At 43.8% G+C, this 144,179-nt stretch overlaps 2 protein-coding genes across 8 annotated transcripts; both read left to right on the forward strand.

The window, feature by feature from the left end:
- The first annotated feature begins 27,447 nt into the window (after positions 1-27,447).
- SPIN1 (spindlin 1) lies at positions 27,448-102,684 on the forward strand. Of its 7 annotated transcripts, XR_013999889.1 has the most exons (8): positions 27,480-27,613; positions 48,838-49,045; positions 50,010-50,111; positions 76,646-76,694; positions 88,836-89,089; positions 94,568-94,801; positions 98,859-99,288; positions 100,679-102,684. XR_013999889.1 is itself a non-coding variant. In XM_081151675.1 (7 exons), the coding sequence occupies exons 4-7, from the start codon at positions 76,669-76,671 to the stop codon at positions 99,056-99,058; spliced, it is 714 nt and encodes a 237-aa protein (XP_081007801.1). In that variant the 5' UTR covers positions 27,480-27,613; positions 48,838-49,045; positions 50,010-50,111; positions 76,646-76,668; the 3' UTR covers positions 99,059-102,684. The 7 variants fall into 7 exon arrangements, 5 of the variants coding, with proteins under 5 accessions (XP_081007801.1, XP_081007800.1, XP_081007802.1 ...); XR_013999888.1 differs by lacking the exon at positions 50,010-50,111 and having other exon boundaries at positions 27,448-27,613; XM_081151675.1 differs by having other exon boundaries at positions 98,859-102,684.
- Positions 102,685-120,398: 17,714 nt separating this feature from the next.
- NXNL2 (nucleoredoxin like 2) lies at positions 120,399-130,248 on the forward strand. The gene is made up of 2 exons (XM_081151679.1): positions 120,399-120,946; positions 129,698-130,248. The coding sequence occupies exons 1-2, from the start codon at positions 120,645-120,647 to the stop codon at positions 129,864-129,866; spliced, it is 471 nt and encodes a 156-aa protein (XP_081007805.1). The 5' UTR covers positions 120,399-120,644; the 3' UTR covers positions 129,867-130,248.
- The last annotated feature ends 13,931 nt before the right edge of the window (positions 130,249-144,179 follow it).

The following is a 144,179-nucleotide window of genomic DNA, read 5'->3' on the forward strand; positions in this document are numbered from 1 at the left end:
GGGGAGGAAAAAAGTTGGTGTGAAAATTAAACTGATAAAGACCCTACAACAGGAGAAAAGCATACAAATTTATTTAATGCTTTTTAGTTATTGATTTGAGAGAGAGAGAGAGAGAAACATCAATTTATTGTTCTACTTATTTATGCATTCACTGGTTGGTCCTTGTATGTGCCCTAACCGAGGATCAAGCCTACAACCTTGGTGTATTGGGATTATGCTCTAACCAACTGAGCTACCTGGCCAGGGCTATTTAATGTAAGTTTTACATGACATTGGAGCCTTCATAAAGAAATGAAAACCCAAAGAAACCATTAACTTGAGTGTTTTTATGCTAGATTTGGTGAAGAGTGGATGGTCATGGAGGAATATGACAGAACAATGGTAAAAAGTCAGTGTGGTGAACTGAGGGAGACAGCAAGGCATGTTTCTCTAGACTCTTCTTAGCATCTCCTCTGTCTTGGAGATAATAGGCTCCTTTCCTCTGGTACAAAAGTTAGGGGTTGAAGGGAGAAATAGAATAGTGGGGACTAGCTATAGTTATAAGAAGTATTAATCATGCTCTGTTAGTCATGATTGTTTTGTTTTGATTAAATAAAGCAAATTCTGACCTGGATGGGAGCTATATACCCCAGGACCTGGGAGTTAACATTGAAATGATGTCCATTCTCCTTATCCCAGAATTGTCCATCATCATGGACAGATTAACAACCTTGTTGCCAAAACAATGGACTCCCAGAGGCTCCTGCCCTTTGCAACTCCCAGCCTGCATTGCCTGTAATCTGTAACCATTTTACTTATTTTATTCCTTTTACAAACCCATTCTTATTCCTTTTGCCTACTTCCCCATATAATGTTTGTCCTCCTACCTAATATAAGTAGCTGGCTTGTGAGAGGGAGTGATGAATAGTAGATTTTTGTGGATGACCTGCTGCTCTCCCATGCTGCCGGCAATATTGGAATAAATGCTCATATACAATTCAACCCTGTCTCTGCCTAATTGGCTCAAGTAGTGACCAGAAGCCTGGACACATTTGTTGTCCAGTTTCACAAGGATGGCACCTCCTAGCAAAGAGCCTTATGACCTGCTTCAGGGGAAAAAGGAGGTCAGAGGATCCTTCCAGGACCTACCAGCTCTGGAATGCCTTCAGCTTAAAATATTCAAAGTGCCAAGATGTCCTGAACCCCATCAAAAGGAATCACTGCTTCACACTTTGTACTGAAAAATCTAACCATGATTTATATTTTTTCTAATACCTCAAAAGCTTAGAAAATTCTTAAGACCATGGCCCTGCTAAAGAAAAAAAATTATTCTGACACTTGTTAAAACAGCAAAGGAAAACTTTATTCAGCACTATGGCAATAGGTGTTGAGACTATTATAATAAGAGAGAGAGATCTGGCCCAACTCCCACTGCAGGAAAGACGGCTGGGGGTCGTTTATAGACAACCTCCAGCCATCTTTCTCGCAAAGAGTGGGAGGGGTCGGTGTCTCCCTAAGAGGAGACATCCAGGGTGGGGAATTTTTGCTAAACCTACTTAACAGGATTCTTGCTGAAGACAGACCGGGATGGTCAGAAATCAGGGGTGCACGGGGTGAGCAGATACTGAAGGAGTTCAAGACATCCCACCCCAAAATATGCCACTTTGGTGTATATTAATTATTTTGAGCTGAAGACACTTGAAAAACAGCAAATGCTAGGAGAATCTTTCTCTGAATTTCCCTGACTTGACTAAAGACAGATCCTCCAAAAGGAATTCTGTTGTCCTAAATCCCCGCCCTCAGAGTTCTATCCACTAGATGAAGATACTAGAAGCCACCACTACATCCAGACAAATTTTGTCCCAAACCTCCCATTAATTTTAAGGCCCAGTCATCTTTTTTTTAAAATAAAGAAAAAAACCACTGACTCTCTCCTAAGAGATCCATATCCCCTGTTTTTTCCCCCTAGTAAGATAGTGCATGAGCTCTTATTGTGTCTTTGAAGTATTCGCTTTTTTCCTATAATGCCTTCATGCGTATAATATTAAAAATGAATAAATTCACATGCCTTTTCTCCTGGTAATTTGTCAGTGTATTTCATAGGCCCAACCATGGAATCTAGGAAGGCAGAGGGAGTCTTTCCCTCCCTACAATATCAAAGGTGGGGAATTCTCTCTCAACTGACTCAGCAGGATTTGGGCTACTGCTGGACTAAGCAGGCCAAGGTCAAGGCCAAAGGACAAGGCATAGTTGAAAAGAGGGCTCAGAGCAGCCTGTCTACAGTTTGGTCTCAATCTCTGTTTCCACCACTTCATGCTCCAGCAACAATTGCTTATACCCACCCACATACACACACTTCGCATCTTTGACCATGGAACTCTCTGTGCTTGAAATGCCTGTCCATATTTTGGTCTGTAACCCACACTCAAGACGTAAGTCAGCTTAGATAAATTCCTTGAAAAATACAGTTAGCAAATATGACATAAGAACATCTACACAGCCCCAAATCTATAAAGAAATTTAATTTAGAATAAAATTTCTTTCATTTATAGAGAGGCCCAAGCCTGGAGGGCTTTACTGGTGAATTCTATCAAAAATTTAAGGAAGAAATAATGCCAATACTACACAAGCTCTTTCAAAAAATAGAGGAGAAAGGAAACTTCACAACCTTTTTTTTGAGGCTCTGTGACCATGATACCGGAACTAGACTAAAACAGTGCAACAAAAGAAAATAACAGATAAATGCAAAATATTAGCAAACAGAATTCAATAATATATTGAAGAATTATACATGATGACCTGGTAGAGGTGATTCTAGCAATGCAAGACTGGTTCGATATCTGAAAAGAAATCAATGTAACCAACCTTATTAACAACTTAAAGAGAAAAAACCTCCCCAGGATCATGTCAATTGATGCAGAAAAAGGTTTTGACAAAATTAAAATCACGAGGTATTTTTATTAAGAAGTTCCTGAAATTAATACAAAAGTCAATTGTATTTCTATATACTAGCAATCAACATGTAGACACCAAAAATTAAAAATACAATGCCATTGAAAATCACTCAAAAATGCTTAGGTGTAAATGTAATAAAACATTACAGGACTTGTTACTAAAAACTATATAAAGCTGCCCCGGCTGGTGTGGCTCAGTTTGTTGGAGCATCATGCAGTACAAGGAAAGGTCACAGGTTCAATTCCCAGTCAAGGCACATACATAGGTTTTGTGTTTGATCCCTAGTCGGGGTGCATATGGGAGGCAACTGATCGATTTTTCTCTCTCACATTGATGTTTCCCTCTCTCTCTCCCTTCCCCCTCTCTAAAAATCAATATACATGTCCTTGGGTGAGTATTTAAAAACAACAACTATATAATGCTGATGAAAGAAATTAAAGACAATCTAAATAAATGAGAGCCATACCATATTCATGGATCAGAAGACTCAACATAGTAAAAATGACAATTCTGCCCAAATTGACACACGGGTTTAATGCAATTACTATAAAAATCCCAGCAACATTATTTGTAGCTATAGATGAGGTCATTCTAAAATTTATAAGGAAAAGCAAAGGAGCTAGAATAGCTAGAGAAATTTTGAAAAAGAATAAAGTAGGAAAATCAGTTTACTTGATTTCAAGACTTCTAACATAGCTACAGCAATCAAAACTGTGTAGTATTGGTAAATGGATAGACACATAGATCAATAAAGCATAAAAGAGAACCCAGAAACAGATTCACATAAAGATGCCCAGGTGATTTTTCACAAAAGTACAAAAGCAATTCAATGGAGAAAAGGTAACCTTTTCAACAGATGGTATTGGGGCAAATGGATATCCATAAGTAAAAAAATGAATCAAAACCCAAGTCTCATATCTTACAGAAAAATGCATTCAAAATGGATCACATACTTAAATGAGAACGTAAAGCTATAAAACTTTTAGAAATAGATCATAAGAGGAAATCTAAGATCTTATTCTAGGGCAAGGCAAAGAATTCTTAGACTTGACACCAAAAGCACAATCCATTTAAAGAAAAACTTGATTAATTGGTATGTTAGCTTTGTGGCTGTCTTAACAAATTACCATAATCTGGGTGGCAGAAAAAACCCCAAAAGATATTCTCTCACAGTTCTAGAGCTTAGAAATCTGAAACCAAGGTGTCAGCAGGTCCACGCTTCTGAAGTCTCTAGGGAAGAATTCTTCCTTGTTTCTTCTGTTTTCCGATGGTTGACGCATCTTTTTTCCCACTGGATGCTGGGGGTGGAGTCCTTACAATATCTTGAGAAAAGAATTTTTTGAAACTTGCATGAGAGGATAAGTGATTTTTTAAAAAAAGATTTAAAAATATATATATATGTCTTTATTGATTTCAGAGAAAGGAAGGAAGAGGGAGAGAGAGAGATAGAAACATTAATGATGAGTCATTGATCTGCTGTCTCCTGCATGCCCCCCACTGGGGATCCAGCCCACAACCCGGGAATGTGCCCTGACCTGGACTCAAACTTCGATCTCCTGCATCATAGGTTGATGCTCAACTGCTGAGCCATGCTGGCTCAGCAGGATGAGTGATTTTTATTTGTGTGGAATTACATCTCTGTGTTTCTAAAGTCCCATTCCAGTCATAGACGTATAGTTGGGGTTTCAATAGAACTAAAGCAAAGTCAGTGTCCAGAATTTCTGCTCTGCATTGCAGCAGGGTCCAATTCAAAATCAGGCTAGTTGCAGTCCATTAGTCCATTGTGGGTGGGGTCCACATGGCTGTGGGTCAAGTGGGCAAATACAGAAAGCAGGAGGGAGAGAGCCCCACAAACCAGGAGTCAACAGCAACATGCCAGGGCCAAGAGCCCAGGAGCAACTAAGAGAGCAAACTCCTTTGTTTAGGCTTTTAGGGGATTAAGTATCCCAAAATTTTCACCCTTGCAGTAGCCATGCCTATTCTGCCCAATGACCTGTCCCCAGGTGTGACTGACAGCCAAGTACCTTCCCTATGTCTCCCCAAATTTATTGGGCATGCGTCCATCCTCCCCTTGCCCAGTTCCCTGGGGAGTGCAAAGCTGCAGCTTCCTGGCAAAGCTGCACAAGTGACATGCCTATAATGTATGGTCTTCCCTTGCTCCTTTCCTGTTATTAATAACTAAGCTAATTCCAGTGGTCTCACTGGGCTTATCTCTTCACTCCACTTACTGCCTTTGTCTTCACATCATGTTCTCCCTGTGTCTCTGTGTCTGTGTGCTTCTCTCTTCTTATAAGGACACCAGTTGTTGGATTTAGCGTCCACCCTAATCCAGCATGACCTCATCTTAGCTCGATTATATCTGCAGATAACTTCTGATTGCATGTGTCATATTCACAGGTACCAGGAGCTAGGACTTCAATATATCTTTTGGGGAGGTACAATTCAATTCACACAATTAGACTTCATCAAAATTTAAAACTTTTTCCTGACCCGCGTGGCTCAGTGGTTGAGCATCAACCTATAATCCAGGCGATTGAGGTTCGATTCCCGGTCAGGGCACATGCCTGGGTTTTGGGCTTGATCCCCAGCAAGGGGCATGCAGGAGACAGCCGATCAATGACACTCTCTTGTCATTGATGTTTCTATCTCTCTCCCTTCCATTCCTCTCTCTGAAATCAATAAAAATATATTTAATTTTTTTTTTTTAACTTTTGCTCAATGAAAGACTCTATTATGAGGATAAAAAGACAAGCTACAGAGTGGGAGAAAATATTTGCAAACTACATATTCAACCAAGGACTAGTATCTGATATATAAAGAACTCTCAAACTCAACAATAAAAATAAAATAATCCAACTAGAAAATGAGTAGTCATCAAGAGACATTTCACCAAAGAAAATGTACAGATGATGTATAAATGACAACCAAGCACATGAAAAGGTGCTGTAATGACTAATTTTATGTGTCGACTCGGCTAGGCCATGTTACAGGCTGAACTGTGTCAGCCTCCCTCCCTCTGTTCCCGCCAAACAAATGCACGTGCTGAAGTCATGTTCCCTAGTACCTTAGAATGAGACTGTACTCGGAGATAAGATCTTTAAAGAGGAGATAAAATTAAAATGAGTTTGCTAGTGTAGGTCCTAATCTAATCTGACTGATATCTTTATAAAGGAAGAAATTTTGACACACAGATACCAGGGGCTCGTGTGCTCAGAGGAAAGACTATGGAAGGATACAGCGAGAAGGTAACCACCTGCAAGCCAAGGAGAGGGCCTCAGAAGAAACCAGACTTGCTGACACTTTGATCGTAGACATTCAGCCTTTAGGACTCTGAGAAAATACATTTCTGTTGTTTATACCACCCACTCTGTGGTATTTGTAATGGCAGCCCTAGATACTAATGCAACATCATACCCAGATATTTGGTCAAACGCCAATCTACACGTTTCTGCGAAGGTCTATTTTAGATGTAATTTACATTTAAAGCAGTGGTCTCTGAGTGAAGTGGATTACCATTCACAGTGTGGATGGCCTCACGCAATCAGCTGAGGCTTTAAGAGAAAAAGGTTGAGGTCCCCCAATGAAGACAGGATTCTGTCTCCAGATGACCTTGGGACTCAAGCTGCAACATCAGCTCTTGTCTGGGTCTTCAGCCTCTCGGTCTACCCTGCAGATTTTGGACCTGCCGGGCCCACAATCATGTGAGCCAATCTTCTTTAAGATAAATCATAAATCCCTCTCTCTCTCTCATATATATACATATATATACTATGGGTTCTGTTTCTGGAGAAGCCCGACTAATACAGATGTTCAAAATCATTAACCATTAGGAAAATGCAAATTAGAGCTGCAATGAGATACGTATCAGAATGGCTAAGATAAAAAATAGTGAGAACATGTAAGGCTGGTGAGAATGCTGAGGAACTGAGTCATTCAAACACTGCTGGTGGGAATGTAAAACGTTATGACCACAGGAAACTATTTGGAAGTTTCTTAACTACTATGTGACTCAGCATTTGCAATCTTGGGTATTTATCCCAAAGAAATGAAGACTACGTCATGCAGAAACCCTTGATGAATGTTTATACTGATTTTTCTCCTAATAGCCCTAAACTGGAAACAACATAGATGTCCTTCAGTGGGTGACTCATTAAACAAACTGTGGTACATACATATCTTGGAGCACTATTCAGCAAAAAAGAGCAAAGTGTTGATCCATGCACCAACCTGGGTGAAATTCCAGGGAGTTACACTGAGTGAAAAACACATTAAACGCCAAAGGGTTAAATACTATACAATTCCATTTATATAACATTCCTGAAATGACAACATTATAGAAACGGAGAATAAATTAGTGATTGCCAGAGACTAAGAAGGGGTTAAGGGGGAAGTGGGTGGATTATATAAAGGTAACGAGAGGCATCCTTGTGAGGATGGAAATGTTCTGAGTATTGAGGGGATCAACATCCATACCCTGACCCTAACAAAGGACTATAATTCTGCAAGATGCTACATTGGTGGGAAGTGGTATTTTTCTCTACTATTTCTTACAACTGCATTTGACTCTAAAATTGTCTTGCTGGGGCTGGGTGGCTCGGTTGGTTGGAGTGTCATCCTATACACCGAAAGGTTGTGGGTTCAATTCCCAGTCAGGGCACATACCCAGGTTTCGGGTTCGATCTCCAGTCAGGGCGCATGGGGGAGGCAACCAATGGATCTGTCTCTCAGATCTCTCTCTCCCTCCCTCCCCCGTTTCTCTCTAAAATTCAATAAACACATCCTTGGGTGAGGATAAAAACATTTTTAGTTTAAGTTAAAAAAGAGCACAATTTTAAAATGGACAAAGAATTTGAATAGACATTTCTCCAAAGGAGATGTTCAAATGACCAATAAGCCCATAAAATCATGCTCAGCTTCATTAGCCATGGGGAATACACAGCAAGACCACAGCAAGACACATCTCGCCCACTGGGGCGGCCGTAATGAAGAAGACAGGCTATAAAAGCGTTCGTGAGGAGATGGAGAAACTGGGGCCCTCATACACTGCTGCTGGGAATGTAAAATGCAGCACTGGAAAAGCTTGGCAGTTTCTCAAATGGTAAACACAATGTTTCTACAGATAAGACCCAGCAATTTCACTCCTAGGCATCTACCCAGGAGAAATAAAAATGTATGGCCACACAAAAACTGGTATGCAAATGTTCATAGCAGCGTTTTCCATAGTAGCCCCCAAATAGAATTACCCAAATGTTCATCAGCTGATCAATGCATAAATAAAATGTGATATATGCATGCAATGGAATATTATTCTACAATAAAAAGGGTTGAAGTACTGATGCAGCTACAACATGGATGAACCTCAAAAACATTATGCTAAGTGAAAGAGCCAGTCACAGAAGATCATATATGGTCTGATTCCATTCACGTGCAATATCCAGAATAGATAAATCCATAGACAGAAAGTAAATTAGTGCTTGCCTAGAGCTGGGAGAGGAGGGAATGGAGAGTAATTGCTAAAAATTATGGGGTCTTTTGGGGGTTATAAATATATTCTAAACTGATTGTGGTGGAGATAGTACAACCATTCAATTGTACACATTAAATGAGTAAATTGTACGCTATGTGAATTATTATCTCAATAAGTTGATGTTGGGTGTTTTTTTTTTTTTAAATGTATCTTTATTGATTTCGAAGAGAAGAAGGAAGAGGACAATGGTGGGGAGAGGAACTGGGGAGGGGGAAGGGACGGGGTGGAACGGGTCATTGGGGAGAAAAAGGGACATCTGTAATATTTTAAACAATAATAAAATTTAAAAAAAAATTTTTAAAAATTTAAAAAATTTAAAAAAAAAGAGAAGGAAGAGAGAGAGAAGAAGAGAGAGAGAAACATCAATGATGAGAGAGTCGTTGATTGGCTGTCTCCTGACTGGGGATCCAGCCCACACCGGGCACATGCCATTGATTTTGAGAGAGAGTAGAAGGGGGAGGGAGAGACCTCAATGTGAGAGAGACACATGGACTGGTCGCCTTTTGCACGCACCCCTACCTGGGACGGGGAATGAATCTGAAACCCATGTACATGCCCTTGACTGGGAACCAAACCTGAGACCCTTCAGGCCACAGGCCGGTGCTCTAACCACTAACCCACACCTGCAAGGACTCAATAATTTTTTTTAAGGTATGCTGCAGTACAGACTTCTTAGGATGTTCTGAAATGTCCCACTGGCCACTTCTCATGTATCATTCCATTTTCAAAAGTCCAGACCGCTTAACTTAAAAATACAGTGAAATCTTTTAGAAAGTTTCCCATCAAGTTGATCGAAGCTTAGCCAATTACTTTCAAGACCAACTAGAAGAATGCTTCACCTGCACTACACTCGCTTTATTTGTACCACACATGCTCTCAGTTTCTGAGGACTTGCACTTGGATCAAGGTGATTCCCTGCCTCTGAGGTTCAGGTGACCGACCCATGTGGCCTCATGTCTCTCAACCGGGTAGATGTTCTGGCACCAAAGGACATGTTTCAACTATGGAAACCAGCCTTGGCTTTTTGTTGGGGGTGGTGCATTCTGTTTTTTTCAGGCATTATTCTCATCTTGTTAAGCACAATATCCTTGGCACATTACAGTGGCTAAAAACTCAGTAGGCCCCCAAGGAATATTTGTTGACTGAATAGCACAGGAGAGTGGAAAGAAAAGCCTGGTATCTATAACTGTAAATCAAAGACTCCGTTATTTCTAGACCTTTGGCATAAAAGATAACACAACAAATGGCAGTATCTTGTAGAGGTAGTCATGCCAGGAGATAATTTTGTTTTATTTTAGTGGATTTTTTTTTACTTCTTTTTAAAATAATTTTTGAAATTTTTTATTGATTGATTTGAGAGAGAGAGGAAAAGGAGAGAGAGAAACATCGATTTGTTGTTCCACTTTTTTATGCATTCATTGGTTGCTTCTTGTATGTGCCCTGACTGGACATCGAACCTGCAACCTGGGCATATCAGGATGATGTTTTAACCAGCTGAGATGCCCAGTTAGGGCTTTTTTTTTTTTTTTTTTTTGAGTCCTGTTAATATTTTGCTGGTGCCCAGCCAGCGTGACTCAGCGGTTGAGCATCAACCTATGATCCAGGAGACTGAGGTTTCTTTCCCCATCAGGGCACATGCAGGGTTGAGGGCTCAGTCTCCAGCAGGGGGCGTGCAGGAGGCAGCTGATCAATGACTCTCTCATCATTGATGTTTCTCTCTCTCCCTCCCTCTCCCTTCCTCTCAAATCAATAAAGATATATTAATAAAATAAAAGGATATCTTGCTGGTATCCCATGCTGTGGCGGTTTTGGAGTGAGACCTGCCCCATTGAGGAGCTCCGATTACCATTGTCATAACTGCTCCCTTTGGTTGAGCACAATATTGTCATTCTCCCAATACACTGACTATATGTGTAAAAGCTACATGAATAGCTTTCTAACTACATTACTACAAGTACTTTAAATGCTTTACAAACAAGCCTTTACAGTCATCACTATAAAATTTGTCAAATAATATTACTCACTATAATGTGGAAACTTAAATACTATAGTAGTGTTTTGTTACACTTGGAAGCTTATTGGCTATGAGGGCTTTCTCTTGTAGGTGGGTAGGCACCAACTTACTGGATCACTGTCCACTAGTTCTGTGCCTCTGACTCTGAATTCCCTGGGTGCGAAGTGTACATTTATCAGAATAAAGCACAATTAAACACGGTATAGATGCTCAATGAACACCTAAGAAGCCCACCATGATGGTGTAGCCATGATGATCCGAAGAGTCTGATCTCCCAAAATGTGGGGGTCACATTTCTGAATGAGTCGTATCATATCAGAAGTATTTAGGAAATGAATTATTGAATGATTTAAATTGATATATAGTGAACTTTCATCATTTATGCACTCACCTTGTTTTGATATTATTTTGAATTTATTAATAAGATGCTTTGAAAGATAAGAGCTTTGGCTACTCACCTACATGAAAAAGCACCCCTGCTGTTGGAACCTGTTCAAGTGGATCTTCTATCCGACCTTATCCTTTTGTTTGTTTGACAGCCAGGTATGAGACACCTGGTCATTTTAAATCTTTGTACCAAAAATGAACTCCCTTTGGTTCAATTAAAATGCCACACAAGTAACTGACACATTTGTCATGTGTCTTCCTGTAGCGGGCTCTGGCGCAGACGCTGTCTGCTGCAGCTGAGACGGAGAGACGTCTGAGGCTCGCTGTTGGGCTCACCCTAGGATTTATAAAGCTTTTCCAGCCAGGATAGCTGCAAGTTAAACCAAAATGAGACCACAAGGAAGAGGAGGATCTTCTGCCAAATTGAACGGAATGAACATGTGGTCAAGGATCTTTGTGGGAACAGTAATTTTCCGTAATGGTTGTAGACTGAGAGCAAGTTAAAGAATACAGCATTTTCCATTCCATGTGTAGGTGGGGTTGTTGTCTAATTCCACTGGCTTTTCGCGTACTATTGAAATTAGAATGTGCTCTTGAGCTTGTTTCCTGAGGCACCATACACTTGTGTGTGAAGTACCAGAGGGTGTGGGGGAGGTTAGAGGAGGCATGTGACTGAGTGGGGGGGGCAGGTGAGTCTCCTGGGGCTGCTACGGCTGGTGGTCCGTGAGCCCACATTCATTAAGTATGAAGGTCCTAGAGGGCTGGCCATTCAGAGATCACAAAGAGGCTGATGCTCCTTCCAGTTAACGTGGAGGAATGCAGACAGAATCTACCTCCCATACCAGCCTACAACAACAGAAAAACAGACCAAATACAGGAAACAACAGCGTCAGCAATTAGCAGGCAAGACAGTGGTCTCTGGGTGACCGCCTGGAGAGTGTGCTGGCCACAGAGCACAAGGGATGCCCAGGTGTAGCCATTGGTGGCAACCCCCTGAGTGAAAGAGACAGCGCACAGAGGGGGGAGGCCAAGGAGGCTGGACTTCACAGGGCAGAGTGTCCCAGAGGAGAGATCTCACAGAGAACTCCAGAAACCTGTCTGCAGTGACTGAGTCCTGAAAAGTGTGAGTATGTGAGGAGACTGAGGCCCAGAGAAAGATCACCAGGAAAAGATCACCAGAGAAAGCAATGCCCAGGCTCACACAGGTCAGGGCGGATTCACATTCCACCAGACAGACTAGCAAGACTGCCAAAAACATGCTATTGAGAAAAGTACTCAAAGGGGTATTGCTTTAGTAGCAGGTCAAATTAGCCCTAGAGTAGAAAACAAGCCTCAGAAAGATCAAACTATATCCAAGTACCTTCATGTGCTCCCGAAGAAAGGCCAGGGCCTAGAAGCCATTCAAAATGAAACAGAAATCCCTGACCAGGTAACTCAGGTAGGTGGAGCGTCAGCCTGATTCACCAAGGTTGTGGGTTCAGTCCCTGGTCAGGGTACACACAAGAATCAATCAGTGAGTGCATAAGTAAGTGGAATAACAAACTGATGTTTCTCTCTCAAGTCAATAAATAAAAATAAACAGAAGAAGACTGAAAAAAAAAATGAATAGAGTATCAGTGAGCTGTGGGGCTACATAAGTGGCCTAACATTTTTGTAATTTGAGTCCCAGAATATGGGGGAGGGAGGAGATTTATGAAAACTATAAACCCACAGCCCAAACCAACAAACAACAATAAAATATAAAACTCAACAACTCCAAGCAAAAGGAACATGAAGGAAACTGCTCCATGGCCTATCGTAATAAAGTTGCTTAAAGGGAGTGATGGGAAACCTGCCCAGCGTCAGGATGCATTTGGAAAGGAGAGGGGGGGCAGGAGAGGAGGGCCGGCGGGCACGGGCCTCTGCCCCGAGTGCGTGCAGGGCCTGCCTCCCTCCTCCTGGGCCAGCTCGAGAGACAGGAGGGGGGCTGCAGGTGCCTGAGTGTCCCCGCCCCGCCGCTCCGCCCACCGAGCCACACCGGCCAGGGCCCAGCTTCATTTCCTCACTTGCCGATATACACTTGTACCATCATTGCTGAAAAGACTGGGACTCTGTTGAACTGTCTCGGCACCCTTGTTGAAAATCAATTGATTGTGCGTGTGAGAGTTTATTTCTGAGCTCTCAATTCTATTCCATCTATCTACATTTTATTTTGATTACTGTAGCTTTGTATTAAGTTTTAATATCAAGAAGTGTGATTCCTCATACTTCATCCCTCGTTTTCAATATTGTTTTTGTGATTCTGGATCTCTTGAATTTGTATCAAAAGTTTAGGATCAGCTTGTCAATTTCTGAAAATATCAGCTGGGATTTTTTTTTTAAATCCTCACCAGAGGACATATTCTGATTTTTAGAGAGGGGGGAGGGGGAGAAAATCGGGAAAGGGGGCAGGGAGGAGAGAGAAAAATATCGATGTGAGAGAGAAACATCGATGGGTTGCCTCCTGTACTAGCCCTGATGGACCAGGGATCAAACCCGAAATGTAGGTATGTGCCCTGACTGGGAGTCAAACCCGAGGCCTCTCAGTCTATGGGATGATGCTCCAGCCAACTGAACCACACTGGCCAGGCTCGGCTAGCATTTAGATAGGACTGCATTGAATCTGTAGGCCAATTGGGGAGCATTGCCATCTATAAATACTCCAATCTGTAAATATGAGATACTTTCAACTTCTTTAGATCTTTAATTTTTTTTAACATTGTTTGGTAGTTTTTAGAGTATAAATTTTTTCTCTTCTTTTGTTAATTTTATTGCTATTTTATTTTTGAAAATCTATTATAAAAGAAATTGTTTTTTTAAATTTCACTTTCAGTTGGCAAAAAGTGAAATACAGAAATACAATTGATTTTTTTATATTGACCTTATATCCTACAACCTTGCTGAATTCATTTATTACTTTTTTTTCATTTATTACTTTGATAGTTTTTAATGGATTGCTTAAAATCACATGACTTTTAAATATATAAAAAGAGACCAACCTCTATTACAATGAGAGAAATGCAAATAAAAACTATCATGGGATATGGTTTTGTTCACCTACTAAATTGGCAAAGATCTAAAGTTTTGATGCCTATGACCCAGTGATTCCAATTCTGGGAATATATCCAAAGAAACCCGAAAGACTAATTAAAAAAAATTCATGCACCCCTATGTTCATTGCCACGATATATACAACAGCCAAAGTTTGGAAGCAGCAAAAGTGCCCATCAGTAGATGAGTGGGTAAAAAGCTGTGGGGCATTTACACCGTGGAATACTACTCAGCCATAAAAAAGAAGAAACTCTTTACCTTTTGGGACAGCATGGCGGGACCTGGAGAGTATTATGCTAAATGAAATAAGCCAGTCAGAGAAAGACATACCATACGATTTCACTTATATGTGCAATCTAATTAAAATAAACTAACAAAATAGAAACAGACTCATAGACCTAGAGAACAGACTGACAGCTGTCAAAGGGGAGGGGGGCTGGAGGGCTTGGGTGAAAAAAGGTGAAGAGATTAAACAAAAAAACCCACCACCACCAAAGAAAACTCACAGACACAGGCAACAGTGTGGTGCTTCCCAGAGGGAAGGGTTGTGGGGGAAGTAAGAGAGGGTACAGGGGGGATAATGGTGACGGAAGGAGGCTTATCTTGGGATGGTGAACACGCAGTACAAAATACAGATGATGTGTGATAGAATTGTACACCTGAAACCCATGTAATTTTATTAACCGTCACCCCAATAAATTCTATAAAACCCCCACAATATCATCATATGGGTGTGGTATGTATTAACACAAATACTCATATTCTTTATTCAGCAATCCCACTTCTAGGAGCAGCTCCTAGGGGAGCTGCGTTCCAGTTTACATACAGCATCACAGGGATGACTAAACAATACTGAAGAAATAGGTGATACGCCGGCATGTCGCTGTTTAATTCTATTTACATAAAATTCGAAAACGGGCAAAACTAATCTGTTGAGAGAAATCAGCATAACTGTATCATCATATCATTTAATCAAAACCCTTCAGGGCATTTAATAATGAGCACTTCCTCCTTCCCAACGAACCACAATGCTGCTTTTATATCCCTCCCTTATAAAATAACTGCCCATTATCATCAAGCACCCAGTTTGCTTGCTGTTTCAAATTTATTATATTACCCTTTACATAAACACCCCATCCAGTTAAAATACTGTCCCCACAAATCATTGCAGTGGCCTCCTACATGGTTTCCTCTATTGCATTACTCTGTTGCTGAGGGCATTCGCTGGGGCTTCAGACAGGTGCACCTCTTTTGGGACTGGGTGAAGGGGCATGGCGCTTTACAGCCCGAGAAACGTAACTCCACACAAATAAAGCCTTTCACCACCTCTCATTCTCCCGCGGGGGCTTCTGAAAGTGCTCATTTCGGCGGGACCCCGAGAACCTCATGCCCACTCCTGGCTGGGAAATCTGGCTCACGGATTCCCCCGGCAACAACTCCACTGTAAAATTTCCTCCAGAGAGCACCAGGCTGATTCAAGTCACCCCTCCAGCCTGACAGAACATCTTCAAGGGAGCCAAACTTTTTCACCATGAAGTTTCTTTAAAAAAAAAAAAATATATTAACTAATTTAAGAGGGAGGGAGGAGGGGAGAGAGAGAATCGATTTGCTGTTCCACTTATTTGCGCGTTCACTGGCTCAGTGTTGTATGTACCCTGACCGGGGAAGGGCACTAACCAAGTGCCACCCTCTCCACTCCGCAGGGCGGAGGCTGAGTTTCCATGGTTAGACACCCCCGGAAGGGGTATGATGCTCTAATCTGTGATTTTGCTAAGGTCCCGAGAGCAAATTACCAAGCCAAAAATGAGTGTGGAGAGAGAGCACGCTCTGAGCTCCTCGGCCAGGTGGAGCTGCTTGGGCGACACTGGCTGTGCTGCTCAGGAAGAAGCAAGACTCAGAGGAAGCTTTGGACCCTCCCACTTCCCTGCCCCAGAGATTTAGAGAAACCTGCTTCAGAAGGGAGCTTTGGCGTCACCACCTAAAGCATCTTCACTCTTTACGCCTGAAACTAATGCAAAATAATATTGAATGTGAGCTGTAATTGAAAAATAAAGTTAAAAAAAAGTCTTCACCCTCTCAGAAAGACTCCAAGCAAGCCCGTTAGCGAGATCCCGCCTGTCCCACTGTTTCTGAGTCACCTAGCAAGAATTTTCAGGCCACATAAGTTCTGTTCTTCCTCAACTACCTGTAAGTCACCCATTCTCACTTCTGAAATCTACTATCCTCACCCCACTTCTTTACCTGAAAATGTCTTATACACCCAATGTTGCCTCACTGTCTTTGGAAAGTCCATGCTTATGTGACTCCCCATGCACATGTACTAAACTTTGATTTTCTCCTGTTAATCTGTCTCTGTTAATTTCATTGTTAGCCCAACCAGAAGAACTTTGAAAGTGGGAGGAAAAGTATTTATTTTTTTAAACCTCACAAACTTGAGTTGTTTCCTACGGATGGTGAAGCTTCTTACACGTATGTAGGTCTACGTAAAATTTATTTTGATCCTGACATAACCCTGTAAGAGTTGGTAAGGAGAGTTTAAATTTCCCAGTATCCTGGCATTTGAGGCCCTTCACAAGCTGTGTCCTAATGAATTCACACTATCTAGGGTTCCCAGAACAAGCCATGCATTCATTTATAATAAATAGTTGTTAAACACTTACTGTCCTTCAGGAAGTATACTGATAAGGAAAACAGATCTTGTCTCTGCCATCTGGACTTTATAAATGGGGTGGGGAACAGACAATACACAGTAAGCAAATCAATACTGTATATAATCACAAAAGAGAGTAAGTGCTACAAAGAAAAATAAACAAGGGTGTAAGTTTAAAAAAAAAAACAGAGAGAGGACAACCTACTTGTGCACGTGGTCAGGGGAGTCTTCTCTGAGGAGGTGTCATTTAAAAGCATTTATTTGCCTGCTGTGTAGAAAATGACCTGGAGGGAGGTGGGAGTGAGCCAGGGGAGGAAGCGCCAGAGTTGAACTCTGCCTCTGCAGCTTCTCCCTTGGAGTCATTCATTCAGTAAACATTTCACTAGCACCATGTAATATTCCCTCCACAACCTGTAAACATTCTTGTTCGTAGACACAGTGTCCCCTCCCGAGGCTAGTGCAGTGCCTTGTGCTGGTGGGTCCCTGGGCATTTGCTGAGACGGGGAGTGGAAAGGCTCTTCCAGTCGTCCTCTCCACTCTGCGGTGCTGAGACAGTAAGTTTCAGTGGATTGAGAGAAGCCTGGAAGGGGTATGGTGCTCTAATTTGTGATTTTGCTAAGGTTCCAAGAGCAAATTATCAAGCCAAAAATGAGTGTGCAGAGAGAGTATGTTTTGAGAAACAGGCTTGCTGAAAGGTAAGGGACCCTCTTTGGCACTGATAGAGGCACTTATATTTTCCAAGATTTAGCACCTGAATTAATCTGAAATATAATTATATTACTTATGAATTATGGAACTCATATACTCATGTGAACAGGGGATTAAGTTTCGTTTTCCTAGGCCTTTGCACCCTGCACTCCCTTAATCGCAGACAGAGCAATTAAGGAGGTGACACAGCTGTGAGCAATGTATGGGTGAACAGGCATGGTCAGGCTGGCCCAACCAGGAGCCAAGATATCATCTTATCGGACATTGCCAGATGACCAAGAACAATGGATGACACCTGCGGACCTCGGGGCCTGCACGTAGCTGCGTTCTGTTCCCAGTCTCAGTTTATCCCATTTCCCTATATAACCCGATCCCTCAGGCCACTCCTTGAGACAGGTTTCGGATGCTCCTATGCTTCCTGTCTTCTTGGTTGGCTGGCCTTCTCAATAAATGCCTTTCCTAACAGGTTACTTCCCCTGGAAGATTAACTTCAGAATTGAAATTGTGGAGCGAACCTGGAGAAGCCATCTAGAGACCACAAAAGGGTCTTCGGTAGACTTGTTACTGAACCCCTTCTCTCCTCGGGCTCTAATCTGGGCAGTGGAGATACAGCTGGGAAAGCAGAACGGGTCTGCCCTCTGGGAGGGCGATAAGAGGAGATAATGTGGTGGAGGTTGATGAGAGGCTTGGGGAATCCACTCTCACCCATTCCTACTCCTGCAGCCCCTTGGGGGAAACACCTGGATGGGTTCCAGGCACAGCTCACTGCTTCTCCAGCTCTCTTTCCTCCTTTCTCCTCTTTCTGGTCCCACTGCTGTCCACCCAGGGAGGCTCTGGTCACCTGTGCTCGGGACCTTGCCCTTCCTCTGGTGGGGTATCAACATGGCTCTTAGCCAGAGATCTGCCTCTGTCCTAGTGGGCCCACCGTCTTCTCAGGGCTCCCAGTTAGGGCTGCCTAATCAGTGTAGCCACAACCCTGGAGCCATGGGTGGGAGAGCCAGTATGGGGGTTCAGAATGAGTCACCCCAAGATGTGCCTCTGTGGTAGATTGTTTTGAGATAAAGGCAATTTTAGCTCCAGCTTAAGAGAAACTTCTGTTCCTCCCTTTAACTCTATAAGAACTTGCATTAGTGGCCTTGCCCATAATAAGAGACAATCCGCAGGAAGCTTTTTGACCTACTGTGTGACAGGGAAAACTTTTATCTACTAAACATCTGCTCTTATCACCCTACAATGACCTTTGAAAGCCCCCAAGGTGCATTACCTCATCCCCAGCTCAGAATTCTTTGTTTCTTTAAATCGATTTTTAGAGAGGAAGGGAGAAAGAGAGGGAGAAACATTGATATGAGAGAGAAACATGGATTGGTTGCCTCCCATACGCACCCCGACCAGGGGTTGAACTTGCAACCTTTCTTGGTGTATGGGACAATATCCTCTAATTAACTGAGCCACCCAGCCAGGGCACAGAATTCCTTACATATTGCAATCCCCTCTTCTATCTCTGAAACTCTTCTGCATGTGGGATCTCTGAATCTCTCATGTATGTGGGGTTCCCATATATATGTGCTAATCTGTCCCATGTGTATTTGATATTAGGCCAGCCAGAAGACCCTTGAAGGTAGAGGAAAGTTTATTCCTCCCCCACACAAGCATGAGCCCCAACCATGAGGGCCTGTTATACCCTACTTTCGCGAGACTAATTCACACCGAGACCAAATTGATCGTTCGGAATTTATTAGCCGGCAGCTGCGAGTGGGCTCATGACCTTAACAGACTCGCAGCGCCAAACAGTCTCCACAGATGGAATATAAAGGCAAAAACTGCATCCTGGTTGGCATGGAGAGGGGTGGGAGCCTAGCGAAGCAATGTACAGAAGCCAAAGCAAGCATTGTTTACCCGTTACGACTGGCTATTTCCTGGCACTAGCTTGTAACTGTTTATTCAGGGTTATAGAACAGGGTTGGCAGTTAGATTAAAAACGAGGGTTACATGCTTCAGGCCAAAGTGTTCCATGTGTAAGAACCCTGAGCACTCCCAGTTCAATGGTTTGCCCCCACTGCCTGGGGTTAGGCCATAGGACCCTCAACATAAGAAACAAACGTTCAGACCTATAGAGAATTTTTATAAGTTTATTTGAGCCAAACTGACGACAGTTGTCGGGAAGCAAAACCTCAAGGGAAGGGGAAAATGCTTCCAAGAATGGCAGTTATGCACCTTATTTTATATGTTACAATCAAATTAGAAGATGTAAGTGGGCTACAAGAAATCCATTGGTGACAGATTCGGGAGGCGAGAGAAAGCAACGCCGTGGAGGGGAGGGGAACCTCTGTGATGGGATAGAGTAAAATGACAGACACACGCTTCTTTTACACAGGTGACTACAGGACAGGTAACGGTCAGCCACACAGTAGCAGTAACGAGGGGATTTGTGGTCTTGCAGAGGGTGCCTGTTTTGAGGGGTCTAGAAGAAAATTACTTTGATATTCCAAAGGTATGTTATCCTGGATGCAAAGACAATTGACAGGCTCAATTAAGGTAAAGACTGACTTTTGTTAGGGAAAAATACTGCCTTAGCACATAACCACCCACCTCGAACTGCTTTGGCTAAACTGTTTTCATTTTAGACCATCCTATGTGGTTACTTTGGGTCTCTGAGTTTGTAAAGCAGCCATGCAGCCTCCCCTGAGCCTGTCAGTTTTAGTATGTGGCCCCTTTTCGCCCACAGGATCAACTGGGGGATGACCCATGCAACCACTGAGGTAAGGGCACCCTTATCTACAGGGTGACGGGCGGCCCAAGCTCACCCACCTGGCGGTTAAGCTAATACAAAGGATTATCACTGTGTGTGAGGTCTGTATATTGAAGACTGAATACTTTTGCTATGTTGAATAACTGAACAATTCTTTAATAAATATAACTAATTTGAAACTGGTCGGTTTCCAAGTATCACATCAATGTCAGTGGGGTACATATTCTGAGGTTCAATGTGGGTCTAAGTCTGCCCCACTCCCACATCATAAATATGTAAAAAAAATAATGGAGGCACTTTAAAATGGAGTTTGAGCTGCCAATCCAGAGGATCTGCCTTCAGTCTTGTGCCTCAAACCTTTGGAATATTAAAACAAGGCAAAAATAACCTTTGCATCACTTTGCTAGCTTATCTGCAGTTACAGAAATTCCTTCCTTCTATTAATGTAATTGTTCCCCTTCACTGATGTTATTGCTCCCTTTCCGTTTCTCAACCCCCCCGCCCTTTGCCTGCACCTCCTAATCGGAACACTATTTGGGTTTCTGCCTAAATCAGTGCTTCCCCAATAGCTAACTTTTTGGATCTCAAGTAAATGCTTGTTGCCTCTCACTTTGGCCTTTTATTTTGGGGTTAACAAATGTATTCATCTCTGGGACAGAAATTCCTGTATCCCCAAGTTGGAAGCCAGGACTCAGCATTAAAAGAGACATAGGCCGGCACTGGCCGGTTTGGCTCAGTGGTTGGAGCATCAGCCTGCAGACTGAATCACCCTGGGTTCGATTCCAGCCAAGGCTTACGTACCTCGGTTGCAGGCTTGATTCCCAGAGGCAACCAAATGATGTCTCTCATATCGATGTTTCTCTCTCTCCCCCTTCCACTCTCTCTGAAAAGCAATGGAAATATCCTAGGGTGAGGATTTAAAAAATAATAATAAAGTAAAAAATAAAGGAGACACTTTTTTTTGGTGTTGGTAGAGCTTTTATCCCCAGACATCACAGAGATTATACTGGGCCGAGAATTTTTTTTAATTGTTCAAAATATTACAGATGTCCGGTTTTCTTCCCATTGACCCCTTCCATCCCGCACCAACCCCCCTCCCCAGTCCCTCACCACACTATTGTTTGTGTCCTTGGGTTATGCATATAAGTTCTTTGGTTAATCTCTCCCCATCCACCCACTCCCAACTTCCCTCTGAGATTCGTCAGTCTGATCCATGCTTCCATGTCACTGAAACTGTTTTGTTCATCAGTTTATTAAGTTCTTTAGATTCCACATATAAGTGAGATTCTGGGATGTTTGTCTTTCTCTGCCTGGCTTATTTTGCTTAGCATAATATTCTCCAGGTCCATCCATACTGTCCCAAAGGGTACAAGATCCTTCTTTACAGCTGCATAGTATTCCATGGTGTAAATGTCCCTTAGCTTTTTTATCCACTCATCTACTGATGGGCACTTGGACTGTTTCCATATTGTAGCTATTGTAAACTGTGCTGCTATGAACATAGAGGTGCATATATTCTTTCTGAGTAGTGTTTCAGGGTTCTTTGGATATATTCCTACAAGTGGGATCACTGGGTCAAAAGGCAGTTTCATTTTTAATTTTTTGAGGACTCTCCATACTGTTTTCCATAGTGGCTACATTCCCACCAGCAGTGTACCAGGGTTCCCCTTTCTCCATACCCTCGCCAGCACTTGTCATTTGTTGATGGAGCCATTCTTACAGGTGTGAAGTGGTACCTTATAGTGGTTTTAATTTGCATCTCTCTGAAGATTGGCGATGTTGAGCATTTTTTCATAAAAAATATGGAATGCTTCATGAATTTGCATGCCATCCTTGCACAGGGGCCATGCTAATCTTCTCTGTATCACTCCAGTTTTAGTGTATGTGCTGATGAAGCAAGCACTATAGGTAAACTTTTAACATGCCAATTTATATTTGCCAGCAATCAAATTCCTGCAGGAGGAAAATAGTGGTAGGTTCTTCGACCTAATGTGGCTAAGAAACTAAAGAAATTAACTACATATTTGTTTCTGAAAATGCTTGGTTAGGAAGTTGGAAGAAAGCAGGGGCAGCTTGGGAAGCTGAGCAACGTGGCTTACTTAGCACCCTAGAAATTAAAAAATAACTTGGATTCCACTTTTACAAGTTATTTTGAAAAAAATTAGTTTTTCAGAAAAGTTGTAAAAAATTGCTCAGTGAACACACATATGCCCACCACCTAGATCCAGTTAACATTTTGCAGTATTTGCTTTATGTCTGTACAAAAAAAATGTCTCTGAGCCATTTGAAAGTTGCAGCCATGAGAACTCTACTCTAAATAATTCAGGTTACACTTCTCCTAATAACAAGGCATTCTCATAAACAGCCATAACACTGAAAGATTTAATGATTCAATAATACTGTCTAATATACAGTCATCATACAAAGTTCTCCAGTTGTCCCACATCTCCTTCATAGCTTCTTTCCTTCAACCTTGTGTAGGACCAAGGGTTATGGGATGATTTGCTGGTGGTCTCCTATGGAGAGATTCATTGACTTTTGTGTTTTCCTTGATATTGACTTTTTGAAGAGTCTGGTGGAACTATTTTGCAAAATGTCTCTCAATCTGGATTTGTCTGATTCTCCCCCCACGACTAGATTTATTTTAAATATTTTTTTGGGGGGGGCCAGATATACATAGGTGATGTAAAAACTCATTTTTTAATACACCACGATCAAATGGGGTTTATTCCTGGGGCACAAGGATGGTTTAACATATGTAAATCAATGTGATACATGTTAACAAAAGAAAGGGTAGAAATCATATGATCTTACCAATAGATGCAGAAAAAGCATTTGATAAGATACAACATCCATTTATGATTAAATCACTCAATAAAACAGGAATAGAAGGAAAGTATCTTAATATAATAAAGGCCACATATGATAAACCCTCAGCTAATATCATGCTCAACGGTGAAATACTGAAAGCTTTTTCTCTAAGATCAGGTCAGGACCAGGACGTCCACTCTCACCACTCTTATTCAATATAGTTCTGGAAGTCCTGGCCAGAGCCATAAGGAAACAGAAAGAAATAAAAGGCATCCAAATGGGGAAGGAAGAAGTAAAACTGTCACTTTTTACAGATGACATGATTCTGTATATAGAAAACCCTAAAGACGCTACCAAAAAACTATTAGAAACAATAAACAAATACAGTAAAGTTGCAGGATAGAAAATCAATGTACAAAAATCAATTGCCTTCCTGTATAGTAACAACAAAACTTCAGAAAAAGAAATGAAAAAACAATTCCTTTTGCAATTGCTACCAAAAGAATAAAATACCTAGGAATAAACTTAACCAAGAATGTGAAAAACCTATATGCTGAAAATTACAAAGCATTATTAAAAGAGATTGAAAAAGAACAAAATAGAAAAGTATCCTGTGTTCATGGATTGGAGGAATCAACATAGTTAAAATGGCCACATTACCCAAAGCAATATACAGATTTAATGCATCCCCATCAAAATACCAATGTCATTTTTTAAAGAAACAGAACAAGAAATCACCAGATTTGTATGGAACCACAAAAGACCCAGAATAGCCAAAGCAATCCCGAGAAAAACGAAGGAAGCTGGAGGTATCATGCTACCTGACTTCAAATTATACTACAGAACTGTAATAATCAAAACAGTATGGTATTGGCAGAGAAACAAACACACAGATCAGTGGAACAGAATTGAGAGCCCAGATATAAAACCACATGTATGTGGGCAGAAAATTCTCAACAAAGGAGCCAGAAACACACAATGGACTACAGATAGTCTCTTCAATACATGGCGCTGGGAAAACTGGAAAGCCACATGCAAAAGAATGAAACTGGATTACAGTTTGTCCCCATGTACAAGAATTAACTCAAAATGGATCAAAGATCTAAAATGTGAGATCTGACACAATAAGATACATAGAAGAAAACATAGGTACCAAACTTATGGGTCCTGGTCATAAAGAACATTTTATGAACTGGACCCAAAGGCAGGGGAAGTAAAGGCAAAAATAAGTGAATGGGACTGTAGCAAACTAAAAAAATTCTGCATAGCAAAAAAAAACTGACAACAAAGCAAAGAGGCAGCCAACCAGATGGGAGGTGATATTTGCAAACAGTAGCTCCAACAAAGGTTTAATTTCCAAAATAATAAAGAACTCATAAAAGTCAACACCAACCAACCAACCTAATCAAAAAGTGGGCAGAGGACCTGAACAGACACCTCTCCCAAGAAGACATATGAACAGCTAATAGATATATGAAAAGATGTCCAACCTCACTAGCAATTAGGGAAATGCAGATCAAAACTACATGAGATACCACCTCACACCTGTTAGAGTGGCTACTGTCAACAAGACAGGTAATGTGTTGGAGAGGTTGTGGAGAGAAGGGAGCCCTCACTCACTGCTAGTGGGAATATAGACTACTACAACCACTATGGAGAGCAGTCTGGTGATTCCTCAAAAAATTGAGCTACCATACGACCCAGCAATCCCTCTCCTGGGTATAGACCTGAAAAACTTGAAAACATGTATTCATCTAGATATATGCACCCCTATGTTCATTGCAGCATTATTCACGGTGGCAAAGATACAGAGACAACCCAAGTGTCCTGAGATAGAGGACTGGATAAAGATGTGGGACATGCACACAGTGGATACTACTCAGCCTTAAGAAAGGATGAAATACTGTCATTTGCAACGACATGGATAGACCTTGAGAATATCATGCATGCTAAGTGAAATCAGTCAGGAAACGCTAAGAACCATGTGATTTCACTCATGTGGGATATAAAACTGAAACTTGTGGACACAAATAGCAGTGTGGTGGTTGCCAGAGGAGAGGGGGTGGGGGGTAAAGGGAGTCTTAATATATGGTCATGGGAGAAGATGAGTTTGGGTGGTGGGCACACAGAGCAATATACAGATCTTGTAACATAGAAACCCACACCTGAAACCTATATGTTCACATTTACCATTGTCACCCCAATAAATTTAATTAAAAACAAACAAACAAAAACCACTTTTGACATTCAGCATGCTAATAAGTAAGTCTTCAGAGGGCAGCTGGGATACTTCTAGCAGGAATGGTAGTTGCCTCCTGGAGAGTGTGGCCCTTTCAAAGGGCTGGCTGAGTTCCCTGGCCTTGATAGCTCCAGTTACCAGTATAGAAGCAACATTTAAGCCAGGGGTTGGCCCAGCCAGCCTGGCTCAGCTGTTGAGCATCCACCTGGGATCCAGGAGATCCTGGTTCGATTCCTGGTCAGGGCACATGCCCGGGTTGCGGGCTTGATCCCCAGTTAGGGGCATGCAGGAGGCAGCGGATCAATGACTCTCTCTCATCACTGATGTTTCTCTCTCTCCCCCCGCTCCCTGAAATCAATAAAGATATATATTTTAAAAAAATAAAAAATAAACCAGGGGTTGGGGGGCATATTTGGCTTTGTCTGGACATTTTTGGTTGTGATACTGTTGGGCGAGTGGGTGTACTACTGGCATCTAAGTGGGAAGAGGCCAGTGATGCTGTCAAACACCCCCCTTGAAAATGTATTATCTGGAGAGGTGGAAAAACCAAGGGAGCCACTTAAGTGTTCCAACCAGCCGACTCCTTGGCACCATTCCTTGTTTGCGAAATGCTTCACTACTGTCTGGGCCATCAACACTAAACACAAACGAAAGTAACAATTTCCCAATACTTCCTGTTAAGTAGGAGATTCGCTTTTATAAGTAAATTGGTCCTCTAGTTGGCCTGTGAACTTCCTGCGCATGCCAATGCGTCATCTGAGATGAGCACTTTGTTAGAGCAGGCACCTTGCAATCTTATTTGAAAGAAAAGGTGCCAGGGAAATCCCAAGAGCACTGCTAACTAACAAATGTGCTGAAGGTTAGAGTATACAGAGTGCTTTCCAATACGTCCTGTCATTTACCCTGACAACACTCGAGGAGGCAGTTTATCACGAGGCGGCTGGCTGTACTTTTGCACTCGAGGAATCATGTCAGCTCTGGGACTGGCTGGAGGACACGGCCAGTGGGGGGTGGGGGGAGGAGAGCGCGCCGAGGGGGTGTGATTGTGCGGGAGAGCCGAGGAGGAGAGAGCAGAGAGCGCCCAGGGGGGGTGTGATTGTGCGGGAGAGCCGAGGAGGAGAGAGCAGAGAGCGCCCGGGGGGGGTGTGATTGTGCGGGAGAGCCGAGGAGGAGAGAGCAGAGAGCGCCCGGGGGTGTGTGATTGTGCGGGAGAGCCGAGGAGGAGAGAGCAGAGAGCGCCCAGGGGGGGTGTGATTGTGCGGGAGAGCCGAGGAGGAGAGAGCAGAGAGCGCCCAGGGGGGGTGTGATTGTGCGGGAGAGCCGAGGAGGAGAGAGCAGAGAGCGCCCGGGGGTGTGTGATTGTGCGGGAGAGCCGAGGAGGAGAGAGCAGAGAGCGCCCAGGGGGGGTGTGATTGTGCGGGAGAGCCGAGGAGGAGGGAGCGGAGAGCGCCGGGCAGCGCAAGCTTCATACCCGGGATTCACCCTCCAGGTCCCGCGCTCAGCTCCGTAGGAGTCAAAACTGTTTCTTCCTCCCCCTCCTGCAAACACCCACCCTAAGGTTTAAAGGGCGCCTTGGGTGAAATAAAGTCAAACAAATTCCCCAGTGGCCGTGGGCACGCCTGGCTCCTGATGGCAGGAGAGACGGGCGAGTACTCCCGGGCGCTGCGGGGCGGGGCGGGCCCGGGGACAGCAGGTCCCGCAGGGGCCTCCCTCATTCCCAACTCCCCAGGTGGGCAAGTGAGCGGCCGAGGCCGGTCGCGACGGCGGAGCGCGGGGCGGCGGCGGGTCCGCGCGGGAAGGGAGCGGCCCAGGGGCTTAAGGCTCCGCCGGAGGACGCTCAGGTGCCACGGTGTCCGGCCTCCTTCCACCGGCAGCGTGCGCGCCGCAGGACGACTTGCTGCTTTAAGCCGAGGACTAGGAGATCCGGCAATTCCGTTAAAAGCCTCCTACTGAGCGAAAACGAAACTTCCCTGGAAGCCTTACTCCCGGCGACAGCAGCGCCCGCCGGGGCTCTCAGGGCTCCCCGCCTCGAAGACCGCCCCTTCCCCGCACGCACCTGGGGCCCAGCGGCCTCGCACCATCGCCTGGCTCACGCCCCGCCAGACCCAGTCCGGTCACCTCAGGCCCCGCGGCCGCCGCCAGGTGAGCAGCGCCAGCTCCGCTCAGCCGCACCTCGGGGCCGCACCTCCAGCCGGCCGGCCGGGCCCCGCCCTCCCGCCGGGCCCCGCGGTGCTCCGCCGCGCCCGCCCTCCTGCCACCAGGTGAGCAGCTCCAGGCCCCGCCCACGGCTGGCGGCGCCTGCGCAGTGTGGCCCGTCGGGCCGAGGCCGAGCGCCGCGGCCGGCGCAGTCGGCGGGCGCAGTGCGCGTGCGCCGTGCGGCCGAGGGCGGGCGGCGGCGGCGGCGGCGGCGGCGGCGAAGGAGCGGGGGCGGGGCGGCGCCGTCTGGCTCGGTCGGGCCCGGGCGGGAGCACGGCGCGGGACGGCGGTGCCCGCGGGCTGAGGACAACGGCCTCAGTGGCCGACAGGTGAGGCCCGTGTGCCGCAAGGGAGCGGGCGTCGCGAGGGGGGGGCGCGGCGGGCTCGTTGAGGGGCGGCTGCGCCCGGGGAGCGGCGGGCCACGGCGCATTGTCCGGGCGGCGAGCGGCGCCTGCACAGCGCCCCCTGCCGGCTGGGCCGCGGGCGGGGGCCTCCGGCCGTTCGCCTTTGTTCACCGCCCCCGCCAACATGGCCGCCGCCCCTGGCCCGGCCGCACCGCGCGCTTTGTTCTGGACGCAGCAGCCCGGGGCGGGCTGCGCGGCCTTGCGAGGGGGGGCGATGCAGCGGGTGCCGTCGGGGGCGGGGGGGTGAGTTGCATAATGCGGGCTGGGCCGGGGCCGGGCCGGGGGAAGGGGACCCCTCCAGGCGGGGGAGGGGCTGAAGGGAGGGGGAAGGTACGAGTCTCCGGGGTCCTGGGGGGCGGGGGGATGTGGGGGAGGGAAGGATGTGGGGAGGGGAGGGGAGGGGAGGGGAGGGGAGGGGGTGGGTCCGCGGAGCCCGGGCGAGGCTGCGCGGAATCCTTTGCGACGCACCGGCCCTGCTGGGACCCCAGGGTGGGGAGGGGGTGTGCGGGTGGTGCCCTGCGGCCTGGCGCTGCCCTCAGCCTTCCACGGTGGGCCGGGCGGAGAAGGCGGCTTCTCGCGACCCCGCCGCCCCATTTTCCGCGCGGCGCCCTGCGCGCAGGCGGCTGGCGCGGGGCGGGAGGGCGTCGAGGTCCGTGCCCCCGCGCACACCAACACTTTTTCTCACGATGACCTTGAGCGCATTCCGCAGCGTTTGTGGAGATGAATTGCACGACGCGGAAAACTGCGCAGTGTCTTGGGTTCGGTTCTGCCTGCGTCTCCACGGGGGGTGCGACCCTCCCCATAACTAGACCGGGTTTTAGTGACGATCTCCGCAGTATATGCCTCGAAATAGGCACCTCAAATCTGTTTACGCAGTTGTTTTATGTGTATTTGCTTTCTTTGATTTGTGGGTTGGGGTTCCAGGTTTTGGAAAGGATTTTTTTCCTGCATGTTCAAGTGTCAAGTGCGGACTGTTTGGTTCTCAGCTCTACATCACAGAGCAGCTCGAGATCCATGTAACTGTTTCAAGGATTACGCTGTGTAACGTGACCTGCAGTAGACGTCATACCTACAAAAATGGGAATACGTATATAACTTCTGTTGGAATTTTCTGGAAGGATCTTTGCAGTCAGAAAGATAGAATACAGTACTTGCTTTCTACATAGCTTTGTTAGGAAGTGAAAATTAAACCTGTACTTGGGGATGTATAGTAGGACATAATGAGGTTGTGAACTTTCGATTGTGAAATGTCAGATGGGGCTCAAGTGAAATGAAACTTCTCCCAACTCCCTTCCCCCAGCCTTAATTAATGGGCAAACACCAAAAAATTGTAGAAGCTACTAATTTACAGAACGTTTATTATCAGACTGATAATATATGTAAAGGTTGTACAATGTGTGTCAAAATTATCAGTAGTAGGCGTCAGTTTCATGTGAGGAATAAAAGAGAACTTCTTTGTTTCTAATCTTTTGAGTAGGGAAATAAATAGTTGCTGTGAAATGGATAAGGAAAAGGCGTCTTTGGTTATCTCTGTTTTTTAAATAGACTTTTGATGATTCCAGGAATTTTGCTAGCACTGTTTCTAACTGTACCTTTAATTACCAATTCAAAAAACAGTTTTAGTTTTGGAATATCTGAAGCAGTGCTACTTAAGGTGAATTCTTTGTGACACTACAGACAGTTCCCAGTTTATGATTTTTTGACTTTACAGTGATGTTGAAGCAATGTATGTTCAGTGGGAACCGGACTTCGAATTTTGAATTTTGATTTGCGACTTGCTCCCGGGCTAGTGATGTGCTGTACAGTACACTCTCCTGTTGCTGGGCAGTGAGCCGCAGCTCCCAGTCAGGCACGTGATCACAACCAGTACTTTACAGTGAACTGTGTTGGCAGTGTTTTCGGGACATTGTTTTGAGTTTTTGCATTCCATCATGTCTACAAAACTGCCATCTGTGTGTCCCTTTTCTGGTGAGAAAGAGGAAGGCAATTTACTCTTGAGATGAAGCTCAAGATAATTGGCCTACTGAAGGCTAATGTAAGTGTTCCGACCACATATCACGTGGCTAGGCTAAGCTATGATGTTTGGTGGATTAGATGTGTTAAATGCATTTTCAATTTATGATATTTTCAAATTAACAGTGGGTTCATTGGGATATAACTCCATTGTAAGTCTAGGAGCATCTGTAGTTCTAAGAGATGTTACAGGATAGACAACATATTCCGTAGTCACCTAAGTTTGGGAAACAAACTATTCCTTTCCTTCTCTCCTAGGCTCACAATTCACATTTTCACATTTGGGCTGTGAGAAATAGTGCAGTAGTGTTTACCATATTTGGCCCCAGATATCTTTTTGTTTTGATTGTAGTGTAATACCTATTAACACCCATGAAATCTAGGTAATGTTGGTTTTGGGGGCTCCTTACAGTGTATCTTAGATAATGTTACCTCTCCTTTAATTGTGAACTGGGAAGTTTATGTCATTTGTGTGTGCCTTTGCATCAGATTTGGCTCTTGCTGTATTGATGAGAAATTATGAGAGTTATAATTTGAAGTCTTAACTAAAAGAAACAGTGTTTTCACTACTCGATGACTTACCTGATTGCACAGTTAAAACTTCTGGCTGCCTTCCTTAATTGTTAACATTTTCCCCCCCTGATATGTTAGAAATACATCAAAAAGATTCCATTGTTTCTGAAGTTACTAATGTGGATTATTTAGAGGTTAAAAATAATGCTGTTGGGCATTTCTTTAGCTTAGCTGTTAGGATCTTAATTAACTGCTGAGAAAGAGGAGTTAATATATATCCATGTAAATACTTCCTTATATTTATTAAATGTGTTTTCTTTCTCCTCTCCTTGAATAAAAATAAATTGGAAAGAGGGGAATCAACTATTTTGTCCAAGTATTTTGTTCATTTTGGAAGACATTATGGTATTGTGAAAAGAAGATGAGCTTTGGAGTTGGACATGGAGATAGAATGGCCTTTCAACTCAGAAGAGTAGGGTTGAAATCCAGCCCCCACTGGTCCAAAGCCACATAGCTGGTTCATCACTTTTTTTTTTTTTTTTTTTAACTTATTGACTTTAAAGAGAGAGAGACAGACGTCAGTTTGTTCTACTTATTTATGCATTCATTGAGTGCTTGTATATGCCCTGACTGGGGATCGAACTCCCAACCTTTGCGTATCGCTCTAATCAACTGAGCTACCCAGCAAGGGTTTACCTTTCCTTTTTAAACTTCGGTTCCTCATCTGTAAACTGGATGAAACTTATCATATAAAGCTATTATGAAAATTTAATTAAATAGACTGTAGAGTTCCCAGTACAATTCCTGAAAAAAAGCAGCTGATGCCAAACATTGTTAATTTCCTTCCCCTTCTTTTGAACTTTTATTTTTTATTTTATGTTTATTTTTTTAAAAACGTTTTTATTGATTTTAGAGAGAGGAAGGGAGAGGGATAAAGAGAGAAAGAAACAACAATGTGAGAAACATTGATTGGTTGCCTTCTGTAAGCACCCACACCCCGACCAGGGTCCGAACTGAAACCCAGGCATATACCCTGACTGAGAATCGAACTGGCGACCCTTCCATACTGAGGTGATACTCAACCTCCTAAGCCACACTGGCCAGGCTCTTCTTTTGAACTTTGCTGTAGTTATTAACATAATTTTTTTCATGTTGAAGTAAACAGGTTCTTAGTTGTGCCCAGTATTCAGTTTAATTTTTAATTAAATCTTTATTGGGTGCTTATTTTATGGTCCAAAAATTGCCATAAGTCTTTCCTAGAATGAGTCATATTATGGGCATAACATCTGTAAGGAAGATACACATGTATATAATGAGGAAATTCTGTGCAGAGGGGATCTGGGAAGAGAAGGTGATGCTCCAGCAGACTGCAGCTGGAGAGGATGGAAGTCTAGATGGAGGGATAGCAGGAGCAGAGGCGTGAAGAAAGTGTTTTGAGACCATCCTAGATTTGCATCTAGGGTGAAGGTGGATTGGAGGACTCTGCCAGTGTAGGGTCTCTGAACTCCTGAGTCTGGCCTGTTGGGGAAGGCAGATGAAGTCATTTGAGGCAGGAGGAATTGGTCTGGAGTCACGAGAATGTCAAATGTGTTGACTTTTTGTGGTATTTATCCAGATGTTGGATAAAATATGGGTATGATTTTATCCAAGTGTTGAGAGAGTGAATGAAAAGACTAGTAAGGCATTTTTTTATTCCATTTTAGATGTTTTCCGGCTGTAGCAATGTCTTTAAAAGGCAAAACAACTTTTTATTTAAAACTTAGGTTATATTTGTGGTTAAGTTGATCACTTTCTGCTTATAGTTATATCCTTATAACCTTGGTTTAATTTTTGGACCTGTCTGCAAATGGTCCATATATTTGTAAATGATCTATATGCTGTAGACATGTATATATGATGTATGTATCTCTCTATATTAATTCATGATGTATCTGAATTAGTATTCCTAGCTTGAGTTTTAAATCCTGACAGAAGTGATAACAATGTCCTTTTTACTGTGTATGGGTTAGTTGGTGGTTTTGCTTTTTCTCTCTTGTATTACTGTGGCACATGGTGCTTTGTGTGTTCAGTGCGTTTAATCAGGTAGTCATCACTCTTTTTCTTCAGCTTCTCTTACCTTGGTTGTGCTATTGTCCTTTCAAGGTAGTTTTCTTTCCTTGGATGCAACCCCATTAACCTTTGAACCATTTCTTGCTCCCTGACACAAGGTGTCTGAGGTACATTTTGTGTTTTTTCTGCCCAGTACCTGTCAGCTGGTTCTTTTTCTTTTTTTTTCTCCCCAGAGGGGAAGATTTCACTTATTGTTACATCAGTCTCACAAATAAACCCAGCACAGCCAGAAACACTGAGCTACCAGCTGATTCATTTAACCTCTTTTATCTGGAGTGGAATTTAGATACCAGAACCTGATGCTGTGTACCCCGGTTGCTACTGGGATGCCCCTGTTTTCACTGGACAGGCTTGGGATACATAAATTTTGATTTTGTATGGATATTTCTATTTCATACCATTGAAAATTTGCATTTTTAGCAACATTAGTTACTTTTTCCTACAAAATAAATATAGTAGTTTGAAAACACTAATAATAAAATGATTGTAAGTTTGTGTTTTATTACAGTTATTCTTAAAATTTATCCACATAAGAATGTACAGTTGACATTCTGAATTACAAAATCATTTAAAAGTATTTTCCCTCTGATTATGTTACCAATTTGATTATTAGTTTGGTATTTGCATGAAATCCTTAGCTTAAGGATTGTTTTAGTTTATTTTATGTATTTTTTTAAATATGTAAAACATTTATGTGGTTCAGAAGTTAAAGCTATATTACAAAGGTATGTTTATAGTCTCCCATTCCTGTCCTTTGTACCTAGTCCCCTCCTGTCTCATTTTTATTAATTTCTGGTTTATTCTTCCAGTGTTTCATTTTTGCAAATACAAGCTCACACATGTATTTTTATTTCTCTTACTTTCTTAAAGTAGAGAACTCTGTGTACACTGTTTTGTTTCTTCATTTTTACTTAATATATTCTGGAAATCACTTTGTACTAGCTCTTTTTTGTTCTTTTGTTCTTGCAGTTTGTCTCCTAATGATGAACACTTGGGTTGTTTATATTCTATTGCTGTTATAAATATTGCTTCAGTGAATACTTTGTAGCTGTATTGTTTTGTATTTGTGCAGGAATAGCTTTAAGATAGTGAGATTTTTGGGTAAAAGATCAATCACTATGTTTGTAATTCTGGTAGTGTCCAAAATTAAATTTTAAAAAGGCAGATCTGATTATGTCACCCTTTTACTTAAAACTCTCAGTGGCTTCCTATTGCTTTAAGGTTGGAACTACATCACATGGCCTCAAGTTCATCCTTTGGGACTTCTGCCTCATGTGTACTACATCTCCCCTTGCTTTTCTAGCCTAGCCATGCTGATCCTTCTGCCAATCCCTGTGCCCACCGTCTCCTCCACCAGGGAGTGTGGCACTTGTTCTTTTCCTCTGCCTGGAATGCTTTTCTCTCCCTTTTGTTATTTCTAGTCTTCAGAGCTTGTTTCAAACATTGCTTTTTCATGAAATTTTTTTGTGTGAGTTTGTATTTTTTGTTCAGTGCTGGGGTCCAGCCCCAGCGGTCCAGGGGTCCCCAAAGGTGTGGGCGGCGTCGGCAAAGAATGAAGGACACAGAGACAGCGTTCAGAGCATCAGGACAATCAGTTTCTCTGTTTTCTTGCCTTGTTATAACTGTATTTATACTATTTGATTCTATTGCTGGTTAGACAACATGACATCATGCTTTGTTCCGGTTTCTGTTTTGGCCTTTCAGTTAATGAATATACCTTCTTTTTTTTTTTTTTTTTTTTTAAATATATCTATTCATTTCATAGGAAAGGAGAGGGATAGAAAGATAGAAACATCCATGATGAGAGAGTCATGGATTGGCTGCCTCCTGCATGCCCCCTATTGGGGATCCAGCCTCCTACCTGGGCAGGTGCCCTGACTGGGAATCAAACCCTGATCGCCCGGATCCTCGGTTAGGGCTCAACCGCCGAGCCACGCCTGGCCAGGCTGAATATACCTTCTTATCTGACCTTTGCTAAAGAATTTACATCTGTTTAGGTATGTTAATTTTAGTCTTAATCTATTGTTTATATTTCTATAGGCTATTCTACAGGTTAATCTCTAGTTTGTTATTTATATTCTGAAGTTACTATTTTATTGCTCTACCACATAGCTAAAAGAATAACTAAGCCAGCTTTTCTTATGTGAAGGTTATGCAAGTCCTATGTAAGGATTATGTAGCTTGCGTGTGATTGTTTTTAGGTATGGTGATTGACCGCCTGTCTGGCGCCTAGCCTTGGTCTCTCCGTTTAATTCCCTGCAGCAGTCCCTCCTCATTGTAATATTCTGTGTATGATAAGGGTTTGGGTGTAGATTGAAATAATCTCTTTCCTAGACTGCTCTTTCCTTGTGGGGATTCCCAGAGTTTTCCATTAATATAAACATCCCCCAGTAATACATTCCTTGATGGGAACTCACTGGTGGACTCCCTGTGGATTGCCCTGTGCCGCTGAGTCAGCAGGGTCCCCAACCCAGGCCTGTTCCCTGGTGGGAAGGTCCCCAGGGTAGTGGGCCTAACAAGCCCTAACTCTTCTGCTGACAGCCTAAGTCCCTTACAGGCGCCACATAATATCTTTGTAATACTTGGGCCTTTTACTGGATTATTGTCTTTTCCAGTTGTATCTGACTCCCCTGCTAGGGAAAAGTTTCCAACTAGGGCAAAACCCTTTTCTGGTGAAGTGACTCGGGTAAGGACACAGAGCGTCAGGAAGGGGAACAAGCATATCAAGAGGGATACACCATACACCAAGTCCCTTGGAGCATTTGCTGTGCAGATGTCTCCTTCTTGAAGGACTGTGTCAAGCAGCAAGGATGGAATGGCTTCTGGCAGTTCAGTAAAGGTAGAGACAGTAGTTATGGAAGCCCTCATACCCGCTATAACAACCATCCAATTTCTGAAGTTTTTCTTGACTTCTAATAGGAAGAAGTCAAGTCCTCCTATTAGAGACGTTGCTGTTCTCCCTGGTGCTTATCACATTTACAATAGTTTACATAAATTAATGAGTGTTCATTTTCCCAAAAAGGCTGAGCTTAATGAAAGCAGAGACTCTTCCTGTTTTTGCCCATAATTATTTTCTAGTATTTTGCTCAGTGCCTGGGTTGTAAGTGCTCAAACCCCCTGGACAGTAACTAGAATTGTCCAAGGGAAGGTGGTCTGCTGTACAGAGGTCTCTCAATCAGTGGTTATTAGGGATCAGAGTTAACATGGAGCTGATGGAGCAGCTTATAGACAGTATAGCTTATAGACAGTAAGGCTGTTATCTGCGTGGTTGATGTTGGACTTTGAAGTTCACAGGGCAGGCATTTGGGAACAGAAGATGCATATGTAGTGGAAAAGAGAACATGAACAAGCTGTAGGTCACAGCAGGCCAGATTGAAAGCTATGTCAGTTTTGTTGTCTGTGACCTTGGTTGAGTGGGCGACCTACAAGGGCTGGGCCCTTGTCATGGAGCTAACCACACACACTTGGTCCAGGGGCCAGAGGAGCTCAGGGAAGGGAAGGTACAAGCAGTTGCTGCAGCCGGTGCAGACCTAACCATGCCTCGAATCAATGAGGTGGGTGGGAAGATCAGAGGATGCATGTTACAGAGGTGCCCTTTTGCTTGTGTCGTCCTCAGCCTGCTGCACAAGAGTCTCTCTCGTGGTCCACCCAAACCAGAAACAAACAGGAGAGGAAATTCTGGGGAATGTGATTCAGCCAAGTTAAAACATTACAAAGCAAAATGATGAGCTCAGGGTTTTAAATACCCCATTCAGTTTCTACATAAAGGAGTTTCTGTGTCTGCCCTAAAAGTACAAATTGAATTCCCAATTTGAAAGTGAAAGCATTGATTGGTAAGGAATGGGATCCTGAAAATTGCATTCAGGGCATATGGTCAGATTCCTGTTAAGCTGGAGACCTTGTCCCTGAGGAACTTAATCTCCATTTCCCTGAAAAATGTGTAATTGGCCTCTCCTAGGATAGTCCCAGCAGACTCCAGAGGGTAAGGTGCAAAGTGTGACCCATGAGGAGGTGTGCTACCTTCCTAAACGGCTGGGGAATGTCCAGCTTGCGGGCCATATACTGCCCGTGAAATCATTTGGTCTGGCTCTGCCAAGGCCTCACCAAGGAGAAGCAGTTCCATCTATCACATTAGAGGTGAGTTAATTAAATGTTTGACCAAATAGAGCAGGCTAATTTTTAAGTTGATAATTTTGTAAGTCCTGTGAATGATGTTATAAATACCCAAATGGCCCTTGGCAGAAAAAAGGTTTCCCACCCTTGTTCCAAAAGATTGCCTGATTTGCCATTATATAGATAGATAGGAACCTGAGTAATATGTGTGGGATTGGATCTTAAGGATGTGGGATAATGGTGGAAGGAATTAAAGTTGGGTTAGACTGAATTTATAGATTCTTAATTCAGTGTTGTAGCTTGAGGGGTTGGAAAGGTCTTTTGTTGAGCCTGAAACCACTCAAAATGTGGCCTGTGCTAACCAAAGTTGAGCTGCTAGAACTACCTTGGTATACCATAGAGGAAGGGTTCATAAACTTTGGAGACTGGGATGTTGGAGTGGATTTGTCATGAAAGACCTGCTCACCCACCCTGGGGGGATTCAGAGCTCATGCCTTATCCCGTGGCTGAAAGACATCCTAGTATTTTTTATTATTATTTTTAATTTCTTTTTTTCTTTTTTTTTTGTTACTCCTCACCCAAGGATATTTTTTCTTTTTTTTTTAAGGGGGGGGGGCGGAGAAACATTGATGTGAGAGAGAGATACCGATTGGTTGCCTCCTGCACGTGCCCCAATGGGCTGGGGATCGAGCCTGCAACCAAAGTAAGTGCCCTTGCCGGAATCTAACTCAAGACCCTTCAGTCTGCTGGCCAATGCTCTAACTGAGTCAAATGGGCTAGGGTTGATTTTCTGTTTTTTTTGTTTTGTTTTTTTTTTTTTAAGAGGAAGGGAGAGGGAGAGAGAGAAACGTCAGTGTGAGAGCAGAACATTGATTAGTTGCTTCCTGCACACCCTCTACCAGGGATTGCGCCCTCAACCTGGGCAGGTGCCCTGACCGGGAATCGAACCAGCAGTCTTTTGGTGCATGGGACTGTGCCCAACTAACTGAGCCACATTGGCCAGGGCCATGGCCTTTATTTTAATTTTAATTTTTTAAAAATGTTTTTATTGATTTTAGAGAGGAAGGGAGAGAGGGAGAGAGAGAAACATTGATGAGAGAGAAACACCCATCAGTTGCACGCCCATTACTGGATAATGCCCTCAACCTGGGCATGTGCCCTGATTGGAAATTGAACTTGTGACCTCTTGGTGTATGGAATGATTCTTAATCCACTGAGCCACACTGGCTGGGCTTTATTTTTAATTTTTTTTTTTTATCCTCACCCGAGGATATGTTTATTTATTTTAGAGAGACAGGAAGGGAGAAACACCAATGAGAAACACCAATATGTTGCCTTCTGTATGCACCCCAACTGGGGATCGAACTTGCAGCCTTTTGGTTCAGGATGACGCTCCAACCCCCTTGAGTGACCCTGCCAGAGCAATACATGGCCTTTAAATAATTCATGTCATTGGTGGGACTGTAATTTGGTAGAACCTTATTGGAAAGTGACTTCACTATACTTAATTTAAAACACACATACTCTATTTGCCTAGCAGTTCCACTGCTAGGAACTTATTTTATAGCTGCATTTGCACAAATATACAAATATGTATGTGTAAGAGTATTGGGGTTAACAGGTTAAAATAAATGGTCTTTATTTCCATTTAAAGGCCCACTGTACTGCATGGAAAACATAACAGAGAAGCAAGTTGTTGCGCTGTATATTGTCTTGCACGCATGTGTATGTTTTAAAATGTTTGAGTATCTGTGTTATGCTTTAAATATTTGTACATTTTATTAGATTCATAGAAGTCTTACCCGTGGTTACCTCTGGGGGCAGGACTGATGGAGAAAGGGGGAGGTGGGCTCTGTGTAAGAAAGTAACACTTTAGCTTCAAATAGCTTCTTAATTTGAGTTGATATAGTAAATTCACCTTTGGTTTGAGGACCATTGACTGTTCAGTCTTGTATTTTCTTTTAATTGTTTAAAAGAAATTGTGAAATATACTGTAGGTTGACAAGTAGCGACAGATCATGGTTTGTGACACACCAGCTGTGGGAACTGCCACTCATTTCATCATAAATTTTATTCATGTGGTCACATACAGTTGTCAGCCTATTCATGTATGATTTATTCGTGTGTTATTCATGGCAACTGATTCTCCTGTTAAGTATTGGGTTGTTTCCAGTTTGAGACTATTAGCTCAGGTCCCCCAAGAACAAAAAGATGGCAAGTTGGGGTTACATCTAGCTGTGTTGAGGGAATTACCAGTGAGGCCAGCTCCCTGCAGGCCTTGATGCATGTGCAGGAGGAAGAAGGGAAAGAACATCTGGTGGGAAAAGTCTTAGGACCACAGTGCAGTTCTGATAAAGTTTAAGCAAGGCCAGTGAGGAGTCCTCCAGCCAAAGTTGGGTCAGGGGCATCCCTTGTCCTGCAGGAGTGGGCCTGCTTTAGCATCTCACCCACTAGAAACAGTCTGTGTAAGGGGTGCATGGAGCTGGGGGGAGGGGGTGGTGGTGATGGATTCAGCAGAGCAGCTGAGTCATTCACTTAAGCTCCCATAGTAGGTGAAGCTCCCAGAGGTAGGTGGTCGAAGGAGCTCATCTCATTTCCATTTTCATGGCTGGTGTGGGACTCTTGTGAGTGGACTTGCTGTGAACATTCAGGCACATGTTTCTGGCACATTTTTCTGTTGTGTAGAATTGCTGGGTCACATTATGCCTTTGTTTAGTCTTCATAGATAGTATCAGACTTTTCTGAAGTAGACGTACCAATTTCTGCTATAGTGAATGCATTTTTGTGGCCCCACATCCTCACCAATACTTGGCATTTTTAGTCTTTTTAATTTTAGTCATCCCAGTAGGCGTTAGTAGTATGTTACTCTGGTTCCTGCCTCCTAAGTTAGGTGTGCTCATGTGATTTGTCTTAGCCACTGATGCCAGTAGAAGAGACTTGTCACACGAACTTCTAGGAGCAGTGGTGAGATTTGTCACATCTCCTTCCTCCTGCAGTGGTCCTGTTTCCAGATGGAGCTTCCTGTAGTGTAGGTCTTCTGTGTGTCTTCCACTGTGATCCAAGAGTGGAGGGAGAAAGGAGAGAGGAAGGACAGGGTGGAGAAAAGGGGGAGGAGAGTAGGGGAAGGGAGTGGGAATTTGTTTCAAGCAACTAAGATTTCTGGGGTTGTTTGTAGCTGTTGTATACTTATTAACTTATCCTGACAGATAAACCTTTAAAAAAATTGTTTTTAAGACTTTGTTTTTAAGAGCAGTTTTAGGTTCTTGGCAAAATTGTACAAAAAGTTCAAGTTTCCCTGTACTCTCTGACCCTGCACAGGCACAGCCTCCCATGTCCTGCACCACATTATATATTTGTTACAACCAGTGAACCTGCATTGACATCATTATTATCCCGCAGGCATAGTTTATGTTAGGGTTCACTTCTGGCATGTATATTCAGTGGGTTTTTACAAATATGTAATGTGTATTCACCATTACAGTAAAATACAGAATACCTTCACTGCTCTAAGAATACTCTGTTTTCTGCCTGTTTTGTTTTTTTTTAAATGTTTTCATTGATTTTAGAGAGAGAGGAAGGGAGGGGGATAGAGAGATAGAGACATCGATTGGCTGCCTCCTGCACACCCCTGACCGGGAATGGAACCCTGACCTCTTGGCTTACGGGTTGATGCTCAACCACTGAGCCACACTGGCTAGGCTGCCTGTGTCGTCCCCGTCCCCCCCCCCCCCAGATTTCTAAATTCCATTGTGGTCAGAACACTGTTTAATTAAAATTCATTACATTTTTTGAAGCTTTATGGCCCAAGAGATAATCAGTTTTTTAAAGAAGTATATTTTCATTGAAGTATATTTTAGAGAGAGAGGAAGGGAGAGGGATAGAGAGAGAAATATCAATGATGAGAGAGAGTCATTGATAGGCTGCCTCCTACACACCCCTACTGGGGATTGAGCTTGAAACCCAGGCATGTGCCCTGACCAGGAATTAAACTGGTGACCTCTTGGTTCATGGGTTGAGTCTCAACCACTAAGCCACACTGGCTGGACAATCAATTTTTGTAAATGTCCTATGTGTGCTTGGAAATAATGTAGATGCAGTGGGTTTTTATTGATTGATTGATTTGAGAGAGAGAGAGACTTGTTGTTCCACTTATTTAGTTTTTCAGAAAGGAGAAGAGGGAGAGAGAAAGAGAGAGAAACATTGACGTGAGAGAGAAACAGAGATCAGTTGCTTCCTATATGCGCCCTGACCAGAGATCCAACTGGCAATCTTTTGGTGCATGGGGCGATGCTCCAACCTCCTGAGCCACACTGACTATGGCGTGGTTCCACTATATTTATGCATTCATTGCGTGATTCTTATATGTACCCTTACTGGGGATCAGACCCGCAACCTTGGCATATTGGGACTTGGTTCTAACCAGCTGAGGTACCCGGCCAGGACAGATCGCAGTTGTCAGTTCAACTTACATTGGTCTGTTTCTCCTTAGTTCTGGTAATTTCTGTTTTATGTATTTTGAGATTATGTTATTAGGTGCATACATGCTTAGAATTGTATATCTTTCTCATTAATTGTGTTTTTTTAAAATCATCACCTTTGCCTTGGCTGGTGTTGCTCAGTTGGCTGAATGTCATCCTGTGCGTCGAAAGATGGCTGGTTCAATTCCTAGTCAGGGCACATGCCCAGGTTGTGGGATGGGAGGCATCTGATCAGTGTTTTTTTCTCTCCCTCCCCCTCTCTCTCTTTCTCCCACTTCCTATCTCTCTAAAACCCTTTTTTTTTTTTTATAAAAAAAGGACTTAAAAAAAATCATGTTACTCCTTAAGGCAAAAGTATTATTAGAGCCTTGGCCGGTTTTGCTCGGTGGTTAGAGTGTCGGCCCACAGATTGAAGGGTCCTGGGTTCGATTCCGGCTAAGGGCATGTACCTTGGTTGCAGGCTTGATCCCTGCCCCTGGTCGGAATGCATGCAGGAGGCAACCAATTGATGTATTTCTTTCATATTACTGTTTTTCTCTCTCTATCTCCCTTCCACTCTCTCTGAAAAGCAATGGAAAAAATACCCTCAAGTGAGGAAAAAAACAGTATTACTAGAAACAAGGTTTCTTAATATTCATGTAGTTGCACTATCTTTTCTTAGGTTAGTATGTGCAATATATATATTTTTGAGTCTTTTATTTTCAATTTAAGTGCTTATATTTTAGATAATTTTGTTGTAAACAATATATAGTTGGAATTTTAAAAATCTAGTCTGATATTTCTTAAAATTGGAACATTTGGTCTATTGATGACATTTAACAAGGTAATAGACATAGTTGGGTATAAACCTGTTATCTTAGTGTTTTCTGTTTATTGTATCTGTATTGTTTGTTTTTTTTTAAAAACATATCTTTATTGATTTCAGAGAGAGGAAGGGGGGGGGGAGAGAGAGAAACATCAATGATGAGAGAGTCATTGATCGGCTGCCTAGCCCGCAATCCAGGCATGTGTCCTGACCGGGAATCGAACCCGAATTTCCTGGATCCTAGGTTGATGCTCAACCACTGAGCCACGCCTGGCCAGGCTATTGTACCTGTTTTATGTGCGTTTTCCTCTCCTTTCATTGGATGCTAACTTTTACTATTATTTTTCTCTGTTAACTTAAAAGTTACTTAAAACATGCATCTTTGACCTATCAAAATCTAATATTTGGTTATTTCCCTCTTTTCCTAGGTACTTAAACTCCACTTATCTCATTTTCACTATTATATCACTGCTGTGTTGGTATAATTCTCTGTATATTTTATCTTTAGACATTGTTAATTTGTGCAGTCAGTAGCTCCCCCCCCAATTGATTTTTAGAGAAAGCAGAAGTGGGGGAGAGAGAAACCTCGATGGGAGACACATCAATTGTTGCCTCCCACAAGAGCCCCAACCTGGCTGGGGATCAAACTTGCAGCCCAGGCACGTGCCCTTGACTGGGAATCGAACCTGAGACCCTCTGTTGCAGGTTGACACGCTATCCATTGAGCCATACTGGCCAGGGCTCAGTAACTTTTTTGATTTACCCTTTCGTTGCTCTTCATTCCTTGCTATAATCGCAACTCTTCATCTTTGAACATTTTCCGTCTTCCCGAAGAATACTTTGTTTCCTGCCTGTTGTATGACTGCTGATGGTGAATGCTCTGAGTATGTGTTAGTCTAAATATGTCTCAAATGGACCTTCCTTTTTGAAGGATAGTTTTGATGTGTATAGGACCCTAACTTGTCAGTTTTCTTTTAAGGCAGTGAAAGAAGTCATTGAATTACATTTTCAGTTTCTATTCTTTCTGTAAGAAGTCAGTTTAACATCTTGCTAACTATTTCAAGCCAGAACCCGCCTGTGTGGCTGGCTACTTTGGTTAGCAAGGTATTTAAAATTACTTAAATTAATGTAAGTGCAGACACAAGTTATCTCGTGACCAGTCAGCAGTGTTCGGACACAGAAACGTGTATACTCTTGACCAGTCAGCAAGGTGTTTTAGTATTTGCTCCCGTGGGTGGAACTCACTCTTGAGTTGGCCCATGTCCACTGGGACCCGTACTTTTTGCTTCTTTCACAGTGGCACCTGCTCCTGGGCCTCTTCCTTTTTCTCTACTTGAATAAAACTTGCTTTATTCTCACTCTGATTCATCCTTGAAATTTTTCCTGGGTGAGTGAAGGACATGGAGGTCATCTGACACACGAAAGATTCCAGCATAGGAGTGGATTCCTAACATACTTCTCTGGTTAGCCAGCCATGAGGACTTCACTTTCCTCTTTTCGGTCCCTTTTCTTGTTACTATTGCAGGTGTGGAGTTGAGCCTCCTTTCTGAACGGAGTAAACCCACTGTCAGAGTGCCTAGCCACTGCTGTGACCATTGGATATAACAATTCCATGTCAAGATGATGATGCTTCAAAGCTTTTGACCCATCCCTGACTTAGAGGACCCAGCCAGTAACGTCAGCGCTCTGGCCCCAACTCCCATTCCCCTGTCTCTTAGATCAGGCAGGGAAAGAGACTTCCATACCCTGCATGGGCAGCCACCACAGCCCTTGTCAGCAAGAAGCAGTTACTGAAGACAAACCCTCCTCTCTCATCATCTCTAAAACATTTCAGGGATGGAAGTCTCTGAGTAGGGAATGAGGCAGAATAGAAACAAGTTAGGGGAAAAATCCTATAAGTGGAGTGAGGAAGTAGGAGCTGACATCCTCTCACCAGAGCTCCCACCTCCAGGCATGATCATAGGGAAACAGTTAATGGCAGGAAACAACAACAAGGCCCCAACCAGAAGGAGGAGTCAGAATTTGGTGCTGCAAAGCTTGGAGACAACCGCCACCCTTGGGAAACACATAAAATCCCAAGAGTTAAGTAAGCATTTGCACAACTCTTGGAGTTGGCTGGTGGATGCATACTTTTTACTTTCCTACGTGCCAGTGCCCTAGTCTCTTTCCTTTTCTCTGCTTGAATAAAACTTGTTGTAGTCTCACTCTGAAAAATATATATTTGCTCCCATAATGGAATCTGTCTTATTTCAGGCTTTTATGATTTTTTTAAAAATATCTTTTTAAAAAAATATATCTATTGATTTCAGAGAGAGAAAGGGAGAGGAAGAGAGAGAGAGAAACATCAACGATGGGAGAGTCATTGATTGGCTGCCTCCTGCACGCCTCCCACTGGGGATTGAGCCCACAGCCCGGCATGTGCCCTGACTGGGAACCGAACCGTGATCTCCTGGATCCTAGGTCAATGCTCAGCCTCTGAGTCACGCCGCCTGGGCTTCCCCCTACTTTTTATTATGAAAAATTTCAAGTTGCAATAAAAGTTAAAAGAAAAAAATAAGTTTGCTCTTCACCTAGATTAAAAAATTAATATTTTTCATTTTCACTTAATTCTTTATGTATATATGGTTTCCTTGGGGTGAACCATTTGAAGTTCGCTGCAGACATTATGACAGTCTATCTCTAGAAATTTCAGCATGCATTTCCTAAAATCAAGTATATTCTCATGCATAACCATGGTCAATGTAATAATTGTGCTTTTAAAGGCTAATGATAATTAACATAATTTCATATACTATTTAGCGCCTATTTAAATTTCCCCATTTGTCTTAAATATCTCTTAGCTTTTTTTTCTCTAAACCATCCATTCAGGGTTTACTCATTGAGTCTGTCATCTCCCTTTGGTCTCTCTTAATTTAGAACAGTTATGTGTACCTTTTTCTTCCTTATGACATTGACTTTTTTGAAGAGTATGGCCCATGGATCTTGTAGAAACTTCTCACTTGCGCCTGTATTACCTGTATTTTGTAAAACTGGAAATTGGGTGTAGAGAATCAAGTAGATGTCGGTGCAGCATTGTGGATCAGGAAGCCTCTGGCGTGCAGTCTGCTCACTGAGTGGTGCTGAACTGCTTGGTGCCTCTGCTGTAAGGCAGCGTTTGTTGTCAGGTGCTCTAGGGGAGCCCACGGTGCTGTGTAGTACTATTCTCCACCTCCTAGTGGTCCTGGCGTCTGTTGGGTGGTTCTCCAAATACAGGATTATCTTTTTTTATGGCTTTGAAGTTAAGCTTCATCTGACAACATTTCTGTAATACTTGAAAAACTTGGTAAGTCCTACTATCGTAGAAATGATGAGATTCAGCATTTAAAGTTAAAAATTTTTTTCCCTTTAGTTTGTCTTATTTACAAAATTAACCACTTAGTAGAATAACATAAGGCAAAACTGGTATTTTTTTTTTTTTAAATGAACTGTAAGTTTTTACCTTTCTAGTCAAAAGAGAGTGAGATTTGTTTTAGGAAAGCTCAGACTGCTTTCTTAACTGAATAAATAGTTGTATGGCAACTACTGAAGCAGAACGAAGCTGGTGTTTTCCTTTTGCTCAGTCTCTGTACATTTCTTTCTAGTCTTAACAGGAGGTGGGATAATATTAGGCAGTTGGAATATTGTAACCCAAAAATGGAGAAAGACTCATCTCAAATTTTGCATTCTATATTTGAAAAGCTCTTCGTGTCCTTCCCCTACTGCAACTCTTCCTTCAACTTATAGTCTACTTTTTATTTATTTTACATTCTTTTGCTAAGTTTTTAAAAATGTTTTGATTTTAGAGAGAAGGGAAGGGAGGGGGGAGAAAGAGAATCATTGATATGAGAGAGAAACATGGATCAGCTGCCTCCTGCATATCCCTTACTGGGGATCGAGCCCAAAAACCTCCGGGTATGTGCCCTGACTGGAAATGAACCAGTGACCTTTTGGTGCATGGGATGATGCTCCACCATCTGAGCCACACTGGCCAGGACTATACTTTTTAAAAGTATGACAAGTTCAACCTGAAAATTTTAATGAAGTGGTAAGCTTAAATACCCTAGTGAGAAGAATGGATACTCTTTAGAACAGTAGTAAGCTAAATTCTTCTTATTACAGAAGCAGTGTAACTTACTAAGATAGGCCACATTGATATTTATGTAGATTAAAATATTCCTCAATCTTTGAAGTAGCCTTGTAAAGAGAAGTAGATAAGAGGACGGAGTCATGGGATGCTCTTAAAGTTGGGGCAGGCAACATCATGCATTATTGTATGCCAGTGGGGATTCTAGTGCTGAGAGATGGATACAGAAGGCAAAGATGGGATAGATGAGACCAGTGAAAGGGCTGAATTGAAACAGTTCTTCTGTTTACTGTAGCAGCAGAGGATAGCAGTCTGAATTTGGTAGTGGGAAGATATTTCTTTTGTTTGCTGCTTTTTTCTTAAACTTACCTGCTGAGATTGGGGTAGTATTCTTGAATACTCGAGACATGAGATTATAAATTTAGTTTTTCAGCCATGTTTACCAGCTTAAGCTGTGGGCATGGTAGGCAGGGAGTTGGGTTAGGATTTTGCCACAAAATGGACAAGAAGAGGAGGGAGAAAATTGGAGAAAAGGAGTCACTATAGTGATTGACAATCCATGGAATCTAAACTGGATTAGGATGTTGAAAAGTGGTCCTGGTGGAGGTAATGGCTGCATCAAAGAATTGTTGAGGTGAGGGTGTTAGAAAGTGGAGTGGTCAGAGGCAGTTTTGAGTATGAGATGCTCGAAACGGGTTCCAGAGGTATTGCAGTCCTTGGTGATGAGTGTTCAAGGTTGTGATGTGGAAACAGGTGGCTTAAAAAGGGGGTTTATAGTTTGAGGTAAGGATGTTGGAGAATTGAGGGGGCAGGTTGTTGAAAGGACTGTATGTTGCTAAGAACATGATGAGAGTGGTGGAAAAGGAGGTACAGCAGGTACCAGAGCCCTCGGTGTGCAGGCGAGGGTTAATGGGAGAAAGGGGTGGCTGCCCTTACTGGTGCTGTGACTCCTGCCTTCACTGAGGTGTTCAGAAGAGACTGTGTTAGTATAGACAGTGGGGAGTACACACAAGGGCAGAGGGCTGCTGGGCGGAGGGCCCTGGACAGAAGACAGACTGCCTTTCAGAAGGCCCTTTGGAGAGGTTTGGGCAGATGGAGGGGAGGGCGGTGGGGTCTCAGTAGGTAAGGATAGATCCATTAGTGTGGGGAGAGTTTAGTGAGAGAACCTGAGATGTTTGGCTGATCAAGGTAGAGGGATGTGAGGCTTGTGTGGCATTTGCATGGACTCTTAGGGAAAGATGGATGATCAGCCAGTTGTCCTGGCACCGTTGCTCTAGGCTTAGTCTCCTTAGGTCTTGGGGCTGTGAGGCAGGCTGGTGCAGCTCTTAGGGAGTGCACTTGCGACCTTGCGTGGGGAAGTCACCTCCAGAGAAGATGCTGCTCCTGTGTCTTTCTCAGTATTACTTACGGCCACTTGAGACATTGTTTTCCTTACTTACTGGTGTACTGTCTCTCCCCTCCTACAAAACCTCCAAACAGTAGGCACTCCTGAATGTTTATTGAATGAATTAGTTATACAGTTTATTCATTTTAAATCTATCTTTCCTGTATATAAAAGTTTTATATGGTTAAAAATTTGTACCAGTTAAACTGATTCACCCTCACTAATTCGGCTTTTTAATTATTTTAACTATATTGTTATATTTTAGTCTCTAGAAAATTCAGCATTGCATTTTTACTGTATTTTGTTGTTTTTTTAAAACATTTTTATTGATTTCAGAGAGGAAGGGAGAGGGAGAGAGAGATAGAAACATCAATGATGAGAGTCATTGTTCTGCTACCTCCTGCACGCCCCCTGCTGGGGATCAGGTCCGAAACTTGGACATGTGCCCTGACTGGGAACTGAACCCCAGTCTCCTGGATCCTAGGTCAATGCTCAACTGCTGAGCCATGCTGGCTGGGCAACTTTTTTACTTCTTAAAACTGTGAACACATGGCCATAAATTGTAGACATGAAGACTAATTCATGAAAGCCAAATGTCATCATGCGGTTAAATGAAATTTGCAGTAGACTTTTTTTTTTAATAATCTTTTCAAGTATATTGATTTCAGAGAGAGGAAGGGAGAGGGGGAGAGGAAGATGGAAACATCAATGATGAGAGAGTCATCGATGGCTGCCTTCTGCACACCCTCCACTGGGGGTTGAGCCTGCAACCCGGGCATGTGCCCTGACTGGAAATCGAACCACGATGTCCTGGATCATAGGTCGATGCTCAACCACTGAGCCATGCTGCCTGGGCTGCAGTAGACATTTTTGTGTTTTACGAGACTACGTCTCTATATGTTACTATGTGGACTGAAACTGGAAACAAATTTGGTTTAAATGATAAACTGCTTCTGTAAGATGACTTAACTTTTGTATGAGTTGGAAGTTTCTTTGAGACTCCAAAGTTACTGGATCTTTTCCTCTGGTTTCTGGAGGTTTGGAACAGAAAGGGAACCCTAAAGTCTTATTGGCTGTACTCATTTTCTGTTGTACAAGATTGCTGGCCTACTGACCTACTGAGCTTTGGCTCTTGTCTTGAATTTGATTCCTGTGTTGTCCCCTCTACAGCTGTTGCTCCCCTCTTGCTGCCCTCTGACCTCACATGTCACTACCTCCATGCGATAGGTTTGATGGGAGTTTGTATCCCATCAAGGAGATGGGCCAAGCCAGTCTAAATCTTTTCTGACACTCCAGCATCGTCACCCTTTTCTGACTTTTGGCAGCAAAATGGGTTGAGTTATAGTGGGTGAAGCTAGACACCGTATTGTGTTCCAGTTGACCTCTGAGGAACTGTACTTTGGGGTGTTGCAAATGCCCCAGACTTCCTCTTTGAAGGGTCTAGCACTTTTCCCCCTGACTGTGAGCTATCCTGGGCACCCAGGTCTGAGGAAATAAAGTTAATTGCTTCTGGGCAGGGTACATTTTAGCTGATGTTGTGCTTAAAATGTGATGGTCACGTTTGATAGCTAACTTGGATAATTTTGTTCTTGTGATGCTGTAGTAATGAACTGTTATTTCACTCCTTTACAGAGTGCTTATGATTTCATGTATTTTTGCTGAGCTTGTAAAAGAGGCACTTCGATGATGGATTAACAAGAACACTGAAATTCTGTGCAGTTTCAAATCGGAGCATATTGAATTTTCACCCTAGTTAAGCAGCTCTGCTGCTCACTTAAATACAGATGAATGAAGACCCCATTCGGGAAGACACCTGGCCAGCGGTCCAGAGCTGATGCAGGTAGGCATTGCAGTTTTCTGCATACCTTAGTGCGATAAACTGAAAATAGTTGTAAAATTGTGGAATACTTTCACATAATTCCTAGTGGTTTGCTCTTAAAGCTTGGTGATTTCCAGTAGTTCATACACATACATGTGAAAAAACACGTTTAGTTTTTTGAGAGGCAGGATATTAATTTTTTTCGTGTGTCTCTCACCTTCTAGAAACTTACAGATGTCTAGTAAAATTAGCAAGTGAATGGTAAATACCTAGTTAATAGGATTATAGTCATTAAAGGTGTTGTCATTTCTTTTTGAAGGAAGAAATGAAAGAGATGAATAGACGAATATTAGATTTAGTAAGATTTAGGATATTTATAGCAATTTGAAGGAAAAAAGATAAACTTGCAGTTTTTGTATATTTATTTGAAAGAATTTTATTGGAATAAATGTATGAAAATGAATATTTAATAGAAATTCTTATTTTTGTGCCACATAGCTAATATAACTAGAATAGAAGTTTAGACTTTGCATGATTTTCACCCACCCTCAAAACAAAGATAAATCTTAATAGGCGACGCTATAAAATAGGTAAGTGATGGTTTCTGTAGGACTCAGGTTCTTCTCCATTCCAGAATACATTTGAGTGTTGAAGAAAGTCTGTCATAACATTTTAAGGTTCTTTGATAAATGAATCTGAGAATTATGCTAGTGAAATTATTAATCTTACAGAAATGGTTGCTATGTGATTTAGAACTATATCCTATATTTATTAACCATAGTATTTGGAATTCCTTTGTAGAAGAGACACAGGGATTCAGATTTTTAAGTATCCTTCATCTCTTTTTTATTTTAGTTTCTCTGTTATATTAAATTATAATGATAATATTGATGTAACTGTTCAATATTTATCAGTAAGATTAACTTTTGATAGTGATGACAGACTGAAGTATAAGTCACCTGAGAGTTTGTTATTCTAATTCCAGCTCTCATCAGCACTATCCTGCTCTCATTATCCATATGAACATTGGTGCATTTTGTATCTTCTTGAGCCTTGGTTTTTCTCATCTAAACAATGGGATGTTAGGGTAGGTACTTGTTGGGGATATGAGGAAATCACGAGCATATGCATGTTTGGTGCTTAGCTAGGTGCCTGGCACATTATACCCGCGGTACAAAAAGCATTATTATTGGTGATCATACTGTTTACAATAAAATACTTTCTGTTTCACTTCATTAGTTGTAAAAATTGCCATCAGGTTTTTGTTGATCAGTGAAATTTCCCACATTTCTGTAATTTAAAATAGTTTGGTTTTCCCAAGTTCTTTTTATGCACACCATTCCAAATTCAACATTACTGTTTTCTTCATTGATTTTAAAATCATCTTAGGAGAGGGAGCTGATTAAGGTGATGTGTGTATTGTATAAGTAACTGAAGGAGCTAAACCAGGAGATGTTACTGTTTTTAAGGGAGAGATTGTTAAACCTGGCCAGTGCTTAGATGATATTATTATTATTATTATTATTATTATTATTATTATTTTGGTGTTTTAGGGCGTCTCCAGACTGGTAACTTTTTATGCTCAACATATAGTAAATGAGATATTAGTTAACCACTGTACTTCTGCTAAGAAAATGTCTGCATGGCCCTGTAACAATCTGGTGATGTATTTATGTTGTAAAAAATATGAATTTAAGAGAGTTCACAGAAAGATTTTTATTGAAAGGGGAAAGAGCTGAAGTTAGTAGCCATTGTGGAAGAAGCATTCATTTCCATAAATGAATCAAAGAAAGTTTGACAGTAATTGGCTTTTTATAATTGATAAATTAGGATGCTAGAAGCTTTTTTAAAATATATGTCTTTATTGATTTCAGAGAGAGGAAGGGAGAGGGAGAAAGAGATAGAAACATCAGTGATGAGAGAGTCATTGATCTGCTGCCTCCTGCACGCCCCCAACTGGGTATCGAACCCACAACCCGGGCATGTTCCCTGACCGGGAATCGAATCTCGACCTGGATCCTAGGCCAACACTCAACCACTGAGCCACGCTTGGCGGGCAGGATGCTAGAAGCTTTTGCTAGTTACTTTTAAGTGTTTTCCTGTTTCACACTTCTTAACGTATGTTCTGGGGTGGTGTCTTCATTTCAGGTACTTAAGCAGCTAGCCAAAAATTTAGTAAGTCAACAGTCTGTCTATCTACACAATATCAAAAATGAATTGGTGGATTTTTTTTCAGCTAACATAAATAAGCTCATTATTTTTGGCATTGCAAAACAACTTCAGGATACAATTTTAAGTAAGTTCATGGAAACATATACTTTCCAGAAAGGAAGCCTCTTTTCTGGAAGGCAGCAACCTATGTGATCTACCAGAGTTACAAACCTGTTTTCCACTAAGTGTTTTTTGAGCACAAACAGTAGTGTGATCTTACATTTTCTGACTCTTCCTTATTTCTTGGAGCATGTGGCATAAAGCTAAAGACAAAGTAGGTACTCTGTAAATTCTGGTTATAGCCTGTTGTTAGGTCATGGGGTCATACTGTTTTCTACTTATGTGATAGAACCTCTTTTAGAAAGATTGCTGACTCCTTGATCGGTATTGATTATAAAATTGTCTTAATCATTCTTCTTGTTAACAAAGACAAAGGGCTTCCTGTTGCTGTTAAATCCCTACCTCAGTAATGAGTGTGCCCTTTAAAAATAAAGAAATTCACCAAAAGAGGGGTTTCTTTTTCTTATGGAACAGGAAGCCCAGATAGGCATTCAGAGTTGGTATGGTGGTTCAGCTATGCACTTAGGCTGGTGCCATCTTAAAGGTTAAAGCTGGGACTTCAACAGTCCAGCGCCTAGGGTGTCTTTTTCCAGGTGGGCCTTATGGTAACTGGGCTTCTCACATAGAGGTTCCCAGTAGTGTCCCAAGAGAAACTGGAACAACTGCGTGGTCTCTTCTGTCTGAGCCTCGGAAGTCTTACAGGTTTACTTCTGCTGTATTCTGCTCCTTCAGGCCTGCCCAGGTTTCAAGGGAGGGAGCACATGCTGTGCTGAATGAGAGGAATGTCAAAGAATTTAAAACTGCCACTATGGTAAATAGATTGGGTAGTGTTTAACATTGAGTGTGAGTGATCAATGAAAATTAGAAAATTAAATTTTTACATTTTTTAATATATTTAGTTTAATATATTAGGGATTTCTATTCTAAAACTAGCTGATTTATATACCTAATGACATTGGGCAGCAGGTCCTATTATATGGTGTAATTTTTTTCATATACTTTTGCTTTAGAGTTAGTCTCCATTTTTACTGTTTTACCAAAGGCTGCAATTTTTCTCCTTTTATGGCATACTTTAGTCAGATTGTTAGATACAGGGAATGGTAATAGTAGCTATCCAGATACCTAACACTCAGATTTAACAACTAATTTTTGCTCTATTTAATTCAAATATTTTTAAAACTTTTATTTTTTATTTTTATTTATTTTTGGGGGGTTCTGGCTAGGAAAAAGTTTAGAGCCAAGACCCAGACTGTAAGAGAACATTCACAGAGGTAGAAAAAGTAATTCCTAGAAGAAGTGGGCTTAGGAAACAAGTTATAGAGGTAAAGGAAGGGCCCTTGGTACTTGGGAGTGAGGAAGCTAATGGTAACACACCTGTGGTGGGGTGGGGACGGGGGAGGGAAGGACGTGGACAGAGCGCCATCTTGATTTTTATTTTTATGAAATTAATAAAAATTCACAGTTGAAAATATCAAATAGTGCCAAAGACTTACAGCAAAAAGGTATATACTTCAGCCCTGACCAGTGTGGCTCAGTTGGTTAGAGTGTCATCCCATACACCAAAAGGTGGCAGGTTTGATTTTCTGGTCAGGCACATACCTGGGTTTTGGGTTTGATCCCCAGTTGGGGCATGTGTAGGAGGGAACCTGTGGATGTTTCCCTCCCTCCCTCCCTCCCTCCCTCCCTCCCTCCCTCCCTCCCTCTTTTCCCCCTCCATTCCTCTCTATAAAATCAATATTTAAAAAAATCATTCAACAGTTACAAGATCTATTTTCTTAAAAAGCAGGCCCTCCATTCTGATTTTTACCTTCAAAATTTGTAAATATGACTATACAAATTTCTCTTATGACAATTTTAGATATTATATATCGACATCTGTTGAGGATTTTGACCTGTTCACATAACATCTCCCTCTTCCATTAGCCTCCTAATAAAGAGTTTGGCTAAAATTATATTTATTGTTTCTATTATAATTATTATGTATAAATACTGAACACTTTTGAGCCAAGTAAATTTTTGAGAAATGCGTATAGAAGATTTTTTTTGAGACCTTGTGTTGACATTGTATTCTACTCTTATGTTTCGTCTTTGGTCGGGTAATAGATTCTAGTTTGGAAATGACATTTTTTGAAAAAAAATTAATCCTCAACTGAGGATATGTTTAGAGAGAGGAAGGGAAAGAGGGGGTGGAGTTGAGGAAGGTGGGGAGGTGAAGAAACATTGATGTGAGAGAGAAACATCAATTGGTTACCTTCTGTAGGTGCCCTGACCAGAAATAGAAACGGTGACCTTCCGGTACACGGGACGACACTCAACCAACTGAGCTCCATCACCTAGAGCTCTTTTCCAACCTTTTAAAAAAATTTCAGTAAGGATTTAAAATTTTAAGAGCTCTTTTTTGGTTCTCTTTGTTTATTTCATAGATGCAAGTACCGTAGCTTATACTTCTGAGGCTATAAATTGTATTTTTAAAAAGCCTTCCTTGAATTAGCTCTTCCTCGTATGTGTGTTTTTGTGGTTCTTTGCATTTAGTCTCTGTGTTTCATTTGAAGATTTTCCTTAAATCTCTGTTAGTCCAAGGCAGATCCCCTAGCAAGGCACAGAAAAGTTGATTGGAAACTGTGTTTGTGAAAGTGGGCCTTGTTGCCTGGTGGGCTTCACGTATATTATTGGGGCCTCCACGTATCAGTATTTGTGGGTGTTTTCTCTAGAGATGAGATTTCAGATTCTTGCTTATATGAAAATATTCATCATATCTCAGATTTCCTGATTTTGCCCTAAAAGTTATAAAGTCGTACTTCTTTACCATCTCTTGAAGTGAACCCCCCAGAGACCATTGCTGGTCATTTAAAGCTGGGCTTATTAAATGGCTGAGCAGCAGGGACAGTGTCACCTTGACAGCTTCTCAGGGAAATTTCACAAGAGGGAAAGGTGCCCATAGGGGAGGATTGAGTGAATTGATAGGGTTGGAGGCAGAGAGTGTGGTGTGGAGTGGTATTATTGAGTATTGCTATTCCAAATGAGTTGCTGGAACAGACTTGGGTCTTTATCTTTGGAACATCTGAATTCACACAAAGTGAAGTTAAAAGTTAGTAATTTGGGGGACATGTGTCTGAATGAGTTTCTGTTAGAACAGTTTGTGTGTGTAGTTTTTCTTGTCCATCATGGTTTAGTACAGTTTTTATTTTTACTTACAGATTGATTTTTAGAGAAGAAGGGAGAGAAACATCAGTTCGTTGTCCACTTATGCATTCATTGGTTGATTCTTTTTAAAAAAATTTATTTATTTTAGGGAGAGAAAGAGGACGGGGGCAGGGGAGAGAGGGGAAAAAAAGAAACATCGATTTGTTGTTTCACTTATTTATGCATTCATCGGTTGACTCTTGTATGTGCCCTGACTGGGTGTTGAACCCACAACCTTGGTGCATCAGGTCGATGTGCTAACCAACTGAGCCAAACGGCCAGGGCAGTTTAGTACACTTAAATAACTATTTTGTGAGCCCTAGAACAGTTAGTTTTGTAAATATGGCTGTTTCTTTTTTTCATTTCAGTCAACAAATAGATGTAGCTACCTAGTAAAGGATCTTGTCCTGTTTTCACTGAAAAATCTGTTATAGTCAGGTGATATAACCCACTTTCCATTACAAACTGACATCACTGCCCAGTGACTATATACACACTTACAAGTAATCTTGTGTTACTTGTGCCTTCCGCTTAACTGTATGTCTTGGTGACCACTCCTTCGAAATATACAGGGATCTTCCTCATGGCTCTTTACAGCTGCATAGAATTCCCTTATGTGGATGTAGCATCTTAGTTTGGTCAGTAGTCATTCAGACATTTGGGTTGCTTCTACATTTCTGCTGTAAGAAATAATAATTGCAGTAGTCAGTATGTCTTGCTAGTGTGTCCCAGTAGGAATGAGTGAACCCTTAATGCCCGTGTGCTTCTACGAGATGCCCTACCACATTCCCCATGGCCTCATGTCACTTTTCATTCCTACCAGCAAGTAGTGTGTAAATGCTCCTCTCCACAGTCTCCCAGAGTCGTGTATTGTCAACTGCATGGATTTTTGTCCATCTGATGGGTGAGAAATGGTGTGTCTCAGTGTAATTTTAAGTGTCAGGCTGAATATCTTGTCTTTTAAGGACCTCTCTGGCCTTTTTCTGTCCTTATCTCACCCATTTTTCTTCTCTCCTTGTAGAACCTCTTTTGAAAAATGTCAGTTATTAACCTTTGTGATGTGAGTAGTTTATCTTCCTAAATATATGGTTTTGGCTTCTTGGAGACACTTTTCTTGAGTCCCTGGTCTCTTGCTCCATCTGTATGGGTTTTAGCCAACTTGACAGCAGTCCTTTGGTCTTCTGAATCCAGGGTTATATCTGTGGTTGCTTGGCTCCTGTGTGTGTGTGATGCTTTTCTCTATTGGTTTCTGAAGAGTATCCTCCAAAACTTTAAGAGATTTGTGTGAGATGTGAATTCTGAGCCCATATGTGAATGTAAATGTCAGTTGGTTTTCTTGGGTACAGGGTTCAAAATTATTTTTCCTCAACTTTGAAGGTGGTATCACTTACTCTTGTTTAAGTGTGGATGCTGGAAGAGTAACTCTTTAAGTACCTCTTCATTTTTTTCAAAAGGACTTTCAAAAATGCACTTAATTTTTTTAGAGCAGTTTTAAGTTCACAGTAAAATTGAATAGAGGATACAATTTCTCATATACCCCCTTCCTCTCCCTAGCCTCCCCACTAGCATAGTCCCACATGAGAATGTACATTTGTTACATTTGGTGAACCCACACTAACACATCTCCCAGAGACCAGAATTTACCTTAGGGTTCACTCTTTGTGTTACACATTCTGTGGGTTTTCACAAATGTATAACGACATGTACTCACCATTATAGTATACACAGTAGTTTCACTGCCCTAAAAATCTCTGTGCTCCAGCTATTAATCCCTCCCCCCCCCCCAACTCCTGGCAACCACTGACATATTTTTTTCCATTTTTGAATTCAGTTGACATTCAATATATTAGTTTCAGATATACAGCATAGTGGTTAGACATCTATATAACTTACAGAGTGATTCCCCCAGTAAGTCCAGTACCTAGTTATTACAATGTTATTGACTATATTCCCTGTACTATACTTCATATGCCCATGACTATTTTGTCACTGCTAATTTGTACTTGATCTCTTCAACCATTGGCTTTTTATTGACTTCATAGTTTTGCCTTTTCCAGAGTATCATATAGTTAGAATCGTATAGTAAGTAGTCTTATCAGATTGGTTCTCTCTTAGTAATATGCATTTAAGGTTTCTCTATGTCTTTTCATGGCTTGATATCTCATTTATTTTTAGTACGGAACAGTGTTTTATTGTTTGGACATAGTATAGTTTATCTATTCACCAAGTAAAGGATATCTTGGTTACTTCCAAGTTTCAGCAATTATAAATAAAGCTGCTTTTAAACATCCATGTTGAAAAGTTTGGGTGGATGTTTTCACCTCCTTTGGGTAAATGCTAAGGAGCATAACTACTGGGTCATATAATAAGATTATGTTTAGTTTTATAAGAAACTGCCAAATTTACATTCTCACTGGCAATGAGTGAGAGTTTCTCTCCAGCATTTCAGGTCATTATTTTGGGTTTTCACCACTCTAATAGGTATATGGTGTTATCTCATTGTTTTGAGTTTTCATTTCCTTGATGACATATCACATGAAGCATCTTTTTATATTTCCCATTTCTAGATCTATCTTGGTGAGGTGTCTGTAAAGATATTTGACCCATTTTTTTTTCCAGGTTGTTTTCTTTTTAAAAATGTATTACTTATTTACTTATTTATTTGTTGTTGACAGTATTACAGATGTCCCCCATTCTCCCTCCCCCTTTTGGCCCCCTCCACCCACCACATTATTGTCTGTGTCCATGGGTTATGCATATATGTTCTTTGGTTAATCTCTTCTTGGCCCCCCCACCCCCTCCCCACTGAGAACTATCATTCTATTAACCATACATCTATGCCTCTGGACCTATTTTGTTTGTCAGTGTATATTGTTTATTAGATTCCACATATAAGTGAGATCATGTGATATTTGTCTTTCTCTAACTGGCATATTTTGCTTAACATAATAATCTTCAGGTCCATCCATGTTGTCGCAAACAGTAAGAGATCCTTTTTCTTTATAGCTGCACAGTATTCCATGGTGTAAATGTACCACTGCTTTTTTATCTGCGCATCTACTGATGGGCACTTAGGCTGTTTGCATATCTTACCTGTAGTAAATAACGCTGCTATGAACATAGAGGTGCACATATTCTTTCTGGTTGGTGTTTAGGGATTCTTGGGATATATTCCATTTTTAAGTTTTTAAGGAAACTCCATAATGTTTTCCCCAGTGGCTGCACCAGTCTGCATTCCCACCGGCAGAGTATTAGGGTTCCCTTACCTCCACATCCTTGCCAGCACTTGTCGTTTGTTGATTTATTGATGGTAGCCATTCTGGCAGGTGTGAGGTGATACCTCATTGTAATTTTAATACGCATCTGTCTGATGATTAGTGACGTTGAGCACTTTTTCATATGCTTGTTGGTCATGGGCATGTCCTCTTTGGAGATGTGTCTATTCAGGTTCTTTGCCTATTTTTTTAATTGGATTGTTTTTCTTCCTGGTGTTGAGTTGTATGAGTTCTTTATTTATTTTGCAAGTTAACCCTTTATCAGATATATCATTGGCAAATATGTTCTCCCTTTTCATTTTGTTGATGGTTTCTTTTGCTGTGCACAGATTTTATTTTGACGTAGTCACATTTGTTTGTTTTTTCTTTTGTTTCCTTGCCCTAGGAGATGTATTGGTGAAAATCCTGCTATGTGAGATGTCTAAGGTTTTACTGCCTATGTTTTCTTCTAGAACGTCTATGGTTTTGTGACTTATATTTAAGTCTTTTATTCATTTTGAGTTTATTCTTGTGTGTGGTATAAGTTGTTGGCCTAGTTTCATTTTTTGCATATACCTGTCCAACTCCATTGTATGCTTTTGCCTCCTTTGTCAAATAAAAATTGACATTGCCATGGGTCAATTTCTGTGGTCTTTGTTCTGTCCCATTGACCTATATGCCTGCTCTTGTGCTAGTACCAGGGTGTTTTGATTACAGTGGCTTTGTAGTGGTATAGTTTGATATCCAGTATTATGATCCATACAACTTTGTTCTTCTTTCTCAGGATTTCTGAGGCTATTCAGGGTCTTTTTGGTTCCATATAAATTTTGGAATACTCTAGATCTGTGAAATATGCCATTGGTATTTTAATAGGAATTGTGTTGAATCTGTAGTTAGGTAGTATGGACATTGTAATGATGTTAATTCTTTTAGTCCATGGACACAGTATATGCTCACTTGTTTAATCTTCCTCTATTTCCTTTTTCAATCTCCTATTGTTTTCTGAGTTTATTCCTAGGTATCTTAATTTTTTTTGTTGCAATGGTAAATGGGATTGTTTTTTTAGTTTCTCCTTCTGAGAGTTCATTATTGGTATATAAAAATGTCACTGGCCTGGCTGACATGGCTTAGTAGTTGACTGTCGACCCATGAACCTGGAGCTCACAGATCAATTACGAGTCAAGGCACATGCCCGGTTTCGGGCTTGATCCCCAGTAGGGGGCATGCAGGAGGCAGCCGATCGATGATTTTCTCTCATGATTGATCTTTCTCTCTCTGTGAAATCAGTAAAAACATATTTTTAAAAAATGCCATCTATTTATGGATGTTAATTTTGTATCCTGCTACTTTGCTGATTTCATTTATTTAAGCAGTTTTTTGGTTGAGTCTTAGGGTTTTCTATGTGCAATATCATGTCACTTGCAAATAATGACAGTTTTACTTCCTTCTTTTCAATTAAGATGCTCTCTATTCTTTTCTGACCACTGTGGCTAGGACTTCCAGTACTATGTTGAATAAAAGTAGTGAAAGCGGACATCCCTGTATTGTTCCCGACTTAGTGGAAACACTCTTAGGTTTTGCCCATTGAGTATGATGTTGGCTGTAGATTTGTCATATATGGCCTTTATTATGCTGGGGTATGATTCCTGTATTCTCACTTTGCTGAGAGTTTTTATTCTAAATAGGTGCTGGATTTTGTCGAATGCATTTTCTGAGTCTTTTAATGTGATCATGTGATTTTTGTCCTTTATTTTGTTTATATGATGTGTCATGTTTATTGATTTGTGAATATTGAACCAATCTTGCATCTCTGGAATAAATCCCACTTCGTCATGGTGTATGATCTTTTTAATGTATTGCTGGATCCAGTTTGCTAATATTTTGTTGAGGGTTTTAGCATCTGTGTTCATCAGGAATATTGCCCTGTTTTCTTTCCTGGTAGTGTCATTATCTGACTTTAGAATTAGAATAATGCTGGCTTTGTAAAAAGAGCTTGGAAGTTTCTCTCCTCTTGAATTTTTTGGAATAGTTTGAGGAGGATAGGTGTTCGTTCTTCTTTGAATACTTGGTAAAACTTGCCTTTGAAGCTATCCAGTCCAGGACTTTTGTTTGGTGGTAGTTCTTTGATTACTGCCTTAATTCCATTAGTTGTTATTGGCCTAATCAGGTTTTCTAATTCTTCCTGATTGAGTTTTGAAAGATTGTATGTTTCTAGGAATTTGTCCATTTTGCCCAGGTTGACCAGCTTGTTGGCATATAGTTGCTCGTAGTATTTTCTTACAACCCTTTCTATACTGTGGTGTCCGTTGTTACTTCACCTCTTACATTTCTGATTTTGATTCCTTCCTTCTTTTGTTTCTGGATAGTCTGGCTAAGGTTCATCAGTCATGTTTATTTTTTCAAAGAACCAGCTCTTGGTTTCATTGATCTTCTGTATTCTTTTTTTTTAGCCTCTATGTCATTTATTTCTGCTCTCATCTTTATTTCCTTCCTACTTCCTTTGGGCTTTTCTTGTGTGTGTCTCTCTGGGTTCATCTTGATTGGCACTCTCTGTTCTTCCTGAACTTGTGTCTCTTTCTAATTTTTTTAGTCATAGGGTTAGATTGTTTACTTGAGCCTTTTCTTGGTTTGAGGTAGGCCTGTAATGCTATGAATTTCCCTCTCAGGACTGCTTTTGCTGTGTCTCATAGATTTTGGGTTGTGTGTTCATTTTCATTTCCAGGAAGTTTTGTTTTCTTCATTAATCTCATTGGTAATCCATTTATTGTTCAATAGCATGCTGTGTAGCTTCCATGTGTTTGAATGTTTTGAGTTTTTTTTATTGTAGTTGATTTCTTGTTTCATGCCACTGAAACTAGAAATCATGCCTAGAAGATGCTTGGTATGATTTCAGTCTTCTTGAAGTTGTAGAGACTTATTTGTGTCCTAACCTGAGGTCTATATTTGAGAATGTTACATGTGTACTTGGAAAGAATGTATATTCTGCAGCATTGGGATGAAATGTTCTGTAAATATCAATTACATCTGTCTTATCTGCTGTGTCATTTAAGGTTGCCGTTTCCTTGTTAGTTTTTTGTCTAGGACATCTATCCAGTTATGTCAGTGGTTTGTTGAAGTTCCCTACTATGACTGTATGGCTATCAATCTCTCTCTTAAAGTGTTCCAAGAGTTTTAAGAATATCTTTAGTTGCTCCCATGTTGGTGTGTACATGTTTACAAGGGTCCTATTTTCTTGTTGAATTGATCCCTTTAGAACTGTATGGTGACTTTCTTTATATCTTGTTATGGCCTTTGTTTTAAAGTTTATTTTCTCAATTATGAGTATTGCTACCCCAGCTTTTTTTGCTTCCATCTGAATGAAATACTCTTTTCCTATCTCTTCACTTTCAGTCTGTGTGAATCTTTTGTTCTGAGGTGGGTCTCTTGTAGACAGCATATATATGGGTCATGTTTTCTTATCCATTCGGCTGCCTTATGTCTTTTGGAGCATTTAGTCCATTTATATTTAAGGTTATTATTGATATGTACTTATTTATTGACAATTTTTCCTTTATGTCCCTCTCTCTTTTGTTTTCTTCTTAAAGCAGTCCCTTTAACATTTCTTGCAATGCTGGTTTGATTGTAATGTACTCCTTTAGCCTTTTTTTAAATGTGGGAAGCTCTTTATTTTACCTTCAGTTTTAAATGGTAGCCTTCTTGGATAGAGTAGTCTTGTATTCAGTTCCTTACATTTCATTAGTTGGAATATTTCATGCCAGTCCATTCTGCTGTGAAGTGTTTCTTGATAAATCAGCTGACAGTCTAATGGGAACTCCCATGTAAGTAGCTTTTTCCTCTCTCTTGCTCCCTTTAAGATTCTTTCTCTGTCTTTAAGGTTTGTCATTTTAATTATGCTGTGTCTTAGAGTGTGTCTCTCTGGGTTCATCTTGATTGGCACTCTCTGTTCTTCCTGAACTTGTGTCACTTTTTCCTTCACCAGTTTAGGGAAGCTCCCGCTCCCTCTCCCTCTCCCTCTCCCGCTCCCTCTCCCTCTCCCACTCCCTCTCCCGCTTCCTCCTCTCTCCTCTTTCTCTCCTCTCTCCTCTCTTCTTTTCTTTCCCTTTCCCTTCCCTTCCCTTTCCCTTCCCCTTCCCTTTCTTTTTCTTTTTCTTTTTCTTTTTCTTTTTCTTTTTCTTTCTCTTTCTCTTTCTCTTTCTCTTTCTCTTTCTCTTTCTCTTTCTCTTTTTCTTTTTCTTTTTCTTTTTCTTTCCCTCCCTCCTTCCCTCCCTTCTTTCCTTCCTCTCTTTCTATTTCAGAGAGAGGAAGGGAGACAGAATGAAGCATCAATGATGACAGAGTTGTCATTGATTGGCTGCCTCTTCCATCCCACTGACTGGGGATTGAGCACACAACTTGGGCATGTGCCCTGACCAGGAATCGAACCGTGATCTCCTGGATCCTAGGTCCATGGTCAACCACTGAGCCACATATGGCTCTATCACTGTTTTTTTAAACACTTTCTGTATTCGTTGCTTACTTTCTTATCCTGGTACCCTATGATGTGGATGTTGTTATGTTTCATCTTGTCCTAAAGTTCCCTTAAACATACCTCCTGATTTTTAATTCTTTTTTCTTTTTTGTTCTCATTGGGTGTTTTTTCCCTTCCTTGTCTTGCAAATTACTGAGTCGATCCTCTGTTTCATTCAGTCTGGTTTTGATTCCTTCCATTGTATTCTTGATATCAGACATGATATTCTTCATTTCCAACTGGCTCTTATTCACGATTTTTATTTCCTTTGTCATGCTGTTTTAGTTACCATTAAGTTTCTTGTAATTCTGAGTTCCTTTAGCATCCTTATAACCATTGCTTTCAACTCAATATCTGATAAATTGCTGATCTCCATTTCATTTAGCTCTTTTTCTGGGATCTTCTCCTTTTATTTGTGTGTTATTAGTCTCATTATTTTTGCTGCCCCTTTGTATTTGTTTCTATGTATTAGATAGAACTGCTATTCCTTCTAGTCTTTGTGGGATGACCTTATGTAGTAAGTGTCCTGTGGGACCCAGTGCTGAAGTCTCTTTGTTCTGCTGAGCTGGATGCACTAGGAATGTCCCTTCTGTGGGTTATTTGGGCTTTCCTGTTGTAATTGGGTGTTGATTGTTGTCCCGTTTGTGGGTAGGATCTCCCCTCAGGCTGGCTGGCTGTGAGGCTCAACTCCGACCACGTGGTCCAACTGTTGTGCAGGTACTGACAGAACAAAACAAAACAACACAACAAAACAAATACATATAAGAGACCCCTATAACAACAACAAAATCAACCACTAAAGGAAAGTTAATTAGGAAAGAGAAAAGACAACAAGAATAAAAAAGGAAAGAAAATAACACGAGAAGAGATAACAAAGTGGGGAAAAAAGGGAGGGAAAAATAAGAATAAGGAACAGGAAAAGGAAAACTATAAAAGAAAAGGGGAAGAAAAAATTATGAAAAGAAAGAATGAGGAGAAAGAAGAAAGACAAGAAAAGGAAAAAAGAATAGAAGGAAAAAAGATAAGAGAAAGAGAGTAAGAGAAGGAAAGAGAAGTAACAGATGTGAACAAATCGAGAGAAAAATAATACAGCAATTGGAAAAAGAAAATAATGCAAAAAAAGGAAAAAAGTGAAGCGGAGTTCAGTCTTGGCAGAGTTTAGTGCCTCCTTAGAACTCCCTTTGGATCATGCTCTTATGGTGACTGAAAATGACTGTTTTTTTCCTGCCATTTCTGGTGCCGAGTCTGTCCATGTTTAGCTCTCACCAACCTGTTCAAAGCTTCAAGTGATCCACAGTTTGTGTCTGCTTGCATAGGGCTTGGCTGCGTATGGGAAGGGCCAAGATGCACTCAAGGGCCAGCACTGGACCCAGTGATCAACAAACACCCCAGAGCCGAGAATAGAAGCCCACATAACATCCAGGTGTGAAAGGTGGGGCTTCTGGCTGCTGGGGAGAGCAGGTGGAAGATAAAGCCACGTTTTGTTTTTGAAACAGAACAAAAAGAAACCTAGAGCACAGAATTTTTATTTGCAGGCACTGACCTGAAGCCTTGGTAGAGGGAGGTTGGTTGAGACTGGAGTTGCCTGAGGAGAGGCTGGGGTGGGAAGCAATGGGGGGAGACATGGAAAAGAGGAGGCCAGGAGGCCTGCAATTGGTTGTCATCCCCTGACACCCCTCTCAGGCCCCCCAATACCTAACCAGCCATTTTTCCTGAGAAATGCCTGAGCTCCTCCCAGCAGCAACAGCTGGGGAAAAGGCAAATACCCCACCCACAGAGATACAGCTTGGCCCACCCTGCCTCTCGACCCCTCTGAGGAGACAGCTACAGAGGCTAAGCCTAAGGGTTTGACTGAATTTGGGTTGGAGTCATTCCCACTTCCCCACTGTCCCTGGAACCTGACAGTTGCTTCTACCTCACAGGGAGCTGATAGAAACTCCTGGCTTCCAGCAGACCACCCTAGACTGCATACGAGGCACTCCACCCTGCTGAGGTCAAGGAAATATTCCTGGACAGTCTCAGATGAGTGGCTCTAGGACGGGGGAACACACCCACCATTTTCTCAGAAAACTGATCAGCACCTCCCACTCACAGGAGACCAAGAGGTCTCAAACTACTGATTCCACCAAAAGCCCTCTCAGAAACAGCCTTTTCAGTGACTAAAACTGATAGCCAGCAGGTGGAAGTGGATGTAGGTGGAGCCCCATGAGACTTATGTTTAGAAGTGTATTGTTTCATCTCCCATGTAGTTTGAAATTTTCCAGCCATCTTTCTGTTATTTAATTTAGTTTAATTGTATTATGGTCTAAGAGCATATACATGGTATGATTTCTGTTCTTTAAAATTTGTTAAGGTGTGTTTTATGTTCCAGAATGTGGTCTATCTTGGTGAATGCTCCTTGTGAATTTGAGAAGGTAAGGTGTGTTCTCTTGTTGGATGAAATAGTAGATAGATATCAGCTACTCACTTCAACTATGTCCTAATTGGATCTGTCCATTTATGTGTGATAGAGAGGTATCAAAGTCTCTGACTATGATCATGGTTTCATCTATTTCTCCTTGTAGTTCTGTCAGTTTTGCCTCCTGTTGATTGATGCTCTGTTCTTAGGTAGGTACACATCAGGGATTGTGATGTATTGGAGAATGGACATCTTTGTTGTAGTAAAATGCCTTTCTTTATTCCCAGTGACTTTTCATTGCTCTGGAATCTTTCTGAAATTAATGTAGCTATTCCTGCTTTCCTTTGACTACTGCTAACATGGTATATCTTTTCAGTTTCTTGCTTTTAATCTAAATATATCTTTATATCTAAAGTGTGTTTCCTATAGACAGCCACAGTGTGGTTTTGTTTTTTGGTGGAGTATAACAATGTCCTTTTATTGGGGTATTTAGGCTGTTGACATGTAAGGTGATTGTTGGATTAGTATTTGCCATATTCGTTACTGTATCCTATTTCTTGCCATTGTTTCTTCCAGTTTTTGTCTCCACTCCTTTTCTTCCTTTTATGGTTTTAATTGAGCATTTTACATGATTCCATTTTTTTCTCTTCTTTTAGCATATCAATTACCATTGGTCCTTGAACAATGTGGGTTTGAACTATGCAGGTCCACTTATAGATGGATTTTTTTCACTAAATACTGTAAATGTAGTTTCCTTATAATTTTCTTAATACCATTTTCTCTAGTTTATTGTAAAAATACAGAATATAAAACATACAACAAACAATGTGTGTGTTGACTGTTTATGTTATTGATAAGGCTTCTGGTAAACAGTAGGCTATTAGCAGTTAAATTTTGGGAGAGTCAGTTGTTAATATGTGGATTTTTGACTGTGTGGAGTGTGGGCTCCCCCAACCCCAGCATTGTTCAAGGGTCAACTGTATGCTTTTCAAAAACTTTTTTAACCGTAGAATTTGCAGTATACATTTACAACTATCCCAGATCCACTTTAAAATGACACTGTAGTGCTTCACTGGTAGTAACAATATATTTTTAATGCAAAATACTCTTAATTCCTTCTCTGATCCATTTACTAATATATTATTTTGAACAAAATGTTATCAGTTTAAGTAAGAAAAATTAAAGTTTATTTTAACTTCACTTATTCCATATCTTGGCTATTGTAAATAATGCTGCAATGAACATAGGGGAGCATATGTCTTTTTGAATTAGTGTTATGGATTTCTTTGGATAAATATCCAAAAATGGGATTGCTGGGTCATATGGTAGTTCTATTTTTAATTTTTTGAGGAACCTCTACTATTTTCCATAGTGGCTGTACCAATTTGTAATCCCACCAATAGTCCATGAGGGTTCCCTTTTCTCCTCATCCTCATCAGCACTTGTTGTTTGTTGATTTATTGATACAGCTATCCTGACAGATGTGAGGTGGTTTCTTATTGTGATTTTGATTTGCATTTCCCTGTTGGTTAGTGATGTTGAGTATATTTTCATATGTCTCTTGGCCATCTGTATGTCTTCTTTCAAAAAATGTCTATTTAGGTCCTCTGTTCAATTTTTAATTTTTTTTTTTTTTTTTTTTGGTGTTAAGGTATATGTGTCTAATATATTTGGGGTATTAACTCCATGTTGGGTGTATCATTTACGAATCATTTCTTTTCCCATTTAGTAGGTTGTCTTTTTGTTTTGTTAATGGTGTCCTTTGCTCTGCAAAAACTTGTAATTTATTTTTTCTTTTGTCCCCCCCCCCCCCAAGGAGATATATTTTTTAAAAAAATACTGCAAAGAGCGATGTTATATAGTTTTCTTCCAGGAGTTCTATGGTTTCAGGTATTACATTGAAGTCTTTAATCCATTTTGAGTTTATCCTTGTATATGTTGTAAGAAAGTGATCAAGTTTAATTTTTTTCACGTATCTGCCTAGTTTTCCCAACACCATTTGATAAAAGGACTTATCTTTACCCCATTGTATTTTCTTGCCTCCGTTGTCATTGATTAATGACCATGTAAGTATGAGTTTATTTCTGGGCTATTCTGTTTCATTGAGCTGTGTGTCTGTTTTTATGCCAATACCATGCTGTTTTGATTACTACAGCTTTGTAATTTCGTTTGATATCTGGTAGCATGATACTTCCAACTTTGCCCTTTCTCAAGATTGCTTAGGTTATTTGAGGTGTTCTGAGGTTCCATATAAATTTTAGTATTATATGTTCTTGTTCTGTGAGAAACACCATTGGTATTTTGATATGGATGGTATTGAAACTGTTAGATTGTTTTGGGTAGTATAGATATTTTATTGATGTTAATTCTTCCTATCCATGAGCATGATTGTTTTCTTAATTTCTCTAATAGTTTTGCTGCTAGTGTATAAAAAGGCAACCTATTTTTGAATGTTAATTTGTATTCTTTACTGAATTCATTTATTCTAATAGTTTTTTGGTGGATTCTTGAGGGTCCTCTATATATAGTACCATGTCATCTGTAAATAATGATAGTTACTTCTTTCTTTCCAATTTGTATTCCTTTTATTTCTTTTTCTTGTCTTATTGCTGTGGCTAGGACTTCCAATACTATGTTGAATAAAAGTGGTGAAAGTAGACAACTCTGTCTTGTTTCTATTCTTAAGGAAGATGCTTTTAGCTTTTCCCTGTTGAGTATGATGTTAGATGTGGGTTTGTCATAAATTACCTTTATTACATTGAAGCATATTCCCTTCCTACTTTGCTGAGAGTTGTTGTCTTAAATAGATGTTGGTGTTTGTCAAATGCATTTTATCTGCCTGTGATTTTTACTCTATTTTTTTTATGTGGTCTGTCACATTGATTGAATTTTGGATATTGAACCAACCTTGCATCCCAGGAATAAATCCCCATTGATCATGGTGTATGATGATCTTTTTAATGAATTGTGAATTTGGTTTGCTAATATTTTGTTGAGGATGTTCATCAGGGATATTTGGCCAATAATTTATTTTTTTGTAGTGTTTTTGTCTAGTTTTGGTGTCAGGGTAATGCTGTGCTCATAAATGAATTTGGGAGCTTTTACTCCTTAGTTTTTTGAAATAGTTTGAGAAGGATAGGTATTAATTTTTATTTGAATGTTTGGTAAAATTCACCTGTGAAGCCATCTGGTCCAGGAAATTTTGTTTGTTGGAAGGTGTTTTTGATTATTTATGTGATTTTGTTAGTAGTTACTGGTCTGTTCAGTTTTTCTATTCTTGATTCAGTCTTGGAAGATTGTGTGTTTCTAGGAATTTATCCATTTCTTCCAGGTTATTTTGTTGCATATATAATTATTCGTAGTATTACCTTATAATACTTTGCTTTTCTGTGATGTTTGTTGTCCCCTTTTTTTCCATTTCTGATTTTATTTATTTGGGCCCTCTCTCTTTTTTTCTTCATGAGCCTGGCTAAAGCTTTGTTAATGCTGTTCATCTTTTCAAAGAACCTGCTCTTGGTTTCCTTGATCTTTTCTATTGATTTTAAGACTATTGCATTTACTTCTACACTGATCTTTATTTCCTTTCCCCTGTTTCCTTTAGGTTTTGTTTGTTCCTCTTCTAGCTCCATGAGGTAAAAGTTTAGATTGAGTATTTGAGATGTTTCTTGTTTCTTGAGGTGGCCTGTAGTGCTATAAATTTCCCTCTTAGAAGTGTTTGGCTGTATCCCATTGATTTTTGGGTCACTGTGTTTTTAGTTTTCTTTTTGTAATGGATTTCTAGTTTCATACCATTGTAACCAAAGAATGTACTTGCTATGAATGCTTCAGTCTTTTTAAATTTATTGAGACTTTTCTGTGGCTTAATATGTGGTATAATATCCTGGAAAATGTTCCGTGTGCACTTGAAAAGAATGTATGTTTTGCTTTTGGGTGAAATGCCCTAACTATATCAATTAAATCCATTTGGTCTATTGCATCATTTAAGGCCACTGTTTCCTTGTTGATTTTCTTTTTAGATGATCTAGTCATTGATGTCAATGGAAAAATCTCCCTTATGGAAAAGCTCTCTGCTACTATATTACTGTCTATCTCCTTCTTTATATCCGTCAATACTTGCTTTATGTATTTAGGTGCTCCTACATTGGGTGTGTAGATGTTTACAAGAGTTAAATCCTCTTATTGCATTGATCCCGTTATCATTATGAAATGCCCTTTTTTGCCTTTGTTTTAGAGTCTGTTTTGTCTGAAACAAGTATTGCTACCCCAGCTTTTTTTTTCTTTCATTTCTATTTTCATGAAATATCTTTTTTTTAATCCCTTTACTTTCAGCCTGTGTGTGACTTGATATGAAGAGGACCTCTTATAGGCAGCATATGTACATGTCTTTTTTTTTTTAATCTATCCAGTCACTCTAGGTCTTTTGATTGGAACATTTAATCCATTTAGATTTAAAATAGTTATTGATAGTTGTGTAGTTATTGCCATTTTATTGTTTTCTGACTGTTTTTGTCATTCTTTTTCTTTCTCCTTCTCTTACTCTCTTGTATGTATATGACTTTCTGTAGTGTTGTGTTTGGATTATTTTCTCTTTATTTCTTTCGTATACTCTTAAAGAATTTTGGTTTGTGATTACCATGAGCTTCATATATACCCAGCTATGTTCGAATACATTCTAAAATCACTACAATTTTAGTCACCCCTTCCAAGTTTATGTTTTTGTCATTTTTACTTATTTTCTGTGTGTGCTTATGTATATCCCTTAATTTATTGTTGAAATTACCCGTGGTCTTACTACTTTTGTCTTTCAACCTTAGTAGTACTAGTTTTATAATTGGTTGATCCACTGCCTTTACTAAGTATTTGCCTTTGTCAGTGAGAACTTTTTTCATACATATATTTTCATTGATCCTAGAGAGAGGGGAAGGGAGAGGGAGGGAGGGAGGGAGGGAGGGACGGAGGGGGGGAGGGACATTGAACAGCCACCTCCTGTATGTGCCCCGAACAGGATAGAACCTGCAACCTGGGTATGTACCCTTTCCAGGAATCGAACCCATGACCCTTCAATGCATGGGATTATGCTCCAGCCCCTGAGCCACACTGGCCAGGGCTTTTCTGTATTTTTTTAATTCCTGTTTTTGGTTGTGTTTACCTAAAGATGTCCCGTCAACATTTTTTGTAATACTGGTTTTAGTGGTGATAAACTCTTGGCTTATTCTTGTCTGGGCTAACTCTATCTCTTCTTTGATTCAAAATGATAGCCTTGTTGGATAAAGTAACCTTGGATGTAGGTCTTTGCCTTTAATCACTTTGAATATTTCATGCCATTTCCTTATGTCCTGTAAAATTTTTGTTGAAAAATCAGCTTATGGGAGTTCTCTTATATGTATCTAACAGCTTTTTTCTTGCTAATTTTACGATTATTCTCTCTTTGTCTTTAACTTTTCGCATTTTGATTATGATGTGTCTTGGTGTGTTCCTCTTTGGGTTCATCTTGTTTGTAGTTCTTTGCTTTCTGGACTTGTATGTCTATTTCCTTTACCAGATTATGGAAATTTTCTGTCATTATTTTGTTCAGATAGGTTTTCCATCCCTTTCTCTCTTCTCTTTCTGGGACCCCTATTATGCAAATATTGGTAAGCTTCTATTCTCCTGGAGGTCTGTTAAACTGTCCTCATTTTTAAAATCCTTTTTCCTTTTGGTTATTTTTATTGAGTGTTTTCTGGTACTTTGTCTTCCAAATCACTGATTTGATCCTCTGCTTCATCTAATGTGATGCTGATTCCTTCTAGTATGTTCTTCATTTCAGTTACTGTATTCTCTTTTTCTGACTTTTTAAAATGTTTTCTGTATCCATTTTTATGTTTCCTATCTCTTTGTTGAAGTTCTCACTGAGTTCATCTATTCTTCCTCTAAGTTCATTGAACATTCTTCTCATAACCACTGTTCTTAATGTCATATCTGTTAGATTGCTTGTCTCCATTTTTTTAAATTTCTTTTTTCTGGATTTTTGTCCTGTTCTTTCATGTGGTACATGTTTTTTGTCTCCTCATGTTGGTTGACACATCTGTTTCTATGTAGTAGGTAGATCTGCTTTGTATCCCTGTTTTGGCAGAGTGGCCTTATGTAGTAAGTGTTCTATGAGTCCTAGAGTCTCCCTGGCCACTTGAGCCCTGTGTTCCAGAGATGTCCCTTTTGTGGGTTGTGTGTTCTTTCCTGTAGTAGTTGGGTCTCAATTGCTGCTGATGTCAGTGGGTGGTGTTGACCCTCAGGCTGACTGTGACTGTACAGGACAAGCTGTTGCGCATGGACTGACCCCATGGAGCAGGAGTTACTATAGTGGGGCTCTAGTGCCATCTGAGTCAACCCTTGGGTTTTTGGAACTGGTTGGGTGGTGCTCTGGTGTGGTCTGAAGCTGGCCACCAGTTGTGTTGGGACTGGAGCCTCTTGGGAGGGGCTTTGTTATGAACTGAAGCCAGCAGCCACTGGTGCTGGGTTTGGGAACCTTTTGTGGGCCCCATGAAGCTAGCAGAGGACTGCTGCCACTTGTGTGGGGCTTGGAGCTGCTTAGTTGAAGCTGTGTTCCAGGCCAAGACTGGCTGCTGCTTATTCCAGGCTTGGCGTCACCCGATGGGAGTTACCGTGCAAGTTGAGATGAGCTGCCACTTGTGCTGGGCTTGGGTCCGCTTAGCAAGAATTAGAAGGCACACTGAGGCCAACTGCTGCTTGTTTGTGTACCTTTGAGAGATTTGGGGAAAATCTATAGCACAAGTCCAGGTGGACTGCTGTGTGGAGAAGCCACTGGAAGAGGCTCAGGCCAGAGTTGGATGGGGCGTGGTCTCTGGGGAATCACCAGGGTGGGCCAAGCGGTGTTAGCCAGGTTAAACAGGAGTACAGATTTGGTTCTCACTTGCACTGGACTGACTGGATGGAAGTAGAGCACAATAAGAGAATGAACAGTATAGCCTGCCAGCACTTTGTCCCCTACCACTCCCCAGAGAGTCGCCCTGACCCCTGCCTCTCCAGCCATTACCCTAAAGTTAGTAAATTCAGGTCATCCCCCTGTGTCTCTGGCACTTCTTGAGCTGCTACCCCTGCTCTGGAGCTTAGAGTAAGTGAGTGAGTTTGTAAGCAAGTGAGTGTGCACTGGCCCTTTAAGAGCAGAGTGTCTCCATCCCCTGCCACACTTAGTCTCTCTCCCGCACTAGTCTCTCTCCCGGGCAATCCTCTGCTGGTTTTCACAGTCTGATGTTATGCGGACTCTTCCTCCCAACACTAGTACCCTGTGTGGGTCTCTAGCCCCTATCTCTTGGTGTGGGGGACCTCTGCAGCTGTGATTCTTAATCGCCAGATGGTGGGTGTTGGACCTACCAATTCTGTCTCTCCTCCCTTCCTTACCAGTCTTGATGCTGCTTTAAAAAAATATCTTTAGTTCCAGGACTTCTGTTCAGCTAGCCTTCATGTGGTTCTCAGTGATGGTTATTCTATAATGTAGTTGTAAATTTCATGTGATTGTGGGAGCAGGTGAGCAGAGTTTACCTCTTCTGCCATCTCAGCTAGAAGTCTGATTTTCTGTGGTTTCAATATGATAAGCATATATGCCCTTCTTCTTTTTGTCTCGTCACTTGCTTTGTGTTCTCTGAGCTTCCTGGATGTGTGGTTTGTGTCTGAAGTTAATTTGGGGGAATCATCGGTCATTATTGCTTCAAGTATTTCTTCTGTTCCTTTCTTTCTTGTTTTTCTGGCATTTTTATTGTGCATATGTCACATCCTTTGTTACTGTCCCACTGTTCTTGGATATTCTATTTTGTTTTGTGTTCCACTCACATCTATTTTGTTTGCCTCTCAGTTTTGGAAGTTTCTGTTGACATTCTCAAGTTCAGAGATTATTTCCTCAGCACTGCTCAGTCTATGAGCCATCAAAGGCATTCTTCATTTCTGTTAGATGTTTTTGATCTCCATCATGTCCTTTTGATTTTTTTAATATAATTTTTATCTCTGTGCTTACATTACACATGTTCTTCATGCTTTCTACTTTTTTCATTAGAGCCGTTACCATATTATTCACTTACTTTAAATTTCCGGTCTGATCATTCCAACCTTGCAATATCTCAGTCTGGTTTAGATGCCTGCTCTCTCTCTTTGAATTGTGTTTTTTGCTGTTTAATATGCCTTACAACTAATTATTTGCAAGCCAGACATGGTGTACTAGGTAAAGGAACTCCAGTGAATAGGCCTTTAGTGAGATGGTGGTGAGGTGGGTGGGGTGGGGTGCGGAGGATACATTCTGTAGTGCTGTAATCGACTAGGTCTCTGTATCACCAGGCTGTGACCTTCACAAGTGCTTCTCTGTATTTTCCCCCTTATGTGGGATAGGACTGCAGCAGGGCTAGACAGGGCTGGGTATTTCCCTGTGTTCAGCTTAGTTAGGCTCTGATAAAATAGTTTCTTTTGAGGGCAGGCCCAGTTAAGAACAGGATGCTATGGTATATTTCAAAATGGGTACTCCCCTCTCCCCCCCTTGCTGGAAGCAGGAGGGGATTTTTCAGTGATCTTCTGTGAGATCCTGGAGATAAAACTCATAAATTTGTGCCCCCCCCCCCATTTCCCCCATGACTGGGTTTCCCTGGAGTTTTTACCTCTTAGACTTGTTTACACTGAGCCTCCAGTAGTTGGTCAATTACTCTTAAGGTTTTCCTCCCCCAGCACTGGTTCCTGCTAAATGAGTTGTGATTCTGTGTATTTGCATGTCTGTTTCTCTAGTTTTGGGGTCAGCAGTTTGCTCTGTGCCCTCACTTCTGTTACCAATCTAAGAAGAGTTGTTGATTTTTCGGCTTGTTCAGCTCTTGTTAGGACAGAGTAATGACTTCCAAGCTCTTAACATACCAGACTGGAAACCAGAAGTTCTATTTGTTCTTTTTAATTTTCAAGAGCTTTTGTTTTCCCTTTTCATAGCCTCTTGTTTCCATTTATGACTATAGTATTTTCAGTTGCTTTAGAATACCAGTTCTTTTATTTAATCTTTGTAGTTCTTGCACCATTTCGTAAACAGTGGTCTACTTGTTTCCATCTTTCTCAGTTCTACCACTGAGGTTTTGTTACGTGTCTATTGATCGTTGTTTGTTCATACCTGAGAATTAAGGATGAATTACAAATGGCTTACTTTTTCTTGAGTGATCAATAGAAAATTGTTTCTGCTGTAGTACTCTTCTAAAAAGTAAAGGCAATTTTGTGGGGATGTGTGGGGGCCGTATAAGCTTTCTAGGATGCAGGGACAAGGGTCTGTCTATTATGCTGGGGGTGCACCAAATGCTAAAATCAGCTGCCCTTTCCTTGTATGTTCAGCATGGGAAGGGAGGGAGGGGATCCTGGTGCCTGGTGCAATGTCAGTAGAACTTGATTTTGCATTTCTTATCTCCTCATTCTTGTCTGCTGACACCTAGAGATGTTCTAGGGATGCTTCAGGTAGATTTGCTCCTTCCAGTCTGTGTCTTATCTTCCTCACCCATGAGCTGCCCACTTCTTCATGTACATGAAGACATGCAGGGTGAAAGTGGGTGAACATGGCTCTCTCACTATCAGGGTCGTGGCTGACCATCTTTATCTACGAACTAAAACGGACAACCTTACACAAACCAATTGGCCATTTATTTCCTTTTTCAGTTAACTTTTTAAAATTGTAAATGTAACAGTAGTACAGAAATTTTTGTTTGCAAAGTGGTCACCTTAATCTAAACCAAGGAGAGATAACTCAGAAGCCTTCCTCCTCCACCCAGGGGAACCTCTGTTCTGAGTTATAGTAAAAAGTCCTTTGTTTTCTCTGTATTCTTATTGCTTAGTGTGAATTTTATTTTTTAATCCTCACCTGAGGATATTTTTCCCATTGATTTTCAGAGAGAGTGGAAAGGAGGGGGGAAGAGAAGAGAGAGAGAAGAGAGAGAGACACACACACATCGATTGGTTGCCTCCCTAATGTGCCCCAGTGGGGGGCTGGGGATCGAACCTGCAATCCAGGCATGTGCCCTTGACCAGGAATCAAACATGCATCCATTTGATGTGCGGGCTGATGCTCTAGCCACTTAGCCACGCTGGCCAGGGCTGACCCTTTTATCATTTTGAAATAACCTTTTTGTTCCCTGAAGTTAATTTGTCTGACAATTAATTATCTCTTTTTTATTATATGGTCTCTTAATTGGTGCATTTTAACTATGTCCGTTTAATGTTATCAGTGCTGGGGTTGGAAGGTATTTGCTGGATATGGTATTCTGAGTTCACAGGTAGGTTGCTTTGTTTCTTTCAGCAGCACCTTAAAGATTTAGTGCATTGTCTTCTGGCTCACATGGTGTCTGACAACAAATCTGGAATTAGTATTCTCTGTTTCCCTATTTTTAATGTCTTTTATTCTTTGGCTGTTTTAAAAATACTTTTATCAGTGGTTTTCAGAAATTTGATTAGGATGTGCCTTGGCATGGTTTTTCTTGTTTTTTTAAAAATTTTTTATCTTTCTTTGGTTATGTTGATCTTGTAAGCTGTATGGTTGTATACATACCACATGTGAAAAATTTCTGCCGTTATGTGTTTCAGACTTGTTTTGTTCCTTCACCCCTCTGTGCTCTCTTTTGTGGAGTCTAGTTTCATTCATGTTATGTGTTCAACAAGCCACTGAAACTGTCCATTTTCCCAGGGTTTTTTTTGTTGGTGGTGGTGTTCCATTTTGGATACTTTATCGGTGGAGTCTAATCTGCTATTAATCACATTCAGTAATTTTTTAAAAATTTCAGAACATGTATTTTTCTCCAGTTTCATTTTTTACCTACTATTTTTCTATTTTAAGTGTTCGTGTTTTTTATTTTTTTATTTTTAAAAAATATTTTAAATGATTTTTTTAGAGAGGAAGGGAGAGAGAGAAACATTAATGCTCCTACCAGGGATCGAGCCCACAACCCGGGCTTGTGCTCTGACTGGGAGTTGAACCGGTAACCTTTCGGTGCATGAGCCACCCCACCCAGGGCAAGTGTTTGTGTCTTTTAGATATTTGAGCATATTTTATTATAGTTATTTTCACCTCTTTGCCTGCTAATTTCACTATTTTGGTCGTAACCTGCTTGGTTAAATGGTTAGTTTGCCACTCTTTTGTATGTCTAGTAATTTTTGCTGGGGCATTGGACCTTTGAAAATTGTTGTGAAGTGTTCAGTTTTTGTTGATGTCTGTTGGTTAATATTGGAGTTTGTTTTCAAAGCAGATGCCAGGATGGGTCTGTAGCAACTCTTTTGCTTAGGGCTACTACAGACTTCCTGTAAGGGATACCCCTTTATTGGTTTTTATTGACTGCACCAAATGTTCAAAGAGGTAGGCCGATTTTGAACAACCTTCATGCCTTTGAAGGTTAGTATCTTATGCCCCCCCCCCCCCCGGCAATGTTTGGAGCCCCCTCTGAGATCTCATTGCTAGCACTATGCCCACAACTTCCAGCCACCTTGCCCTCCCCAGCTTTAGTATGACTCTCAACGTAGCAAAACCAGTGTTCTTGGTTTCATAATAGCATCACCCACAATTGTTCAGAACGCAGCCCTGCTTGGTGCGGGACCCCGCCTGGCTTTCTGCTTCCTGGTCCCATAGTCCTGTGCTTTGAGTATCTGGGTCCAGATGTTTCCTATCTTCTGTTCTGATTTTTAGTTGTGTGGCAAGGCGACAAATTCTGTAACTTTTAGTACTTTATGGCTAGGATTGTCACTTTTATTTGGTTGTATTTTTTTGTCGACATGATTTTGGTTTTGTGTTTTATGGCTAATTTGGGGAGGTGAACTGTTGTTTGTTTTTTTATCTTCTCAGAACCCCTTATGTCTCCATTTTGAAAGTTCAGTAAATGAATGGCTTTCTCATACATTGGCCATTTACAGTTTATTTTCATTTCATGCTTTATGTCACAGCTTTCAAAGTTAATTTTTTTTCTTGAGTTTGAGCTGTTTTGTATCCAGTTTTCATTGACTTATACTCACTTCTCTTTTAGGTCATGCTGGTGTATCTGCGAGCATGATGAAGAAAAGGACTTCCCACAAGTAAGCAGCTCGAAAACTGGCTTTGGTTGGGGGGGGGGGGGGCAAGGTCACCCATGTGAGTTACTCCCCTTGTAGTGCCCACAGCATTGAGCCTCACATAACCTTACTGTTCAATGATTCATGGAATGACTCGTATCCCTGACCACTCCCTCATCCTTCGCCTGGCCTCAGTGTGCCTAGGTCTGTCTTTCAGCCTTTAAAAGCCTCTGAGCCATGATTTCCCCTCCAGCTTGATGGGAGCTGAACTGATGGGAGAGGTATCAGTTGTGGCAGGTGCATCATGAACCTCTCCCACTCTTTCTTTGGAAGGGCTATACTCTTGGCCTCCAGGTTCCTTTTTGGGCCTTGGGTCCACTGCTGGACAATCAGCTCCTTGTGGACAGAAACCATAGCTCATGCTTGAGGGCCTGGCTAGCACACTGCCTGGCACACTCACTGCTTTATAACATTTTCAAATAAATGAAGAGCTAGTAATTTAAGAGAAAGCAAATGCACGTTGAAAGATAATTAAATAGCCATGTATTTTTAGTGACAAATGTGTTATAAATCCTAAATTCTATAGGTACCAGACTACAGAAGCCATTTTCTCCCTCAAATTGTTTTTTGAGTGTAACATAATTATGTCCAAGGAAAAAATTGAGATACTACTATCTTAAATAATACTATCCCCCTGTACTATATTATGTTTAATAGTATCCACCAGTACTGGTGACTGCTACTGTTCCATGGAAACCGCTCTAACAAGTAAATTCTGATAGCAAGAGTCTTAATCATAGATTCCTTGACTCTAGCACCTCCTGAGCCCCTCTCAGTATAGCAGTTGTTTCCAGATTATTCCTATTAAAAGGCTTATGCCCTTGGTCACAGAACCATAGTGGTTGAAGACTGTAAGAGGCCTCTGGGCTATTGTGGAAGGTCTGCATGAAAAACAGTTCCTTTCGGTAATTGTTGGTGACTAATGCAAAACCTGTGTCCATTTAAATCCGGTGGGGAACGTCGGGCCTGAGAAATCATTTGGTGTGGCCCTGCCAAGGCGACCGCAGGTGGGACTCAAAATTCAATGAATCTAGGGACTTTTTTCATGGCTAATTTTTAAGTTGATAATTTTGTATGGTCCGCAAGTGATGTTATAACTATCCAAATGGCCTTTGGCAGAAAAAAGGTTCTCCACCCCTGATTTAAGTGACCATACGAATATGTAATGTAAATGTCTGTGATACTCAGTTCAAGAAATGACCTGGGAAGTAAAAATGTGAAGGTAAGTATGCTCTTGTATGTCCCTGATGTTTGATAAAGTTCTTCTCAATTTCATTTTATTTCCCATTACTCTCATTGCTCTGCCATATCCAGTGATCTGATAACTGATGTAATATATCTCCACTCAGCATCGTATTATTATCATAAATGGTAATAAAACCATTTCTTGGCAAAATAGAAGGTGATGATAAAAGCTTAAATACAGTGGGAATAAAAGCAAATTACACACTAACTTTGCAAGACCAGAACAGTTGAAGCAAAATAGATTTTGCTACTTAGGTTAAAATAAATGCCTTTGAGAATGTAATGTATATTCTGTTTTATCAATTTTTACATATTTCCAGGTAGAGGATTTTAGGCATTTGTGGATCTGAGCTCTTGGGCCTGTTCTGAATGCATTTTGTGTGAGAGGGATTTCATGTGCCTCATCCTAAGCTATATGTTTGTTAATTCATGGCTTTGATACACTAGTTACCTTTTCCCCATAAAGCACAAGGAATCATCACATGCCTATTAGGTTTTTGTAGTTCATATATGTACCAACTCTGAGGATCTTCGGTCTTGTGTGTCCTGTGACGTGGGGAACTCCATCCAGTGCTTTACTAGGAGGTGTGCTTGTCTCACAGACTAGAAGAAGCCTTGAACATATCCCTCTGCAGCAAAAAGAAGTGAGAATGAAAGGAAAAGTTAACAGTATTTTCCTATTTTTTCTAATCTCAATGCTAATATGAAGATGAGTGGAAAGGAAAAAAGGACCAAAACAGAATTTCCCCATTTCCTCAGTGGTAGCTGCTAATAGTAGCCTTTGGAGGGGTAAGCAGGGCCTGCTGGTGGAGAGGCCCCTGCTCAGAAGCTGCCTGGCTTTGGGAGTGGGAACCAGACCTGCTCAATGGTGGACTCAGCAGGTTGCTTTGTCTGCCTGGCGCTCAGTTTACTCATGGTTAAAATCAGTGTTGGATTAGAACCATGGGGTTTTCAGCTTTCAGCATAGATCCTTTCTACAGATGAAATGTTCGTAGAAAAACAGAGCAGGAACCTCCCTCTCCCCTTGCCTACCACACTGCGGCTTTCCATTGGTGGTCATGTCTGTCTTGCTGGCACATGGTGGCACAAGTGTCTGAGCAGTAATCCCATGTGCACACGCCTCTGCTTGCTTGAGAGAGAGTCACAGGAGAGGAGTGCAGCAGAGTCATTGCCCTGAACTCAACAGTTTCTGTCCCCTGGGTGCCAGGAGGGTGCTGAGAATCGGGTCAGGGTGCGTAGAGCAGTGCCTCGGCACCCAGAACCATTATATAGCTGGGCCTTGTTTTTGTTTTTAAAAAAACAAACTTACATTCCTTCCTGCAGGACAGATGCCTTGATACATTTTGGGAACAAGCTTGTGGACAAGGACAAGCCTTTCCCGGCTTCCCAGGAGATTGTTTGGGAAATGTGTTTGCATGGAAAATACATCCTGAAGGGAGATTACTGTAGTTGGGGGAGCCTAAGGTGAATTTAGCTATAGAGGGGCTTTGTTTCAGTTTTCCAATATAAGTCTGTTTTTTTCTTTCCTAATTTGAATAGTGGATAGGTTTTCATTTCAGGGCATTGTTGGAGAGTTTGACTGGGCTTTGGTCTGTTTCCTACTGACATACATTTAGAAAATGGACTGTTACACACTAATTAGGTGTATTTCCAGGGAATATTTTTCTTCAAGACACAGTACTAGTGACTGACAAAGATTGTCATTGTACTCCTCCTCCCAGTATACCTGCTAGGGTGTCTTGTAGTTTTCATGGTGCCCCTGTCAAGTAGAAACCATGAGCCCCTCTATTCATATAGAGGTTAAGTAGCTTGTCCGAGGTCATACAACTAAGAAGTGACTGAGCTAGGATTCAGAAACAGGACAGTTTGCTTTCTAGAACCCATAGTCAGTACCACACTATAGTTCCTGAACTGCATGTTTTGTTGTCTCATATCTGAAAAATCCGTTATTTCGGTCATAAACAGAAAGACTAGGTAACTATTAGAGCAGGTGTCTAAATAAAGCATGGTGCTGACAGTTTTAAATTGGTCAAAACATGTAATACTTTTCATTCAACTTGCAGTAACTTTGTTATTTGCACCAGTGAAAGTGAATATCCCTGTGGAAGACCCTCGGGGCACTTGAACATCTCAGGTGTTCTCAGGTGTAGTGTATAGACAAAGTAATGAAAGAAACTGCAAGGAGCCCAGCCGGTGTGGCTCAGCGGTTGAGCATCAACCTGTGATCCAGGAAGGAGATCAGGGTTTGATTCCCGGTCAGGGCACATGCCCAGGTTGTGGGCTTGATCTCCAGTAGGGGGCATGCAGGAGGCAGCTGATCAGTGACTCTCATTGATATATCTATCTCTCTCTGTCTCTCTCCCTTCCTCTCTCTCAAGTCAATAAGGACATACTAAAAAGAAGAAAAGAAAAACCATAAGGATTGGGTTGGAAATCTTGCCTTCTTTTTTTATCCGGTTTTTGTATTTGTCACTTGAAACTGGGAGTGATGATATCAGTTATAGAATTTCTATGAAGCAACAAGTAACCAGAAAAGCAATTGTTTTTCTCTCTACTTGCTGATGTGCATCTTGCAAAAAGACAATTGTTTTGATTTAATCAATATTTTTTTCTGAAATCTGTTGGAACAGATGTGCTTTTATATCACAATACTAAATAGAATGAGGAAAGTGTCAGTAATTTGTATAATAAAGTACAAAGTATGTAATAGAGTATAGCTCATAGAATTGTGATAATTGAAAAATTAAAGATTGTGGCACCTTGAAATAAATATTGGCTACCAAAATAAGATATTTAACTGGTGATGAGAAATAGTGGTTAAGTCATCAAGGGAATCTAGGTGAAAGGCCTTTTGACACAGGATTTCTCTTTTTGATGACAAAATAATTTAAATGGTACTTTCAGAACTTACTTAAAGTATTGAGCAAACTACATAAATGTCTCCTACACTCAGTTTATCCTTTTGGGAACATGGGTACATAGAAATTAGAGGTGGTTTTGAATCAGCACTATTCATGGTGTGGTGCTGGGTCAGCAGGTGCAGTGGCTTGCTAGAGCCTTTGACCCCTCTCCACACCTGGGAGTGGAGTGGATTGGCCTTTCACCATCTCTGCAGGAGATGCGATGCATGCCAGAGAGTGAGAAGCACTGGCCTATACCCTCGTCAGGGCTGATAGCTTAGGCACATCACAGAACTAAGTCAAGTTGTATGGAAATTAATACACACAATTATAGCAATGAAAGGTGGTAAGATGCTGTGTACTTGGTTACTACTTACTCCCATTGAAACTATAAGAAATGCTATTCTTAGCCATCAGAACAGATACCAGTTCATCCCTAATGAAGCCATATACTTTCCAGTTTCTTTATTATTTTTTTCCTTTAATCATTTGTTTTAAGAAATAGCTTCTGTAGATAAGAAACAAAGAAAGTGATGACCAGTGTTTAATTCTGGTTTCTCTACTTTTATCCTTGAACTGTTATTTGTACTTGGCTGTAATTTCAGATGGTTGAATGAAGTGTATTAATATCTGTGTATAGTATTGCTATTTGTTGGTTGACTGCCTAGTTGAGTGATAGTGAAGAACATTTTAGACTTTTTCCCAGGAAAAGTACAAGAGATTGAGGGCTGTTAAAAATACATATATAAAGAAGAACATAAATCAAAATCACCATATTCTGAAGGATTCCCCATTTTAAATGAAAAAATTACTTTAAATCCTTAATTTCACATTTCTGCTTGTACTTCTCTTAGATCGCATGGTCTAGAGGTGACATTTCACATTTTCTTCCAGTAATCTGACATGTTCTATTGTTTGCTTCAACTTTAGTTGAAGGAGTCTATAGAAGCAAAAAATAGACTACTTCAACTACAGTAAGCTTTAATTTTTATTCAAGTTTTTTTGTTGATTTAAAATCTAAATTAGCAATTAGAAGTTAAAATAAAATGGAAGAATTTGATTACTATATAATTTTTAACTTTCTAGTATGAAAATTTTACTAATGCTATTATCCAGGGATTACAGCTGTTAATAATTTAATGCATATTTTGAAAGTCTTTTCTACATATCTGTATGGATACTTGTGTGTATAAAATTTTTCATGTGGTCACATTTCTTTCATTTGTGGATATTTAAATGTCTTTAAGTTCTTTTCCATGATTTTAATAACCATGTAGTTATTTTATTATAAAGATACACTATTAATTATTGAATCAGTAAGACCTGTTGAACATTTTTTATTTCTAGTTTCCCCTTTTATGAACACTGCTCAAAACATCACTGTAGCTATACCTTTGTGCTCGTCCATTACTTTCTTTTGATAAATTTCCTAGATGTGGAATCACTGGAACAATGGAGTGCCAGATTGCTTACCAAAAGGGTGGTTATATCTATTTAATGAGCAGATAGGAAATAGTACCTCACCATAATTTATGTTAAAATAACTCCTCAAAATTTGCAGTTTCTGTTATTATTGATATAGAAAGGTCATTTTACCAGCAGACCAGAACACAAACACCTGAAAGATGTAAAGCAAATGGGGGCAGATTTATATAAAAACTAAGCTAAGCTGAGGAACTCTCAGCCACTTTGAGCTGAAAAGGAAAACCTCCAAAAAGTGGATATTGACACTAGATCGCTTCTGTCTAGGTCAGAGACAGCAAAGGCTAGCCATGACCACCAAAGTCACTCTAGAAAGCCAGCAGCACTAGTCTGGCTGCAGGTGCTTGCTGTACACCCCCCCGCCCTTAGGGTCTCTGTGCTCACTGCTGGCTGCTCTAACCTGCCTGTGTCATGGCTGCTTCATCAGAACCTGCACTTCCTGCTTAGACGCCCAGGACCTCAACTTGGCCTGAAAAAATAGACTTATAGCCACAGATACCACTCATATCTTGCCTTGCCTTTTAAATATGCACATCAGGACTCATCATTGTTACCCAAGGAACACTGACAGCATGAAAGAAGTCATACATAGAATAGCAGAGCTAACCAAAAGTCAGCAAATGTGAAGAAAACCACCATTCAGATGGCACCAGGCCCGCACAGAAGGCTGACACCCAAAGAGTTCATTCAAAGAGAAAGCAGGAAAGGAAGTGAACATTATCCTTGGGGATCATGGGCGTGTTCATTAAAAAGAAAAACTGTTCAAAAGAAGATAAGGAAACACTTTGTAGAAATCAAAAATACTATGTAAGATATTCAGGATGAACTTAAAGCCTGTCTATTTTACTTAATTCAAGAAAAATGGAGCTGAGGAGTGAGGGGTTTTTTTTGGTTGATTGGTTCTGTTTTTCAGATTTTTAGAGAGAGAGGAGGGGAGAAGGAGAGAGAGAAAGAGAAATGTCAATGTGATAGTGAAACATTAATCATCTGCCTCCTGCACACCCCCTACCAGGGATCAATCCTGAAACCCAGGCATGTGTCCTGATTGGGAATCTGAGCGAGCAACCTATCAGTGCACAGGGCAATGTCCAACCAACTGAGCCACATCGGCTGAGGAGTTCTTGGTGAACAGTATGAAAGGGATAGATCTGGAAGTACTAGCTTTCGTTCATCTAATAAGAGTTTCAAAAAGGGGATGAAGGAGAAAAGTAATAAATAATGAAGATGATTTTGCACAGCTTTCTTTAGGTTGACCAAGTGCTAATGAGGGACCATTAAAAACATATCACAAATTCTAGTGACATTTCAGAATCCAGGAACAAAGAAAAATCTAAAAGCAGCTCAAAGAGATAAACAGGTTACCCTCAAAGGAGCGAGGATCACATTGGCATCTGTTGGCTGTAACTGGGAGATAGAAGAAAATGAAAATAACTTTTCCAATAAAAGTGCTGAGGGGAAAGGGATTTGGAACCTGACTTGTATACCTAGATTATTCAGGGGTGAGGGCAAAATAACATTTTTGATGCTTGCAAGAATTTAGAGTTTGTATTTATGAACCCTATCTGATTCACCAGAGGCTATATCTGGAAAGACAAAATAGACAGGAGAAGAAAATATATGAAAACATTAAGGAAAAAGAAACAAAAATCCTTGTTTGTTTATTTTAAATGAGGCAATGTTAAAAAAAAAAATTCTTAAAATAGCAGCAAAATGAAGACTAGGTTTGGAACAGAAGTTTAAATTTCCTCAATGTGGTGAAAGTGGCCAGGTGGGATTATTATGTGCTTAATGTGTTTGCTTTTTAAATTTTTACCTTTTTTTTTTTTTTTACTAAGAATTTTTTGCTTTTACTCTTGCTTGGTTTGGGAAAGGGAAAAGTGTAGGTTTTGATTTAATTGTAGGTTTTTAGTAGAAAAGTGTAAGTATAAATTTAATATTTTGAAAGTTAGAGGTAATTGCTATAAGATTAGAAATAAAAGCTGTAGCTTTCATTAGAAGCTTTATTTGGTGTGAAGAAACTTCATTCTAACTGTACAGATTAAAGGAAAAAAAGGGTAAGGAAATGAAAGCGTTGCAAACACAAAACAATGTTAGAATAGACCCAGGCATATTACTTACAACAGTGGAAGTTAATTAAAATTGCCCTGGCCCATGTGGCTCAGTGGTTGAGCCTTGTCCCATGCACCAAGAGGTTGCCTGTTTGATTCCCAGCCAGGGCACATGCCTAGGTTGTGGGCTCGATCCCTGGTAGGGGGCATGCAGGAGACAGCCATATGTTTCTCTCTCCCTCTCTAAAATCAATAAAAACATATTTTAAAAAGTTAATTAAAATCTCATAGAGAAAGTGAGGAAATAAAATCTGTGCAAAAGAAAGGGTCACATGTCTTCAGAATGAAAGGATACAGGAGCCACTTGAACAGGAATGCCCACTAGCCATATGTGAGCCTTCTAAAGCTCAGAAGAGGGAGGAGAGAGAGGCAGCCTTGTGACCACCTCCAAAGTCAGGTGGGAAGAAAACTTCTTGTTCTGAAAGTTGTTGATTGATGGAACGCCTGTGTCCCTCTTCAAGAGGCAACTGCACGTGACAGAAGAATGCCACCAATGAGTGCAGAAAGGATGAGTAACTGAATTGGAAACTGCTGCTCTGAGTTTGCCAGTTGCCCCTTTCTGCTCTCACTTAGCTAAGTTTATATTGGTGTGGTTTTTATTATTGCTTGAGTTTTTTGGTGTGTTTTTTTTTAGAGAGAGGGATAAAAACAACAACATTGATTGGTTGCCTCCTGCATGTGCCCCAATCGGGGATCGAACCCGCAACCTGGATATGTGCCCTGACTGAGAATTGAGCCCTCCATCTTTTGGTGTTTGGAACAATGCTCCACGCAACTAAGCCACACCAGCCAGGGTTAAGTTTATATTGGTTTTGTTTAGAATCATGGTAACAGAAATTTCATGTCTTTGAGTGTAGGATAGAATCTTTTTCTGTTGTCAGTGTTTTCCAAAGCACCTGAACCATTGGTGTGTGCATGCTTATGCAAGTGTGCGTGCATATATAGAGTGATTAGAACCAGGGAAGAGCTAATGTTGCAGCTAGAGTTCAAAGGCAGAATTGCCTCCTCTTTCAGGGACTTTTTTTTTTCTTAAGCCGTCAACTGATTGGACATGGCCCACCTACATTATGGAGGCCAGTCTGCTGGTTTACATGTTGTTTTTCTACAAAAGTCTCTTCAGAAAAAAAAGTAGAGTAATTACCCGAGTACTGTAGCTCAGCCAAGTTGACACATTAAAATTACCCATTACACTGGTGAAGATGCTGTATTTGCTTACAGTTTTGGTAGTGAGTTACAAAGTGGTGCGTATGACTGAATGCCTTCCTCAGTAAAGTTGGGGAACTCATCTCTGTCTTTGCTGTGAAGAAAGCTTGATCTGTACCCAGCATGAATCACTAAGACTTTTTGCCTAAGATCAAAAGGTAGGTAATTGATTGTCTGATGAAACATATAATACTAAAAGTTTCTGTATTCTAAAGGAAATGTAATCACTGTCACCATTTTCCACAGAGGGCTGTGTAGTGGCACATTCCCAGGGTTATGAAAAAGATCTTGAATTTCACTTTCTTTTGGAGTTTGAGTATTATTAGTATTTTCAAGTTATAGACTTGATAGTACTTCATTAAGCCTTTTTCTCTCCATTGAGGTTTACATTCAGAGTCTATTAATTTATTTGTCTTCCTGGTGATACAGGTTGGCTCCTTCCCCCATACAGTATTGAATTGAGCTCTTGGCTCTGTCCTTTCTCTCCATTGAATGTAAGGTAGTTTTTTCCAGGTAATACAGAGATGTTTCCACTTTACAGTTGTTTCCTCCCCTTTTCAGAGTAGTGTTAACTCTATTATCAAAGCAGATAACAGTTACATACTATTCCATTTCTCTTGTCCCCAGGATTGCTGTGCAGTCACATATATTCATGGCTTACTATTGCCCCAAGCTGAAACTTTCCCAAGCGTTCCTTGAGTATTTCAAACTGCCCTGCGACTTCTGCAGGAAGCATCTGTGAGAACAGTGTTCCCCAAATTCTTACACATTTACAGCTTTGTCTGTGGCCTTTCATTTTGGGGTCAGTATAGAATTCTTGGCTTATTATAAAATCTTTGGCTACATTTTCTTTTCTGAGACCTGAAGTTTGTCACTTCCTTTGCCACTGCCGCATTCTGATTTTCTTTCCCTTACGTGTAATGTAGTTCTTTTGCCTGGATGCCCAAAAGATGTTTCTTTAAAGTGCATTTGTTTTACTAGAATGTCTTAGTGCCCATAGCTCTAGGTCACCTTTCCCAGGGATACATATGTGCATTTAAATCCTCTATTTCAGGAAATTTTCTTGAATTATTTTAGTATTCTGTTTCTTCGATTTTAGTTTTCGGATGATTCTGTTAATGTAGAAGTCGAAGTTTCGTTTGTTTCTGTCACCATCTCTTAATTGCCTCATCTCCTTTTCATTACCTATTTCCATTACGTGCCCCATGGTGTCTGTTTCTTCTCATGTTCCTCTAGTTTAGTCTTCATTTCTGAAAAGTTTTCAAATGCAGCTTGTTTCCTGAACTGTGCCTGATTTTCCTCGTGTCTGGTGGAGCTGTCTTGTTTCTGATGTAAGGCCCTCTTTTGTGGCCTCTGTTGTGTGCCTAATGTTAGGTGACAGTTTGCTCTACCTTGTGAGCATATTTTGGGTCTGCCTCCATTGCCTCTTGGTGCATCATTCTGATTATTACAGTATCACCCTATGTTGGTCCCAACATGATCCTCTCCTGTACTCCTGTACACGAGAAGGGTGAGACCATTGCAGGTGAGCTGTCCTCAGATCTATCAGCTGTCTCTTTTCCTGCGGCATACTTGAAAATAGAGCCTCTGATTAGCCTCGATCAGCCCTTTTTTAAAGTCTTCCTCCTTTGGGACTTGCCCTTAGCCTGTGAACCTCCTTTCCTTTGTCCTGTGGCCCCATCCTTCTCATTTAGAAAGTTGTCCCCAGCAGTGCATCCTCAGTGCAGGGCTCTGCCTTCTTGGAGGGCAGTTTTGCTGAGTGTTTGCAGAGCCTCGAGGGCTGGGGCAGCCCTGGAATTTCCTGATCTCCTCACAGTCCACATGGAACCTCTTGAGTTTTTTTCAGTCTGACTTAAGTTTTTCTTCTGTGGTGTTCTCCAAATGTGTTCCCCATCTTGCTTAGGTAAAATTTCAGGCCTCGTTGAGGTGATCCTGATGGTTTGCTGTAAACTATTTCTGTTTCATAAAACTCACTAAATTTACCAAACTGGTCTAGTTAATATACATACAATTGTAGTTTTAAGTATTACAGCCTACAAAAAATTACTTTTTTAAAAGTATATTTGTGTTTATGCAAGTTGTTCATCACTTTTATCCAAGGTATACCAAATGAGAGCTTTATATCCACAAAAGTGTGGGAAAGGAATTCTTTTCTGCTCTCTAAATTTTCTCCTTCTTGGCATAAAATGCATCCAGGTGCCAGCATGGCTTTGGCCTTCATCTTGTATTCCAGCCTGGTCTTGTCCCCTTTGGATATCTGTGGATATCTAGGTGAAACAAAAGATTTTTTCCTGATATCAAGAGTCAGGTGTATTATTTGTAAACAGTGTATGTAGATTTTTCAGTTGTTAATAATCCAGAAAGAATGTAGTTTGGTGTTGCTTCAATAATTTTTAACATTTAAGTATTTGTCACAAATTTAAGTGTTTAAGATGATATGTTTTCTAGAAAAGAAATGATGGTGTAATCATGGATATAGGCCAGTCTTGACTCCAGTTTAATAATATAAAGTTCAATGTCTAGCAGAGGTAGGGGTGAGGGGCAAAATTATGTAAGCATTAGAATGGATGAAGTTGAATAGTTATACATTTCTTCTTTATTTTTTTATTATGTTTTTAAATTTTTACTGTTTTCTTTTAAGAGAGAGAAGAAGGGGAAGAGAGAGAGAGAGAAACATAGATTGGCTGTCTCCTGAACGCCCCCCTGGGGATCAGGTCCTCCATCTGGGCATGGGATGATGCCCAACCAATGGAGCCGTACCGGCTCGGGATATACTTTTTTTTTTTTTTTTTAACTAGAAATGGATTTAATTCTGTAAGGTCAGGTGCATGTGCCTCTTTTCTTTGATTAACTGGGATAATTGTGAGTTGATTGTATTAGGAAACTCAGCTGAAAAACTGATGCTTAATATTGGGGCTTAAATTGCTACTGAGTAGTCGAGTTTTTCTGTCTCTTCACACTTGGGGTGCACATGAAGCTCCTGCCAACCCGCCGTGTACACCCCTGTGAGCCACACTGCCTGGCAGTAGGACTGCCTGAGTGGCAGCAGTAGCTAGCACAGTTGGGGTAGTCTAGTGGGCGTATGCTAGTTAGCAGCAGTTGTGTTGGATCTAAAAGTGCATGTCTTTGAGCTGATACCTTACATGTGTGTATATGTGTGAATACAGAAAACACCGGAGCAGTGTGGGGCCCAGCAAGCCCGTGTCCCAGCCTCGGCGGAACATCGTAGGCTGCAGGATTCAGCATGGGTGGAAGGAGGGCAGTGGCCCTGTCACCCAGTGGAAAGGAACAGTTCTGGACCAGGTGCCTGTAAACCCTTCTTTATATCTTATAAAATACGATGGATTTGACTGTGTTTATGGACTAGAACTTAATAAAGATGAAAGAGTTTCTGCGCTTGAAGTCCTCCCTGATAGAGTTGGTAAGTTCTCTTTACTATTTCTGCATTTATGCTTTCAAAATAACTACTTAAATGGATGCTTTCTGGTATTCTTCTGTATTGTATTTTTAAATTTTTATTGGGGCACAAGCATTCTGTATTTTAATCAGTCACCTAATACCACAAAAATTGTTCAATGCATGTCCTAAAACTACAGTTCAAGGAACTGGGGGGAATATACAGGGGTGGGCAAAAAAAAGGATTACAGTTCATATGGAAAAAGACATGCAGGTTATGATTATTACGATAGCTTTGTTAACACACAAGAATGTCACAACTGTAAACCTACTTTTGCCCTCCCCTGTATGAATAAACTTGTGCCCCAAGTAATTTACAGCCTGATAATTTTTAATATACTTATTTCTCACTGTTAATATAGTTATTTTGCTCACTACTTATCTGCACTTTGATAGGTAAGAATATGTCTCATTAGCTTAAATATCCTATGTATTTATTCCATCGGATTATAAGAGCTAAGAAAAATCTTACACATTTTGAAATCTTTATGTGAAATGTATCTTTCATTGTGTGTTATTACTTAAGTGATAATTGTACTCTCAGCCAAAATTAAGCAAGCAAAACAAACTTTATTATACCTTCCTTAGGGTTTGTGTTCATACAATATTTGCGGAAATAAATAGCTCTTTAAAAAAAAAAGTGATACAGTATTGGTTTTGCTTTGCATGATTTAAATGCCTTAAGGAATAAGGTGTCTATAAATAATAATGACTGATTTTGTTTTTAAGATCACTGGATACACCCGAATTAATGTTACTTTCTTCAGAGTATTTACTTTGGAACGTTTTCATACTATTACACTGTGATGCTGCTATTGTTTGAACGCTTGATGATGCTTTTGGAACTATCTTTAAAGCCTATGCAGTTAACAAATATAGTCTCAGCAGATCTGGACTGAAGGGGAGAGCTTTTGGCATCACATTGTCAAGGGAAGAAGCTTAGCTTACCCAGTCCCTTCGCGCCTTTGTTTTTGCCGTTGTCTTCTGGGGACATGTGCTTCCCCCAGCAAGTTAATGCTTTGCCAGAGCAGCAAGTTTTTTTTTTAATCTTCCCTTTAGATAGCAAATATTATGTCTTTATTCATTTTGTATAAGCATAGTTTAGTTTTTATTCTTTAAATTACTCCCAAAGATAACTAGTTGTGAAATGGTAAATATGTGGCATTTTAAAACATTTTTATCTATTCTAAATGAAGCTGAACACGTTATTTCTCCTCATGAAGCACACCCTCTATTTCGTCTTGGCCTTGACATCAGTCCATTTCTCACATAAGAAACTAACATTGATGACTCTGACCTTCAAGGCCTAAAAAAATATTATCCACACCTTTATTTATTTATTTTTAATCTTCACCTGAGGATATTTTTTCCATTGCTTTTCAGAGAGAGTGGAAGGGGAGAGAGAGAAACATCGATGTGAGAGAGACACATTGATTGGTCACCTCCTGCACAAGCCCCGAGGGGGGCTGGGGATCTAGCCTGCAACTGAGGTACATGCCCTTGGCGAGAATTGCACCCGGGACCCTTCAGTCCTCAGGCCGATACTCTAACCACTGAGCCAAACTGGCTAAGGCTATCCACACCTTTATGTCGGTTATTTGTAGTAAGCAATTATCATGCATTCTTTTTCTGCCCCAGAATTTTAGACTCTGCCTTTTAGGGCAAGGCTACTAGCTCATTTGAAATTTACTACCATTTTGCTGCATGACCTGTGTTACATCAGTTCTTTTGTCATCATGGGACAGAAGCAAATATTTTATCTTGATTTAAAAAGGTAAAACCAAAATACCCCAAAATAAGTATCTCTGGTGATGGGATTAAGGGCTGCTTAGTGTTTGTGTTTTTCTTTCTGGCTCTGGGTCACCTCAGTTTCCAACAGTAGACATGGAATTGGGTTTGTAAACAGCAAAGCAGTTTAAGAAAGAAAATACAAAGGCCTCTATGCAAACCAGCAGTGTATCATGTGCCTAATTTAATTAATAGCTAATTATAGTATTCCCTATGATACTTGAGTTTGAAAAATTATGATCCATGTGGGGAAAGTCTGCTAATTTGTTTCAGGCAGTACATTAGACTATAGTTACAATTTTGTTCTCCTTAGGCTAAAGGTGGAGAAAAAAACATGTCATTCAGCTTAAAAGCATGAGATGGCACAGAGTAATGGTTCCCAAAGTATGGTCTGGGGACCCTTGAGGTCCCCTGAAGCCCATTCAGGAGGTTTGTGAAGTCAGATTTGTTTTGATAATAACAAGGGAGAACTTGCCTTTGAACTCATTCTTTGACAGTCATACAATGGCCCTTCCCACCTGGAAGGTCTGCATAGCTCAGCAAACAATAATACAGGGTGGGGCAAAAGGCGGGTTACAGTTGGGAGTACATAAAACACAGAGTTGATTCTTGTATTATTATTTAGTTTTCCATACTTGTCCCACTGTGTATTTTCTATATGGACAATGCATGACATCACTAAATCATGTATTAGTTTTCCCCTCCAAATCATGTACTTGTAAGAGATCCATTCAAAGACCCACAGACATTTTTTTTTTTAATCCTCACTGGAGGATGTTTTTACTGATTTTAGAAAAGAAGGGAGAGAGAAACATTGATGTGAGAAACATTGATCTAGTATGTGCCCTGATCAGAGATCGAACTTACAGCTTTTGGGTGTATGGGACGACTCCCAACCTACTGAGCCACCCAGCCAGGGCAAGACCGACAGACTTGACAGACTTTCTGTTTTGTTGTGGTAAGAAACACAACATAAAATTTACTACTTTAACCATTTTTAAGGTATAGTCTAGTCGTGTTTTGTATATTCACATTGTTGTGACACAGATCTTTAGCACTTCATCTTGTAAATTTGTAATCCTGTCCCCCTTAGACAACTCCCCTTTTTCATTTCCTTTAATGCCTGGCACCCACCGTTCTGTTTTCTGTGTTTATGAATGTGATGATTTTGTATGCTTCATAAGGATTATACAGTGTTTGTCTTTGTGACTGGCTTCTTTCCCTTAGGATAATGTCCTCAAGGTTCATTCATGTTGTAGAATGTGTCAGGCTGTCCTTTCTTTTTAAGGCTGAATACTGCTCCATTACATGCATAGACCATGTTTTGTTTATCCGTGTGTGGACACGAACCTTGCTTCAACCTTTTGGCCATTGTGATCAATGCTGCTATGAACATGGGGGTACAAATATCCCTTCGGGACCCTGCGTTCAGTATTTTGGGGTGTATACTCAGAAGTGGAATTACTGGATCATATGGTACTTCTTTGTTTAATTTTCTGAGCAATATACATACAGTTACTGTTTTCCATAGTTTTCGTAAAATTTACAGTCCCTACCAACAGTGCACCAGGGTTCCAGTTTGCCTACATTCTCACCAGTTCTTCTGGTTTGATTTGCATTTCTCTGATGATTAGTGATTTTGAGCATCTTTTCATATGCTTTTTGACCATTGCTGTGTAATTTTAGCAGAAATGGCTATTCAAGTCCTTTGCCCATTTTTCGATCAGATTATTTGATTTTTTTGTTGTTGAGCTGTAGGAGTTCTTTATAATTCTGGAGGTAAATGAGTTTTAATTTAAATAACAGTATGACAAATTTATTGATAATGATTTTAGATTCTACATTGCAATTAACCTTTAAGGAGCTACCACATGTTGAGTTTTGATATAGTATGATAAAAGAATATCTAGAATTATATGAAAAGGTTAATAGGTCAAAAGAATATATAACAGATCAGATGCTAAAGCAGATTTGAGAATCTAACTGTCCTTTTTAAAGCTAGACATTAAGAGATTTGCAAAAATGTAAAACGATGACACTTTTCCTACTAAGTTTTTGTTAGAGGATAGTTATTTTTCATTAGAAATATGTTTATGTGCCCGGCTGGTGTGGCTCAGTTGGTTGAGCATGGTCCCATGCACCAGGAGATTGCCAGTTCGATTCCTGCTAAGGGCACATACCCAGGTTGCGGCTCAATCCTTAGTAGGGGGCATGCAGGATTGATGTTTCTCTCATTCATGTTTCTCTCTCCCCCCCTTCCTCTCTCTGAAATCAATAAAAATATATTTTATTAAAAAAAATGTTTATGTAGGTATTTTAAAATATTTTTAGATTTGTCATTTATAATTTCTAAAATCATTGATATTGATAGTTGTCATCTAAGTATACAAATGCTCCTTTGGGTCCTCAGAAAATTTTAAGAATGTAAAGGAGTCCTGAGATTAAAAACTTGAGAACTTTTGATATGAAGAAACTAGTGGAATTTCGTTTTAACATTGTGCACTGGGGAATTCTATGTACTTTTTATTAATTATCTGATAATTAAGCAAACCACCGTATGTTTTTAGAATGTCCTGATAAATTGGGTAAGCAGTATCTTTACCAAGAAAGTCTATCTAATCTTTGTTCCTTTGAATTTTATTTGACAGAAAGAAAAGCATGAGTAAAATAGGGTTGCTAATTTATTTTAAAGACATAAATTAGGAGGAACCTTATAATTAGTAAGAATCTCTGTAATTTCCCAGTATTAAAGAAATGAAGCTTGTAGTTTTTTCCTACTTCTTTAAAGAAGGTGGAGCAGGGCTGCAGAGGGCTGTTGATACACCAGGGGGGGCTGTGCTCCTCCCCACGGGAGCCATCCACGCAGCCTGTTCTCTGTAGTAATTTGTACAACAAATATTGAACCACCGTGAGCGTGGTATTGGAAACAGGATGGGAAAGGCCTCTGCTTTGCATCATGGTCTGCAGCCTAAAAGCAAGTAAACAAACATGTAAAATAAGATCACTGCAGAGAATGGTAAATGCCGTTAAAAAATAAAACTGGGTGAGGTGACTGGTGACTGTACCTGGTAGGGCTGGAGAGCCTCTGGGAGGAGACCTGCTCCGGAGCCGGCCCCTGAAGGTGTGGGAGCAGCACGTGGCCTGGACGAGGAGAGCGGAGTGTCCCAGGAAAAGGAAGAGGCCCTCGCCTCTGAGGTGTAGGTGGTCAGGAGGAAGGTGACAGAGCAGGAGGGAAGAGGGCCAACGGGGAAAGGTGGCCCATGAGAAGCATTCGTTATTCAAATTATGGAAGGAAAATACTGGTGCATTTTAAATTAACTATTAAACAATAACAAAAAAAATGTATACCTTGAATGAATCATTAAAAGTCCCAGTTTAGATATAGTACCAAGAGCAGATGAGTTCAGAAAAATTAAAAGGAGAAAAATATTCTCCAAATAACTGACTTGAGGCACTAAAATAGCCCTGATGGAATGAAATCTGGGCTGGGCCCCACAGTGTAATTTTGGTGGTTCTTAAAACCACCAGGTGATCTGATGCTGGCTAGTGTGTTGTGTGGAAAACATTTCAGGTAGTCTCTTTGAATAAGTTCAGTTTTCACAGTACATATTCAGTAAACCCATTGTAGACCATTGTTTGCTTTTTTTGTCCCTAGCTACATCTCGAATCAGCGATGCACACTTAGCCGACACAATGATTGGCAAAGCGGTAGAACACATGTTTGAGACCGAGGATGGCTCTAAAGATGAATGGAGGGGAATGGTCTTAGCACGTGCCCCTATAATGAACACGTGGTTTTACATCACCTATGAGAAAGACCCCGTCTTGTACATGTACCAGCTCTTAGATGATTATAAAGAAGGTGACCTTCGCATTATGCCTGATTCTAGTAAGTATGGATTGACAACTTTTATTTTTGATTATTTCAAAGTAATTTGAATTTTAGAGCAAGATACTTGATTAACTATCTTGCAGATACATTTTTAAATTTTAATTATTAGGGATAAGTGATGATTCTTTTAGTCACACACCAAGCATAGGTTGTGAAAATTTTCACCCCTTTGCCAAGAGCAATTTACTTTCTGTGTAGGTTTCCCTGCTCTGGACTTTGGACTTCCATATGAATGGGGCATATAACATGGGGTCCTTTGTGACTGGCTTCTTTCACTCAGCATGGTGTTTTCAGGTCTCATCCATGTTGTAGCATGTGTCAGTACTTCATTTAAAAAAAATTTTTTTTTTTTTATGGACAAATACAGCTCCTTGTGTGGATACACTGTTTTATTTGTTCGTCCATTGATGGACATTTGGATTGTCCTCTACCTTAGTTACTGTGAAGACTGTTGCTATGAATATTTGTGTGCAAGTTTCTGAGTGGTTGGGTGTTTTCCATTCTCTTGAGTATATACTGAGGGGTGGAGTTCACTCTGTTGAAGTGTGTAGGGAACTGCCTAATTTTCAGAGCGGCCCCCCTGTTACACTTTCTCATCAGCAGTGTGAGGGTTCTGGTTTCTCCACACCCTCGCCCATGCATGTTCCTCACTTTTTTACCTTAGTGGTTGTGAAGTGGTATCTCATTATTTCCCTGATGACTCAGGATGGCAAGTATCTGTCCATCGTATGTCTTTGGAGAAATGTCTGTGTCCTTTGTCCCTTTTCAGCTGGGCTACTTGTTAGTTGTGAGAGTATTCTAGGTGCAGGTCTCTTGTCAGATAGATGATTTGCAGATACTTTCTTTCATTCTGTGGGTTCTCCCTTCACTCCCTCGATGGGGTTCTGAAGTCTATTTCAGCTATTTTTCCTTTGTTGTTTGTGCTTTTGGTGGTGTGTCTTGTAATCCCTTGACAAAGCCAAGGCTGTAAAGACTTACCCCTGTGTTTTCTTATAAGAGCCTTAAGTTTTAGCTCTTACATGTAGGTCTTTAGCTCTTCTGTTTAGATCTTTGATATGTTTTAATTTTTGTTTATGATGTGGCTTAAGGGTCAGCTTTATTCTTTTGCATGTGACAATACGGTTGTCTGAGCACCATTTAAAAAAACAAAACCAACACGATTCTTTCCCCTGTTGAATGGTTTTGGCACCCTTGTTGAAAATCAGTTCATTATAGATGTATGGGTGTATTTGTGGACTTTGACTTCTAGTCCATTGGCTCATATGTCTGGTTATGTCAGTGTCACACTTGATTATATTGTTTTGTAATAAGTTTTCAAATCTGGAAGTGTGACTCCTTTTTTTCACTCCCAGGACTGTTTTGGCTATTCTGGGTGTCTTGAAATTTCGTATGAATTTTGGAATCAGCTTGTCAGTTTTTGCAAAGAAATCAGCTGGGATTGTGATAGGATCATACTGAATCTCTAGGTCAGTTCAGGGAGTATTGCCATCTTGATCCATGAGCATGGGATGTTTTTCCATCTATTGAAATTTTTTTTTCCTATCAGCATTGTCTTGTAGTTTTCAGAGTATAAGTTTTACACTTTTGTTGTTGTTGTTGTTAAATTTCTTCTTAAGTATTTTATTTGTTTTAATGCTATTGTGAATGGAATTAGCCTGGTCTTTTTAAAACTACTCCATATCCTTTCTTCAAACACATGAATCCCGGATCCCTGGACAGACACAGACACTCACTATATTAGTAATGTGACAGCATCTCTATTCTCTCTATTTTTATTTTTTCTCTTGATTTAGAGAGAGAGAGAGAGAGAAACAGAAACATGGATTTTTGTTGTCTCACTTATTTATGCGTTCATTGGATAATTCTTGTATGAGCCCTGACTGGGGATTAAACCCACAGCCTTGGTGTATGGGGATGACACTCTAACCAACTGAGCTATCTGGTCAGGACTTCTATTCCCTTTTTTTTTCAGTTCTTCCTGTGAACAAGCCAGGCAATGAACCTACTCATGGTTTCATCAGGCCCTGACTTTCTACCTTCTAGATTTTTATTAAATGTTTGTGTACATTTGTTATAAATGTGTAATGGAAAGTATTTATATAGGTAGGAATTACATGAAAGCATTCCTTAAAAGCATTTCTCCAGCCTGTATGAAGCTGGGGTTTTTGGTGCTTTTTGTAGCGTTATATCCAGTCACAGTGAGTGTTGTAGACTTGACGACAGAAAGCTTGGGGTCATTTGCATGTTGCCCATCTCCCCTCCCGACTGCGCCTCTACCCTCCTCTCCAGACTGCCAAGTGTTTTCGTGTGTGATATGGAAGCTCATTTGTCGTTAGAAGCAGCATCGATGCGCTGAGGCGAAGAGCTCTGCAGGGGCCTGTTTGAGTCCCTTGCTGCTCTCTCGTGTTACTGTAAATGTCTGGGAACCATGCTTTTGGGATCCCTTTGTAAACATGAAGGCCCGTGAAAGTGGTGGTGCAATGCTGCTGTTTGAGCGAAAAGCATTTCTGAAGATTTCAGCTTAGGTTTCCCCTTCACTTCCTTGTTTAAGAGAATCGCTGTAATGTGTGCTCAGGCGTTTCAGTTGTACTTTTTGTGACTCTTAGTACCAGATCAGATAGGGTTTGGACCATGTCATTCAGTAAGAGAATTTGTTGTAATCAGAGAGGCAAACTACCACTGACTTTTAACTACATGACAATGATCCAAACCGGATGCCTTGAGAACAGAATGGTGCACTGCCAGCCGTGGTGCCAGGGCAGCCAGCCGGAGCCCGGACTGTCCTGAGAACGCCAGACATCTGGTTGCCCTGCCTGAGGGCCCTGCCCTCTGCTAGTACATGGGAAAAGCATGAGCTCTTCAGGACTGGTTAAGAGGCTTCTAAAAACAGAATTGTTAACCGCCTGCCTCCATTTCCCCTTTTTTCTCTTTTACTTTGTTTATTGGTGGCGCTGATGGTTTGCTCTCACTTCATGTGTATTACTAGAATAGAGCTCCTGAGCTGGGTCACAGGGTCGCGTCTTTCAACACTTAAGAGTCTCCTGAGGACCTCTTGAAAAATGCGGGTGCTTCAGCCATCCTCGGAGATTCCGTTGTAATTGGTCTGGGGATGGAGTTCATTTAGCACCTATTTTTAAAGCATAGGAAATCTTTTTTATCTTTTATATTGAATTTATTGGGGTGGCATTGGTTAATTAAATTATATAATAGGTTTCAGGTGTACAGTTCTTTACTACATCACCTGTAGAACTCTCTGTTTTGAAACTGGGTTAGGAAGACAGTGTGTGGCGCAGGGAAGCCGAGGACAAAGGAGCTTTAAGACGGGGAGTAAACTTAGGCATCTTCAGTGTGCGGCACATCCTTAGAAACCCAGCAGCAGCATCTGCCGTGAAGTCCTATTTCAGAGTAGCTCAGACTTATTTTTAAGAAGATATATAATTATTTAGATTTTTTCCTTGGCCCTTTTCTTCATTGAGTCAGTACCTCTTCAGGTAATTATAGCCGTAATTAAACATGAGTCCAAGGAATTTCTGGTTAGGACTCTTAAATGTGTTTACACGTTGAGATCTTGGTGGTCAGCACACTATTTTTGTAAATGAAGTTTTTTTGTTTTCATTTTCAGTCCTCACCGGAGGATATCTTTTTGTTTTTGTTACTGATTTGAGAGAGAGAGAAGCATCGTTCTGCTGCCTCCATACGCACTCTGACCAGGGATCGAAGCTGCAGCCTTCTGGTGTACGGGACGACACGCCAGCCAGCCGTCACCCAGCCAGAGCATAAAGGAAGTTCTACTGGCACTCAGCCACACTAATTATGTATCATATGTGGCTGCTCTCACACCACCAAGCAGAACTGAGTAGTTTGTACAGAGACCATGTGGCCTCAAGTCTAATGTATTCATTGTTTGGCCCTTGAAGAAAAATTTGCTGACCCTTGGTCTAAATAAGAGAAACCAAGGATATTGAAAAAATGTTAATTGTTAAAATAGACATGTGATTTGGTATGTATCTAAAAATTGGCTATAAATTCTTTTCCCCCCACTATTTACATATAGATGATTCACCTCCAGCAGAAAGGGAACCTGGAGAAGTTGTGGACAGCCTGGTAGGCAAACAAGTGGAATATGCCAAAGAAGATGGCTCTAAAAGGACTGGCATGGTCATCCATCAAGTAGAAGCCAAACCGTCTGTCTATTTCATCAAGTTTGATGATGATTTCCATATTTATGTCTACGATTTGGTGAAAACATCCTAGATGTCGTCATGAACTCTGCCAAATTTGTGGAACTATTAAATGTATAATTTGTAGACATAAAGACTTTTTGCTTTCCAGTTTAATGAAAGCTTAAATGTCCCTGCGAACCCACAATCTCTGCCAGCAGAACTGGTTTTGTTCTGAATAGTACAGATTTATGTGAACACAAAGCATTTTGTGTAAGGAACTCTTTCCTCTGAAAAAGAAGTCTGTTTGGAGGGGAGTTACAGGCAAGTTTGGTAAAAGTTAAGCTAGTATCATAGTCAATTAAAACTGTAATCGATCTTATCCATTTCCCCTTCACTCTTAACATTCTCTTACTCTGCCACAATGCAAGCATAGTTTGCTATTTTTGTTACTGCCTTTTTTTGAGATATATATGTATCAATATCTGCCTATCTATACCTGTGTGTATACATATATAATATATATATATATGCACACACAGATCTCTGTGCACTTGCGCGCGCGCGCACACACACACACACTTTATTGGCAGTCCTTTGTGGATTGGGATGGGGGTTAAATAATTTTCTCCAGTTTAATAGTAGTGCTTGACCCAATTCAATACTTAATATATTACTGCTGTTTATTTAATATTAAATTTGGGCACAGGAAGCAGATAGGATGTTCAGCTTGTTTCGAAAGTCAGAAGTTCTGAGCACCTTTTCAATTTGGAGGCTTCACACCATAAGTCCAAATGTGAGTCGCTTCTCAATAGTTAATGACCCACATTAGAATTTTGTAAAACAGCTAGAAATCTGGATAAAAGGCTGCCTTTAAATCTAAGCTTTGTAAACTTTTTTGTTTAAATATTTTATCAAATTCTTTTTTAAAAATTTTTTTATTTAGCATAGCCCAGGTGCTTGGTCCACACGGTGTAATTCCAGTGCATTTTGGATGCACATTGGGTCCATTATTTGTACAAATCCATAATCTGGATTTTGGTACACAGATTTAAAAGTGACAGTACATCAGTCATTTGTGTGTATGTGGTACTCCTGGAGGAGCAGTACTTTTACATTAATAATGTAAGCTGAAGAATGACAATGTTGCCCTCTAACAAGTTCTCTGGGACAGTTGTATTATTACTTATTACTGATACATGATTATGGTCCAAAGGCTTTTCCTCTGGCTTTCCCCTACAAAGAATGTCTAGACAAATACCAGCTAAAATCTCCTGACATCTTTTGGGGTGCTATATGTTCTTGCTTATGATGTGCTACTGCTGTGGACCCTGTCACACAAGGATCAGTCGCCCATGCCCATTTGTTGGTGTGACTGGTAGCAGCCCTTAGCCACAGAATCCTTCCTTGGCTTATTCCTTCAAGGTGGTTTTAACCAAAAAAGTGGTTGGTTTAGCAGCAAGACACCCATCTGTCACTTTGTTTTAGATAAGCCCTGCTGGTTTGAAAGCTAGGATAAAGGCCTATGTGAAACCAGTCTCTTGGGGAGATTGGAAATCTTACCTAAGATTTGGGCAGAAGGCTAAATTACACTCATGCTGTCAGTCAAACACCAGAAGTCCGTGAGCCCTCTGTCATGGCCATCCTTGATGTCAGAGATTTTGTAGTTTCAAGGTCTCACCTGTGGTTCGCATGATGCCCACTTTGCCTCCAGGAAGGCTGCACCTAGCGCTGTTGGATGGTAACCCTGCGCACCGTAGACGCACACACCATGTTTTCTGCAGCGTGTCCAGCGCCTCGTCGCAGCAGCCAAGGGTGAGCTTCTCCATGCAGTGAGTACCCAGGTCTTAGATGCTCCTCCCATGTTTGAACACGTGTCATGCTGTACATCTGTCAGCTGCTTTCCTGGTGGCTCTTGTAAGAGTTCCTGCATGTGAATCTAAGGCCGAGCCCAGTTCCCCAAACCCAGTGGACACGTGTGGCCCAGAGAGTGAGTGTGTCCAGCGTGTGCACTACACAAACAGCACAGTGACTTTGGGCTGAAAAACAAAGTTCTCTGGAAGTGTGCTGAGGTCGGGTCAGTGGAAACAGTTCTAGCATTACTTCATGACTTGCATTGTGGTTTTCCCACAAGTACCTTTAGCAACTTCAGTACCACATGATCTGCCACTCTAGATGAATGTGACAAGTGATTATTGTTATTATTTTAATTATTGTTCCATTTTTTGCCTTTAGGGGGAAGGAAAGGGAAGGGTTTTTGTTTGTTTTCCATCCTCCTCTGTGTGTGTGTGTGGCTTGAACCACACTTACTGACGCTGTGACTAATTCCTCCCTAGCCGAGTATTTCAGGCTTCGTTTTAGGCTCATGTTTCAGATCTGCATGCATTGCTTGCGTTTTCCTGGTATCTGAATGTTGGTTCCTTGTTCTAGGAATCCAACATTAATTTCCAAAATTATGGGACTTGTGACAACACAAGACATGAATCTGTATAAAATGTATTGGCCTTCCTCATTGACCTGCTATAGTATTACTGTGTCGTGTGTGCGTGTGTGTGATGTCTGGCTGCCACGTAAAGCTTCAAAGGAAAACCTTAAAGCAGACCATCCTTTTTTGCATGCTTTATTCTAAGTAGAATGTTCAGTGTAACTAACGAAAAATGCATGTTAAAGGTATTTAGGTTTTTTTGTTTTTTATTTTTGTTTTTACTTGTTTTCAGTTTTCTGTATATTTGCTTACTGTGCTGTTTTAGTGGTTGTAGGATAAAATGCACTGGTGAAGCAAATGTAGTGCCAACAGGAGGTGATTTTCCAGTTGTGTATGTCATGCAGCATTTGAAGGGACTGTGCATCTTAGAACAATCACAGTTACCTCTAAACCGGATTTCATTTCTATTATTTTATGTGCCAAACCCCAAAGTGCATTGGGCTTGAATCTCTGAACGCTGTGGACCTATTAGAAGACTGTTTTGATTGTCACAAATTGTAGTGCCTGAAAACATTCTTAAGCTGATTGTCTTAAAAAAAAAGAAAAAGAAAGAAAGTTCTCCAAAGACAAAGCAGGAACAAATAATTATGGTCGAAATGTCTGTGGTGGTTCCTTGGAAATGCTGCGCTTTTTGTATTTTCCATCGTAGTGCAGTTTGAACGAATGTGTATAGTTCAGAGGTCTTCGTGTTCGCATCTTAAAATTAGGTAATGACCTCATCTTTCAAGCTTGAATTCATTTTTTTAATTTTAATTTTATTTTATACAATGTGTAGACAGTTCCCTGTTCTCTGCATTTAGAAGTATAAACAATATAAATCTGTTAATTCTGTAAGTAATTTTTATAATTATGATGTAACTCTATCCTATCCTTAAAACATTTAAAATAAACCCTTTATGTGCAACTTTTGACTGTAAATTTTGTGCTCATGAGCAAAATGTGATGTGTTAAACCTGCTTCTGGAAAAAAGTCTTTAAAGTTTTACTTTAAGATTTTAAGTACCTTTTTTACCCCTTTTCACCACATGTAAATGTCAGATATACAAGAAACAAATAGAATTTTTATTTGAATATAATATTTAATAATACCTGAAAGGAGAGGGGCCATTAATCAGTATCCCAGATATCTAGTTCCAGATATTAAAGTTTGTGATTTGCCGTTAATGAGAAATTTTAATTTATCATAAAATTTTTAACTTGTTTTAAATAGAATTAAATATGTATTTTATACTTTCACATCTATTCTTGCTTTGTATGCTGCCTATGATGCTTTATTAATACTTAAATACCAATCTATGAGATTCTGTAGTAAAAAAATCTTCATTTTTCAGTGGTAAGGTAAAAGAAATGTAGGTACTCCTGTGACCTATGTTTACTTTGTTTTATCTACCAGGATTATTTTAATCAGTGAGGTAAAAGTAGAGTTTATGATGTGCCTTTATTGGATTTTTTTTTATTTTTATGTTTCCTTGTTGAGTTTGACTTAGGGATTCTATGGTGAAGGTCAGGCCAGGTGGCCGAGGGAGGCTTGTCTTCCACAGCCAAGGGGACGTGGGGTGGCCCCAAGGCTCTGGCAGGAGTAGCTGCAGATGGTGTGGGGAGGTGAGCCTGGGAGCGCAGGTGCTCACCCCGGGCCAGATCTTAGTCGTCGTCTTGTGGTATCAACGCTACAGTTCAGGAAATACTTTCCCCAAAATAACAAAGCAAGTTCAGTCTGAATGTTGGTGGTTGCTGGCTGCTCTTGTAAACTGATGGGTCAGGCTGTTGAGCGAGTCCACACTATTGGAGAACTGTAGGGATGGCTGGGCCTGCAGTCTTGTTCCTTCTCGGAGTGCTCAGCCCTGAGGTCACAAACGCACTCGTAGGTGCTTGATGAGTCCCTTGCCAAGTACTTCGCCCCATTATTTCAGTTAATCCTTTTTTTTTCTAATCCTCATCTGAGGATATTTTTTCATTGATGATTTTTTTTTTTTTTTTTATAATGGGAGAGACAGAGGCGGGGGGCGGGGGGGGGGGAGACACATCGATTGGTTGCTTGCCTCCCGCACGCACGCACCCCGACTGACCTGGGCCGGGGATGGAGCCTGCAACCAAGGTATGGGCCCTTGACGAATCGAACTGTGACCCTTGGGTCCTCAGGCTGAACCTCTAACCACTTAACCAACCCGGCCAGGGCTCATTTAGTTCTTAATCTTGTGAGGAAGGCGTGACTTTTCTGTGTTGTACGTGTGGAAGGAAAGGGTTTGAGTTATGTTGTCCAGGGTCACAGGGGCCATCAGGGCTCAGACCCTCAACACTGCTGTATCAGCACCTCAAAATTAAGTTCCTGCAGTGGAATGATTTGAATAATCTATAGCCTAATTTCTATGGATAATTTTTGTAACCTTAATTATCATAAGTGGATAGCAAAACCTTTTTTATTTCCAAATTGCCTAATAAAAAGTTTTATGTTGGTCACTAGAATGTAGGAATCTGTCTCTGTATGGTAAGAATTAGAACCCAAAGTTATTTGTTTCCTGCAAAAATAAATACTTTATTTTGGAGAGAAGTTTGCTGAAGAAATGTGAATAATTTCCATTACAAGAATGGAGATAGTATTTTCTGTTTCAGAGACGCTTTTAAACATGTCATTAAATTAATATTCTTATAAAACCTGGACCACTTATGTCCATAGCACAAAATCTTACACAAAATTTTTATAGTAAATTGTTTATGTCATCTTTTGTAAGTTTGTTTTTAGGCTGCTGTGTTGCAGAGAATTCAGTGAGTCTTTAAATTATTTCACCAGACATTCTTACATAGTCTCTGTCTGCCCTTACATTGTTGGCCTTAAAGTTCTTTAAGTTTTGGTAACTCAATGGCAGATGGTTTTTGTGTATTGCCTTGGCACATCATTTTGCATAAATATGACATTGCATCCTTTCTGCTTAATTTTTATGTGAGGGCATTGGACAAGGTGGCGATGGTGACACTGAAGTATGTGTGGGCCCTTTCCAAGCATTTCTTTTTTACGTTGGCCATTAACAGTAGGTGAGTAAGCTGCCAATTACATTGTAGGTGTGTTCCTGCCTCCACTTGTATCTTCATCCCCCCCCCATTGTTGAAAATTCATGCTCTGGGGGAATGTAAGAGCTTGAAGTAACATGGGAACTACCTAACATCCTTTACAGGATTTACATTCATGTAACTTTAAAAGTCTGTCCTTGTGCTGAAACCACTGAAGCAGGTTATGGTGTGAAAAGGACAGCAGGAAGGCCTCTAACACACCTTGATGTTAACATGAGTTACCAACAGATTGAGTTGAAATTCAGCATTCTCTATTGTCCTCAAACACATTGCAAAAATAGCTTTAAAGCTTTTGCCTTGAATTTGTCTCCTAACAATTTGTAAGAAATCTGGTAGTTACTACACATGCTCTGTGTACGCACCTGTGATAGGCTCTGAGCATCCCCACTGGAAAAACAAGCGTGGCCCCTGGTGACAGGCTCTTTTCCTGAAACTTGTTCTTTATTCTGGACTGTGTTTGTGTTTATTGTGTCTGTGTGTCTGTTATTTACTAGGGACATTATTTTTACCATAATGTTGCTTTGACTTGTCCTGTAATACTATGGTCAAGTAGTTCTAACCACTGGGTTTGTGTCTTAATTTGCCCCTAATCTGATTTGTCACGGTAGAAGAGACCAGATTGTGGTCTTTTTAGAACAGTCCTGCAGGGGAAGATAGAATGTTAAAGACTGAAAAATGTACCTGAGCGGATGATGTCCATAGTCTGCATTGACCCACAACTGCAATAACTGCCTCTGAGCAGTTCGAAGGGGGAGAGAACACATCTGGGCACAGGAAGCTATGATGTCCATTTGTTTAATTCACACACGTTCATAAAAACAGAAATGGCTCAGCCCATCGTCACTGGCCCTTTTTTTGTTAGGTAATTGTATTTTTTAAAGGGTCATGATCCGGTTAAGCATATGTGGTACACCACTGAAGGAGTGCTTTGTGATAAAATTCTACGTGTGTGTATCAGTCAGCTTGAGCTGCTGTAACAAACACCACAGAAAGCATGACTTAAACAGCAGATGTTTGTTCTCAGTTCTGGAGGCTGAAAATCCAAGGCCAGGATGTCAGCAGGATTGGTTTTTCCTTAGGCCTCTCCTGGGCTTGTAGATAACGGTCTTCCTCCTGTGTCCTCACATGTCCCTGCCTCTCTGTGTGTCTCTGTCCTAGCCTCCCGGATTAGGGCCCACACTTAGTACCTCATTTTAACTTAGTCATCTCTTTAAAGGCCCTGTCTCCAAATACAGTCACATTCTGAGGTACCAGGGGTTAGGCCTCCAACATGTGGATTTTGGGGAATTACAATTCACCCCATAGCACCATATTAAAATTTAGTGGGCTTTCTTACTGTTAACCCTGCAGTGGAAAAGAAATCTTATTGGCAGGGCATTATCTTTGACAGGCTAATTATTTTTAAAGTAATACCGATGCTCTAGTTTCATACAAAGGGATAAGCATAGTTACTAAAAAGAACATTGAAAGAAGAGCCAACTCACTGAGTTCTAGATCTGTTTGCCCACTTCCTGCTGGTGTGACCCAGGCAAATGATTTAGCCCCTCACTGTTTTCCTTGTCTATAAATGGGGCACATCCTGCCATGACACTCAGTGAGATGCTGGACGTGTGCGAGGTGCAGACTTGACCTGACACAGAGGGGACCGTCTCTAGGCTGGCATTTTATCAGGAGGTAGCGCCTTACACAGATTGCAGCTTTGTTATTTAAGAGCTTGCCGTGTTTGCTTGGATATTTTTGATCTTTGAGATCACACTTTAGTTCCACGGTTTCATTTATTATATAATGTCAGGAAGATTTCTGTTTTTATGTGGTTTTTTTTTTAGAAAACTAGCATCTCCACATACATAACAATTGTAATAATAAGTACTCTTGATATGTTGGTGGGATGTTCCACCTACATTTTTAATTTTGTTGTAACTGAGGGCTCTCTGTAAATCTAACCTTTCTGAATAAAGGTGCACATCTGTTTTGTTGAAGTGTTCACATCACAGCGGCCATGAGCACTAACCTTTTGTGACATGTGTTGCTAGACTTTGCAGTGTCAGGCAGTGGTCTAATTGGTAGTCATTTAAATAGCAGGTCCATTTTCAGAACAAATTGCTGCCAAAGAGGGAAGCTGTCTTTTAAAAAGGACGGTTATGCCCGATGAATGGTTAGCTGTGTGTGCAGTGGGGGCAGTGGTCACTCTGCAGTCTACCCCTGGTTGCGCCTTTGTGCACCATGTCATTTCACTGCCTTTCCTCTCCTGTTTAATCTGAAGTCGGTCCCTCTGTGGAGAAGTTTTAAAAGTGGGTTATGTTTCTAAGGAGGAACAGCTTACAGGTGTTAAAATTCACTTGAGTTTTTGGACATTCTGTCATTAAGTTTCTGGTATGGATAGTTAACCTTGGTCCCCACAGTCTTTCTCAGCAAAGCAGCTGCTTTATTTAAATTGCAACAGAATTGCCTTCTGTTCTCACGTGTGCTCAGAAGAATATTCAGCAAGATTGCCAGGGCATGGTGACTGGAAGGTAGCGCGTGCTCCACGGCTCCTGGGAGTGTGGAGGGTGTGGGCACGCTTTTGTCCTAGGAAAGCGAAGATGTGGAGCTGGTGGCGGCATTTGTGGCTCACCAGGGTTCTCGCTGTCCCATGCTCCATGGAGGCTCACGCCTCACAGCCACCACCTAGGCATTTTAATTCTCTGAAACCAGAGTGGCGTGGTTTGGCTTTTATAGAACAGAAAGTGCAGCCCGGCCAGGCGTGGCTCAGCGGTTGAGCATCAACCTAGGATCCAGGCGATCGGGGTTCGATTCCCGGTCAGGGCACATGCCTGGGTTGTGGGCTACAGCTGATCAATGACTCTCTCATCATTGATGTTTCTCTCTCTCCCTCTCCCTTCCTCTCTCTGAAATCAATAAAGATATATTTAAAAAAACAAACAAAAAAAACAAAGTGAAAGAATTGCAGTATGATTTCACTTTAGTCCTAATTCTCCCAGCTGACCATTAGCCTAGAGAATGTTAGTACTTTGGAACCCACCAGGGCTGTTTCTGCCCAGTCTCTTCCAGTGGAAGCCACTCATGGTGGTCAAGGCCTTGCCTGGTTGGAGGTTACCTCTGCTGCCTCTCAGGTTCGCTGTGCACGCTATCCTATAGTTTATTATGAATTGCAAGGTGAAGTTTCATGTTTTCCATTGCTATCCAAACCTTTTTCCTAGTTTCTATGCCTTTGTAATTTAAAATACCCTAAAACCGTTTACCATGTTTTCCTATTTAAAAACAATTCTAGTTACGGTGTCAAGCTGGAACAGGGTGAAGTACTAGGTGTGGCTTTTGGGTAGACACCTATCTTAACTTTAATTGGGTGAATTACCCAATTAAATAAGGTTTTGTATTATTACCTCTGCCACCTCTAGTAAAAGACCAGCTTTACAACTATAAACCAAGGTATTTTGTTGTTTTTGTTGACCCTCACCCGAGGATATTTTTTCCATTGCTTTTCCGAGAGAGGGGAGAGGGGGGTGAGGAGAGAAACATCTATGTGAGAGAGATACATTGATTGGTTGCCTCCCGTACTAGGCTGGACCTGGGGCAGGGAGGGAACCCGTAACCCAGGTATATGGCCTTTATTGGGAGTCATACCTGGGACCCTTCGGTGCATGGGCCAACAAACACCACTTGGCCACACCAGCCAGGGCTTATCCAAGGTATTTTAATGTTTTCCTTATACTGTAGAAAGAATCCTAGTTTGTTTGGGTTTTTTAATTGATTTTAGAGAGAGAAACATCATTTTGTTGTTCCATTTAATTCATGCATTCATTGCTTGCTTTTGTATGTACCCTGATCGGAAATCTAAGCTACAACCTTGGCATGTCAGGACAACTGAGCTACCTGGCCAGGGTGCGAGATTCCTAGTTTTGACTTAATAGTTTATATGCTGATTGAGTACTGAAGGTAAATTAGAAATTTTTCAGAATTGATTTGAGAGGCCTTTATAATCAGTTGGTTTATTCTGAGGCTAATTGTTAATTTTTCCAAGAAAACAAAGTCCCTTTTATAATTAACCCTATTACCAATATTTCTTTGCATTTTGTGAAACCATAATGTCTATGAGGTAAAATTATCATACCTTTATTAAGGATCCTTTTAAAGGACCGTGTTAATATAGTTTTGTGCTTGGTTTTCTTTTATAATCTTTAAAGGGACGATTTTAGGAATCTTGTGTCATGAATTTTTTGAGACGGCTAAGTTCTCATTCGCTGGGAAGTACTATCCAGAGTAACCTTTCGAGAAAGTGGATTTCCATGACTTTGAAAAAACAGTCCCCACAAAGGGGAATATGGAGTATAGCGTTGAAGCAAGTGCCCAGGTGACTGTAGGCATTAGAACCCACACCCTGAGCAGATCCTGTTTAGTTCACCAACAGTTCCCTAGTTCTCAGCGTCAGCCGCCAGCTTCAAGTGCCTGCAGAGTGAAGCTGAGCACTCAGGCGGGCACCAGGTGGCGTCAGGACGGACCTCTGCTATGCTGTCCTCCACCTGGGGCTCTGACCACTGTACAACCTTTCCCAAAGGTCAGGACCAGTCACAGGCCACCTGCTTGTCGGTGCTGTCACCCGTCACAGCTGCTGTGAAGTCCAGGGAGCAGCCCAGGCCTGCTGGCCAGTGGCGAATGTGGTCCCTGGTCATGTATCCTGTCAGCTGGACACTGAAATGACACTCAAACCCACTGGCTCCTAAGGACCCTTCTGCCCCTCAGGCCACTTCCTGGAAAGAGGAGCAGTATGAGAGCTGCTTTCTTTGTCCCGAGATTTGTCATGGAGGTGCTATCTCAGTTACACTCCTGTTGTAGGTGGTGGGAGGCCCATGAAGGAGGGCTTCACAGATGGAGCCACCCCTGGGTCCCATGTGGCCATGCTGGATTTGCAGCCTTAGCAGTTGGTCCTGTGCAGCGCTTGGGAAGAGCCGTGTCTGGTTGCAGCCTGGGCAGCCGGTGCGGGTCTCATTGCCCCTTCCACCTTTCACCACACATTGGTGATGAGATTGCAGAGAGACAAGCGGCCCACTGGCCAGGTGGCCTATTGGCTGACGTGACTATTTTCTTTTACACAAATTAGTCCCTGTCTTTTCATACCTTTATTTCCCTTGCCCTGTCAACAGTTCACATGCTTTTACTTGTCAATGAGCGCAGAAGAGCTCTTCCAGAAAATTCAGTTGGTTCCTTATATCTTTAAAAGGCAGCTTTTTGTGTGCTTTTTCCTCAGTGTCTGACATTGTGTTTGTAACTTACCATTAAGTTATTTACTCCTCTGGGGCAGAAAGGAGTTAAAGAGCCAGGAATTAGGAATTTATTACACACTAATTTTGTTAATCCTCAGGAATGGATGGTCTTTAAGAATGATCTTTGAAAATGAGAAATTCTGGGGCTGGCGTCTCAGTGCAGTGTGAGAAGCAGCTACATGGCTCTGGGTGAGGGTTATTAAAATGCAGATTCCTGGCCTTCACACACTGGGATTGGGACTCAGGAAACTGCAGTCAAAGCAGCACTGCTCCCTGACTCCTGTCTTAAACCTTAGGAGTAGTTAAAAGTCATAGAGGGTCTGATATTTCAGGCTGTATCTCAGTGATAAGGAGGGCATGCTTTTATGTGTCTAATAACCTTGACCTAATCTTCGCTGTTTTAAAGCTCCAGATTTTTTTTTTTATCAGTATGAGAGTCTTATTCTTAAAAGACTGGAACTGTGGAAATGATTCAAGTTGTTCTATGTGGAGCTCAGATTATCGGCACATTGCATTCCTGTGATTTGCCCATTTGCAGCCTGGCTGTGTTGGTTCTAGGTGACCTTTGCTGCTGGTCTTTGGGAAGACTTCCTGGTGGAAAACAGCCCTCATGCTTCAGCATTGAGATAATGTTGGTAGCCCCATCAGAAACGAACTCAAGTCACTTTCAATTACTTCATCCTGTTCCTGAAAGGATACCCAGTATTAAGTTTTAAAACAAAATAAATAGAGACCTGACTGGTGTGCTCTGTGGGACGTGCACACTGAAGGCTTGAGGGTTTGATTCCCGGTTAAGGGCATATACCTGGGTTGCATGTTCGATCCCTGGCCCTGGTCAGGGCCCATGCTAGAGGCAGCCAATTGATGTGTCTCTCACACCAATGGTTCTTTCTTTTCTCTCCCTCCCTCCCTCTCTCAAAGTCAGTGGGTAAAAATCCTTGGGTGAGGATTAACCAAAACAAAAACCCACAGAAAACTTGCAGGACAGGGAAATCCTTATACCAAATTATTTTCTCCTGCAGGATGCTGTCTCATTCTCTCACACATGAATTTAACTTTGGGAATTGTGGATTGGATACAACTTTGGAAGATATTTATTATTTATTACAAGAAACAACTATTTTAAATAGGAACAAACATAGTATTTCAACACAGTTCATTTGTCATATACTCTTGGAGTTTCTCTGAATAACCACCTTAGCTGTGTGTTTCACAGAACTCATGTTACAAGAGGGTGGAGCTTGGTCTATAAACCATCTAAATTATGATATGGGCGTGTGTGTGTGCAGTGGCCCAATACCGAACACATCAGTGTTTACTTTCTAGATTGCTCACATTGGTCTGATTACTGGACTGTAATGCATAGGTAGAGAAGGGGAGAGATCTTAATATGCTTAAGGTTTTCAGAATCTGAGAGACAGAACTTGAATTGGTTCAGTAGCAACCTATGTTTTATATTAAATTCCTTGTTACCTTTCTCAAAGGGAGTTGACTTTTGCAAAATCTGTAAGTGAATATTACATAGGTGTTGATGAAATAAATTGAACATCACTTCCTAATAAGTGCTAAGCAAAACACAATATATCAAAATTAATGGACACAGCTAAACAGTCCTTAGAGAGAAATTTATAGTTGTAAATACCTATATTTAAGAGATCTCAAATCAATAGTCTAAGCTTACATCTTAGCTAGAAAAAGAAGAGCAAAATAAATATAAATCAAATGGAAGAAATAAAGATTAGTATGGAAATCAGTGAAATGTAAAAAAACAATAGAGAAAAGTTAATGAAACCAATAGTTGGGTCTTTGAAAAGATCACGTTTGGCAAACCTTTACGCCAACCAAGAAAGAAACACAAATCACCATCAGGAATGAAAGGAGACATTACTACCAACCCTACAGAAATTAAAAGAATTGTAAAGAAATACTATGAATTACTTTATGCCAACACATGAGACAACTGAAGTCAAATGGATAAGTCTTAGATAAATGACCAAAACTTAGTCAAGAAGAACTAGAAAATCTCAACAGATCTATAACAAAGAAATTGACTAGAAAGTAGACTCTTCTCACGAAACAAAGCTCAGGGCCAGGTAGCTTCACTGGTGAGTGCTACCATGTAAAAAAGAAATGCCAATCTTTCACAGACTCAGAAAATAGGAGAGGGAGTACTTACCAGCTTTATGCTATGAGGCCTCTATGAGACAACATCATCACGAGGATACTACAGACCAATATCCCTTGAATAAAGATCCAGAAAAATCAACAAATCCAGTGACAAAATCAATTCAGCAAGATTGTAGAGTGAAAGATCTGTATATGAAAGGCAATTGCATTTCTGTGTAGATAATAAATATAGCAATGAACTACCCAAAATAGAATTAATTCCATCCACAACAGCATCAAAAAGGTTAAAATATTTAGGAATAATTTAATAAGAGTATAAGATTGTACCCTGAAATCTACAAATTTAAGGAGATCCAAGTAAAGGGAGAGACAGTCCATGGTCATGTGTCAGAAGACTCATGATTAATGTGGCAGTCCCTATAAGAATCCCAGCAGGCTTTGTTGGAAGAATGAACAGGGTGATCCTAAAATTTTAAAGGAAATGCAGAAGACTCAATAGCAAAAAAGAATACTGAAAAATAAAAAATTTGGAGAACTAACACCAATTTCAAAACTTACTGTGAATCTACAATAATCCAGATTGCATTGTACTGGGATAGGGATATATCTAAATCAATCTATTTACCTACTACCTACCTATCAATCATCTATCTCAGTGATAGAATTGAGAGTCCTGAAATTAATCCTTACATTCATGATTAATTGGTTTTCCTCAGAGATAGAAAAGTAATTCAGTAGAAAAAAAGATTGCCCTTTCAACAAGTGAGGCTAGAATAATAGGATATTCACATAGGAAAAGCTGAATTTAGACCATCATAGTGGACCATAGACCTAAGTGTCAGGGCTAAAACTATAAAACTTAGGAGAAATCATAGGTGAGAATATTCATGACCAAAGTTTCTTACATACAACATCAAAAGCACAATCCATAAAAGGTAAAGTTGATAAGACTTCATCAAAATTAAAACTTTTGTTAAACATTGTTAAGAAAATGAGAAAAGCCACAGACTGGGAGAAAATATTTGCAAATGACATTGATAAAGGGATTGGTATCCAGAATATATCAAGAACTCTAAGAAGGCAGTCCAAGTAAAAGTGCAAAAGATTTGAGTAGACATTGCTATGAAGAAGATGCACGGATGGCCAGTAAACACACAAAAAGATGCTCAACAGCCTGTCAGTAGGGAAATGCAGATTAACTGAGATGCTACTTCCCACTCACCAGCACGACTAGTCCAAAAATCAGGCGGTGATGTGTTGATTCTCCAAGAAGCTGCTGCAGCCCTTTGGATAACAGTTCAGTAGTTTCTTAAAAAGTTAAATATAAATTTACCATAATACCCTAGGTTCCTAGGAATATACACATAAGAATTGAAAAAAAAAGTCTACAGAAAAGATAAACTAATATTTGTAGCAGCATTGTTCATAATACCTCCATAAGGAAATAACCCAAATTTCCACCAACCAGTGAATGGACAGGCACAGCACAGGACCCCACACTGTGGAACACTGCTTGAGAAAGGAATGAACTGGTACATGCTATGACATAGAGGAGCCTCAAACACATAAAATGAAAGAAGCCTGATGGAAAATACCACATGCATGATTTCATTTATATGAAATGTCCTATAGAGGGAAAACTAGGGATGGAAAGTAGATTACTGTTTACGGGGGCTGGGGATACTAGGAGTCTTTATGGGGTGAGGGAAAATTTTTTAAATGTATCTTTATTGATTTCAGAGAGAGGAAGGGGGAGGGAGAGAGAGAAACATCAGTGATGAGAGTCATTGATCGGCTGCCTCCTGCACGCCCGGGCACTGAGGATGGAGCCCGCAACCCGGGCATGTGCCCTGACCGGGAATCGAACCACAGTCTCCTGGATCATAGGTTGATGCTCAACCACTGAGCCATGCCAGCCAGGCGGGGGAAATGTTTAAAGTTCAATTGTGGTAATGGTTAACGTAAACATTCAAACCTGTGAAGAATGCAAGTTTATTTGAGCCAAACTGTCGACACGTTCCGGGAGGCAGAATCTCAACGGGTTAATACTCCCAAGAATGGCAGTTTTGCACCTTGTTTTATGCATTACAGTCAAAAGAGGAGACAAAAGTAGGCTACATAAAATCCATTTGTGATAGATTAGGGAGGCGGGAGAAAGCAAAGAGGGGAAACCTTGGGGATTGGGCAAAAAGTAAAATGATAGACACACTTCTTTTACTTAGGTGGGTGCAGGTTAGTTAACAGTCAACAATTAATAACAATGAGGGGATTTGTGGTCTCTGCAGAGTGGTGCCTGAGCTTTGAGGGGTCTGGCAAAAGGGAAATTACTTTGACATTCCAATGATATGGTAGATGCAAAAAGATAGGCTCAGTTAAGGTGAAGATTGACATTTGTCAGGAACGATACCGGCCTAGGACATGACTACCCACGGGAAACTGCTTTTAGTTAAAAGGTTTTAGTTTCAGACCATCTTTGTTGTTACTTTAGGTCTCTGATTTTGCAAGGCCGCCATGCAGGCCTTCCCTGAGCTAGTCAGGTGAGCATGCGGCCCCTTTTCGCCCACAGTTGAACATCTCTAAATTTACTAAAATGAATTGTTCACTTAAAATAGGTTTTTATGATACCCATGTAAATTGTATCTTACTGAAACTGTTAGGAGACTCCTGATGTGAGACCTGAATTTTAAAAAGGAGAGGGAGGAAGAGTTTGTGATTCTGAGTCTGGGCTGGTGCCTAAGAATTTGTGTTTCTGACACGCTTCGGGGTGGTACTGTTCTGTTTTTGGGGGGGAGCTAGACCAGGATGGGGGTGTTTTAGTGTGGACATTCATTTGAATGAGGCCAATGTGAATTCCACGATCGTTGCGCATCTCTGCTCTTGGTCAAATGCTGGGGAATAGTGTCAGGTCTAAAACTACAAGTTTCTCTTCTCAGGAAAATAACTGGTGGGAACCAGAAGGTCATCACGAGTGAACACTTGTTGCAGAGCTGATAGGAAGGAAGGGCAGGAAGGCAGGAACGAGCTCCACATGCCCACTGCTGGGTGGCGCTGGACCAGGCCAAAGCCCATGGTGGGAGACTGCTCACTGAGGCCTGCTGGCAGCCCAGCGCCAGCAGTAGTGGTTGTGCCTGGGCCATGAGGCCTGCAGGCTACCAGAAGCTTATAAGAAGCACCTCGGCCCCGGGAGTCCCTTCTGATTCTGACTGTGATTCTGCCTGGAGACCAAGGGAGGGGGCTCAATCTGGAAGAGGGGACAGGCCCCTGAGGGGCAGCACCCGGAGAGGCAGCCAGCAGACCAAAACGGGAGTGTGAACAGCCAAACAAAGCCAAGGAGCGAAAGCAGTGGAGTAAACAGGAGTAAATCGTGCACTTTAGCTTCACTCCTCAGGGCTCTGTTACCCAAAACCTTATGCTTTAGGCTCCGTTAGCTGGGAATTAATTGTGTCTGCCATGCTCGGGGGCTGGTGGCCCTGAGGTGAGGACAGTGGCTGAAAACCCTTCCTGTCACTCTTGGGAGAGTCTCATGCAACAGGAAGAGCCCCGAGAACTCCCTTGAAGATTGGTTACAGGGAGGTAGGGAATGAGTCCCTGGGCACCTGTGAGGAGCTCTTTAGAGTGAAGTCCTTATACACACGCACACACACACACACACACACACGCACACACACACACAATCGGAACAGCCACGGGGGGAGGGCCCCCTGGTGAGGAGGGGTGTCCACCCCCCTGCTTCCCCTGTGCTCCCCAGGACTTCCTGGAGGAGAGGGAGGGCTGCCCCAGCTCCAGCACGGGGGTGGGGCCCTAGAGCCGCTGCTCTCCTGGGAACAGACATCCGTCCCTGCCTCAGCTCACAGCATTTATGCAAATAACTGGAAACTTCACCCATGGTTGGGTGGCACTAAAAGAATGTTCTCTACTTCACTCACTGTTGTGAGAAAAGAAAAAAAGCCAAAGAGATCAAAATAGTTTTGATATTTAGAGTTTAGAGATATTCCATTCATCTACTTCTGCGATTTAACAGGTCATGGGCCTACACTTGCCAGATTTACACAGCTCACAGCCTGCCTGATTTTTCTCTCTGGTTTTGCCTATACAGTGCAACCTCGGTTCTCGGGCTGACTTCGTTCCGGAAGGCTGTTGGGAAAGCGTTTTGTTTGAAAACTGAATACTTTTCCCCATTAGAAAGAATGTAAATTGAATAAATCTGTTACAGACCCCTCAAAAGATTCCGGGTTAACCTTTCTGTAATCTATAAATAAACACTTTAAAAACAAAAGGGACATGAAACATAAATGAAAGTTTAACAAAAATGAAGTGGAGGTACAGTAAATGATGAAAATGTATATGCACACTACACCTCACCTTTCATGCTGAGAGCTGTTGGTGACAATATGTAGAGGATGGAGGGATGGAGGATGGAGGACGGAGGGATGAGGATGGAGGGATGAGGATGGAGGATGGGATGAGGATGGAGGGATGAGGATGGAGGATGGGATGAGCATGGAGGGATGAGGATAGTGGGATGGAGGAATGAGGATGGAGTGACAGAGTATGGAGAGACGGAGGATGGAGAGATGGAGGATGGAGGATGGAGGGATGTGGATGAGAAGGATGAGGATGGAGGGAGGAGGATGGAGTGCTGGAGGATGGAGAGACGGAGGATGGAGAGACGGAGGATGGAGGTTGGAGGATCGAGGATGGAGGAATGGATGATGGAGGGATGGAGGATGAAGCGATGGCGGATGCAGGGATGGAGGATTGAGGGATGAGGATGGAGGGATGGAGGTTCTAGGGATGGAGGATGAAGGGACAAGGATGGAGGATGGATGGATGAGGATGGAGGGACGAGGATGGATAGACGGAGGATGGAAGGATGGGGATGGAGGGATGGAGAATGGAAGGACGAGTATGGAGGGACGAGTATGGTGGGACGAGGATGGAGGGACGGAGGATGTAGAGATGGAGGATGTAGAGATGAAGGGATAGGGATGGAGGTTGGAGGGATGAGGATGGAGAATGGAGGGAGGAGGATGGGGATGGAGTGATGGAGGATGGACGGATGGAGGATGGAGGATTGAGGGATGGAGGATGAAGGGATGGAGGATGGAGGATGGAGGATTGAGGGATGGAGGATTAAAGATGGAGAATGGAGGGATCGAGGAATATCATTGTTTGTAAGGGGAGTTCCTTCCATAAAACACTATGTAGCTGTTCTCTGTTTTTTCTGTCTCCTCTTGGCTCCACTAGAACTTGCTTCAGGCTGACTGCACCCATCTCACTAAAAGCTTATTCAGTGACGTTCGTTTTAACACTTAACTGAAGTGAAACACTGCATTGTCATTGATCAAGTTTATCGCAGGGTTTGCTGCTTTGTCAGGGTGATGTTTCTCAATAAAACTTTGGGTTCCTCACCAGTTCCCAAGCATTCCCTTGATGAGTGAAGTAGTACCTTCCCTGCCCTCCTCCTCCGAAGAGAGCTCCTCTGCTGCCATTTATTTCTGCTCCCCCTGAAGGTCTTGGAGTTCCTCCGTGGTCAGCTTAGTGCAGGGGTCCTCCACCAACTCCTCCACACCATCATCATCTGCCTCCAAGCCCAGGGACTTGCCCTGGGACCCAGTATCCTCCACAGTAGACACAGGCTCATCCCAAAGCCCTCAGAGTCTCTTTCAGCAACAGGCTCAGGCCACCATTTCTTCCAGGCTGCTTGCATGGTCCTGGAAGACACTTCCCCCCATGCTCTCTGAGCCTCAGGCAAGTGAGGATATTTTAATGGTCCTTCCAAGAAATGACCCCCTGAGGGTTAAATTAGTTTCAAAAGTCACCTCAAAACACCTCTGCCCTGGCTGGGTGGCTCAGTTGGTTGGAGTGTCGTCCTGTATACCAAAAGGTTTCAGGTTCGATTCCCAGTCAGGGAGCATACCCAGGTTGTGGGTATGTTTCTCTCCCACATTGATGATTCTCTCCCCCCCTCTCTAAAACTCAAAAACATATCCTTGAGTGAGAATAAAAACAACAACAAAGAAACACCTCTGAAACAGTGCCTTTGTTTAGTATCTTAAAGTTAGCAATGACCTGCTGGTCCATTGGGCTGGATAAGAGGATTTGTGTTATGTGGCAAGAACCTCACAGTGATGAAGCTGTACTCCTCCACCAGCTCAGCCTCCAAACCTGGAGGGTGGGGACGAGCCTTGTCCACTACAAGAAATGCCCTGAGTGGCAATTGTTTTCCCCAGAGGTATTTCTTCATACTTGGGTCAAACACTTCATGGATCCAATCAATAAAAAATTGCCTTGTTACCCGAGCTTTGCTTTTAGCCCTGCACATCACATTCAACTTGTTTTTGATTGTAGTGTATTTCTTGAAAATGCGCGGGTTTTCAGAATGGTAGGTGAGTAAAGGCTGTAATTTAAGGCTCCACTCGCATTCCACACAGCAGTGACGCCAGCCCGTCCTTCACTGGCTTGTGTCCTTGCAATGGCTTCCCCTGTGTGATGTAGGTCCTCTTTGGCGTTTTCTCCCAGAAGAGGCCTATCTCATCACAACTGAACACTTGTTGGGGAACAAATCCTGCTGCTTATTAAATATGTACAGTAAGTTGCTATGGGTCCTAAGAAGGTTGGGCCTCTATATATTGAACAACTGTGACAAAATTATCAGCAGCTACTTTGTTGGAACTGGCAGCCTCCCCATGCCTCACTACATTATGAATGCCTCCCCTTTTCTTAAATTTATCGAACCACCCCCTGCTAGGCTTAAACTAACTTTCAGCACCCCTTCCAGGAGTGTCTCAGAAAGTCAGCATGCAGCATCTTTGCTTTTCCACATATCACTGCTCAGAAATGCTATTACTGGCTAACTGCTTTTCCTTTATCCAAATCAATTTTCCTACCTCTTCAGTTGCCTGTGATCATGGTTTCTTGAGCACTTTCACACCCTTAGAGTGTCAGCACTGTTAATGTTTAAAATTGTGCTAATCATCGATATCGCCATGCCAGACACACAAACACCTCCATCATATTTTGCAATTATTTCTTTTTTAAACTCTATCGTTCTCACAACTGCCCTTTACACTTTGCTGCTATCACTTTCTTAGGACCCATGGTGACTTACAGTACATATTTAATAACAATGAGCAGCAACAGAAGCAAAAAAAAACAACACATAGAAATATGCACAGCACAATTTCCTGAGATGTTAACGCAAGGTTTAGTGGTAAGCTGACTCATACTCATGCATTCTCTCCTTTGTTGCCTGAGAGACGCATGACTGACCATACAGGTATAAGCACAAAAGGGTTTTGGGTGGAGAAGTGAAGTTTTGACAACAGACATTTTTCCATGAATAACTTGGTGGAGAACCAAATTATTTGAGATGGGAGACATTTGAGAACCGAGGTTTGACTGTAAATTCTTACTTGTCTAAGATGACAGTGAATGGGGGCTTTGGTAGCATTCTTCTTGGCAGACTCGTCTGAGTCTGAGGGCAGGGGGGAATCCTGTCCTATTTCCATGTTTGATGTTTTGTTCATCATGAACTTTTGGGCATTAATTTTGAATTTTTAAAATATTGCATTAGTACCCTGGCAGGGAGACTCAGTTGGTTTGGGGCAACTTCCCATACACCAAAAGGTTGCCTGTCAGGGCTGTGTGAGAAGCAACCAATGGATGTTTTTCTCCCTTTCTCTTCCTCTCTCCCCCCTTCCCCTTACCTTTCTGAAAAAGCATAAAAACATACTCTGATGAGGATTTTAAAAAATGCTGAATTAGAATAGTATTTTTTAAATATATATAAACATATATTTTAAATAAATGTTTAATTTTTATTTTTATTCAAAATATTACAGATGTCACTTTTTCTCCCCATTGACCCATTCCACCCCGCCCCACACCATTGCCTGTGACCTTGGGTTACGCACTTTGGTTAATTTCTCCCCCTCCACTCTCCCAACCCCCAGAATAGTATTTTTCTTGATCACTTAGATCAATGGCTTCCTTAAATTCTGCACCCACGGGAGTGTCCCTTCCACCCCGGCAGGGAGCTGAGACTGCTCGCAGGGCCTCCAACAGGGCCGGACACTTGAATATTCCGCTTCTCGGAATAAAACGCTAAGAACCAGTTACTTGCAGGACGCTCAGGCCTGGCGCAGGATATCCCCGCAATCCCAGGAAAGAACAGGGCGGGTGTCCCCGCCGCTCCGCCCTGGCCCCTCACCCCCGAACCGCCTGGGCCCTCCCAGGCCCGCAACCCCCCGGGGCAGGGTGGCCCGGGCGGAGCGCGGAGCGGGAGCGAGAGGGTGGGGCGGTGGGCTGGCGCGGGCAGAGCTCGGAGGGGAGAAGGGCTCGTGCGTGGGCGGACAGCGGGAGACGGTGCGGGCGGCGGGGGGGGGAGGGGTTGTTGGAGGGCGGGGCGGGGCGGGGCGGGGCGGGGCGGGGCGGGGCGGGGCGGGGCGGGGCGCGGCGCCGAGAGACCTGGGCGGGAGCGCGCCGGGGCGCTCGGCCGCTGCAGGAGGCGCTGCGCCGTAGCCGCTGCGGGAGCGTCTGGAGCCGCTGGCGTCTGAGTTTTCCCTGCCAGTCTCCCCAGTCCCAGGGCGAGGCCGCGGCCCCGGCGGTGAGAAAAGAGGCGGGACCCCCGCCAGCGGCCCTCCGGTGACCCTCCACCTGCGAGTGGCCGTGTACCTGCGCTCGCCGCCGCCCGCCCTCTTCTCCCCGCAGGCGCCCTTCCCCGCGGTGTCCGGCGCCCGCATGGCGGACGTGCTGGGCGGGCGGCGGCTGGTGCGCGGCGGCGGCGCGTGGGTGGAGGCGCAGGCGGCGCTGCAGAACAAGGTGGTGGCGCTGTACTTTGCCTCGGCGCGCTGCGCGCCCAGCCGCGACTTCACGCCGCTGCTCCGCGACTTCTACGCGGGCCTGGTGGAGCGGGCGCGCCCGCCCGCGCCCTTGGCCGTGGTCTTGGTGTCCACCGACCGCAGCGCCCAGGAGATGCACGACTTCCTGCGCCAGCTGCCCGGCGCCTGGCTGGCGCTGCCCTTCCACGACCCCTGCCGGCTGTGAGTGTGGCCCCGCTGGAATTCGCCGGCGCGCCCCGCCCCGCGCCCCGCGCCCCCTGTCCCTGCAGGGGGGAGCCCCCCCGGGGCGGCCACTCGGGAGTAAGCAGTGTCCGCTCAGGCTCCCCCGGAGGCCGTAGGGCAGGGCGCCCGGAACGTCCACGGCCCGGGTGCTCGGCGAGGCCAGACCCTCTGGCTCCCAGCGTCTGCATTTCCCACGGGTCGGGCGCTGCGCGGGGCCCCCTCCGGGCGCAGCCGCGGGCTCCCCGCCCGCCGCACGGGGGAGACGCCCAGTGTGAGGTGCAGGGGACGGGACCCGGGAAGCCGCTCTGGTCGGCACCGAGGCTGCGGGGTGGCCGACCAGCCGCAGGGGGACGGGCCGGAGCGCCGGGAGGGGCAGCGCAGCGCTGGCCCCCGTGCAGTGTCATTTTTACTGCCCGTGACGGGAATTTCCGAACCGTAAGGGCGGATCCTGCACCCGCCGCCGGGGAACCCGGGTCCTGGACTCGGGCCGAGGCGGGTGTCAGAGGTGGCGACAAGCCTTGCCCGCAGGACCTCGTCCCGCTCTGGCTTTGGGGAGACGGGGCAGGCAGAGCCCCGGCCCTGCCGGGTTTCGGAGTGTGTGAAGGAACCGGGAGCTGGCCCGGTTCTCCCCTGGCCGCGGTCACGGGCTCCGCCGAGGGGACGAGGGTAGACCTGGGGGGGGGGAACCGAGGCCGATCGGCAGAGCGGAAAAGTGGCTGGGGCCCCACGTCCAGGCGTCCAGACTTGGGTTCAAATCTGCTTCACAAAGCGCGTCACCCCACCTCAGCAGACGCAGAGAATTTCTGGGCTCTGTTTGACAGGGTCACGTGTTGCCTTTTTCTGGGGATGGTGATTTTTTGTGGCATTAACCCCCCAAATTAATTGTCCTGAGAGGACACTCCTGCTGGATAATTAAAAACGGAAGCTACCTTTGGAAGTCCCTGGAAGTGTGCTTCTGTCCCCAGCACCTGCTTTCAGTGATGCTGAGGAAGAGGCGAGGCGGGCAAGCAGCAAAGCCAGAGGATGTCCAAAAGGGTGCGTTTTGCGCTGGTTGTAAAATGCCTTTTGATTTGCTTAGTACTCAGGTTATACACAGCTTGTGAAATAACAGCTTTGAAAGGGATAGTAATCAGGCCAAGAGCGTGGCCGCAGGCAGAGCCCAGCTCTGGGATTCACTCTCGGGCCACAGGAGGCAAGGCATGAATTGCTGAGCATAATACTCCTCCCCTGCGCTGTCCCGTGAATCAGAACCGGCAGCTGGTTGGGTACCAGCGCTGGGTGTTCACAGAGGCTGGTTTTCTGCTGTGGCCACTGCTTCCTCTCCGAGGAGGGGGCTCTTGCTGGCAGGAGGCCCATCGGAACTCCCTTCTGCTTCCCCCACTATCTGGTCAACGCCCAAAGCGGATGAGGCCCCCTGCGGGCAGCTGAGCAGCTCAGGCCCCAGGAGGCATCTGTCCTCACTGGGCCATCTCAGGCCAGGAACCTGACCTCTGGAGGGGTCCAGCCTCAGGTCTTTCTTTGGGGGAAGTTAGCTCCTTGTCCCCACCCCTTTCCAGACTGCACTTCGTTAACCCTGTCATTGCTGACTGTATGTTAGGAAATGCAGTATTTTGTAGAGATTCTGGGAGCTGTGCCCTCAGTTCTGCTTGTCCCGGCCTGCATGAATGGAATCGGGTAAGGAGCAAAATGGAAGTAGCCACCACCAAGGAGAAGCACAGAATGTGGGGAGCATCCAGGCGGCAGGGGAAGGTCCTACCGTGTTCAGTACACAGCACCCTGCTTGGTGCTATGGGAAGCTGGGGCCGGGGCAGTAATCTGGGCCTGGACTGTCTTCCCTCAGTGACTGTGTTATTGGTAGGGTGTCCTCTGTGTCCCCACCTATAGCTGGTAGAAGTGGAGTCCTTGGGGTGCCACGAGAACAAGAATTTCCCGAGGCCCCCATGGGAAGTTGAGGTATCTTGGAAAGCCTTATTGGTGATGTAACATTAAGGGAGTCCCCTCCAAGGTCCCGTCTCCCTCTGCCATGGAAAAAGTCCAATCTTATCTTCAGCAGGGCCTGGATTAAAGCCACTTCCTAGAGTATCTGCTCCATATTAAAGCCCAGTCCAGTCCAGCGTCTGGCCAGCTTAGCTGTGTTCCCAGCTGCAGTCCATTGCACGTGGGTCGCATGGCAGGCTGGCTCGGGGCGCAGAACAAGCCAGTGCAAGGAAGCAGGAGCGAAGGAAGAGAAATGAGAGAGAATTCCTTTGTTTGCGGATTTTAACTAGGAGCTTATCCAATGAAGCCTTCAGGATTTCGTGCTCTTGCAGTGGCTCCACCCCCTCTAGCCAGTTATCTTTTTGCCAGGTTAGACTGACAGGCAAGCACCTTCCCTGTGTCACCCCAACTTCACTGCCCATGCATCCATTTCCTCCTTTGTTGGAACCCTTCCCCCAGTGATCTGCAGGGAATGGACCAGGGGTCCCTGGGGAGTTTAAAGCTGCAGCTTCCAGGTGAAGTGGCCCAGGTGACCATGCTCACAGTGTCTGGCCTCCTTTTGTTTTTTTCCTATTTTTGATATGAATTAGCTGGTTACAGGGTTGGATTACTGCTGATGGTGAGTGGTGGGAGGAAGAGAGGAAGTCACCACAGAGCCCCACAGGGTCACTTTGGCCTGGCTGGAGGTGGGGCCACTGCAAATGCCCCGGCAGCAAGAAAATGCCAGAGTTGCTCACCTTGTCCTCAGAGTTGCTGCTTTGCAGTGCAGCCCCCATAAAACCAGTGTGAGCGCCACCCCTCTGCCTGGACAGGGCCATGCTTGCTGGCATCCCTCCAAGCAGAGGCAGTGTGGGCCAGAGGAGGGGCTGCCCGTCCAGGCCCGACCTTGGGGGTAGCACCAATGATAGGCCGTCCTGCCCGCTTCCTTCCCTTTGCTATGGGTACAAGAAAGGGCTAACAGCTGCATTCCCGGGCAGGAATTCCCTTCGCCTGCTGCTGTGCAGGAGAGGCCTGCTCGGTGCTGATGCCACACGGATTCTGTGAATGTTTCTTAATAACACTTGTGCTCACTTGGTCTTTGGAGACTCAGCAAAGCTTAGCAAGGCCTGGAGTATCCTCCCCCTCCCCCTGCTCTCGCTCTCACCACTGCCCCCGTTCATGGGCCCCGTCGATGGACCACCTTGGCCTCCAGGTCAAGAGGTTTGGCTTGGATGGAAAACCAGCAGGCGTGGCTTCAGTGCGTGGGTAAAGAACAGTTCCATTAGAGCCCTCAAGGCCGTGGGGTAGAGTTAGTGCGTGTGCCAAGCTGCTAGCCTCTGCTCTCTCCATCTGGGACTGACTAACTCAACACGTCCCTGCCAGGCCCCGAATCCACTGAGTCTGTGGCTCTCCAGGCCTTTCCTGTCTTTCTACTCATTTCCACTTTCTTCATTTAGGTCCTAGACCATTAGAATATCCTAACCCGTCCTTGGCCTTGTTGTCCTCTTTTGATGGATTCTTATTCTCACACCTGCCTCGTCTCATCAGAGACAGGGCTGGTCCTGCCACACCCTACCCGGCTCTCCAGGGGCTCCCTGAGTTCCTGGTGCCACAGGGCTCAGCCTACATCTTGCCCTGCCTGCCAGCATTTGACCACACTTGTCTCCCACTCCTGCCCTTTGCACCTGTGTTCCATCCAGACTGGACAACTGAAGTTCCAGAACATTTCCCACACTTTCCCCCCTGAACCTGGCAGCCCTGAACCTGGCAGCCCCCTTGGTGGTCCCTCCTCCTCAGTGCCCTTGGGACACTGGGAGCATTTCTGGCATGGTAGGCGTGTGCCCTTCATAACTCGAACCTATCACTACCCGTGTTGGAGTGTTTGGGGCTCTCTGTAGCCCCTAAGGTCAGACTAGACATTGTCCAGAGCTTGGATGCATGATTGGAACAAGTAGAGAGAGTTTTGCTCTGTAACAGTCTGCTGGTGGTCAAGATGGAAAGAGACGGGAGCCAGAAGTTGCCATGGTGACCTAGAAGTGGTTATGCCAGGGACAGTGAGTCACTGCATTAGGTGAGGGGAGGACACCAAAGTTGCCACAGCACCCAGCACCGAGGGCCAGGAGAAACTGGGCTCTCAGATTTCCCTGAAATGGTTAAAATGCTCACTTATGCTCTGGCCAGTTTGACTCAGTGGTTAGAGTGTTGGCCTGTGGACTAAAGGGTCCTGGGTTCGATTCCCTGTCAAGGGCATGTACCTCTGTTGCATGTTTGATCCCCGGCCCTGGTCGGGGTGGGGGGTGGGAGGCAACCAATGGATGTGTCTCTCACATCGGTGTTTCTCTCAATCTGTCTCTCTCTCTCTCTCTCTCTCTCACCTCCTCTTCCCTCCCTTCCACTCTCTTCAAAAATCAATTGAAAAAATATCCTCACGTGAGGATTGAAAAAAAAGCTTAGTCACCACGATTTCCCTCTGCCCAGCGACAAGGTTCTCTCCTTCCAAGGCACAGTCTGTTTCTCTGGACACTGCTCGGTGTCCAGAGGGAGATGAGATAACTCCAGGGGATGGGGGTGGCTCCTGTGTGGCTCCAAGGTTACAGTTGTTCCCAGGCAGAGGCTGCCAGGGTGGGGATTTGAGGGCCCACATTGGTGACTCCTTCAAGATTAGCTGGAGTGACAAAATGTCTGTTCCAAACCTCCTGCTTGTCCCTCAAAGCCCGGCTTACTTCTCACCCCCTGACTGTGCCAGAGCTCGATTTATTGTTACAAGTGATTAAAACAGCAGCAACTGGGAGCTGAAACAAATGAAGGCTATCGATCTGCTTAACGGGAACACCCAGCAGCCGGGAGCTGGTCTGCAGGTGGAGGCCACTGAGGATGCAGTTCTGTGGCACTGCCTTCTGCTGTTTCATTCTTGGGCTGAGCCAGTGGCCGTCTGGCAAATCCGGTCTCTCCTTGTGATAAGAGTGGCTGTGGCGTCTCGGGCTGTACATTCTTACACCTCCCCCTTCCCCAGCACACAGCAAGTGCTCTGCAGAGTCTCACTGGTTTGGAGTCTCCCCATTCCTGTGCTCCTGGTATAGCCAAGGGCCAAGGCTGGAATTGGAGCCCGGGCCTTCCCTCCCAGCAAGAATAGCCAGCGTTTATGAGCACTTGCTGTTTTTAACGTAAATCCAAACCTGTCAGAATTTGTATGAGTTTATCTGAGCAAAAATGACGACAATTGTCGGAAAGCAAAACCTCAACGGATCGAGAAAATGATGCGGAAAATGGCAGTTTTGCCACTTGTTTTATACACCAGAATCAAAGGCAGGCGTAAGAGGGCTACAGGAAATCCGCTGGTGATAGGTTAGGGAGGCGGGAGAGAGCAAGGAGGGGAACCTCTGGGACTGGATGAAAATAAAATGATGGACGCCCTTCTGTTACTCATGTGGGCGCAGGACAGTTAACAGTCAACTGCTGTCTTGGCACAAGGAGGGGATTTGTGGCCTCTTTCTGGTGGGAGGCTGCGCCCTGAGAGTCTGGAAAGGACAGCAGACACGCCAAAGCTTAGCCAAGGCCGGAGGACCTTTGTCAGGGCAGAGTCTAGCCTCCCGCGTGACTGCCTGCCACATGCCGCTTTTTTTTTTACATTCTCACCGGAGATATATATTTTTAAAATTAATTTTAGAGGAAGAGGGAGAGAGAGAAATATAGACGGGTTGCCTCCCATATGTGCCCTGACCGGGGAGGGAACCTGCAGCGTTTAGTGCTCGGGTTGATGCTTTAACCAGCTGAGCAACACTGGCCAGGGCATGACTCGATTTTACTGAAGTTTTCATTTCAGACCATCCTGTGTGGTTATTTTAGGGCTCTGAGTTTGTAAGGCCACCATGCAGAGCCCCCCCCCCCCCCCAGCTTGTCGGATTTATTAGTAGTGGCCCTTTTTCCGTCCACACTATGCACCAAGCCCTTAGCTGCGCTATACCCATATTAATCATTTCATCTTCACAACTCCAGAGGTAGGTTCTGTTATTCTGCTCTGCAGGTGAGGGATCTGGGGTATAGAAGGTCACACAGCTAGTTAATCAGAAACTGGAGGCACATGCTTTCCAAGGAAGGGTCATGGATGCTGAGCAGCAGGCCACAGACCTCTGGCACCCTAGCTGTCTAGGGCACCGTCCTGCACCCCCCACCTCTGGGTCCCTGGAGGGGATGCAGAAGGCCCTGGGAGGTTTGGCAAATTTGAGCAAGTGGGCTCCACCGTCGGGAGGGAGGCTGCATTTCTGACGGGTTTGTGGACCTGCAGCTGCTGTTGGTCAGGGATCCCACACGCAGAGGCACCGCTGCTCCAATGTACTGCCGGAAGGTGGGACCTGGGGGCGCAGTGGCGCAGGGCTGGGACCTGACGTGGACACAGACGTCAGGCCCCCAGCAACCTGTCACCACCCTCCAGAAGTCGCCCAGGCTCCTCCTTGGGGTAAGCCCCAGGCCCTGGGTGGCAAAGCCTCACCCAGACCACCACTCCCCTTCCTGCCCCCGCTGCCCAGTTAGGCGCTGACATAACCCAGTTGCCCACGTGGCCAGACCAAGCTTAGATGAGGCCGACAGCCACATCCCTGAGCTTTTGTGCAAAAGGCTATTTGGGTGGTTCCTGTTTCATGTTTTGTTTCATGCCTTTGGGGAAAGCTAATTTCTCAGGCGTTTCAAAATTCAGGGTTTGTGCCGGGTTCTTAAAACACAGAGGGCCGTCTCCTCCTCCTTGTCTGTCATCGGCCCCACCTGAGTCCCCAGGCTTGCGTGGCTCTATGACCGATACCTGTGTCTCCTTAGTCTGCAGTTTGACATGGTTTGAATTTGTCAGTAGTTCACATGTTTTTTTTCTCTTTGATTTCTTTTTCCTCCTCATGCAAGTAGTGGACATGCGTGGACCGGCTTCCAGAAGCTGCTGGCCTGGCGGCCACATTCAGAACTCAGGGTTGCCAGTGGTTGCCTTGTATCCCTAGAGCCGCGACAGCCGTCTGCCTGTGCCCCTGAGAGCAGCATTCGCACCCACAGCGGGCCCTGGTTCCTGATATTCCCGTTTTCCCTTCTCCCCGGCCCAGTCTTAGAAGAGCTTTGCTTCGTTTTTTAGTCTTTCCTCAGAAGACAGTTTGGTTTTATTGCTCACCTGATTTAAAAAATATATATATATTTTTATTGATTTCAGAGAGAGGAAGGGAGAGGGAGAGAGAGAAACATCAATGATGAGAGAGGCATTGATCCGCTGCCTCCTGCACGCCCCCCGACTGGGGATCGAGCCCACAACCCGGGCATGTGCCCTGACTGGGAGCCGAACCACGATCTCCTGGATCCTAGGTGATGCTCAACCACTGAGCCACGCCGGCTGGGCAGCTCACCCTGTTTCAATGCAGTTCCTGTATCAGTGATTTCTGTCCTTAATTGTCTTTTGCCTCTTTCTGCCTTCCTTACCTTAGGGCAATCGTGGTTTCTCTAGCCTCTTAAATGCAGAACTCGTCTACCTAGAGAGGCATCTAGTCTTGGAAAGGGTGTTGAAGACACAGCTTCCTAACTGTGCCAATCTCCAGCTGGGACCTCGTATAGTCCTTACTGTGCTGTGTCAATTATTTTGTAGCCTGCGTTGGTTACTTAGTTTTTAAGCTCATTCCAAAAAATAACTGTTTATTGGTTTTCAATTCCATTATATTATGGTCTGATGAAGTGGTCTGTGTACTACTGATTATTTGAAATTTAGTAATACCCCCTCAGTGACCGAGAACACGGCTGGTTTGTCACTGTTTGGTAGATGCTGAAATGAGGTCTGTTTTCCCTCTGTTGGGTGTAGGTGCTGTGTGTGTTTTCCTGCTCGAGGTGAGATTTGTCTGTGATATGTTCGCTGGAAACCAGCGGGAGACCTTAATGGAGATGCTGGGGGAAGATGTGGTAACAGGAGGGTCTCAAGTGATTTTTCCTTCCACTCAGCTTCAGTCCTGAGGGTGACAGAGAAGGGAAATCAGACTACTGTTGACATCAGGCCCTTGCATGCTGGCCGTGGACGCAGGAGGGGAATCCCGTCAGCCGTCCTGTCCAGAGGGCAGTAATCCTGTGAAGCGTCTGGGGAGATTTGTAAAACTAAGAAGGAGGATTGTCCTTTCCCTAAATAAATTCAAATCATTTTGTGAAAAGGCCTCTTATGGGCTACACTTGATGGTAAAGTAGCCAAGAAACGTTTCATCCATAATGTCAGTCACCATGTCCTTGGATTTGTAGGGCAGAAAGTGGCACAAGTCTTCACCTGTATTTAGAGCTCAGGGAAGTTTAGCTTTTACCGTTCTATATACCTGGTACTTTTCAGCCTCTTGAGATGCAGGGAGGACTGTGAACTTACTGGCATATTTGTGGGTTTAGAATTGCACTGTGCAATACAATAGCGACGAGCCACATGTAGCTTCTTAAATTTCAATTAAAATGAACTGAAATGAAAGGTTCCATTTCTCAGTCACAGCAGCTACGTTTTGAGGGCTCACTTGTCCCCTGTGTCTGTGGCCATGGTCTTGGGCAGCACAGGCACAGAGCCATCCCACCACTGCTGATGCTTCCCTGGGGCAGCACTGGCTGGAACCCGGTGGCCGCGAGAAGGAAAGGCTCAGAGGGGACCTGGAGCACGGGAGGAGGGCACCACGGGCTTGCTTCTGAGGCTCTGTAGGGCTGGCTGGTGGGCACAGCGGTCCCCTTAGGGTGTGGCAGCAGCTCTCCCGCCCTGTGCTGACCCCGTGGCCTGCCCTTTTCTCTCCACAGTGAGCTGAGGACCAGGTACCACATCACAGCCACCCCCAAGCTTGTGATCCTGAAACCCAGTGGGGAGGTCATCACCTACAAAGGGCGCAAGCAGATCCGGGAGCAGGGGCTGGCCTGCTTCCAAAACTGGGTGGAGGCCGCTGAAGTCTTTCAGAACTTCTCCGGGTGAAGCAGGGGGTCTCCAGGGATCAGGACAGGAGTGGGACACACCAGCTGCTGCGGCAAGAACTTGGGAGAAGGGGCAGGTGGCTCAGTGTGTGTCAGAGCAGCGCCAGCTGCCAGGGAAACGGCTCAGCGTGCCCTCCGCCTGCTCCCGAGCCTGCCTATAGCTGCTTTTATTCTTAGCGTAGCTTTCTCCACTTGCACTTATCTGTGTTTGCACCGAGCTATTGGAAATCTATGCAAAACATGTATTGACACAGGCTCTTCACGTAATGTATTAATTGATATATTTTCTAGAGATCTACTTATTGTAAGGACATACTTTCACGTGTGCATTTATTACTAAAGTTTGCAGAATCCATATGCTTTAATAAACCTGTTTCCTCCAGAGCCTCTGATTTCCTGTTTTCTCCTGGCAAACCACATGCCCTTGAGGAGAGGGAAGCCCTCGAGAATCAAACGCTGTGTTTACCAAAGGGTGGGGGGTGTTAATTATGAGTCTTTTGGGATTTTTTTCTTTTCTTTGTTTCTGTTTCTCAACATTTAGTTTTAATAGCATGGTAACATCCTAGGAAGAAGTGAAAATATCAAGGCTGTACAGTCCCATCTTCAACACCAAGCCTCAACATCTCCTACAAGATGCTGATGGATCCGCTGAACAAAAGCCCACACACAGCATTTGAAATGGCAAGAGGGGCCCTGGCTGCGCAGCTCAGTTGGTTAGAGCGTCTCCCCATATGCCAAGGTTTCTGGTTCAGTCCCCCGTCAGGGCACCTACAAGAATCAACCAATGATGCGTGAGTAAGGGGAGCAGCAAATCAATGTTTCTCTTCCTTCCTCTCTCCCCTCCCCCTTCCTCTCTCAAATCAATCAATAAAAAATAATAAAGTTAATATAAACTCTGTTTCTTAAAAAAAGGAAAATAGCAAGAGGGGAGCCACCAGGGTCCTGTTTCCAGTTCTGGTCGCCCCCCTCACTGGGCAGCTTGCCCGAATGGCCAGTCCCTTCACTCCTTTCCGACTGCATTGTGATCTGGATGATAGGGATCATGAAGTACCGACACCTACCTCCAGCCCAGGCCCCATCTGTAGTCCCTCAGGGGGGAACTGGAGCAAACCTTTCCCTTCGAGGACCTAGGAATCCCTGAGTTCCCCTATTGGGCCCTGTGTGGAGCAGTGCTGGGCAGAGTGAAGAAGGCATTGGGTTGCTTTGGTAAACCGGGAGGTGAGAACTGAGTCCTCAAGGGTAAGGCCATGAGACCTCGAGGGTAAGACCATGTTGTTGGCTTAATCAGACAGAGCTGGGGACCATGGCCGTCCTTTTGACCTCCCTCCCCTGACTTCTATCAGTCAAGTTCTCTCCACAATGACCCACCCTCATTGGGGTCCACGGATTGACTAAAGACGTAGTTGATGAAGTTAATCTGGTCATTATTTGCCCCAGAAATAAAGCATGTAGGAATGCAATTCTCTTCCTAAAACAATACATGGCAATATTTGTTGTATTTTTTCCAGCTTTATTGAGATATAATTAACATTTGGTAAGTTGAAGGTACAGTGTGTTGATTTGATACATTTATATATGAAAAAATTATGACCACCACCGCTCAGCTAACACCTCCATCCTGGCACGTGGTTACCAGGTCTATTTTTTGGTAAGAACATTTAAGATCTAATTATGGGGTTTTTTTTTTGTTGTTAATCCTGATTTTTTTTTATTTTTAGACAGAGTGGAAGAGAGGCAGGGAAGGGGGCTAGAGAGAGATGTGAGAGAGATACATGGATCAGTTGCCTCTGCATGTGCCTGACCAGGGGCTGGGATCGAACCTACAACCCTGGTACATGCCCTTGACTGGGAATCAAACCCACGACTCTTCAGTGCACTAACCACTGAGACACACCGGCCAGGGCTAATTATGGTGTTTTTAACCACACATTCTTGGATGGTGGCGTCTCATGCAGGTGGGAAATCCACAAACTGTGTGTGTGTGTGTGGGTGTATGTGTGTGCACAGCCACAGACTTCTTAAAGACTGGATATGCAGCCTTCCTGGTAAGCATGCTCATAGCTGCCCCATGGGAGCCCAGGACCGGTGCTGACTCTGTGGGCTGGAGCCCGGTGGCTGGAGGGCTGTGTGTGTGCTGGCTGTTCAGGCACCTGGAGGGAGGGAAGGTCCTGGGCAGAGGCCACCCCACAGCCACACCAACCCAGCTGGCATGGACCTCCTCCCCCAGAGCAGGGCCCAGGCTGGGAGAGTGCTGTGTCACTTACATTATTGTTACCAGAACACATTACCTTTAATAACATCCCTAACAGATAATTTTTCTTAGTTTCAGGCACAGTGTATCCAGCTTTCTTTCAGGGGGCTACATAACTGGTTGCTGTCTACAAGTGCCTTTGCCCTTTAATACAATAGCAAAACATTGTGGGAAATGAGGGGGCAAGACCTGTCTTCCAGAGGGAAAGCCGCTATTGGTGTTTAGTGCTAAAGTCACCCAAGGACTCATTGATTCCCATCTTCACCCTACAGCCTTGCAGTTCTCCTGTGGTCCTGGACCAGCAGCAGCGCCATGGCCATGACCCTATGTGCAGCCGGGGAGCTTGAGACGCGCGCAGTGTGGCTGTGTGGTCAGCTCGGGCTGCATCACAAAACTCTATAGACTTTCATTTCTCACAGCTCTGGAGGCTGAAGTCTGAGATCAAGGTGCTGGCATGGTCGCTCCTGGTGAGAGCTCTTTCCTGCTTGCAGATGGCCACCTTTTTAATGTGTCCTCACATGGATAGAGCCCAGGTGTGTCACAAGGGCACTAATCCCATCACGGCGCCACACCTTCATGGCCTAATCACCTCCCGAAGGCTTCATCTCTAGATACTAGTACATGGGGGGTGGGGGGGAGGCTTCAACATGTGCATTTTAGGGGCACACAAACATTCAGACCATAGCAGTCGCTGCTCCCTGGACCCTAATTCTTCCAGTGGGGAGGGAGTCTAGGGTCTAAGGACTTCATGAACAGATCCCAGGGGTCCTAATATGTGCCACATCTCTACTTCAAGAGGGATCAGGAGCCACCAGGGCCCAGTTCTTGGAGGATTCCCTGGGGTAAACCAGTTGGTCCCCATCTCCCAGTGCTGGCTGGGGTCACTGTGTGTGGGCTGTTTTGTGGAGCTTCCAAACATTTCTTCTTGTTTCCTCTTTTGTTTTTATACCATTTAAAGAAACATTTGCCATCATTTTGATGTCTTGTCAGGGAGTGAAATCATATGCATGTGTTCAAGCTGCCTGTTTGTTGAGAAATAAGTTTGCAACACCACAAGGTTATTTAATTTAGTAAACTGACAAAATGCTGTGTAAGTAAAGTTGGCTGCTTTAAACGTGAATTTCTAATCTTTACAACGTTCCCACAATTGTAATTGCATGTTCAGTGTTATTTCTGCAATATCCTCTGACTTTGTCTTTGGGGAATGAGAAGAACAATTGTGGGGGTCCCCTTGACTAAGACCTGGAAGGATGATTGTAACCCGAGGGTAGATAACATGAATCAAGCTCTAAATCCTGGCTGACACGCTCTACTCCACACGAAACCCACTGTCCCTAGGCATGGTCTCTCTCAAAAACACCCTCATTGGCAATAGAATTAAGAAGGAATTCCAATGACTACTTGCATTGTTTGAAAAATAATTGAGACGATCCAGTCCCCAACCGGAGACCACACATCTAAAATTCCCCTTGCTCTGCTCCCCAGTCTCCCCCCGAGACCCCCGTCCACTCTGAGGCCAGCCCGCGGGGCTCTGCTCCCAGGCCCCTCTCCCGCGGGGTCCTCATCTCAGCAGGTTTTAGCTGCTCTGGTTTCGTTTGCGTTGTCCCTGGTCCTCCTGTGTGTCCTCACTGGGGACCTGGGCTGACCCGGGGGGCTCTTCTTCATTGCTGGGGGAGGTGGCACATCTTACAGGGTAAAGGGGACATTTTCTTTATCTGGCTGCGGGGTGACAGGGAGGTTGGCTGGGGGCTCCTTCATATGTCATATCAAAGATTTCTCCTTATTCCGGGTAAATAGGAACCTCTGGGATTAAGGCTCCAGGGTTTTAGGGCCAGCACCCTCAGTGATTGGGCAGAAACCATTTTTTCCTACATCCGTTTACTCCTCAGGTTTCTTTTTCCAAAACAGACAAGTCAGTCCCTTTACCCTCCTTTCCTCACATACGCTCGTGACGACTTTGCTGCTGTGAACGATCGTCTTCAGCCTGGGGGGAAAGGCTGCATGAATGCGAGCCTGGGGGTAGTAACTCACTGGACAAGCATCTGGGCCGGCAGAGTCTACACCCGATGTGACGGGGGTCTCTGATGACCCTGAGGACCTCAAGGGCTGGGCAGGTGAGGGAGGAGGGCGGGGGCTCGGAAACTGCTGGGGGCCATGGGCTGCGACACACCTGGCCCTTTATGGAGGTTCCAGTGCCCCTTCCCTGCCAACAGGTCCGAGGCCTTCCCAGGGGTGTCATTATCTTTTCATGGTGATGACACGGCCTCTGCTGTGAGTTGGACCAGAGACTAACCCTCTGCACTGAGGGAATTGCGGAGCCTCAGGGCTGCCATAGCAGCGTCGTGCTCCCTGGGGGACAGGAGCTCGCTCAGGACGATGGGCTCAGTGTGCTGGTCGCCCCCCACCCCGCAGGCTCCTCTCCCTGACCTTTCCTTCAAAGCAGACTCACGGAGCATCTTGCGTGAGGCCAGCACCGGGCCTTTCTGGAAGAACCAAGTAACCAGGTGGCTGAAGGAAGGCCCAGGTCCACGGGAAGAGGGGGATGGTGGGGACGCTCCTGGCCATGGCGCGAATCTTGTGGGAAAGGGTTTGTGAGGCTTCTGGATCACAGGAGACAGTTTTAATTGCGCCAGTATCTTTACAGGCTGCTGTCTTGTTTGTAAATCTCCCCGGACAAGGCCAGCGCTCCTCCTCCCTCTCCCAGCTTCTATGGGAACCCGAGAAACCCCAGCCATGACCACGGCTTCCCTCTGGGGGGCTCCACAGCCACAGGGAGTCTCAGCAACGCAGGCCGGGCCCCAGGGACCCTCTGCGGACTCTCAGCAACGGAGGCCTGCCCTGGGACGGCGGCGTCAGGGTTGCTGGAGCGCAGCTGCGGGGGTGCCCATGAAACGGACACACGGTCAGGTGGGTGAGGCCCGTCCACAGCCCAGGCAGACATGGAGTAACCCAGCTCTGGGAGCTTGGCCTTGTCCCGAGAGTCACCCTGACCGGCCAGCGGTTATAGATGTGTCCCCAGCCCTCACCCTACCTGGAGGTGCTGTGGAGAAAACCAGGGAACAAGTAGCAGTACCCTCCACTCGAGAACCCTGGAGTCAGAGAGGAACACAATGTCCAGGAGGGCCATTCTCAGGCCATCCTGCTGGAAGGAGCAAGGCTCTCCATGTTTCAGGAAATCCCTCAGCGTGCCCTGCCTCGTTCAGCACATGTTGATTAAGAATTGTTCAATGGGAGGATGACCGTGTCCCCTTCTCCCTGCCAGGGCTTCCCAGGCATTGGCCCAACCAGGAGGAGATAGGCCCCTCTGGTCTCAGGTGGCAGGTCACTCAGGGCTCATAGGCCCCTGTCTCTCCCTTCAACTCTCGGCACCTGTGTCAGTCAGCTGGGCTGTGTAACAAAGCACCACAAACCTGTTCTCTTGCAGTCTGGAATCTGAGAGTCTGAGATCAAGGTGTCGGCAGGGCTGGTTTTGCCTGAGGGCTCTCTCCTTGGCAGGTAGATGGCTGCTTTTTCTCTGTCCTCACATAATCTTTCTTCTGTGCAGGTCTGTGTCTTAACCAGACAGATTGGATTAGGGCCCACCCTAGTGACCTCATTTTACCTTAATTACCGTGTAAAGGTCCCATCTCCAAACACAGTCCCATTCTGGGGTCTGAGGGGTTGAGTCTTCAGCCTATGAATTTTGGGGGACGTATACAACTCAGCCCATAACAGTGCCTAACACTCAACCTCCTGGAAGCCCTCAGTTGGGCAGACAGACACAGCTGCTTACGCTGAGTTTTTCAGCAAACAGACAACCCAGAAGCAGAGGAGGAAGAAGGGTCCAGCTGGCCTTTCAAATATCACGCTTCTTTCAGGACCATCTGCTCTCCTGTCCTGCTATCTGCAGTGGCCTCTGGGATGTGGGGACAGGGAACTCACGGCTTGCAGGTGACATGGCAAGTGCTTCAACACCACCAGAAACAACAGCAGCTTTCTGGAGATGGGAGGCTAATTTTGGGAAAACCCAAGATGCTGAGCTCTACTGAGCCCTCAGAGAGAGGCACATAGGGGATCCTCCTTGGAGGCAGGGAGCTTCAGTCCTCCAGGACCAGCCGGCCTCCACTGCTGGCCTCTCCAGCACCATAGCAATAGTAGTAACTGCAAAGGGCCTGCTGGTCCCCAAGCTCTGGGCCTCAGCTATGCCTCCCAGCTGTTCTCCTGACCTCATTCATGCCTCAAGCCAAGCAAAGCCACCGAGTTGCAGGTTTGATCAAGCAAATCTTGGGAACAAAACGGTTTGACTCTAATGGGACATTAAGGAACATGGTGTTTGAGTATGGGAGGGCTCTAACACCTTTTCAGGTTAAGCCAGCCAAGCTGGGTGGGCCTTCACCTTTCCTCAGGCCTTTAGAGGAAGCTGGGGCACTTGCGTAAGAATCATTGTTCCCAGAAGGCCGGAGCTGGCAGAAACTGCGCAGAAAGGGAGCCTCCAGGAATAATTGCAGGGTCTCCCTGTCTTTCATCACCAGGAAATCTGAATGCAAATCTCCACGCTGTAGTTTAAACCATTTCCAGTAAATTCTGGCCTCAATGAAGTTGTTTTAAAAAGGCCCGGGTCACCTGCACCACAGCCCCTCCTGGACCAGCTGGACGCACCTCCCTGCAGGCTCTGTGCTCGCTGCCCCATTCATCTTCCCTGTGGGGATGAACCTTCCAGCACTCATCCACATCCCACCTGCATGGGCTCCCCTTTCCCGAGGGACTGACACCTGAAGTGTTTGCTGAAAAGTCCCAGAGATTCGGGTGTGGGGCCCTGGATCAGGGCAGAGCCCTCGTGAAGGAGCAGGGCTGGCGCTCCTGGAGGCTGGACTGGTAGGCAGGGAATTTCCTTCCTTTGTTAGAAAAACCTCAGGCCAACTCAATTGCTTAAACAAATCCCAAAGGCACAGGTGCTAAGTAGAGCTCTTGTGACTCTGGTTTACATAGAAAAAATGAATATTTCTGATACAGAAGTAATGAACAGTGACTAAGAGGAAGGACAGTGGGGATGCGCAAACGGCATGGACAGGTGCGTCACAGAGGAGGGGACGCAGAAGGCTCAGGGCCCCGCGAGGAGAGGCTAGCCCCCATCAGTCATCGGAGACACGAATGGCAGGAGCCCACCTGGCTTGAGGGCCATGCTGTCCCATGCTGTCCACCACTGGGACCCTGCGAATGAACCTGGTGGTGGCCCCAGAGTGAGACGCGCAGCAGCGAGAGTGCGCAGGTCAGAGGATCTAGTAGAGCAGAGGAACGGAAACCACGCTCCGCAGCAGGATGCCTCGCTCCGCAGGTCTTGGAAGGTTGAAGAGCAAAGAGGATCCTGTGGGCTGAGAGACAGGTGGTCGGTTTTCAACATGCTTCGCAGGGACCTGAGCTCACAGCAGCATGCGTGGCTCGTGAGAGCACTACGCGGAGTGACGAATGCAAGCAGAGTGAGGCAGGAGGTGGGTGTGCAGCGTTTCATTTATGCCGCTGAAAATGTGCACACGCACGAGAAACCCCCACACGGCGCAAGAACACACGCACACAGCCCGCGGGCAAGAGCCCTGGGATGAGTTCCTTGTGCCGGAGGAGGAGCGGGGACAGGCAAAGGAGCATAAGTACGTGAGCGAATAAAAAACAGAGACGGGCCTCTGACTGAACGATGATAACGTACCTCGGACCTCAGCCCGAAGAACTGAAAGCCCGTTGAACAAACCCAAGTTTGACACCAGCCACACCCCGCAGAATGATTCGGTTACAAAGATGCGACTGCCAAGTAGGAGGCAGGTGGAGCAGATGAAGTCTCCCCTGTGGAAACTGGTTTGACAATTCTGCTGAAGCTGAAAAGCCGCATACCCTATGAGCCAGGAATCCCGAGGTCTATCCCCACTGAGCCTGTGTCACCAGAACACAAGCAGCACCGTTTGCAAGAGCCCTGAGCCTGGTGGCGCAGAGAGTGGCTTCCCAGGAGACCTGCAAATGCCCACAGCCATGGAGCGAACCTCAGCGGGGAGTGTGGAGTGGAAAGCAGTGCGCGCCCGCCTGCAGATAGAATGCACGGGCGGGTGAAACGCAGCCGTGTGGGCCGCAGCCCGGCCGCGCTCCTGGGGCGGGTTGGCGAGGGGGGCACACGAGGGCGTGCCAGTCTAAATTGCAGGACAAGGAATAGAACAGGTGGCAGAGGAAACTTGACTTATTGACAAAATATTAAAATAAGCTCAGACTGAGGGCTTTCCGTGTGTGGGGCCAGGGTCGGATTCAAAGATAGACTGACCTGCGCCCTGCTTGTGGCACTGCACACAGGTGCGCACACGTGCACACACACACACACACACACACACACACTCACACGCGGCAGCATCCTACCCCAGCCGGTCTGCAATTTGTATTTCTCACTTCACAGCATCTATTGCCACCTACTGAATATTTGTACACCAGATCTCCCATCTTCCCACTGCTCAAGCCAAACATCTGGGACAGTCTCCAAATTCCCACACCTGGCTCCTCAGAGGGCTCCCACCTCCCTCCTCCCACCCCTCCCTTGTCCACCCCCAGGCCTCCTCCAGACCCCCTAGCCTGCCACTTGGTCAGCCACTGTTGTCCCCTGGCTGGGCTCCTGGCACCCATTCCCTACCTCCTGGAATGTGTGGTCCACACAGCAAGGAGACGGGGCCTTTTGATGTTGAAATCTGATCTGTCATTTCCCTGCTTCTCAGTACCTCAGACTAAAGCCCAAATCCTTCTTTCGTCACCAGCCTGCTGATCTCCTTTCTCTGTGCCCCACTCTCTCCACCCCCACCACACCTCTCTTTCCCCTCTCCCTGGAGTGCCCCCACCTCTCTGCAGGACTCACACTTTCCAATTATTCAGGCCCCTGACCAATGGCTCCTCAGAGGCTTCTTCCCTGACCATCCTGCTCCACGTGGCACCTCACTCCTGTTGTGCTTGATTTTCACCAAGGCCCTTCTATGATGTTATCTGTTTATCTATCCATCTACTTACCTATCTGACCTATCAATCAATAATCTATATACCTATCAATCTTCTACCATCTATCTGTCTATATCGATTGTTGGGGAGGAAAAATATTTCCTTCTATGCGTCTAGGTTTTTCTGGCTGGGTTAAGAATTAAATTGACAGCAGACAGATTAACTGGAGAGAATCAAGTTTAATTTTGTACTTGTGGAGGTCTCATAGATATGGGACCTAAAGAAATGGCCAGAGTGGTCAGCTTTTACACCTTTTAGACAAAGAAGCGATTCACATTTGTGAAGAGCTGACAGGACAAAGAGGCTTGGGCTTGGGCACCAGCTGGTGAAGAGACTGAGCAGAGTCCAGTCTCCTAGGCTCTGAATTCCCTGACTGGTGATAATGATGTCTCCTACCCGCTGGTGCAGAGCGGGCGCCTGTCACATGGGCACCCTGTTCTCAGGGGACGGAGAGTCTTACACAGCTGTTTCTCAAGCAACTCTAATTCAGAACAACCAATGTTTTATAGTATATCTTTCAGGGTGGCAAGTTTTGCTCCCCTACACTATCTAACTATCAATTATCAATAATCTATATATCTATCAATCATCTGTCATATCCATCACATCTCTCATCTATCTATCTGTCATCTGTGTACCATCTTCCTCCCCAGACAGAATGTAACCCCGAGAGCAGGAATTCCATTCACGCCTGGTTCGCAGAACTGGTGCATAGAAGATGCTCTGTGTTTGTTGACTTGCTGAATTCTTTCGCGTGTGAGCACACTGTACATTAGTCTGTCCAGTCCTACACTGATGAACCAGATGCCAGTCTCTAGCTGTTCCTACATGTGCCTTCCAGCACTTCCATTGGACTATAATGAACTTGTAAATGAGTTGATAAAGAATACAAGAGTGACTCATCTTTATTTTTCTAAATGGTGTGCTGTTGTCCACCATGACTTGGGGATAACCTCTCCCCTACGGCATTAGTAAGGGCATTGGGCTGTGCAGGAAATACCATAGGTTTTCCTCTCCATGACCATCCAGCAGGGAGCTGTCCGCAGGCCAGGTACACCTGCTCTCTCTACCCCAATGCTCTTTGCTTCCCAATGCAGGGCCAGGACCACCGCAGGCCCGCAGGGTGTCCAGGGGCAGAGCTCAAGGTAACCCTCACTCCATGACCCTGAGAACACTGCCTCCTTACATTACCTCACCTGGTCCCAGCCCTGCCCTAGGTGTTGTCCTTTCCTGTCTGACTGCAGGTGGTCACTGTTGTGTATGGGCCAGGTCTCCTTCCAGGGGAGCCTGGGAAATGACTTGTTTGTAAGTTGGAGATGACTACGTTCATGGAAACACACCAGCCAGGCATGTGTGAAATGTGACTAGTGTGACTGAGCAGCTGAGTTTTCAGTGATGCTTGAGTTTAATTAATTTACACTTAAAACGAACTGGCTTCATGTGGCTACTGGCTACGGTATGGCACAGCACAAGCGAATTCACACTGAGAATTCTGCCCCCATCTCCCTGGCCCTCACTGGATCACATGACTGCACCTGAGCACGAGGGTGTCTGTGACACCCCTGCAGGCCAGCTGGGTGCCCAGCTTGAGGGGGGGTGGGCAGGCAGGATGCAGGCCTGTGGCTGTACTGGAAGGATCCTGGGGTGGTCAGCGGTGGGGCCACAAGCAGAGACTTGAAGAATTGCCTTTGTCTGTGTTTGTTTCCATATTTATGTACATCTGGGTCTCTTTTTGGCCTCTTCATATCGAATATTCATCCATCTGTCATAGGAAACTTTTAATTCCTATGTTATAATGTGTTTTAATATCTGATAGAGCTCATCTTCCCTTGTTTTCTCTAATTTCTCGGAGTCTTCGTGGGTACTCACATATGTACTTTTTCCACACTAAGCTAAGCATGGGTCTCTCCTTCCAGAGATGATCCCGTTGGCCCTGGCAGGTAGCTCGGCTGGTTAGAGGGCTGTCCACACAGGCCAAGGTTAGGTCTGATCCTGGTCAGGGCACATGTGAGAGTCAGTCAAGGAATGCATCCAGGTGGGGCAAGGCGACTCCTCTCTTTCTTCCTCTCGCTCTAAATCAATAAATAAAAATAAAGATGACCTTGTCCTCTCGCCCTCCCCCTGGGGAGCACGCTGCGCCACCCCCTTCTCCCCCCTTCGCCCCCCTTCCCCCCCCTTTCCCCTCCTTCCCCCTCCTTCCCCCGGGCACGCATCTCCCAGACTCCAGGGCCCCGCGCACGGCACCCAGGGGGGAGCGGGCCGGCACCCAGGGCCCCGCGCACGGCACCCAGGGGGCGCGGAGGGCACCCAGGGGGGCGCGGGCCGGCAGCTCGTCCCCGGCCGGCCCCCGACGGCCCGAGGCCCCCCTCCAGGGCGCTGGGCAGCCGGCGGGCGCCAGGCCCTTCCTTGCCGTACTGGCCCAGTTTTAATAAACTTAAAACAAGATTATCCTGTTGTCCTGACGAGAGGCCCCGTTTAATTAGCGTCTTCAGGAGCCGGCGCAGCGGCATCGCGGGGCCTCCCGCAGCGAGGGGACCACGGCCGCCGCCTCCCCGGCCCGGCTCCCGCTGCGCCTCCCGCACGCCCCGCGTCCCCGCAGGAGCCCGCCCCGCCCCGCCCCGGCCCCTGCCCCGCCCCACCCCGGCCCCGCCCCGGCCCCGGCCCCGGCCCCGCCCCCGCCCTGGCCCCGCCCCGCCCCGGCCCCGCCCCGGCCCCGCCCCGCCCCGGCCCCGCCCCGCCCCGGCCCCTGCCCCGCCCCGCCCCGCCCCCGGCCCCGGCCCCGCCCCGCCCGGCCCCCGGCCCGCCCCGCCACGCCCCGGCCCCGCCCCGGCCCTGGCCCCGCCCCGCCCCGCCCCCGGCCCCGGCCCCGCCCCGCCCCGGCCCCGCCCCGCCCCTGCCCCTGCCCCTGCCCCGCCCGGCCCCCGGCCCGCCCCCGCCACGCCCCTGCCCCGCCCCGCCCCGGCCCCGCCCGGCCCCGCCCCGCCCGGCCCCCGGCCCCGCCCCGGCCCCGGCCCCGCCCCGCCCCGGCCCCGCCCCGCCCCTGCCCCTGCCCCTGCCCCGCCCGGCCCCCGGCCCGCCCCCGCCACGCCCCTGCCCGCCCTGCCCCGCCCTGCCCCGCCCCGCCCCGGCCCCGCCCTGCCCCGCCCTGCCCCGCCCCGCCCCGGCCCCGCCCCGGCCCGGCCCTGCCCCCGGCCCCGCCCCGGCCCGGCCCCGCCCGGCCCCGCCCCCGCCCCCGCCCCCGGCCCGCCCCGGCCCCGCCTCCCTCACCGAGTCCCCGCCGAATGACGGCGGCGGCAGAGGAGAGCCCTGGTTGTCACCACCGGGGTGGATACTTCGTTTTGGTTTAAGACATGGGGGGACAAAGGGGGACATCTGTAATACTCTCAACAATAATGATAAATAAAAATACAAAACCCACTGATTTGTGCACATAAATGGGGGTGTCACATGGCACGTGAATTACATCTCAAGAACGCTGTTACAAGATGAAAAGAAGCACCCAGCACTCGCCGCTCTGTGGAGGTCCGGGCGGGCGGGCACCTGTCCTCTGGGCCCTGAGGCCCCGCAGGCAGCAGTCACGGAACCGAAACAAGGAGCCCAGCGGGGGCCACAGCTTCCAGCGTCATAACCAGAAGCAGCAGGGCGCTGGGGGGAGGCTGGGGGGAGACTGGGGGGGCTTCCTTAAACAGTCACTCAGGGCAGGGTCCCCCAGAAGAGGGGGAAGGAGCCAGCCCCGTGGGGAGCGACACCCCTCCCTCCGTGTCCTCAAGGCCAGTGACTTAGGGGGCGGACGAACAGACACCAGCTCCAGAATCAGGCAAGACAAGGAAAAGTGAAGCCCTTCAGAGTGCACCTCGGGTACACTCAAGGCCAATCCGGCCGAGGCGGGCCAAGTGGGGGAGCAGCTCGTCCCACTAGGTGTGTCCCCCCGCCTCACTCACAGCGACCCCGAGGCGGGGTCACTACCCACCTCACTTTAGTATTCACCCCACCCATGTCCCTGAGCCCACACCACGGGCGTCCAGGTGGGTGCTGCCCTGGGAACAGGAGAGCGAAATGAGTTGGGAGTTTTGGGGTGCCTTTAGCCTTTTGTCAGGGTACTTGATGATGAATTTCCACCAAAGTGGCAAACTGAACAAATGCAGCATTCTCTAACAGCCACTGCCCCCCTCGCAGGACAGAGACAACGGGTCCACTGAGAGACGGCCCAGCTGCCCGGACAGTCCTCATCTTTCCAGGCCAAAGGCTGAGAGGCAGGGGGGCAGAGAGGGGAGAGGGGGGAGAGGGGGGAGAGGGAAGAGGGGGGAGGGGGATAGGGGGAGAGGGGGAGAGGGGGGAGGGGGAGGGAGAGGGAGAGGGGGAGAGGGGAGAGGGGGGAGGGAGAGGGGGAGATAGGGAGAGGGGGGAGAGGGGGGAGGGGGAGGGGAGAGGGGGGAGAGGGGGGAGGGGGAAGAGGGGGGAGGGGGGAGAGGGGGAGGGGGGAGGGGGGAGAGGGGAGAGGGAGAGGGGGGAGGGAGAGGGGGAGATGGGGGAGAGGGGGAGAGGGGGGAGGGGGAGGGGAGAGGGAGAGGGGGAGATAGGGAGAGGGGGGAGAGGGGAGAGGGGGGAGGGAGAGGGGACATAGGGAGAGGGGGGAGAGGGGAAGAGGGGGGAGAGGGGGGAGAGGGGGGAGAGGGGGGAGAGGGGGGAGAGGGGGGAGGGGGAAGAGGGGGAGAGGGGGGAGGGGGAGGGGGGAGAGGGGAGTGGGGGGAGGGGGAAGAGGGGGAGAGGGGGAGGGAGGGGGAGGGAGAGGGGGAGAGGGGAGAGGGGGAGGGAGAGAGGGAGATAGGGAGAGGGGGGAGAGGGGAAGAGGGGGGAGAGGGGGAGAGGGGGAGGGGGAGGGGAGAGGGAGAGGGGGAGAGGGGAAGAGGGGGGAGAGAGGGAGATAGGGAGAGGGGGGAGAGGGAGGACAGGGGGAGAGGCGGGAGAGGGGGGAGAGAGATGAGAGGCAGAGTCAGGGGAAGAGAGGGGAGAGGGTGTCTCAAAGTCTCCCTTGGCAGACTGTTTGCCACCAAGCTGAGGCATCTT

Source organism: Miniopterus schreibersii (assembly GCF_964146895.1).
Source record: "Miniopterus schreibersii genome assembly, chromosome: 11".
Lineage (NCBI taxonomy): Eukaryota > Metazoa > Chordata > Mammalia > Chiroptera > Miniopteridae > Miniopterus > Miniopterus schreibersii.

Excerpts from the sequence above, each read along its gene's own strand:
- NXNL2 (XM_081151679.1), top strand. The coding sequence starts at position 120,645 with ATGGCGGACGTGCTGGGCGGGCGGCGGCTGGTGCGCGGCGGCGGCGCG. Across the intron at positions 120,947-129,697 it reads TTCCACGACCCCTGCCGGCT|TGAGCTGAGGACCAGGTACC; the intron begins GTGAGTGTGGCC and ends TTCTCTCCACAG.
- SPIN1 (XM_081151674.1), top strand. The coding sequence starts at position 48,994 with ATGAAGACCCCATTCGGGAAGACACCTGGCCAGCGGTCCAGAGCTGAT. Across the intron at positions 49,046-76,645 it reads GCGGTCCAGAGCTGATGCAG|GTCATGCTGGTGTATCTGCG; the intron begins GTAGGCATTGCA and ends CTTCTCTTTTAG. Across the intron at positions 94,802-98,858 it reads TCGCATTATGCCTGATTCTA|ATGATTCACCTCCAGCAGAA; the intron begins GTAAGTATGGAT and ends ATTTACATATAG.